The 121896-nt window shown below is 37.2% G+C and overlaps 3 protein-coding genes and 1 long non-coding RNA gene across 7 annotated transcripts; 2 read left to right on the forward strand and 2 right to left on the reverse strand.

Annotated features, from left to right (window-relative positions):
- Window positions 1-18098: 18098 nt before the first annotated feature.
- Window positions 18099-26004, reverse strand: LOC137030544 (uncharacterized). The gene is made up of 3 exons (XR_010896424.1): window positions 25570-26004; window positions 25040-25099; window positions 18099-18631 (listed from the first exon to the last, which is right to left on the reverse strand). It is a non-coding gene; the product is annotated as an uncharacterized lncRNA (long non-coding RNA).
- Window positions 26005-60114: 34110 nt separating this feature from the next.
- On the forward strand, window positions 60115-61677 carry si:dkeyp-74b6.2 (cerebellin-1). Its single transcript, XM_067400630.1, has 3 exons — window positions 60115-60737; window positions 60827-60946; window positions 61281-61677. Exons 1-3 carry the CDS (start codon window positions 60456-60458, stop codon window positions 61476-61478), a joined length of 600 nt encoding a protein of 199 aa, XP_067256731.1. The 5' UTR covers window positions 60115-60455; the 3' UTR covers window positions 61479-61677.
- A 5738-nt stretch (window positions 61678-67415) lies between these two features.
- Window positions 67416-80111, reverse strand: ripk3 (receptor-interacting serine-threonine kinase 3). Its single transcript, XM_067400368.1, has 12 exons — window positions 79755-80111; window positions 78364-78688; window positions 76033-76184; window positions 74929-74978; window positions 74698-74853; window positions 71109-71191; window positions 70940-70997; window positions 70667-70704; window positions 68923-68959; window positions 68804-68850; window positions 68701-68719; window positions 67416-67597 (listed from the first exon to the last, which is right to left on the reverse strand). Exons 1-12 carry the CDS (start codon window positions 79904-79906, stop codon window positions 67416-67418), a joined length of 1299 nt encoding a protein of 432 aa, XP_067256469.1. The 5' UTR covers window positions 79907-80111.
- Window positions 80112-83240: 3129 nt separating this feature from the next.
- Window positions 83241-115125, forward strand: khnyn (KH and NYN domain containing). Of its 4 annotated transcripts, none has more exons than XM_067400932.1 (9): window positions 83241-83463; window positions 85619-85866; window positions 87125-87259; window positions 89585-91023; window positions 108857-108987; window positions 109729-109825; window positions 112005-112112; window positions 112875-112976; window positions 113829-114084. In XM_067400932.1, exons 1-9 carry the CDS (start codon window positions 83439-83441, stop codon window positions 113950-113952), a joined length of 2409 nt encoding a protein of 802 aa, XP_067257033.1. In that variant the 5' UTR covers window positions 83241-83438; the 3' UTR covers window positions 113953-114084. The 4 variants fall into 4 exon arrangements, with proteins under 4 accessions (XP_067257033.1, XP_067257030.1, XP_067257029.1 ...); XM_067400929.1 differs by having other exon boundaries at window positions 83242-83463; window positions 113869-115125; XM_067400928.1 differs by having other exon boundaries at window positions 83242-83463; window positions 113866-115124.
- Window positions 115126-121896: the final 6771 nt, after the last annotated feature.

Raw genomic sequence — 121896 nt, forward strand, 5'->3', positions numbered from 1 at the left:
ATTACCACTGTCAGTTACTTCAGGCAAAAAAATACATTTCAGTCAGCTGTACTGAAATGAATGGCACTGCAATGCTATTTGTCTTTACATGTTTGACGGCTTTTACAGGATCAAAATAATACTTTACAAAGAGCTTATGAACTAGTTAGACGCAGACAAAGTGCACAAATGATGTATTTGAACTTAAGTACAGATCCTCTAATGAAATGTTACTCTAATAAAAATACAAATACTTTAAATACTTTAGTGAAATAAGTATTAATTTTTAAATGAATTTAAAAATCAAAAGTGAAAGTCACACCACACAGTTATTAAATCACTGGGTGACTCACCAAGAAGGAGAAATGTGTAATTTGACAACAGCTTAATTTATACCCTAACATACATGATTATGTAATAAAAAAATAAAAATAAAAAGAATTTAGGCAACTGATAAGACTATATAGATAAATTACATTTTAGAATTGGTAACCAGGCCCTGCTAACAAAAACATGTTCTAAGAACGTTTTGCTAACGTTCTCATTAAGTTATGGAAACGTTATCTCTGGATGTTCAACATTGATTTTTTCAATGTTTTTTGTGAATGTTAAAGTAAACATTCCATTCATCTTCAAACATTAGACAAACATTTCAGAAAGAAAAATGTTTGATGAACGATGTACAAATATACACCAATCAGGCATAACATTATGAGCACCTTCCTAATATTGTGTTGGTCCCCCTTTTGCTGCCAAACAGCCCTGACCCGTGGAGGCATGGACTCCTCTAGACCCCTGAAGGTGTGCTGTGGGATCTGCACCAAGATGTTAGCAGCAGATCCTTTTAGTCCTGTAAGTTGTGAGGTGGATCCTCCATGGATCGGACTAGTTTTGTTCAGCACATCCCACAGATGCTCGATTGGATTGTGATCTGGGGAATTTGGAGGCCAAGTCAACACCTCAAACTCATTGTTGTGCTCCTCAAACCATTCCTGAACCATTTTTGCATTCCTGAACACCCCACAAGAGCTGCAGTTCTGGAGATGCTCTGACCCAGTCGTCTAGCCATCACAATTTGGTCCTTGTCAAACTCGCTCAAATCCTTACGCTTCCCATTTTTCCTGCTTCAACTTTGAGGACAAAATGTTCACTTGCTGCCTAATGTATCCACCCACTAACAGGTGCCGTGATGAAGAGATGATCAGTGTTATTCACTTCTCCTGTCAGTGCTCATGATGTTATGCCTCATCAGTGTATCTTGAATTTGGTTTTATCACTTTTCATACAACAGAATTCTGGTTCAACAGAAGAGGGTGAGATTTCAGCAAAAACAGTCAGCGGTTGTCACTTTTTTCCTGCTAGTGGGGGATTTGTTTCTTCCCCACTGTATCCACAGGTTTTAACACTAGAGGTCGGGATTTTGAGGATACAAATAATTGTCTGGAGAAGATGCAGGAAGTAACATTCCATTAAAAGTAACAATGTCAACACCATGTGTTACTTTTTTTTGTTTTTTTTTTTAGAATGAGCAACACAATAATGTAACATTCAACTTTAAAAGTAACATTCTCTAACAGCGTTTCACCATCCTCCATCACTGCCGTCATAGAGTGGAAATGATTTGGTGTAGGACTTATCCTTTGAAACCACTTTTGCTAAGAAATTTCTAGTATATTTCATAACAATTACAAAGAAACAGCAAATAGCACATTAAAAAGTGGAATTTTGAAGTTGAAAAAATGAAAAAAAAATTCTTTTTTTTTTTTTAACACAGCATATCAGAATGAGTCGCCCGTGATTTTGCATAATGGCGAGAGGCAGGTGCCAACTTCTCATCATTATACAAATGTGTTCTGACAGATGAAAGTGAGGCTTTTTGTTTTACATGAAGGGCAGATGAGGCGAGCACAGCGCTCAAGGCATTGTTTTCATTCACTTTCAATTCCGACCTGCCAAAAACTCTTTAATTTCAGAAGACTGAAAATTATTTAGTTTAGCATTTTATTTATATTATTTACAGCCTTCTGATGTTTATGAAGAAATACAAATACAATTTTAAAAAATCTAGCGATTTATAAAAATAATCTTTTGTAGATTGTGTATGAGCTGTTTTCATAAAGTTTACATTTGTAGGAGACGAACATAAAAATGCCATAAAATAAAATAAAACGGAGTAACAGAAAAATGACACTTTCTGGAAAAAGCCATATGTACAGTATATGAACAACAGAATTGTGTTTCGAAATGGTCCAGTTAACTGGTTTAAATCATCACTGACAATAAAGGTGACATGAGGACAGCTGATGCTTTGCATGCAGTTAAAGAGAATATTAAAGCTTAGGAAGACTCATAAAACCATGAGAGAAGAAAAGAGGAGGAGAAGATCACACAGGTTTGTGTTTTTAAAAACATATTGGACAATAATCAGTAGGAGTTAATGCATTTTTTCTGAAAAATGTAATCTTGTCGTTTCAGATAATGGAGCACAAACTATTTACGCTCCTTGTTTTCATTGGTAGGTTCCCTTCAATGTGCATGTACAAAAATATCTTCTAAGAGCGTTTATTTCTGAAATATTCTCAGAACATTCAAAAGTTTTTAAATGTTTTAAGTTTTTTTCTTGGTTATGTGAACATTAAGGGAACGTTCCCTTTTCAAACATTCTGGGAACGTTACTTTTTAATGTTCTCTAACGTTCTGAAACATTCAAAAAAACTAATGTTTTTGTGCTAAAGTTGAAAACATTAAATAACATAACATTACTGGAAGAAAGTTTGTTCATAACTTTGAGAGAACCTTGCCAGAACGTTCCCTCAACATTCATTTTCTTTTTATCCTTTATTATTGGCCTTTTTTTTCTAGGTTTTTCCACCTTACCAGTCTATCAGTGGCCTATGAATGTCTACTACTTTGTGCCAGAATTAAAAACGTTCTTTGAGGCACAGCAGTACTGCAGAGCATCCTACACAGACCTGGCAACTATTGAAAGCATGGATGATCTGAGTTTACTTGAGACCGAACAGGTCCCTTACAGCGGTGCGTGGATCGGGCTGTCGGAAGGCAGCACTTTCCACTGGTACTGGGCTCTGGCAGACAAAAGCTTTTATAGAGAAGGAGAGAGAGAATACAGAAACTGGGCACCTTTCGAGCCCGACAAATTTCTCGATCAAGACTGTGTCATCATGACTTACAAAGGACAGTTTGAAAACACCAACTGCCTCGATACCTTCAACTTCATCTGTTATGATGGTGAGTAAAGGTGACCCTTATGGCAAAACAATTATATCAGGATTGTTTACACGCAGGATCATGACTGTGTTTTATGTTGGTCAAGACAATTTTGCTGAGCAGTATAGCCAAAATAATGCCCCTGATGAAAAATTACAGCCCTCCAAAACAAAAAGAACATTTGAGAAACAATCCCATTTCATATTTTGGAGTAGAGCATGACATTTTAAAAGTGTTTGTTCAATACACTTATTTTAAACTATAACTAAAGCCAAAACCATAAAATAAACATTACCTGAAATAGAAAAAAAACTGAAGTACTGAATTAAATAAAACTAAATACACAAACTGAAAACAAACTTAAGAGACAAATTTGGTATGATAAAAACTTAATTTAAACTTTAAAAATAAAATGAAAACAGAAAAACAAAGATTTTATTTTAGCTGTTTCCAAGGCAACACTTCTCATTTTCTAGTGTAGAAGTACTAAAGTAGTAGAAGTACTAAAATAATTACAACTAAATACTATCCAGACATGATAAAAATGACAAAAACATGACATAACTAAAATGAAAATGGAATATAAATATCCAATTCAAAATATTAACACTGATTGACACATTATAGATTTTATTAATATTCTGCATTAGTTTATTTTAATGTTCGTTAAAGTTTTACTAATTGTAATTTTTATTTAAACTGAAATATTTCAGCTAAATGCCAAGGCACCATTTCTCATTTTCATAAAAAATGATTTAACCCTCTGGAGTCTGAGGCTGATTTGGGGCCTGGAGAAGTTTTGACATGCCCTGACATTTGTGCTTTTTTCAGTTGTTCATAAACATATTAATGGAAAAAACGTAAGTTGCTGAAATAAAGCCAAAAAATAAAAAATAATAATAAATAAATCTGTGTTCACAAGACTTCTGGGTATTGGAGGTTGTAGAGTTTTTGCTTCAAAACTCGATGTAAAAATTATGCTGCCTACTCTTTCATGTAAAACAATATACAGATTTAAATTTTGTAAGACACTTTTTGTCAAGAAACACAGTATCCGGGACATGTGAATCATCATGAATAATGGGTGATTCTCACCTGAGAAGACAAAAGAATCACATAAAGAGCTCTAATGACCAGCATAAATAATGAGCTCTTTCAGTCAGGTAGGCTGTGAAAAAACCCTCTGTGATCATGTCTCAGATCTCATCATGGTGTAAATCAAACATACAGAAAAAAACAGCAATACTGTGAATTATTATTACAATTTAAAATAATGGTATTCTATTATATTCTTTAAAATATAATGTATTTCTGTGATGCAAAGTGTCTGAACAATTATGTTACCTCTATGGCATTTCATATAGGCTTTTAGCTTAAAAGCATGCACATTTGGAGAAATATTGATGGATTCTCATATGTTTATGTCAATTTTCTATAGAGAGGAATAATATTTATTCAACATTTATTGTCATCACTGTGAGCACTGGATACTGTGTTTTCAATTCATACTTGCAGCCGGAGGGCGCTCTGTGCACCTTTAGTCCCCAAATTAATCTAAAGAAGAACAGGTCATGTGACAATCCAGGAACTAACAGAGGCCAGATATCGCTATAACATCCAGATAAACACTTTTCAAGACAATAAATACACAATTAAGACGATGTATGTATGTATTGACTGAATTTGCATCTGAATGGCGCTGGCTCCGTGGGCGTGGCCGCATTAGCGGATAATGAACTGAATCACTGACTTCTGACATGTGTCTCTTTTCATAGAGATTACATAAACACAGAATATTTGTTTTCGATGTGACTTACACGATTTAAAACCTGACATTTCAACGTTTCTTTAGACATAAGTTTAAGTTTTTTGTGATTAGTATTCACTAAGTTACACTTCATTTTCTGAGAACGATCAGATTGGACTTAGTTCAGAGGGAGACGACAGATCACGCATCACGTTAGTTTTCTTTATTTTGCAAAAAGCACAACATTTTGTTTTTACTCTGAGTGTACACAAATAAAAAAAAGATAATACACCATTTTAATCTGTGGAAAACTCTTAATTGTATGTGCAACATTGACTGAGTATTTTGAGTCTCTTTCACACTGGTGAGAAAAAAAAATGCGGTGGTATCGCCGACATGACCACCAACCCGAGGGAGTTAAAGTAACAAATGTGTTTTTTTTATGTTTTTAGTTTTAGTTTAATTGGTATACGCTGCTAACCTGCATCTTCTGCTCCTATAGAGAGCAGTATTGAGCAGCAATACTTCTACATCAGCTTTCTGTACACATGGAAAGAAGCTCAGAGATACTGCAGACGGTATCACACAGATCTGGTCAGCGTAAGGAACCAGGAGGAGAACCAAGAGATCCAGCAGCTATTTCCCACACTAGGATTCGCATACATCGGCCTCTTCAAAGACCCTTACATCTGGTCTGACAAGAGCAGGTCTTCCTTCAGAAACTGGGATTTGTTTCAGCCAGATTTGCTCAGAGATTGTGTTGCAATACTGGAGGACAGATTTTGGATGACTGAGCTCTGTGGCAAACTGAAACCATTCTTCTGCTATCGCAGTGAGTGTTTCGGCATTTACAAATGGTTTGACACTTATAATTATTAATGTTATGCACCATGTCAAAACTTAGCTCAGGCAAAAATATTTTGCCATCATTTATATCAGAAAAATGAAAGTCATACAAATTTGAATGACATGAGAGCGAGTAAACGATGACAGAATGATCATTAACTACAGATATAATACATTTTTTTTAGAAAATACTGCTTTGTAATGTTTTGTTCAGGGTGGAAGCTGAGATTGTGTGCTTTTGTTTAGGCGAAGTTGTTATGAAGAGGCAAATACTGAGACTGGAGCTGAAATCTGGTCTGAATGTGAATGATCCTGATATAAAGACGGCCATCTTAACTGAGGTGAGTCGCTTTAGCACAGACAACAATCCCTCACAACACAAACTTCTTATAACTTCACCTAAAGGTAGCGTAAATGTGTGTAAAGTGTACTTGTGCACTACTAAATTTTTAACCACTGCAACATTAAACTAATTTGAAACAACCCAGGCCTAAATTAAGTATTTACAGAAGCCTCTGTCTGTCAGTATCGTGAACCTCATAAGATGCAATTCCATGTTTAAATACATAACTATAATGCACATTTCATAACTTCACATTACTTTACGAAGTGCTTAAAATATACAAGACTAGTATTTCCTTACAAACTAATGGAGCAACCAAATTAAGAACTAAGTTTAGTCATTTCTAAACCCCTACTGTAAACTTTACATCCCAATTGTAAATCAGACCTTAGACTAACCTGTTTTAATGCTGCTTGAAGCATACAAACAGCAATAAAACAAAATAAAATAAAAATGTTATTTAGTATTTGCGTAGTTTCTAACTAGCTATATTTCCAATACTTCTGTCACATATTTAAGGGTAATCAGGGTCATATGACCAAGATCAATTGATAAATATTTTCATTCTTTTTTTTTTTGTGAAAAAATATACATAAAACTGTTTAAGTATTTAAACATTAAAAATTGAAGATTTATATACTATATACAGTAATGTTCAAAAGTTTGTAATAATATTTCACTGTTTTTATGATGAAATTAATTCAGCCTTGGTGAGTAGAAGAGACTTCTTTAAAAAAACGTTTACAAATCTTGCCGATCCCAAATATCTGCCAGTGTATAAAGCTGTAACAGAGCGTGTCGTGACTTTCAGATCCAGCAGAGGCTGCAGAAACTGGGAGTGACGAACATCACCAGACTGGAATGGAGAGAAGCAGCAGACGGAACGGTCTTTCATAAGAACCAGAGCAAAATAAGTGCAGAGCAGATGAAAAAGAAGAGATGAACAATAAGGCCTCTTTTACCATACTTGTAAACAGTCTTAAAATATGGTATTGCTGCATTTATTTACTATCTGTGAAGATTTAGAATAATTTTGTTAGATTGTGAAATGACACATGCAGGCCTGTATGTATATATTTTAAACGAATGTAGTGCTGTACTATGATTTCTGGTTACGGTTGTTCTTTGTAATAAAGTATGGGAGTAATTGTCTCTAATGTTTTATGGTCTTGTGTCCAGATAAAAAAATGGGATGAAAAGTTGGAAAAAAAACAATGTTGAATGCAAATAATAAAATGTAACTAACCAGATAACAGGCATATACTACTATTCCAAACAGCATTTTGCTTCTAAATTCTTTAAGTATTTACATTTGTGCATTTAGCAGATGCTTTTATCCATAGCAACTTACAAAAGCAATTTGTCACAGAGCCCAAATAGCTCAATCACATACTTATAAAAAAAAAACAGTCACCTACTAATGTAAAGATGTAACATGCAGAAAGTGTTGCTGTAAATGTGTGTCTGGGCCACACCACCATCACAACACAACACCACAGTTATGACTAACATCATGATTCTTGTGTTCGGCAAGTGAGATGTCATAATTAAACATACTTCATATAAACAATAGTCAAACAAGAAGATATTCAGTGACAAAAACAAGATGTGACTTATCCATGAAGAAACAATGAAGAATAACATGAATGTTATAGTTTGTCTTCCCCAGTCCCCTGATTGAGTACTCTAGGGCGCTGTGCCTGATCTTTTGCTTCTTGAACTCAACTAGGGCTTCAAATAATTATTTTGATAATCGATTAATCTGTCTCATGTTTTGGACAACTTGGATCATGTCCATTAGATTCACTGGTTAAGGTAATTAGATGTTAACTGGTGTATTGCAATACAGATTATCAAGATAAGAATTTTATTATAATATCAATGCAGCAAAAATGGATTGGTCAGCACTTACAAAGGAGGACCTTTTAGTCTATTATGTAAATACAGATAGATGTCCGAGTAATATTTATATATATATACCTAGGTGTGTAGTGATGTTAAAATGTAACGATGCAAATCATCATAGGCATATCTGCCTAATGTATAATGATATAGTTAATGGCCTGTATGGTTGTAGTAAACCATTTTTTAAATCGATTTATGAATAAGACTAGGTCTGGATGTAGCTGAATATCAGACTGAAGCCTGGGAAGCTTTTAAATTATAGGTTATAGCAGGTTTACCCAGGCAAGGGCCTGAGCTTGAGCATAATAAGTCTACAAATGCAAGTATGCTATTCGTTTTATCTGTAAAAATGAGCAAACCCTAAGAACTGATTTGATGGCTATGAAGCTGCTAAATCACAGTATCACTGATTTTTGGAAAGAAGTCAGAACTCTTAAATCGATGCATCGATGCTCTTCCTTGTACCTTAAATGGAGTTTCTGGGGCAGAGAATATTGTGGAATTATGGAGACAGCATTATTGTAGTCTTTTTTATTGCATTCAAAATTAATTGTATAATGTGGATGATATTCAAGTTAATGATCCAATAGTGATTAGGTCATGTGAGGTGGATCATGCTTCAAGAAAATTGCCTCAAAATAAAGCTAGTGGCCTAGATAATATTTCTGCTGAACATCTTAAAAATGGAACTAAGAGGATAGCCCCTTTATTAGCTGTTTGTTTTACTGGCCTTTTGACTCATGGTGTGTTACCAGATTCAATGTTGTCTGTTTTGTTGGTGCCAGTTATTAAGAACAAAGCTGGAATGGTAACTTGGATAATTATAGACCTATAGCTTTAGCTAGTATCCTGCCTAAAGTATTGGAAAAAATCTTGTTGGATAGGTTAAATGTATTTATTAATTCTACAGACAAGCAGTTTGGTTTTAAGGCTAACCATGGTACTGATCTTTGCATCTATGCGTTAAAGTTAATAGTAAACAAGTATAGAGATAAAAACTCATCAGCCTTCATGTGCTTCATTGATGCATCTAAAGCCTTTGATCGGGTTAACCATGAAACATTTTTTTAAAATGAGACAACGAGGGGTGCCAGAATATATTGTGAGAATCCTGGTTTATTGGTATGCCCACCAGATGGTGCAAGTAAAATGGGGCAATAAAGTCTCTGCCCCTTTTGTGGTTAGAAATGGCGTGAGACAAGGAGGGATCTTGTCCCGATTCTGTTTAATCTCTACATGGATGATTTATCTAAATGTGTGAATGCCTGTAAAACTGGGTGTATGATTGGGGGATATTCTAGTGAATCATGCCTTTCCCACAATAGCTCACTCTGTCTTTCTTTAGGGGAATGTTAAATAATTTCTTATTTCTTTCTTTCTTTGACTTTCGTTGTGTCTTGGGATTTTTCCATTGTGCACATCATGTACCTACCTAGACCAAATAAGTAGTAGTAGTCTTTAGACACACTGAAACTCTCACACGCAACCAGAAGTTGAAAACACACACACACACACACACTTACACACATAAATTTCTTACGTATTATATTTCTTGAAACGCCATACATGGTAAGGTTTGATTCTTAAGTCATATGATTGGATGCTCAAGCCATCCTAGAGATTGTTGTTTGACCTTTGTCTATAAATATGACCCTCCTTCTGAGAATGCTTTGTACTACACTTGATCTGTGACTGTTTGGCCATTCTCCTGAGATCTCACGCTGCTGCTGCCACCCATCACAGGGGTTGAGGCGCCGGTTTCTAAACTGATGACAGACTACAAATATTCTACTTATGATAGAGATTTTAATCTAACAGGGAGTTTGTGTGTGCGTTTTTGTGACACAAATGTGTATAATGACATGGGTATGACATGGGTATTACAAGGAGAGGGTGTTTTTCACATTCCCCACATCAAAAAAGTAAGTGCTGTGCGCTGACAGGATCCTGATCCTGGTCGTCAGTGATTATGCTTTCTCTCGTCATACCATCACTCCACAAATTTGTGCCAGAAACTAGAAGGGACTGGGACAAGTGGCTACCATTCTTGCTGTTTGCCTACAGGTACCACAAGCGTCGACAGGCTTTTCTCCATTTGAGCTCCTGTATGGATAGCGGGTCCAAGGGCTGCAGCATCTCCTACGGAAAAGCTGGGAGACTGCTTCATCTGAAGAGACGACGAAGTCTGAGAAGGGCATAGCCCAGTATGTCCTTGAGATGAGAGACCGCCTAGAGAGCTACTCTGAGAAAGCCCAAGAGAACCTCTGACAGGCAAAAAAGACACAGAAGACATGATATAACCAGCACGACAGAACCGGAGAACTGCAACCTGGACAAAAAGTTTTGTTACTGCTCCCAACATCTATGAACAAACTGATGATGAAGCGGAAAGGACCCTACAGCGTCATTCACAAGATAGGACCAGTGACATATGAGATTCATCACCCTGACAAATCTACACAGACTTACCACATCAATCTGCTGAAGGAGTGGAATTAGCCACCCAACAAACCTGAATCCTTGCTGCTGATTCGTGAGGTGGAAGAGGATCAGGAGGATGAACATCCAGAGCTGAGGACAGCTGAGCCAGGACAGCTGAGCCAACACAGCCAGCAAAAGTCCAATCAAGCTGAGCTGCACCTCCTTCTGGATCAGTACCCTTCGTTGTTTCGTCAGAGGCCTGTGCGGACAAACCTGGTACAACATCAGATTCACCTTCTTGACCAGACACCTTCCCGACAGTGGCCATTTGGCCTGAGAGGCTGGTGGCACCCCTGAAGGCAGAGATTGAGACAGTGCTGTAGATGGGAGTTATTGAACCCTTTAAGTGTGAGTGGAGTAGCCCAATTGTTATAGTCCCAAAGAAAGATGACACCCTGCATTGACTTGAGGAAGCTGAATGCCCAGTCAAGATTTGATGCATACCCAATGCCACGTATTGATGATCTTCTGGAGAGGATCGGCCAAGCCAAGTATAACACAACCTTGGACTTATGTAAATGGTATTTGCAAGTTCCCCTAGAAGAGGCATCCAGAGGGTACACTGCGTTTCGGACGCCATTTCAATTCATGGTCCAACCTTTTGAGCTGCATGGGGCACCTCCGATGTTCCAACATCTGATAGACCTCAGTCCTGTGAGGGTGTGAAGTGGTCAGTGGTCAGCAGCTTACCTGGATGATGTTGTCATATACAGTACAACTTAAGACCATCTTCTGCACCTCAAAAAGACCCTAAGCAAGATCCAAAAGGCTGACCTGACCTTAAACGTGGCTAAATTTAAGTGGGCAAAGCCACGTCACCGAGCCCTGAGGTGGATCCACAAAATGAAGGATCACTACTCTCGTGTGACCAGATGTATCTCTCCCTGCAACCCTTCCAAGTTTGAAGTCAGGCATCGACCAGGACCCCAGAATATGATAGCCAACTACCGGTCTCAGTTCCCAATCAGTTTGCAGCCTGGAGAGGAGGGAGATGATGCAACAAAGGGACCTGTTCCTGTTAGTTAGCACAGCACTTACACACATACCCCATATTACCTTGTCCCTCTGTTCCCTGCAGAAGCGATGTGGGTGCACACGCACAACATTAGCATACTGGTTTTCACACTCAAACATACCCACTCCATTTCCATTCCTGACAGTAATCCATGCTACGCATAACATCACACACATATATCTGAAATGCCGTTTTGTTTCCTTACGTTAACACTTGCCTTTCTTTAATGATTGTCAGCATCTGTTGTTACGAATGGAGACTCAGGCAGGAGATCCAAGTGCAGCATTTATTTACAAGTGAGAGTGGTCGTACAGGCAGGGTCAATCAGGAGCGAACAGGAACAGCAAGGAACAGGCAGAATCGTGGTCAAGGAACAGGCAATGATCAGGACAGGCAGATATCACTCACAGGTCGGTATACAAGCAAGAGGTCGAGGCAGGCGGCAGACAGGGATAAACAGGGTAACAGTCCAAACGGTAACAGGCAGAACAGACAGGGAATAAACGCTCAGAAATGACACACAAGGAAATCAAGACTTCGCGGTGAGGTGGTGTGAGTGAAAGTCCTTTATAGTCCTGATAATGAGCTGCAGCTGGGTGTGGTGATTAGTGTGGAGTGATTGTGAAGTAAGTGCAGGTGATGAGCAATGGAGGATCATGGGAAATGTAGTCCGGGATGTGACAGGAACATGACAGGAACAGATGGTGATCGTGACATAACGCCCCCCTCCCGGAAGGCGCGTCCTCGCGACGTAAATGGAACAGCTAGGGAGGGGGGGGTGGGTGCATTGGGGACTGGTATGCGGACATGAACAGGGTCCCCAATGCAGGTTCCAGGAACTCGACCACCATGGCGGGTCAGGTGCTACGGGCAGCCACGCTAGGTCAGGTGGCTCAGGCGGCCACGGCAGGTCAGGTGGCTCAGGCGGCCACGGCAGGTCAGGTGGCTCAGGCGGCCACGGCAGGTCAGGTGGCAAGGGCGGCCACGGCAGGTCAGGTGGCTCGGGCGGCCACGGCAGGTCAGGTGGCTCGGGCGGCCACGGCAGTTCAGGTGGCTTGGGCAGCCATGGCAGGTCAAGAGTCTCTGGCGACCACGGCGGGTCAGGTGGTCTGGGCAGTTCAGGGACCGCTGATGACCGCGGCCGTGCAGGGTTCCCACCCACAAACTCCCCACCCCTAGGTATACTGCCCCCCCCCAAAAAGTTCTTGGGGATTTCAGCGGGGCCCGTCGCAGGTTCGTGGGCAAGGAGTTCGGGTGGCGGCGGCAGGGTCAGGCGTGTCGGTGAAGCCGTCAGGGCAAGACTCCTGAGTGGCGCCGGCAGGGCTGGAAGCGTGGCTGGCACCGGCAGGGCTAGAAGCGTGGATGGCGCCGGCAGGGCTAGAAGCGTGGATGGCGCCGGCAGGGCTAGAAGCACTGGTGGCGCCGGCAGGGCTAGAAGCACAGGTGGCGCCGGCAGGGCAAGAAGCACAGGTGGCGCCGGCAGGGCAAGAAGCACAGGTGGCGCCGGCAGGGCAAGAAGCACAGGTGGCGCCGGCAGGGCAAGAAGCACAGGTGGCGCCGGCAGGGCAAGAAGCACAGGTGGCGCCGGCAGGGCAAGAAGCACAGGTGGCGCCGGCAGGGCAAGAAGCACAGGTGGCGCCGGCAGGGCAAGAAGCACAGGTGGCGCCGGCAGGGCAAGAAGCACAGGTGGCGCCGGCAGGGCAAGAAGCACAGGTGGCGCCGGCAGAGCGAGGAGCACAGGTGGCGCCGGCAGAGCGAGGAGCACAGGTGGCGCCGGCAGAGCGAGGAGCACAGGTGGCGCCGGCAGAGCGAGAAGCACAGGTGGCGCCGGCAGGACAAGACGCTTGGACGTAAGAGGGGGAAGAACAGAAGGAGCCTTCTTCCTCCTCCTCCTCCTCCTCTTCCGAGGATGAGGCGATGGTTCACCGACTGGAGCGGTTTCTGGAGCAGACTCACTGGCTGAAGCGGGTTCTGGGGTGGACTCCATGGCTGGAACGCCCCCTACCTCCGTGAGCACCGAAGGGGCGGCCATCTTGCCCGTAGGCACTGGCAAAGCAGCCATCTTGTCCATCGCGTCCAGGGCGCTTGAGTCCATGGCAACCGGCGAACTTGAGAGCGTTGCAATAGGCGAACTTGAGAGCGTTGCAATAGACGAACTTGAGAGCGTTGCAATAGACGAACTTGAGAGCGTTGCAATAGACGAACTTGAGAGCGTTGCAATAGACGGACTTGAGAGCGTTGCAATAGACGGACTTGAGAGCGTTGCAATAGACGGACTTGAGAGCGTTGCAATAGACGAACTTGAGAGCGTTGCAATAGATGAACTTGAGAGCGAAGCGGCCACCGGGCTTGAGAGCGTAGCGGCCGGCGGGCCTGAGAGCGTAGCGGCCGGCGGGCCTGAGAGCGTAGCGACCGGCTGGCTTGGGTGCGAAGCGGCCGGCGGGCTTGAGAGCGAAGCGTCCGGCGGGCTTGAGAGCGAAGCGTCCGGCGGGCTTGAGAGCGAAGCGTCCGGCGGGCTTGAGAGCGAAGCGGCCAGCTGGCTTGAAAGCGAAGAGTCCGGCGGGCTGGAGTGTGAAGCGGCCGGCGTTGGTTTCGGAATGCCAGCTGCTCGTGCCGAAGTCAACGGTGGGTCAGTCACGCTGGAACGCAACCCTCTCAGCTTCCTGACTGATCTAAAGATGTGACGTGACTCTGAGCGATCAGCGGAGACGTGACGTTGCTCTGGGCGATCAGCGGAGACATGAATTGTTGCTGTTGTGATGGTAGCCACCATTTTGTGTGTGTTATCTGATGCGGCGTCCATTACGTGATCAAGCATGGTGTCGCGTTCTTCTGCGACACCCACAGTAAAGGGAGATCCGCTCAGTAGTAAAGCCTGTTCAATATACTGTTCCAACGTCCCGTTGGGATCGTGTATCGGCATGACAGCACTGAGCGGGTCAGATAGTCCACCGCGAAAAAATATCATAAGACACTCCTCGGTAAAGCAGGTCAAATGTGCCAGTTCAATAAAGTCTGTTACATAATCCTCAATGCATTTATCTCCCTGACGGAGACCGATCAACTGGGCGGATGGATTCATGGTGGTAATGACAGGAACACTCACGAAAGCTGCTGGATCTGTGTTGGCGAAGTCTTCTGTTACGAATGGAGACTCAGGCAGGAGATCCAAGTGCAGCATTTATTTACAAGTGAGAGTGGTCGTACAGGCAGGGTCAATCAGGAGCGAACAGGAACAGCAAGGAACAGGCAGAATCGTGGTCAAGGAACAGGCAATGATCAGGACAGGCAGATATCACTCACAGGTCGGTATACAAGCAAGAGGTCGAGGCAGGCGGCAGACAGGGATAAACAGGGTAACAGTCCAAACGGTAACAGGCAGAACAGACAGGGAATAAACGCTCAGAAATGACACACAAGGAAATCAAGACTTCGCGGTGAGGTGGTGTGAGTGAAAGTCCTTTATAGTCCTGATAATGAGCTGCAGCTGGGTGTGGTGATTAGTGTGGAGTGATTGTGAAGTAAGTGCAGGTGATGAGCAATGGAGGATCATGGGAAATGTAGTCCGGGATGTGACAGGAACATGACAGGAACAGATGGTGATCGTGACATCTGTGTTGCCGGTTTTTCGTATTGCTTTTCCTCCATCGGCTGGAAAAACCAGAGCGCCTCCCAGCGGTCTGAATAAATAGTGCCAGTGTCGCTGTGCATTGGCGCAAAGCAACCGGAAGTCAGCTTATCCATTGTCTGTGCCAGAATGGGGGATTTTGAAAATCTTTTGAAAAATTTGAAAAGCGTCATTGTTATGTTTATTATTTGTGTCTATATTTGTATTTATTTTGACTGAATTTTGTTTCTGTAAATATATCATCATATTATATATATATTATATATATATATATATATATATATATATATATAAAAATTGTAGTTATGTATATACTTACCTTTCAATGTTCACTATGGTTTTATCCAAAGGGGCGGGGCTTGGACTATAAAAAGGAGCCATAAACCAGTGTGTTTTTGTCAGTTAACCTGGCAAAAGAGCATGCAACTATGGTGCCATGAGCAATTATTGATCAAGTTTGTGCGTGTGTATATATTTACATCTTTTCTTTGCTCTTTTTACATTTTTTTAAATTTTTTTTGTATATAGCTTTGGACGTTTTTTTTTCTTTACTGGGACTGTTCAGCTCTTGAGCACTATAAATAAACATCACTGCAAGTATTGCAATCATTTTTTTTATGGGCATCTTTGGGTTTTTTGTTTGTTTGTTTGTTTTTGTGCGAACTGACAGGCCTGCGAAGACTCATTGTCTCACATCTGCTGATAGATGTCTGAACTATTATTTTGGTGGGTTGTGGTAAAGAGCTGTGAGTGTGTGCGTCTCTGTCAATAGTTTTCTGAACTTTTATTTTGGCAGGTTGCAGTGAAGAGCTGTGAGTTTGTGTGTATCTGCTGATAGTTTTCTGAACTTTTATTTTGGCAGGTTATGGTAAAAGGGATTTGAGAGAGAGTGTGTGTGTGTGTGTGTGTGTGTGTGTGTGTGTGTGTGTATATCTACCGGTAGTTTTCTAAAGTTTTATTTTGGCGGGTTGTGGTGAAGAGCTGTGACTATTGTGTGTGTATGAATAAGTGTACAGCCCTACTTTTGATGTATTCCATCCAAAATCTGCCAAATTCTGTAACATTCTGTGTTATGCAGTAAATTCCAAGTTAATGACTGGATTCCACTTTTTTCACATCATGGAAACCATAGATCCCTACTTTTTTCCAGTATAATTTTGTTCTCTTGAGCAAATAACCCACAATCTCATTGGCTGAGAATTCATACAGACAAAAAATTTCCATCTAGACCACATTGACTTGACCTTCACAAGGACACTCCTGGGGCGCTTTATTCAAAAGACAAGAAGCAAATAATCCCTAAATTGCACCAAGCCGGGTGAGTTAGGGAAATGAGTGTCACTTTGACAAAACATTTGTGCACAATGTAAAACAAGTTTGCAAGGAAAACTGATTTCATGAATAAAGCCATTTGTAAATGTTTCTACATGAAGTACTCTCTTTTTGAGGTGACAGTTTTTGCATTTCTCTTTGTCCATCATTTACATGCTCCACAAGGACATTTAAACTGAAACATAAAACTAAATATTTAAGGATTACATGCACCACAAAGCCACCCAAAACAATTAAAGTCTGTTTATCTATTTACATTATTTCTTTGTCAAAATTATAGGAAAGATTCTCAACTAGTATATCACCTGTTCAATGATCTGATGCAGATTTATGTCTGATCTGCACATCTTCACTCAAGCTCTGGGATCAATCTGAGATCATTATTTTGCAGGTACTAAATCAAGGAACATTTAACTAATAAACACACATATGATTGCATGATGTATATTAAACTAATAGACTAGTTTAAATGTGTGACATCTGTTTCTAAGTATAACCATGACACATGATAAGATGGTCTACAAAAAGACACCTGTAGGAGGAGCCTCAAAGAAATTATACAATATCCACTTTGCATACTTGACAGTGATATTCCCTTCTTAACGTAGATAACCCATTTAAAGAGGACAAGACTGAGAACATCCTGATAACTCGCTGTCACTACAGGTAGGCCAAAACCTCATCAGTCGATCACCTGAGACTCCAGTTTATCTGTTTAATGGTAATTCAGAAGAGAATTAGTAATTATGCTGTACTTTTGTGGATATTTTGTTATTAATCTAGTGTTATGATTTCTCTTTTCTGAGCATCACCTGTTCTTGTTGTAGATAGACATATTTTACTGCATTATTTTCTTATATTTTCATAATTTGGCTACATGTCCATAAAATGTGCACTTTTTCCTTATTCAAATACATTTAACCTAAAAATAAATAAATAAATAAAGTCAATTTGTCAACTATGCATATGTATAATATGTATACTAGTGAACTAATTTGGGGTTTTTCTATGTTTTATTTTGTTTTGTTTGTTTGGGGGTTTTTTCAGTGACAAAACTACTGGCAAAATGATGGACCAAACTTGGCTTCATCTTCTTTGTCTTTCAGGTAAAACATTATGCAAAACATTAAAATGGCATTAAAAAAAAATATATAAAAACAGAAATTACACCAAATTATTTGCATATTTTTGCTGTTTTACATAGTGATGTTACAAGAGACTGTACGAGGAAATGTCCAACAAATCTTTGTAGAGATTTTCAACTTGAGAAATCAACTTTTGATTTTAATAATGTGTTGTTAAATTTTGAAATTAACATTAACTAAGATTAATAAATGCTTTACAAGTATTTTTCATTGTCAGTTTATGTTAACTAATGAAGCCTTATTGTACAGTGTGAATGAACAGAATCAGAACATATGCAAACAAAACCCAGGGCATGTTGTAGTCCAGATTAAAATATAAAAATGTTTATAAAACGGTTAGTTCCTGTCCTTGATTCTGATATCCTTTATTCACGATAAAACACGGCTATGACCGCATCACCCAACAGTTCTGTGCATCACTACACAACACCCTTAGTGTGGCGGGGCGGTGTAATTTTGAGACACAAGCCCAAGGTTTTGTTCACTAATAATGAAGTCCGACTACGCCACCCTAAGGATTAACCCCAGGGAAAATACTCAAACCACCCAAATTGGGGAATATAGCACACAGGTTCGGTTCCCTCAAAATGAGGCCAGAGACATGAGTATAAAAAAATACAAAAATGTTTATTAATACAAAAGTTAATTAAAATACAAAACAATGAATCACAGAAAAATACACGAAACCCCACTTCAAACACAAGAACACAAATTAGAAAAAGATATCAAACAAAACCAACTTGAGGTAGTATGTATTTGTGTATGTATATGTAAAACAAAGACGGAGTAATACCAGCAGGGGCTGAGGTTCCCAACGGCTGGGATCAATGTAGAGTTTGGTTTCACAAGAGCACACTTCCACGCGCACACACACCCGTGCACTCTAATCACACTATCAAACACTCAAGGTGTACACCGCACACGATGAAGGAGAACCACCACCACAAGGAGGAAGATCAAACCACCCGTGGGACCCCAGCTCCTGCAATAAATCAGAAAGAAAATAAATAACTATAAAAACAAACTGGGCAGAAATGGCAATATAATCATCAATGCAGCAACTCCTCACATAAGTGGTATCAACAAACAGAAGTGAGGAGAAGCAACAATGTAACCAGAAAATCAGATAGTTAATCACCTGAAATTGTTACAAACACCAACTTCTATACAGTAGATCACCACACGATTTGAATTGCATTCATAGATTAAACATGCACATATCGACAGATTGTAGTTTCAAAAAAAAAAAAAAAAAAAAAATCAAAGCAATACCATCAAACAAATGTCCACAAACTTAAAGAAAAAGAAAAAGGTTAACTGATTTAACCATGATAACTAATAATAAAATAAACCAAAACGTGAAGCAGGGCACTAGAAAGGCACGTAACAGAATCAAACCAGCAGTCCCCTTTAATAAACTTTGATGACTTCGTCGGCGCGGCTGTATGGACCGCCGCTCTGTTAACAGCGCGAAGACAGCAGCAAGTGCTCACGGCAGCAAACAATCACGGCATAAACGATCACGGCAGCAAACAATCACAACATAGAACGAGAGGGAGAATCCTACATCGAACAAAAGGAGATGTTAAAAAGAGTAATATTATGCTCACCCAGATATAAATTGCCTTAAAAATACTTACCATCAGGATATCACGCCGAATAGAATGCTTCATAGGCATGGGCTTGTCACCGTCATACCCACCGCTAACACCATGGGGTACAGGAAGTCATGTATACTAAATTACACCAAAAAAAATGTTAAATATACTATACTCACTTTATACTAACCACGCAACGAGCTATTAACATTGCATACCTGAGAGGCAAACAGTCATCAAAACCCACTAAGCAGCACAAAAAGGGCAGCAGCACCAGAATATAGAAACTGCACTCTAATTAAATAAACAGTTTTCAGATTATGCACGCCAACAATGTCTAAGTCACCATATTAAAACACAGCACACTTACCCACAGCCACCGTCAACACAACCAAAACAAGAGAGGAAAACGGACGTGACGCATCCCAGGTAACAGCCAATCGGCCTTTAAATAGGAGGTACTATTCACTGATAGGCAAACACTGCTGTCAATCACCTAATCCTGTTACATTCCATCCCCAGTTTCTGCAACGTCGTCCCGACGGTGAATCAAACAAAATCCCACCTAGGAACTCAGTTCCAAGGCCGGAACAGGGTACCAGCTGTACTACTCACTATACTGGCCACTGAACCTGCCCCCACTGTTCGAGGGAGGTGGTGCAAATTAGAGTGCTGACCTGCCGTCCTCCTCCCAGTCCTTCTTACCGTAACCTCACCTACCTCTAATGAGTTGGAAGGCAATACAACTGGCTGTGAGCCCACCTCAACCTCTGTTACCCTAGGGGTTTCCACAGCTTGCCGGACACCAGAGGTCTGAGGAAGAGAAGGACCAATGTCCTGTAGCCTCGTCCTACCTCCAAGTTGTGGTGTCTCTGGCACTAAGACAAACAAATCCTCCTCATCATCATACCCCTCTTCCGGAGGCTGCAAAGACTCAGCCACCGGACTATCAGGCAACCCAGTAGGCAGATCCTGACAGATCTGGGCCTTCAGCAAGGACCGGTGCACATGCTTTACTTTTCCCAAATCCATGGTAGGAGCAATGGTATATACTGCCCCACCTTCCTTGGGTGCTCTCATGACCTGGTACACCACTGAACTCCACAGGTCTTGGATTTTACATCTACCCCTCACACTATGATCACGGAGGTATACCAATTGACCCTCCTTCAGTGGTGCTCCCCTTACCTGCTGGTCATGCCGAGCCTTTCGCCGATCGGCTGCAGCACCCAAACGTTCACGAGCACTCTCAAACGCAACTTGCAACCGATCCTGCTGCTCCAGAATCCACCTATTAACGCTGCCGGCCAACGGCTCTTGGACTCTGCCCAGCAAGAAGTCAACCGGAAGTCTGGGTTCCTGCCCGAACATTAAAAAATACGGGGATTCCCCCGTTGTCTGATGGGGAGTGGTGTTATATGCAAAGAGTACTTGTGGGAGGCAAAGTGGCCAATCACCCTTTTTGGAAAGCGGCAAAGTGCGCAACAGATCATGCAACGTTCTATTGAAACGTTCGCACTGACCGTTTCCGGCCGGGTGATATGGGGTCGTACGTGACTTCTCGACTCCATACAAACTGCAAAGCTGTTGAAGTAGGACGGATTCAAAATTCCGACCTTGGTCGGAGTGAATACGACCCGGCACACCGAATTTACAAAACCACTCTACCACAAGAACCTGAGCTACAGTCTCTGCCCGTTGGTCTCTAGTGGGTACTGCCAAGGTGTATTTTGTAAAAACATCGGTCATAACTAACACGTTTTCAAGGCCAGACCTTGAGGGCTCTAACACTGTGAAATCCAAGGCCAAAATTTCATTTGGCCGAGCAGCCAACAAATGTCCCATGAAACTACCAGGTGCAGAGGGGACGCCTTTGGCACACTGGCACCGCTCACACTCCTGGCACCAGCGGGTAATGTCTGCAGACATGCCAGGCCAATAGCACCGCTGCCGCACTAGCTGAAATGTGCGTTCTACCCCCTGATGCCCATGCTGTTGGTGAAGCTGGATCAAGACATCCTGTTTCATGGCTGCAGGCAATAATACCTGGAAGATTTCCTCTCCACCATCTGAGCGCAATACACGCCGATAGAGCACTCCATCAGTCTCCACTAGGCGGTCCCATTGACGGAGCAGAATAACTGCCAATCTGGAGAGTTTCTTACGCTCTTCAGGAGTTGGGGGCAACTTGCGCCTCCAAAAAACCAACAACTCACCTATGACTGAGTCTGCTACCTGCTGAGCACTCATGTCACTAATTGAAGTACAAGGAAATGAGGTAACCTGATTGACCGAGGTCACCAATCCACCTTGGGCAGCTTGCTGCAATGCCACTGGAACAGCCACAGCAGGACAAAACTCATGTACCACCCCTGTACCTGAAAAGTTTTGACGCGACAAGGCATCCGCATTGCGGTTGCTTCTCCCTGACCTATATTTGATCTCAAAATCAAATGATGCCAATTGGGAAGCCCAACGCTGCTCCATGGCACCCAACTTTGCAGAAGTCAGGTAGCTGAGGGGGTTGTTGTCAGTAAAAACCACACATTTATGGCCCAGCAAGTATTCCCTAAATTTTTCAGTCATGGCCCACTTGAGCGCCAAAAACTCCAGTTTCATTGAACTGTAATTGGATGTATTGCGCTCAGTGGGCCTAAGACTGCGGCTACCATAAGCTATAGGGCGTACTTTACCTTGTTGCTCCTGTGAGAGGACTGCCCCTAGTCCTCCATGACTGGCATCTACCTCTAAAATAAAAGGTAGCGAAAAGTCAGCATAAGCAAGCACTGGAGCTGTGGTTAACTTACCTTTCAACCCCTCAAAGCTACACTGACATTCCGCTGACCAGGCTTCAGCAAACTCCTGAACACCCTGCTTCGGCCGCTTGGGATTTGCTAGCTGAGCCACCAACCTATGAAGAGGGGCAGCCAACTTGGCAAACCCCTCCACAAACCGTCGGTAGTAGCTAGCAAATCCCAAAAATGAGCGCAACTCCGCAACACTGGTGGGACAACGCCATTGTGCAACCGCCTCCACCTTCCCTGGATCAGTGGAAACTCCATCTGAAGAGATGACATGCCCCAAATAATGCACTTCCCTTTTGAAAAAAGCACACTTCGATAATTTGGCCTTCAACCCTTCACTTTGCAAGCGGCTCAGGACTACCTCCATCCGGGCAAGATGTTGATCTACCGAGGAGGAAAAGACAACAATATCATCAAGATAAAGGAGGAGGGACTGGCACTGCTGATCCCCAAACAACCGTTCCATCAATCGTTGGAAGGTGCTTGGGGCATTGCACAGCCCAAAGGGCATCCTATTCCACTCAAAGAGGCCAAACGGGGTGCAAAAAGCAGTTTTAGATTTGTCCCCCTCAGCTACAGGTACCTGATTGTACCCGCTGGCCAGGTCCATGGTAGAAAACCAACGGGCCCCAGCCAGCGAGTCCAGAGTCTCCTCTATACGTGGTAGAGGGAACGCATCCTTCCTAGTCTTTGAATTTAAGCGACGGTAGTCCACGCACATGCGCAGACTACCGTCCTTCTTTTGACCAGAACAATGGGCGACGCATAGGGACTGCAGCTCTCTCTAATTACCTGAGTTTCCAACAATTGATTGATATGTGCCTTGACCACCTCATACTCGGATGGAGGAATACGCCTGAACCGCTGCCTAACAGGGATGTCATCCAACAAGGGGATCTCATGGGATATCAAATTTGTGCATCCCAAATCCCCATCGTTTGCAGAGAACACAGGCACATACTTCTCCAGTAGTGCCCTGACCTTACCCTGTTCTTCTTCTGACAACACAGATAAGTCTAACATGGCTATCTGTTCTTGCACAGTAGGGGAAACCTGCACAAACTGTGTACTCACCTTAGCTGTAACGGTCTTAACTTCTGCGACCTCCGGGGGCAAACTAATCACATCAACCTTATTCACAGTGCCAATAACAGTGCTAGCGTACAATACCACATCTACAGTACCCACATTAACTACTGGCACATAAACTGTACCACCGTCCACCCTTAAGAGAGCAGGAGAGGCTAGCAAACCTGCCGGTAGACCAGAAACTGGTGGCTCAAACAGTACTGTACCACTCGAATATTGCACTGAACAGGTTGCAGCAACCAATTTCATGGTGCCACCCAAGATGCGCCACGCCCGACGTCCCCGCACTCTAACTCGCCCTACGCCATCTGAAACTGGCTGAACGTCAACCTGGTGGCAATGCTGTAAGGCCTGAAAAACAAAATTAGGGGCCTGTGATACCACTGGTAAGTCAAAGAGAGCTGTGCCATGCTGGCCAAAGAGCTCCCGGTAGCAGCGGCTCAGGATGTTCATACCTAACACCCCAGGAACTTCTGCACACACACCACCGGGAGGATCTCTGACCACCAGTATGCCGCAGCCTGAAATTACTCGCCCACAGAGTTCCACATCTAATTCCAAATAACCAACATAAGGAATTGAAAGACCGTTTGCAGCTCGAAGTTGTAACCAATGACACGATCTAAGCTGTTCCTGACCCCACGACCCAAAATTTGTCACAAACCAACTCTCAGTAATGGTGGACACCATAGAACCAGTGTCCACCAGGCAAGGTATCTGAGCCCCACCCATAGATACAATAAGCTGTGGACAAGTAGACATAAGGCGTGACATAAAATCAAAATCAGTTACAGTTTTAGAGCCTATCCTTTTCCCAACCAAATTGTGGCCCTGCAACTCGGTGGGAACTAGTTTTCCGACGGCTGCGCGGATGACTGTCCACCCTTCATTACGGCAGAATTCACACGGGCTGATGGTGAAGCAGATCTCCGCTCCCCATCGCAATCTCTGGCAAAATGGCCAGGTTGCTGACACCTTCTGCAAATTAAGTTAGCCTTAAATGGTCGTGAACGTGACTGAGAATTTTGAAGCTGAGCCATACTTTGGGTTAACTGATTTAATTGTTGTTGCTGCTTTCTGAGCATGTCCCGTAGTTCACTCATTTCTGACGTTACTGAACCACTACTACTATTAACATGCTGATGTCCCTGTACCCCATATTGGATGCCATAAGCGGATGGAACAGACTGGCTCCGACCACGTACCCCCCAGGCATACCCTCTCTTTCCCAACGAAGAGCTTCGCTGCGAATGTCAAACAATGTAGCAGTAGGTTGACGACGCACAAATTGCTTAAGTTCACGCCGAAGAGCACAATCGTTAACATACTCAACAAACTGATCTCTTAATAACACTTCGGCGTTAGGCATGCCGTGAGGTGACTGACTTTTAACCTTTTCCAGGAGACTCATCAGGGCCAGGGAGAACTCCACCAGCGTCTCCCCATCCTGTTGTCTTCTGGAAAAGAACGACTCCTGAAGTGCTACATAAGACTTTGTACAACCGTACAATTCACGCAATACCTGAATAATTTGATCTGGATCCTCCCTCTCGTTCCTCGATCGATAACGAATTTCTTCCCTCGCCTCTCCTTCCAGATGATCAAACAAGAAAAATGCCTGATCAGCTGTAGACAGATGGCGAAGCCGCATACAGGCCTGAGCCTCCTCCACCCACTCATTGATGCCAATGCCCGACCGACCGCTAAACTTTGGGCACTTGCGATCCCGAGGAATGAAAACAAACCGCTCCGCTGTCGATGCACCAGCACCAATAAGTGGGGGATTTTCAGCCACAGGAATAGCAACATTAGATGGACCTGGCTGCGCAACAGACACTGGCTCTTGCCGCAGCCTTTCATTATCAGCTTTCAGTTGAGCTACCAAATCTCTTAACTCACGCAATTCGTCCTCCATATCTGCAACTGCACACGCAAAGAGGGACTGCTGTTGTCTGGTTCCTACCAGAAGAGAGAGAGAGAGAGAGAGAGAGAGAAAAAAAAAAAAGCAAATATACAAACAAAACCCACGTCTCTGGACTACACAAGAGGGGATCCTGCCGACTACGCCAGAATGTGGCGGGGCGGTGTAATTTTGAGACACAAGCCCAAGGTTTTGTTCACTAATAATGAAGTCCGACTACGCCACCCTAAGGATTAACCCCAGGGAAAATACTCAAACCACCCAAATTGGGGAATATAGCACACAGGTTCGGTTCCCTCAAAATGAGGCCAGAGACATGAGTATAAAAAAATACAAAAATGTTTATTAATACAAAAGTTAATTAAAATACAAAACAATGAATCACAGAAAAATACACGAAACCCCACTTCAAACACAAGAACACAAATTAGAAAAAGATATCAAACAAAACCAACTTGAGGTAGTATGTATTTGTGTATGTATATGTAAAACAAAGACGGAGTAATACCAGCAGGGGCTGAGGTTCCCAACGGCTGGGATCAATGTAGAGTTTGGTTTCACAAGAGCACACTTCCACGCGCACACACACCCGTGCACTCTAATCACACTATCAAACACTCAAGGTGTACACCGCACACGATGAAGGAGAACCACCACCACAAGGAGGAAGATCAAACCACCCGTGGGACCCCAGCTCCTGCAATAAATCAGAAAGAAAATAAATAACTATAAAAACAAACTGGGCAGAAATGGCAATATAATCATCAATGCAGCAACTCCTCACATAAGTGGTATCAACAAACAGAAGTGAGGAGAAGCAACAATGTAACCAGAAAATCAGATAGTTAATCACCTGAAATTGTTACAAACACCAACTTCTATACAGTAGATCACCACACGATTTGAATTGCATTCATAGATTAAACATGCACATATCGACAGATTGTAGTTTCACAAAAAAAAAAAAAAAAAAAAATCAAAGCAATACCATCAAACAAATGTCCACAAACTTAAAGAAAAAGAAAAAGGTTAACTGATTTAACCATGATAACTAATAATAAAATAAACCAAAACGTGAAGCAGGGCACTAGAAAGGCACGTAACAGAATCAAACCAGCAGTCCCCTTTAATAAACTTTGATGACTTCGTCGGCGCGGCTGTATGGACCGCCGCTCTGTTAACAGCGCGAAGACAGCAGCAAGTGCTCACGGCAGCAAACAATCACGGCATAAACGATCACGGCAGCAAACAATCACAACATAGAACGAGAGGGAGAATCCTACATCGAACAAAAGGAGATGTTAAAAAGAGTAATATTATGCTCACCCAGATATAAATTGCCTTAAAAATACTTACCATCAGGATATCACGCCGAATAGAATGCTTCATAGGCATGGGCTTGTCACCGTCATACCCACCGCTAACACCATGGGGTACAGGAAGTCATGTATACTAAATTACACCAAAAAAAATGTTAAATATACTATACTCACTTTATACTAACCACGCAACGAGCTATTAACATTGCATACCTGAGAGGCAAACAGTCATCAAAACCCACTAAGCAGCACAAAAAGGGCAGCAGCACCAGAATATAGAAACTGCACTCTAATTAAATAAACAGTTTTCAGATTATGCACGCCAACAATGTCTAAGTCACCATATTAAAACACAGCACACTTACCCACAGCCACCGTCAACACAACCAAAACAAGAGAGGAAAACGGACGTGACGCATCCCAGGTAACAGCCAATCGGCCTTTAAATAGGAGGTACTATTCACTGATAGGCAAACACTGCTGTCAATCACCTAATCCTGTTACATTCGCAACCACTCTTAGCAACGTAAACTGTATGTTCTCAGTTGATATTGTTCATTGAAGCTTACCTGTATAATGTAGAAGAGAGTTGTGAGAAAGAGAAAGAGTGAGCGAGTTCATTACCTGCATTCAGATTTAGCATTTTCCTTCAGGTCAGTCCTCATCCATATGTTCATAATAAAACATCTGTTTAAATATCCGATGTATTATCTTGTCCTTTTAACAGTTGAGGGTTTTCCCGTGACAGTACGAGAGGCTGTGCTGTATAGTGAATAAGTCACGGCTGTTCACGATACAGCACAGCCTCTCGTACCTTGTTGCTTACTTAAATTTGAAAATAAATAGCCTTAACCAAAATATTTGGTGCTGTGATGAGCACCATTGCGAATACAAAAAAAGAAATGGCTGTTTTTAACATTTAAATACTAAAAAGGTATTGTTTATGGGTGTTACCAGGGTAACCGCTGCGTTTCTGCTGTTCCATCAGCGCCATCTGGTGTCAGCGTATCTTCTTCGTTTTTTTCCACAATGCACTCATGCATCCTAAAAAAAAAAAAAAAAAAAAAAGAATACTTTGTGATAAATAATTATTGACGGTATTTTGAAGTGCATGTTCATTATCGTGATATATCGTTCAAGTTCAAATTCGAGTTTTATCTGTCAATACCACCATATGTACAAACATACAGAGAAATCGTAATAACGTTTCTCTTCTCTCTCATCAAGTGTTTAGCGTATACCGGCACATGTCTAATACTATAACAATTTGGCAACAATGACTGTATCCAAAAAAAGAACAGAACAATATTACTGAACAAAACTGTTAAAATACAATGTATAATGCAAGTTTCATAGTTTATGTTATTTTAAATCATTATTGTGATGAAGTTTATAATAATAATAATGGTGGATGAACTTTTTATCCAGAGAATGTTAACGCACTGCAATTGTTTTTTACACTTTAAAGAACAATCCTTATTTAATTTTAAATCGAACCATATTTTAAGTGCCCTATTATTAGGCTATTTTAAAGGTTCCTTGTTTTGTCTTGGTTTCTCCTACAACATGTTTACATCAAGGTCATAAAACACTTTAATTTTCTCATTAATTGCAGCATCAGCTCTTTTCTCAGTGTCTGAAACAGTTCGATCAAGGATTCGGTCTCTCTAAACCCCGCCTTTCTGAGAGCTGCTCTGATTGGTCAGATACCAAATGCTCATTATCATCTGAATCTCAGCTCTTGATTCACAGTCAAGTCAAGTCAAGTCAAATTTATTTATATAGCGCTTTTACAATTGGTAATTGTTTCAAAGCAGCTTTACATATTAGAAGCACAGAAAAAAAGGGAAGTGGTTAAAACTGTACAAACAAGCGTGGTAATATGTAACATATACAAGATGGTGCTACATTAAGCCAATGTCGGCTGACTTCCAGGGGTGGAAAAAACCCCCTAGGAGAAAAACCCTGCGTGCTAGCACTGGGAAAAAAGTCCTAGGAGGGAAAAAACCCCTTGGAAGATATATATATGTAAATGTATATGGAGATCAAAATCTGAATTGTACATTTTTATTATAGAGATTAAAAATCGATTATATATAAATATATATAAGCGGATACGGGGATCCTGGGCTACGTTGTAGTCAGGTCCAGACGCAGGTTCTCCATCTGACCTGGATACGGCCTGGATCCAGCACCTGGCAAACCTCAGGATAAGCAGAGAGACAGATATTAGCGTAGATGCCACACAGTGATACGAACAGTAACAATGGTGTCGGTTTTACCGTATCAATCTCATCAAAGTGGATTTGGACGGCGTCTTCAACATGAACAACACAAACCAAACTCTAAGCTGTGTCCCAATTCAGGGTCCGCGCACTTCGAAGTGCATGAAAGGGGTGAGGTTTTGGAGTGGAGGGTTGCCAGGTCTGACATGGCAACAATGAGCCGAGCGTACATGGCTAGCGGCTGTGTGACAGACAGCTGACAGTTGACGTTTGTGTGTGCATTTTAAAGTTTATGACTTTCTATTGGGTTTTGACATGCTCCACTGCCAGCGACGACGGGACACTGGACCAAAATATGTATGGTTAAACTATGTAATGTTAGTTTTATATCGTTAGCAACTAGTTAAATTTAACATAAAAAGCAAACAAGGTTATGTTAACTGTGAAAATATATACATTCATATTTATACATTTATTCTGTATTTAAGTCTGAATGTAAAGTACAGTACTTTAGGATTTTATTCAATTGCACTCCATCTCAGTCATTGTTTATGATGTTCAACCTAAGTTCTGTTGTAAACAGTTGTAAAGGTACTTTATGTAATGTATAGAACGATGTATTTTAATGTAAAAATATTTAATTTACATGAAAAAATTATTGTATATGTTGTATATGTAAAATGTTTCATGTAAAATTATAAGTTGCATAAAATAAATAAACAACGAACAGAACAATTATTTTATTTACAGACGTAAACATGCGTAAAAAAAAATAAATTATCGAACAGAAATTATAGTAATTAGAAATTACTCTGGCTCATTTACAAATAAATTACTTTACAAACATAATGTATAACTTATGCATTTCATTTTTAACTTGCATCACAAAAATAAGCTGTACAGAAATTAGACAAAGTGACAATTAAATAATATTGATAGACATTTTAATGTGCCCATTTTATGCACGATTCTGTTCTTGAGAAAAGTGGGGGGAAAGCGGCCTTTGAAGTGCGATTCACCGCGGCGCGAGAAGGGATGACGTAATTCAAGTGCACCCTCTCCGTTTCCCAGTGGAATGAAGCGCCGATTTCAAGACACTTTGCGGTCTACACTATCCCACAATTCATTGCGCGCCAGTGGCGATAGGAGTTCTGTGTGAATTCACCTATTTTTTTTACAGTCTATGGAATTCACATAAATGTAAGCAATGCCCCGTGTTCACCGATATCTAAATTCATAAATACAGTATTTGTCTCTGAGATGGAGTGCAGTTGAATACAATCCTAAAGTACTGTACTTTAAATTCAGACTTAAATACAGAATAAATGTAGAAATATGAATGCATATATTTTCAGTTAACATAAATGTAACAATTTAATATAAAAAAACAAAAAAACAAACAAGGTTAACTATTGCTAACGATATAAAACTAACATTACATAGTTTAACCATACATATTTTGGTCCAGTGTCCCGTCGTTGCCGGCAGTGAAGCATGTTAAAACCCAATAGAAAGTCATAAACTTTAAAATGCACACATAAACGTCAACTGTCTGCTGTCTGTCACACAGCCGCTAGCCATGTAAGGACGCTCGGCTCATTGTTGCCATGTCTGGGATTGGGATACTTATGCACTTGTGCTGTGATTACACTACTTTTGTGTAATAACAGGATTCATGTTGTGCTTTGTGACAATGGCAGAAACATTAGCAAAGCACTTGACGAAGGCAACCTGCCGAGTTTGCCCTGCATGGCACATACGTTACAGCTCGTTGTGACTGAGGCGCATCACTGATGTAGTGGCACAATAGTGCAGCACAATAAATAAACTGGAAGAACATAGCTATAGGTTAATAGTTATGCTTGATGTTTAACTAGCTATAATTGAAACAACCATTTGAATAACCCTTCTTGTCTTTGTTTATGCAAACGAGATGCCCAGCAGCAGAAGCGAAAACGCTTTGGCCTACTGGAGGATCAACAAAGATCGTTTCCCTGCACTTGCTCCACTTGCCCGAGCCTACCTCTCTGCTCCATGCACAAGCATTGAAAGTGAGCGCTTGTTTAGCTTGGCTGGAAATGTGATGGATGAAAGGAGAGATCGATTATCAGGTGACAAGGCAGAGATGCGTCTGTTTGTGAAGAAAAACTTGTCATTAAGGCTCAATTAGCATTTGCCTATACATATGCTGGCAACATTTATTACCCAATTACTGAACTATTATTATTTGGAGGAGTACTGTACACTTCAGGTTTGTTCATTCATAGGATCTTTTGACTTTTGTAAGACAAGTAAAAAAGAGAAAAAGGTCAATTTATAATGTTTCATAAATAAACTAATTTTCAGTTATTTGTTATTTCTATTTCTTTCCAGGCACAGAACACTTATTTTTTAAGAGTTGTTTAAGTGAGAGAAGATCCTATTGTAATGTTTAATAATTTATTTTATAATAAAAATAAAATTTTGCTTTGAAGAAAAAGTGGATTTTTGTTTGTATATGTTGTCAAATTATAGTTCATAGAAAGGAAATCGGAATCGGTAAAAATCGGTATTGGATTATCACACTAACAAAAAAAATCGGAATCGGCCAAGATAATTACAATCAGTGAATCTCTAGTTAATATACCTGGGCAGCCCGCCCAAGTAAAGTCTATGTGTGGGAAGCACTGCAATACCTGATGGCCACTAGATGGCACTCCCGTGTTGTTGGTTGTTGTTGTTGCAGTGTCCCGAGGAAACCAGTGCAAAACAGTGCAGTCATGTTCTTTCCGTTCATTCTCTGAAACAGAACAGAATATAACGTGTTGTTATAGCATATTGATGCAGGCATAACAATATAAAAAATATTTCAATGCTTCTGCATTCCCTTCAAAAACTTTGCGTTCACTCACAAAAGAGCTCGAAAGATAATTGCGAATTTCTCTTACAATTCAAAAAGCCTCAAATAACTTTTTTTTATACTTTTTATTCAGTGGCAGGGACAAGCTTCCATAGCTGTGAATTTAGTCAACATATATTAGTGCACTAGTATACAGTAGAAGTAAAATCTAACACACAAAGGCACTTCATACATGAGATCTGTGGTTTGGAAAGACATGAGGGTGAACTGATAACAGCATTTTCATTTTTTGCGCTGAATAGACTAGCAGCAAATGGCTGCCATGTTGGATTTACGATCAGCGAGCGTGGGGAAAGACTTCCAGTTTCACTTTCACCATCCACAAAGTGCAAAACCTGAAAAGCGTTACTACAAAAACAGTCAACTTCAATGTTACACACTGTAGTATCACCAAATTTATTTCACACACCAGTGTTGGCCTGCTAGTTATTATACTACAACACTTTTTTTTTTCATAATTTTTCATACATTTAATAACTTCAATACACTGTACAATCACCAAATTCAGTTCACACATCACTGCTGTCCTGATAGTTATACTACAACACTTATTTTGAGAAAATGTGTTTTTGAGTTGAAATACAAAGAGCTAAAAACTTAATGTTTTGTATATTTTTTATAAATTAATTATTTTTTATTATATTAATAATTAAAAATGATAGCACTTCAGGTGAAAACTTCTTTTAAACTGCTCCTCAACATGCAGTGTAAATAAAGAAGTTAAATCAGTGAGATGACGGTGTTGCAGTCGATTCTGTTCCCTTTGGAATGTGTGTTCCCCCTGCTGACTGCGCATGCGCCATGAAACACCGCTGGATGGACGGAAAGCGAAGGAGGACAAAAGTATTGGCGCTACGTTTAAATGTCTTGCACTGTAGCATAATAAAATGATTCAGTCCAGTTTTATTTCTGTGAATTAAATTAATCTTGGACTTGTTCATAGTTTATGTATTATGCCTGAATTTATAAAGTTGAATTGTGCCAACACAAATTAGCTTATGTCCAAACTTTATGCCTCATATTACCATTTAGCATTATTGCAAATTTGATTGTTCCCTTCAGAATCTGTGTTCCCCTTTTCACAAGCATGGGAACCCAAAAGGTTCAAAAACTATTTTTCCCCTCGAAGATGGTATATTTTTTATTCCTTTTCCAATTTAAAATGCACTACAGATTTTAATGCCATGTTTATTAAGGCTTTGTTAGTACAGAAGCCTCCATTGCAGGCCTATTTGAACCACAAGGAGTTCACAGGTGATTTTAAATGGCAAATTTTATAAAAGAAAATAGTTTACCCAAAGTGAAAATTGAGAAAAAAAAACCCTCCAAAAACAAAGGCTTCATAACTGAGTCATTTATTGCAAGAAACACATTTGTATTCTTTCTCTAGATGGATTGCCCACACATTTTAAGTGGAACCACCGCCCGCAGTAGTCACAAGCAATCTGTCAACATAAGAAACAAACAGTTTTAAAGCAATGGTCCATTCATATTACTTGACTTGCACTACAAACCAAAAATGCTCTTACCCAAAGAACTTCAGAGTCTTCAAATGTTTCAGTCTCTCCTCCAGTGTCTTTTAATGTTTCTGCCTCTCCACAAAAGTGGCACAGTTCACTTAGGTCATCTATGGAGGTACAACACTAGTGAAGGTGCACACAAAAAGCACATCAATGGTATTCATAAGTTTAAAGCCATACCAGATTGGTGTAGCAGTGTTAAAGCAATCTCCATTCTGAACCGTGTTATGTCTTGTGGCTCACTGGAGAAGTTTATTGTAGAATTTTGCAGAATGTGTTCTGCAAACTGAAGTAATAAGACAAATTAACTTTAAAGTATTGTACCATTTCAATGGACATTTAATATTTTTATACAATGCTATCACACCTTCAAAGCAAACACGCCACATGAAATAGTGTCCCTCTGAAGTGGGTGAGGCAGGCTTTCACAAACCCAGTGTGAAACACCTTTTGCCATCATCAGGGCTCTACAAACAAGAGTTTTCTTTCAAGCATACATGTTTCACAATAACACTATCTGATTGTGTTGCATGAAAAATACCTTGTTGCCTCCAAACACTTTTTCTTCTTGATGCGTGACTCTCCAAGTGAGTCAAGTAGAATGGTTTTTTGCTGGGATGGGTAAATGGCCTAGGTTGTGTGGAAAAATATCCAGACAACACGATTTTAGAGCAAATCAACATTAAGGCAATGTTAAATGTTCTATAGGCCTACCACAAATACTTACAACCAGGAACCAGTGGTTGCGCTCATTTACAACGCCCACTATTAGCTCATAGTTTGCTGGGTCCAACTGGGGAAGAAAAACAAATTTAAAAGTTATGATCTATACCTTGCTAATGAAAACCTTGAGTATGTACCAACAACACAAATTGACATACAGCCAGAACAAAATAGGCACAAGTAATAAAATACAAAATAACAGCATTAAAATTTGCAGGACACCTTGAGCTTCTCATATTTTCCCTTCCACATGTCTGTCATGGCAAATGTGTCCATGTGGTATGCTTTGCTCGGAGAGGTGATATTGTGCTGCCTCACCTTCAGTGACATTGTGCTGCCTCACCTTCAGTGACAGGTATGCATTTATAACCTTGACAAATATAACAGCATTATAAATACAGATTATTAATGAAGCTGTTGAAAGTCTTATTTTTCAAAAATCAATGAAATGAGTACCTCACTCTCCAACTCCTTCCCAGGGCCAATCTGCAGATCTTTGAAAAATAATTTGTAGGGTCCCACTCTGGACAGCAGTACATAACTGTCGTTTCCATCCCAGGCACTTTTGATATCTACAGAGGATGACCAAAAACAGCATTGCACTAATTGCCACACAGATATGGATTCAGACCAATATTAATCTGTTATAAGATCTGACTTTACATCAACACTTACAGCTATGCGCTGCATCTGTGGTATGAGTCGGTACTTCTGTCACCATTGTAGTGGTGTGGGACACAGGAGAGTAAGGAGGCATTTTCATTGAAGAGAGGGGAGAGGATCTGGTAGCTGGTGAATGCTTTGGTCCAATAGACAAGTCAATTGGTGAGGATGGAGGTGATGGTGGGGGCTTTTCATGTGACGTAGTGATGGTGAGAGCAACAGGTGTGACAGAAGGGCATGGTCCAGTTTCTTTATGTGGTCTTTTACATTGTGGTTCTTGAGTTATTCTATGGGGTATCCGGGGTGTGTCTTCTTTGAATTGTTTGAGGTGGTCAGTGTTGATTTTGGGAAAAAAATTCCCCATTTCATCCCTTAAATCTGCACTTTTCTCTTGTAAGTGGACAATTTCATAAGGTCCCAACCAGCTGCGTTCAAGCTTGCCCCCTTTCCTCTGCTGGGCCCTTATGTTTTTTCGCAGGACCTTCTGGCCTACAAAAAATGGAGCCTGATTTGCCACCCTCTGTGTCCTGTCCTGTTTCGTTTTTACATTTTTTTTTTACAATGCTGTCCATTTTCTCCTTCAGAGAAATGGCATTTGATATAGTGTCCTCTGCCAACACAGATTCCACAGTGCTGTTGACCTTTTCAGAAACATTGAAGATTAAAATTATTAACTTAAATGATACATGATATTTATATGAAACAATGTAAAGGATAGCATACCTCATACGTCTCTGGAACCTCACAAGGATATCGGGCCTCCATGCCAAACATTAAGAAAAATGGGGAGTACCTAGTAGTCAGTTTGCGTCTTGGTTCTAAGACCAAACATTACTGCATCTAGGTACTCATCCCATTTTTCAGGTCTCGTATCCACAAGCTTGCACAAGGCTCTAAAGTCATAATCAATGTTGAAAGTTATGAGTAACCCATTACAAACACCAATATTTCCTTGAAATATTGCACTCCCAAAAGCAACCTATAAATTTGGTGTAATAGTCAACGAGGACACAAATGTACTCATTTCCCTGGTTGGTCCTCGAGACTTTTCCCACTAAATCCATGCCCAGTAATTCCAGAGGCTTGTCCACCTTAATTAAAATAGCACAACAAATACATACAATTCTGTGAACTCATGAATTACCCATCTCAAAACTCATGCACATTTGTGGACAAGCATACATACACATATTGGGATGTACTTGGGCTCCTGCTTGATGGACAGTCTGCTATATTGACACTGGGCACACTGCAAAACCTGATGTTCAGAAATAATCACATGAGTAATACATTCAAAAACAATCCCTTTGAATGTTTCACAGCAATGTTCAAGAAGAATGATTTAATGTTTACCCATTTGTCAATGTCCACTCCCATTCCAGGCCAGTAGAACCTAGCTGAAATAGCAAGCTTTGTTTTTTCCGTTCCACAGTGGGCTCCGTAGGAGCTGGCATGAAACTCTAAGAATACTTGGTTGGCCTCCTTTTGTCCAACAACCACTTTTCTTCTCAAAACCATACCATTTCTTGTGGAGATGTGGTAAAGTTTGCCATCTATTGAAATAGCTTTATTAGTAGAATCTAAATAACCTGCAAGAATGTTCTGAAGGCCCAGTGAAATTTAAACTGAAATTGGACAACAGGTTATTTTTAATGTTGTAGTTGCTGGTAAGTCAATCATATAATTCACTGACTAGTTCATATAGTTCTTTTTCTTGGTGTATCACTATAACTCACTCCTGTCTGGAGTTATGTAAAGTTATCTCCACAGTCTAAATGATAATTTTGAATGAAATGTTTGTTTGAAAGTGTGTTAAATTTCTTACCATCAACTTGGAACTTGGAGCAACGTCTGCGAATTATATATTTAGCCTCTTTTTTATACCAATTGGGTATGAGCCCTGAGTTTTATAACTCATTATCTCTTCAAACATTTTCGGATCCATTGTTGAAAGGTGTCAGTAAGAATAGAAATTCTGGTGACAATGTGCCATTGTTATCTTCCCAATTTATAACACCCTTTATTAACCTAATTGACTGATTGATTGATTTATTTCATTAGTGCCCTTTGAAATTACACATTAATTTTGTTAAGAATGTTATATTGCACCCTTGCATCTTGCATGTGAAAAATATTAAAGAAGGCAATAATGACAACATATAATTGTATCCATATATATTTATTCATTTTTATTTTATATAAGGAACAAAATATAACATAGTATCTGTTTCCCTTGTGACAATAATTTGAGGAACTCAAATTTTATCATGTGTAGGCTACTTTGGAAATTAAAATAAAAATAAAAATGCAGTAATGTGAGGCATAAAGTTTGGACATAAGCTAATTTGTGTTGGCACAATTCAACTTTATATATTCAGGCATAATACATAAACTATGAACAAGTCCAATATTAATTTAATTCACAGAAATAAAACTGGACTGAATCATTTTATTATGCTACAGTGCAAGACATTTAAACGTAGCGCCAATATTTTTGTCCTCCTTCGCTTTCCGTCCATCCAGCGGTGTTTCATGGCGCATGCGCAGTCAGCAGGGGGAACACACATTCCAAAGGGAACAGAATCGACTGCAACAACGGCAGTCCGCGGCCACACACCCCCGTGCTAATGGTTCAGCCCACGGCACAAATTACAAGATAGAAAATGGAAAAATAGAAAATCGGTTAATTTCTTTTATTCAAATGATTGTTTCTTAAGTCATCATTTTGCAAAAGTGAAATTGAAAAAAAGGGACGAAAAATGGCAAATATCCATTTATGATGTACGTTAACCGAAAAAAAGGAAAAATGAACGTCTAGTTTAAATTTTTCATTTTTGCATTTGCATTGTATGGTCTGAAAATTGAATTGTGAAGCGTTACACGGACCGAGATCGATGTATTTTGTCCACTGCTGAGGAAAGCTGAGGGAAATTAGGTTTTAACTCCTCCTCTACATTACTACGATTGAAAAGAGATGTTATTTGTGTAGTATCTCGAGTTATTGATCCGGGAAATTTGAATCTGTGAATATGCGGCCAACTTTACTCAAGTCTAAAACTGAAGTAAATCAGAAATATTTTGAACAGAAAAGCACGAAAACTCACCAAGAATCCATAACTGATGTCGTTACCTCAACTCTCCATGTTCACAGACGATCGAGGTTTCATGGCGTGTGGTTCGATTATAGGCTCAAAGACGACATGTTCAGTCAGTTTCATCAGCTTATTTACCCTGTTAATTTCAAACGCTCGACGAGTCTTTCTCCCGCTCAACAGATCTTCAAATTCTGACTGAACTGGAAATTTCCGCTTCAGTTGGCGGAGCGATTTAATTACAGCGCGTAATCTGATTGGTGTATGAACATCCGTATTATCATATTTATCTGCCGATTGGTCTTTTTTTTTTTATTTATTTATTTTTTTTTTTTACTGCACTTATTTAATTTTTTTTTTTTTTTTTTTTTTTTTTCATTTTTCCTATTTTTTTTTTCTCTATTTATTGTCATTATTTATTTGGCCTTAAAAAAGACATATGTGACTCATTTGCATACACTTTTTAGGCTCTCACTGCACTGTAGATTTATCAAACATTGTTTGCAAAATGTTTTTATGAAGCAACACAAAATGTAATGAACTCATCTATTATTTGGGAAAAAAACAAGCTCAACACAAACAGGCCTTAAATTTGGGCTTTGCCAAGACAAAGTACGTTTGTATAATTTCATCTAGTTATTTTTTCCATGTTTATACATTCATGATTTCATATTTGAAACATGCATTTTTCAGCATTAATATCACACGTACTGATGCAATGTGTTCAACCAACACAGCGCTGGAGAAATAACTGAGCTTTCATTGAGAGTGGCAGAGAGCACCAACACATGGGAAGAACAGGATGGACAGAACGTGAGAGCATATGTGTACTAGTTATGATAACAGGACGAGAAAGAGTAAGAAACATTGCTGAATTTAATGTCTGCTTGAACGGTGGGGAACTTTGGCAGAACTCAGAAGGACAGGCTCTGTTCCAAAACCTAGTGCGCTTCCCTGTTGTGCTGTTTTGTACAAAATATACAATATTCAGACAACATGCAGATATTTGAGTGAGTGAGTGAGTTTATAATTGTATAAATCCCTACACTTGACCACGCTTTGATCATTAATGAAAGGGAAGTTGAACTAGTCGTTGCTTCCCTTTTTTGACGTATTTCTGAGTGAAACTGCTTCGCAAACAAGAACAAATGTAGGGCGGGCTTGATTTTGTCTGCAGGGAACTGATTGGATGGTTGAATGGTTGTGTTTTGCTATTGGTGACTTTAAAGGGTTAGTTCACTCAAAAATGAAATTTCTGTCATTAATTACAATACAATACAATTAATTACTCACCCTCATGTCACTCCAGTTGTTGACGGGGTGCATTTAAAAAAGAAATATCTTGATTTGCAGCTGTTTTATCTCACTTTAATGCTTTTAAGTAATTTTGAGGCCCCTGGATTTGTATGTCACACTGCTTGAGATGTCGTGTCAACTACCCATCATTACTTATCTTTCATTATATATGCATAAGCATTATCAAGCCTTCACCTCTTTCTGTATAGTTGTGCTGGAGTGTGGAGACACCTGATATGGGAATGGACAGTAAGACACTCACATTCACACTGACACACAGCAAGATGTTTTATTTTATATTAGCACGAATAGCACAACTTTGGTTTTGCAAAACCATAACAACACATGCATTTTCATTCTCAAAATTACACATGATTCACTAATAGACAGATTAAATGGAGCGTTCACAAAATAAATGACAATCTCAGACCTAAAAGGACTAAAGGCAGCTGTAGAAGTGATGTTAGAGGATAGAAGTGAAGCTTATGAACATATTTCCATTCGTCTTGGTTTGATAATGATGCTTATGCGAAATGTTCTATAGAGATTCTGTAGAAATTACTTGCTACTAACTTTCACTTTTCAACCCTACTTAGAGAGCAGCCACTTTTCAACCCTGTACCATGACCTATAGGTCGGTGGCTGGCAGATCTCCCAACCTTGGGGTGGTTCGTTAGTTTGTGTCTCATAGTGAACAGGCAAACACTGGTTACCATCGAGATCACAAGCTACAACCACATAGCGCTCTCTCTGTAGTAGAGACTGAACTACACACCAGTTATTTCTTTTAGTGCTTTGAACAATGTACACTGTGAACGTTTCTGTGCTGATGCACAAGTTGTCTCTGATGCCTCTGTATCTGATGCCTCGTCCATTGCAGATTCCTTTAATGCTATCCTCGTCATCTTTTTTGAGGAAGGACTGGAGTTTAGCTCTTTTACAAAGTCCACTGTATGTTAGGTAGACTTCCCAAGCCTTTGGATTGCTTCTGTCAAAATCTGATGAGAGAATATGTTTGCGTTCAAACTTATAATAACCGTTGTTATTCTGTTCATGACAGGGACTTGCATCAGTGAACATCAGAGTGAGGAGGAGTACGAGGAGAGCCGCCAATCTCATCCTGAGAACAAGAGAGCGATATTAATATTTATGTGGCAATATTTCACTAGCCTGATGATGATTTTGACAAACACAGTCTGAAGATGAGCTGATCTGTGCTGAATTTGTGGCAGGTCGGATTTTAAAAAGTTAAAAATCATTTGGTTCCAAACTTATTAATTAAAACAGCTATTAGTTTAATGGTTAATTGTGCTTATAGACATTGCCAGGGTTTGACTGCTGAACATAACATTTATGTGCAATAATTACAAAGAACAAACCTTATGCTGCACATTATTGTCTGAAACAACTTTCCACATGTTTACAACATTCATCAGAATACACATGTATCCTATTTGAAAACATCAACACAGTTTCTGAAATCAGTTTGAAAGATCTTCACATCAAGAATAATATTTTGATGTAAAGAGTCCTCAAGTTGGAACAGATTGAAATGAGATGATTAAAGACAGTAGATGCATTATAAATATGATCTTCAGCATCTGAGCTGTAGTTTTTATATTTGTACAATATATGGATTTACCTGCGTGTCGTTCTTGAGCTGGTGGAAATGAAAGTCTTGTTGAGTCTGAGCTGGAGTTCAGAAAGTGTCTGAGATGCTCATTTGACTGATTTTTATTGGGTGGATCAACGCATCTTTACAGAGAGTCACAAAGTTTATAATATTTTAATCTAATCTCTTTTGTCAGCCGAACCTCTTTGAGCTAAATATTTACTTGAAGTACCCCCTGAGATTTTTTTGTTAATATTTCAACAATTGAACAGCACGTGTACAGAGTTAAGCCAACTAGTTTCCCTCAGGTTGTGCGCTCAAATATTAATCCCCGAACGTGCATCTAAATGGAAGTCGAATATCAGAAAAAGGGAAGTGCAGAAGGTTTTTTCACTGAAGGGAAGTGTCCCAAAAGAGAAGAGAAAGTGATGATGATGGTGCCTTGAAGTTTCAAAATGATCAAATCTCATGTCAAATACATACTGACATTATTTACTGCTGTAGATTTTCTTCTTAAAGTAAAAGAGGGAAGCTACTAACAATGCTTCAAAAACATTTGAAAGACACCCATTTAACTCGTTTGAGCGCAGCTACACAGTGCATGATTGAGACTCATTAACAACTGACATTTGTATGTTTATTTCAGAAACTTTTTTTAAGGTGAACCAACTCCAAGGTGCACATATCAGCAGATGTGCTTCCCCTTTAACAACACATTTAAATAGATTTCCTTTTGAAGAGTTTCAAGTTACGTGTCACAGCAGAACATACACATCCCAGCATAAACGCTCCGGATAAACGACTTGTTATTGAAGCCTCTTAATTCGCAAAACACTGTTAAGTTTAACAAGCAATAGCAAGATTTGGCATGGCAGGAAATCTGGTTTCGCCAATATCCTATTAGAGAAAACGGACCAGCAGTTATGGGCAGCTTTTCTGAAGTGGTTTGAGTGAGAAAATCCCATGTCTCAAGTCCATAGACAGGGAGGGGAATAGTAAGCATTGCCCAGCCTTACACACACTCCATGCATTAGGCTATAATTATACTCACTAAATTATTATTATGAATGTCAGCTTTTGAATAAACCTGTAACATTACATTTCTTTGCAACACTGCTCAGTGTTTATAAAAGTCCAATTTGCAGAGTGATTAATCCAGTTATGACAATTAGTAAAATCAACAGCAAATACAAGAAGACATTAACGGCCCTAATTTAACGGTCTAAGCCCGTGATGTAAAGCACACAGTGCAGTTTTCCACTTTTGCTACTTTAACGACAGAAAAATGGTCCAAAAGGGTTGTACCAAGTCTAATGAGCCATGGGTGTGTTTTGGGCTCCCATTCCCTTTAAAAGCACTTGCACCATGGCATATTCACTGTTAACATGGATGAATTTGCAAGTGGAAAGACTGAACGCTTCTCCAGAGAGAAATCCTTTTATTTTTAATATTTGGCATGTTTGTGTGCTGCTGTGCGTCCCTGTGTGTGTAATAAGAGTGTACGAGTGTTGTGCATTTTACTAACCCTTTAAATACAAGCACGGTCATTTTAAGTTGCCTCAAAATAGCAACACGCCAACAATGCACCTGAACACACCCTGTTTTCAGACCAGCACGCCCATTGGCAAACAGATGACCGCGAGTGCATTTGCTATTTAAACAACGTGACGCTAGATGTGAAAACGATAACTGCGTCGAGCTGAAACTAGCAGAAAACACTTGACTTATGCCTGACGCCACATTGTGCCGGTGTATGATAGGGCCCAATATCTCTCAGTTTGACTTTATTTCTGTCTTTCGTCTTTACAGAGAAAGGGGAGAAAAAGGAGATGTATTGTGTAAAGTGTATGTTGTTTCGTAATAACGCTATAATCAACAGCTACTTTTATCAACAACACAGGTCTCAGTGCTATATTTATTTAAATATCTCCTTGAAACTCCTCTGTGAATATCTGTAAAACTGGTTTCATTGATTTATAAAAACTCAGTTGTGAAATAACTTTCATGTATAAGAACATTCAGAAAGAATATACTGGAAATACTCTTCTGTAGCTTATAAAACTGGATCGAATGCAAAAATAGAAAAGTGGGAAGGCCGTAAGTTGCAGGAAAACATTGTGATGTGATGCAAACATAAACAAATACAAGTTGAAGTTTTCCAATGAAATAACTGAGTAGGAGTAATCTGGCTAATCTTCAGTCACCTTTTTTATACAAAATCATATACAAATAATAACAATAGCATAATACTAATCAGTGCTGGCTAGTAACTGATTACAAGTAGTCTGAATTATGTAGTTAGATTACAAAAAAAGTTCTTAATTACATTATTAGATTGTAAAAGCCTTATATTAGTTCAGAAACTCTTCCAGGTTTGTAAAATTGCCACAGAGCATTTAATCACTGGATTTATAAAAACCATTTAATGTTTCAGAGGTGTCTTCTCAATATTGCAACATTGCATATCTAATCAACTCCTGGTGAACACATTAATTATAATTTTAATTCTCTCTCTGTGAGTCATTTAAAGGTGCAGTGTGCAAATGTTAGAGGCATCTAGCGGTGAGATTGTGAATGGCAATATAGAGAAGCTACGGTGGCCAACACAGGACAAAGATGTCGTCATCTGTGCCACGCGTGATGTAGGTGGAAGTACCGCAGTAGGGCGAAAAACTCCATCTAATTTTCTCCTCCAACTTCAAAATCCTCCAACATCATTGTTTTACCTTTTTTAGTAAAAGCCGTTTGACTTAGTCTTTGACGTTCACTTTGTAAACACTTGATTGGTACTTCCGCCTACGTCACACGTGACCTTTCCAACATGATTACGTAATGCGTGGAGCATCACAGAGCAGTGCAAGACGAGCATTTGTGGTTAGAAAATGGCCGATGGTTTCTCTAGATCAGTGTTTCCCAACCCTGTTCCTGGAGGCACACTAACAGTACACATTTTCCAAATCTTCTGAATCAAACACACCTGATTCAACTCATCAGTTGAAACTCCAAGACCAGAAATATACTGTTCAGATAAGGGACACATTCAAAATGTGTACTGTTGGTGTGCCTCCAGGAACAGGGTTGGGAAACACCGCTCTAGATAAGACTCTTATTCCTCGTCTGGGATCATGTAGAGCTCTTTGAAGCTGCACTAAACATTTGGACCTTCAACCCGTTGAACCCCAGTGAAGTCCACCATATGGAGAAAATTCTGGAATGTTTTCCTCAAAAAGAAAGAAAGACAAACATCTTAGATGACATGGGGGGTAAAAAAAAATATCAGAAAATTTTAATTCAGCAGTGAACTAATGCTTTAAGGTGTACCTCTCTCAAACTGTGTCTGTGTATTCATTTTGTCCCAAAAATCGACAAAACACTAAGAATCTGTGCCACAATTTAATGAAATGTTCTGAATACCACTGCTAACCAAATGTGCCAGTTATATATCACATTAAAGGTGCCATCGAACGTTTTTTTACAAGATGTAATATAAGTCTAAGGTGTCTCCTGAATGTGTCTGTGAAGTTTCAGCTCAAAATACCCCATAGAATTTTTTTTTAATTAATTTTTTAAACTGCCTATTTTGGGGCATAATTAGAAATGCGCCAATTCATGTTGCGGCCCCTTTAAATGCTCACGCTCCACGCCCCCCCAGCTCGCGCTTGCCTTAAACAGTGCATAAACAAAGTTCACACAGCTAATATAACCCTCAAAATGGATCTTTACAAAGTGTTCGTCATGCATGCTGCATGCATGCGTTGGATCATGTGAGTATAGTATTTATTTGGATGTTTACATTTGATTCTGAATGAGTTTGATAGCGCTCCGTGGCTAAAGCTAACATTACACACTGTTGGAGAGATTTATAAAGAATGAAGTTGTGTTTATGAATTATACAGACTGCAAGTGTTTAAAAATGAAAATAACAACGGCTCTTGTCTGTGTGAATACATTAAGAAACGATGGTAACTTTAACCACATTTAACAGTACATTAGCAACATGCTAACGAAACATTTAGAAAGACAATTTACAAATATCACTAAAAATATCATGATATCATGGATCATGTCAGTTATTATCGCTCCATCTGCCATTTTTTATTTATTTATTTTTTAATTCTGCCATTCAGCTGTGCACAGATCCAGACGTTAATACTGGCTGCCCTTGTGTAATGCCTTGAACATGAGCTGGCATATGCAAATATTGGGGTCATACATATTAATATATTTCTTCAGAATATCCATGTAATAAAACTTATTATATAGTGTAAACCCTCCTCTAACTACTCATTAAAGATCTGCAGGTATGTTGGGCAGAGATTTTACTTCTTGTCAGCAAAATCTTAAGCCAACTTAGGCAGCATGTGTAAAAAGTAGAAATTCTGCAAAGTTAATTCACGAGTTGCATGAGCACCATCTGCTGGTCAGACAATTCAAAAAGTTGAAATTATGACATATTAAGTGATATTGATGACAAATAGTCAATCATGCCATAAAATTTCAAAATTATTACATACTAAGTCATAATTATGAGATAAAAAGTTAAACAAAAATGACAAAAAGTTCAAATGATTTGACCATCTCAAGTTTAAAAAGTTGAAATGATGTCAAAAAAAGTTATTCTCAGAAGCTGGGAATAAAGGGAAGTATTATTTTAATAAAATCCACAGATTTGTATTATGTCTTTAAAGCATAACAAACAACATTGAACCCCATTGATTTTCATTGTATGGAAACATTTTTGAGACATCTGTCAAAACATAGTCTTAAAACTCTAGTAGCTTTTCTTGTTAAATATGGAAACCCTTGAAATTCAAAGTCAAAGTTCAAAGTCAAAAAATAAACACTCAAAAATCATGTTTTAGAATAATTATTTGATTAAAAGCATTTTTTTAAAGGTGTCTTTTCTTACCTCCCATGTTCTTGTCCCGTTTTCAATTAAGGTGCTTTAAATGTGTACAATTATATTGTAATAATGATGTTTTCATCTAAAATCTTATCCAGTCATGGTTCCTGGTGCTCTTTCTGATCAATGAACAAAAGCTACTATAAACAGAAATGCCATTTGATGCAGCAAAACACCTCAAAACACCCTTAAATGAGTCATTTGACACTACAGATGAGCTACAGGAATTACTAAAATGATAAGTTCTCCGTAGGTTTTCCCACACCTCCTACTGAACGTTGTTATAAGAAGTAAAAGAATACAAAATACTGAAGTATAAAAGACTCACATTACCTTAGCAGGATTCATATGGAAGATGGAATGATAGTTTCACAGACACAAACACTAAACGTGTGAATTCTCGATAACACAGAGGATGATAACTATAATGACGCATTTCTAAAATGTAGTATTAATATAAAATAGCAGCATCCACAGCACAACTATAATGATAACGGCACAGAGAAATGACATTCACTTTCAGAATGATTTTTTTTCCAGCTGATGAATGATAAAATAGAACCCATCCTGCGTCAAAGAGCTCAAGCATTTAAAGCGACAGATGACAAAACTTCAGCGCACACTTACATAATAAACAGAATGATGTCGTCCGCTGGTTTGGAAGTCCTTAAAGGATTAGTCCACTTTTAAATAAAATTTGATAACTTACTCACCCCATGTCATCAAGATGTTCATGTCTTTCTTCTGTCAATCAAAAAGAAATCAAGGTTTTTGATGAAAACATTCCAGGATTATTCTCCTTATAATGGACTTCACTGGCCTCCAGATGGTTGAAGGTCAAAATTACAGTTTCAGTGCAGCTTCAAAGAGCTTTAACAAGGAATAAGGGTCTAGCAAAACAATTGGTCATTTTCGAAAAAAAAAAAAAAAAAAATACAACTGTATATGCTTTATAAACACAAAATATCGCCTTGCATGTACTTCCGCTTTCCGCATTCTTCAAAACGCTTAAGCTGTTTGTCCTACGCCTTTCCTATTCTACTTACAGAACGAACGCGGCGCCAGTTCCCTTTCAGTCGGTAACTCTCGACATCATGTCTGAGATAAACCGACAAATTGGGATCTCGCTAGAGAGGCCAATCTACTAAAATGAGCCAATGCACACTGACATGCGATATTTGCATCAGCTGCGCCACCCCACAGTGTGGGTATTTAATGAGCAGCAGGTGCAAGTGGGTTGTTTGTTCTGCTCAGCAAATCTACAAACAAGGGCGTAGTTTTTCTTTCAAGTCAAGTTCTTTTGGGAAGAAGCCAGTGTTGGTGTTGGTGAGACAGCACTTCAGCGGTGGCCGAGCCACTCAATTGTTTTTTGCTTGATTTGTGCCCTTAGAGTGAACATAAGCATCAAAGGCTGTTCTCACAGCTGGTATCGGTACACTATTGATGAGTCATGATGACCAAGGCAGTGGAGCCCCCTTGCCTCTGCCTTAATCTAACCCTCCTAAATGGGGGATACTTTGGGCAGTAGCTTGGGTGACCTGAGGATTACGATGAGAGTTTCTCCTTTAGGGAACCAATACCCTATGTAGGGCATTGTTCAACAGAACTTGCCAAATGACTCTATCAACCAGGAACTGACCAAACAAAGCTTCATTTTAACCAACAGGTCCATTTCCTGACCCCCAGACCCCCAGCCTTAACAGGAATGATGACGTGATTTCTTTTAACAAAGAAGCCTGTGTTGAGCTCATTGTCTGATCATGTTAAATCTATTGATTCCCTCACAAAACCCTCTTGTATTATCGTATGGAACAGGAAACATTAATTAACGGACCTAAAAGCACAACGGACCCTCACAGACATACCCTGATTAGGAATCCCTTTTGACCCGGTCATTTGTCACTGTTTAAACTCTGCTTAAGGACTCAATCTTGAATCTCAAATGGACAATTGTCGATCATTTAAAATATTAAAGGGACAGTTCACCCAAAAATGAAAATTTGATGTTTATCTGCTTACCCCCAGTGCATCCAAGATGTAGAGGACTTTTTTTCTTCAGTCGAACGCAAATTATTAAAGTGATTGGGAACTTGAACAATAAGTGTCGAAAAAACTTCCATAGACAAATCCAAATTAAACCCTGCGGCTTGTGATGGCACATTGATGTCCTAAGACACGAAACGATCGGTTTGTGCGAGAAACCGAACATTATTTATATCATTTTTTACCTCTAATACACCACTATGTCCAACTTCGTTCAGCTTCCGGCTAGTGAGGTCTGATCGCGCTCTGACAACGGAAGTGATGTCTCGCGCTCATTGAAGTATATGGGCGAGACATCACTTCCGTCACCAGAACGCGTTTCTTGACCTCACTAATTTTCATTTTTGGGTGAACTATCCCTTTAACTATATAACACATGCTATGATGTGATTACTAACATGTTGGAGTCAATGCATTATATGTTTGTATTCCCGTATGCATTTTCTTTCTCTTGTAATCATTGTTTTAATTAGGTCAGTCTAGTATTATGTGTTTAAGAACTCATGTTTGAGTTCTAAATACATGATTTATAATTCTCTGTAATTCTGTGTGCATGAAACATTGACATTCTGTATCAAGAAGATATCAGGAAACGTTAAAAAAGTTGTTAATAAAACAGGAGAATGTTCCGCGGATATCACGCGATGTAATCAATAAGCAATAGACGGGGCGTGTCTAATCTCCGTAGCAACGTCTCATTGGAGGATCGCATCTGAGGACGGAGCGAACCCTGACAGCAACATAGTGTCATCCCAGATCCGGCCCACATCTGGTCTGTGTGTAATCCACATGTACCAGATGTGGGCCGGATTTGTCTTTCTCCTTTAAAACTATACCGTCCCAAACAAGCTAGTCGTTGAAGCACCGATACTTTGACCATGGCTGAAAAGTTGTTTGGGTTTTGCTGAAAAGAAGAAGTTGAAGAACCAATACTTTGACCATGGCTGAACTTTACATCTAAAGCTGATTTTCCATCCCAGTCCCTGACTACCTTCATCCACGAGCCGTGCAGCTGATACTTCTCACCCAACAGCCGTCACATCCAGAACCCCGAAACTCTCCGTGAATTATCTGACCAAAGTCTCCCAAAAAGAGAGCCACTCTGCTGCTTCGGAGGGTGAGCCAATTATCTGGGGATGATGATTCGGCTGTGTTGCATCCTTTGGGAAAGGTAGCGTTGTCCATTTTCGAATGCATCCGTCCCTGAGATTGGTTTGCAGCGATCAATCTGAAGGACGCATACTTTCATGTCTCAATTCTCCCTTGACACAGGCATACAGTAAATTCCATGTTAATGACTGGATTTTGCAGTATAATTTAGTTCTTTTGAACACGTGATGGAAACGGTGCTTTATTCACAAAGGTTTCAGATATTTCAGTTTTGCGCATAAATTAAATTTGCAACGATGGAAATGGAAAAAGCTAATGTTGCACTGTTAAAAACATTCCTGCACAGTGTGTTTCAGTACTGTACAGCATTCATTAGTCAGCAAACAACCTAGTTGGCTGTGCATTCGTACAGACAAAAAAAAAAAAAATCCATCTTGACCTTCACAAGGACATTCCTGGGGCACTTTATTCAAAGACAAGAAGCAAATAGTCACTAATCGCACCAAGCCGGGTGAGTTAGGGAAATGAGTTAACTAGCAGACTGAAGCAGTCATTCCAAAACAATCCATTATATGTAATGATGTCTGCCTGCTTTAATACAACACAGATTTTGCTTAATAGCTATATGCTATAGAGCTTAACATATTGATATCAGTTATGTGCAGTGATGTTCTGAAATTAGGAAAAAAAAAGTTTTTAAATAAAGAAACACTTAATGTTGTCACATTTTACTGATTAAATAAATATTACTTCACATTACATTAATGTAATTATACAAAATACAATTTTGTTTATGTAATTGATGTTCTATTTATTAAAGCCAAGTACGAATCTCATCAAATTAGTATTTTTACATTTATTCTAAAATAACGGCCATAGCAATTTAAACAATATATTTTGTGAACTGATGTTCAGCTATTCTTTTTAAAAGTTAACTTCTTTTCATCAGTCGTCAAGCTCGGTAAACACTGGTCACAGACATGGAGATGTATCTTTAATTTTGCCAAGCTGATTGCTCACTCACACGCAAAAAATGGTGTTTTCAGAGCATTTCAAATGTAATTGGCCGAGTGGTTTACTTACTTTTTTAATTTGTCTTCCCATTAATGCCATAATGTTGTTCCTTCAGACCGATTTGTGAATGCGCACAAAAACAAGAGGCAGGATTTATTGCACCAACCAATCATATCCAGTCATAGCATGATGGAGGCATTGCCCCCCATCACATGCTTTAGGACGTCTCTTAAAACTCAATGAGCTCAGGGGAGGCAAGAGAGACACAGATCCTGCTGTAAATGCATCTGCTGGTGTCGCTGTTGGACAAAACAAGCGATTCATACACTTTTTAAATATCATATTTTGTAATATTTGCATTTGCATTTTCTTTTGGAATATGGATTATTAACTTTTTTTGAAGAGGCACTGCTTTCTTGAAGATAATTGTGATTCGATAATTGCAAGATATAGTCAGAATTGCGAGATAGAACTCGTGACTTCTTTCTCTCAATTGCGAGTTTATATCTCAGAACTCTAAGAAAAGAATCGCAATTGCGAGAAAAAAAGTCAGAATTGCGAATAAAAAAAATCATAATAATATACTGTAAGTAGATTATATAGCAATAAAATATCTTTTTTTTTCTCTTATTTTGTGAAGTCTGTATTACAAATTAAGGAAAGGCATAGGTAAATAACTACAGAAGAGTCAAAGAAGATGTTAAATTTTGCATGATCTGAAAATTTACCCTGCTAATCACACACATAATGCATTTACACAAATACAGGTGATCTGAAAACTAACAAGGAGCAAATCGTTAATGCTTTGCATATCCAAACACATTTTCATATTAGTGCAAAAACAACATTGCTTTGATAAAAACATTTGAGCACAATATAAAATACAAGTTAATTTTAGAAGATGAATTTAAAAGGAGAATGGATTTCATGAACCAAAAATAAATAAATAAATAAATAAATGTTTCTACATGAAGTACTATCTTTCTGTGACACTGTATGTTTTGCATATCACTTTGTCCTTCATTTACATGCTCCACAAGGACATTTAAACTGAAAAATAAAGATTGTATATCAAGATTGCATGCACCATAAAGCCACCAAAAACAATTAAAGTTCATCTGTTTATCTATTTACATTATTTCTTGATGTCAAAATTATAGGAAAGATGTGCTCTGGTTGTTATACTGGTTGAGAATCGTGACTACTATCACCTGTTCACTCTGGGATCATTATTTTGCAGGTACTAAATCAAGGAATGTTTAAGTAATAATATATACGGATGACTGCATGATGACTGATACTCTTATATATTAAACTAATAGACTAGTTTAAATGTGTGACATCTGCTTCAAAGTATAACGATGGCTCATATGATAATTAGTCTTCCAAACATGGTCTACAAAAAGACACCTGTAGGAGGAGCCTCAAAGAAATGATTCAATACACACTTTGCATATCTTACAGTGATATTCCCTTCTTAACGTAGATAAACCATTTAAAGAGGACAAGACTGAGAACATCCTGATATCTCGCTATCACTACAGGTAGGCCAAAACCTCATCAGTCGATCACCTGAGACTCCAGTTTATCTGTTTAATGGTGATTAGTAATTATGCTGTACTTTTATGTATGTTTTGTCATTAATCTAATGTTATGATTTCTCTTTTATGATTGTAGATAGACATATCATTTTACTGCATTATTTTCTTATATTCTACACAGCAAAGAACACGTTGTCCATAAAACATGAAAATATGCAGTTTTTCCTTATACAAAAATATGTATAATATGGATATTTGTGGACTAATTTGGGATTTTTTTTTTTTTTTTTTGTATTTTTATGGGGGTTTTTTTTTCCAGTGATAAAACTACTGGCAAAATGATGGACCAAACTTGGCTTCATCTTCTTTCTCTTTCAGGTAAAACATTATGGTAAACATTAAAACAGCATAAAACAAACAAACAAACAAAAACAATGTATAAAAACAGAAAAAATGCATCAAATTAAGTAAAATAAGAACAAATAAACAAATTGCAAACACTACAGAAATTAAAGTAATCAAATGTAAAATAACACTGGATAGTCTTCATTGTAAAAATTAAATACAGTTTAATGCTTACAATTAAAATTATTAAATGTATTCAGTCAAATGCAAAAAGAAAAAGTGATTTTCTTTTTCTTTAACATTAACATGTCAGACAGCAGCAGGAGTCACTTTAAGAGTTTATGCACGGATCCAGTATACTGTTACACATCATGCTGACATAATTTTGTATGTATTTGACCATTTAAGCACAGTAAGCCACTCATTTTGGTACTTGTGACTTTTTTAAACTGAGAAACGACTTGTGCGCTCCACAAATATAGATCATTGGTGCGCGTGCTTTTGGTCTGAGGGTGAAACCTGCAGGAATAACTAAATTTATGCGCAATACAAGCACTATTTATCCAGAGACGAGTGTTTTAGACTTTAAAGCACAATATTACAATTAAATCCTTATTTAATCCTGGTCGAACCATATTTTAAAGGTGCCCTAGAACCCTTTTTCACAAGATGTAATATAAGTCTAAGGTGTCCCCTGAATGTGTCTGTGAAGTTTCAGCTCAAAATACCCCACAGATTTTTTATTAATTACATTTTTTAACTGCCTATTTTGGGGCATCATTATAAATGCGCAGATTCAGCGCGCTTCCCCTTTAAATGCACAAGCCCCCCCCCCCCCCCCAACTCGCAACTCTATAATACATTGCATAAACAAAGTTCACACAGCTAATATAACCCTCAAATGGATCTTTACAAAGTGTTCGTCATGCAGCATATCAGCATGTAAGTATTTATTTGGATGTTTACATTTGATTCTGAATGAGTTTGATAGTGCTCCGTGGCTAAAGCTAACATTACACACTGTTGGACAGATTTATAAAGAATGAAGTTGTGTTTATGAATTATACAGACTGCAAGTGTTTATTAATGAAAATAGCGACAGTCTTGTCTCCGTGAATACAGTAAGAAACGATGGTAACTTTAACCACATTTAACAGTACATTAGCAACATGCTAACGAAACATTTATAAAGACAATTTACAAATATCACTAAAAATATCATGATATCATGGATCATGCTCCATCTGCCATTTTTCGCTATTGTTCTTGCTTGCTTACCTAGTCTGATGATTCAGCTGTGCACAGATCCAGACGTTAATACTGGCTGCCCTTGTGTAATGCCTTAAACATGAGCTGGCATATGCAAATATTGGGGGGCGTACATATTAATGATCCCGACTGTTACGTCACAGTCGGTGTTATGTTCGCCTGTTCTTCGGAGGACTTTTGCACAAATCAAATTTATATAAGAAGGAGGAAACAATGGAGTTTGAGACTCACTGTATGTCATTTCCATGTACTGAACTCTTGTTATTCAACTATTCCGAGGTAAATTCAATTTTCAATTCTAGGGCACCTTTAAATGTCCTATTAGGCTATTTTAAAGGTTCCTTGTTTTGTCTTGGTTTCTCCTACAACATGTTTACATCAAGGTCATGAAACACTTTAATTTTCTCATAAATTGCAGCATCAGCTCTTTTCTCGATGTCTGAAACAGTTCGATCAAGGATTCGGTCTCTCTAAACCCCGCCTTTCTGAGAGCTGCTCTGCTCTGATTGGTCAGACGGCCCAGTCTGTTGTGACTGGTCAGATACCAAATGCTCATTATCATATCTGAATCTCAGCTCTTGTGATACAAACAGTAACGATGGCGTCGGTTTTACCGTATCAATCTCATCAAAGTGGATTTGCTTTGGCAGCAGAAAACAGCATCTTCTCGATATGAACCAAACTCTTCCAGCCTCAGATACAGCTACAGAGATTGAGGGCGGGGCAAAGAGACGCTGATCAGCCAATGAAGACCATTATGCAAATGAGTGACAAACCTACATAGGTTCAGCAGGAAGTGAGACTGAATTACTGACGACTCGTTTCAGTTAAGAATCACTTCTTTCTTTTAGGAGAAAAAAAAAACAAACAAACAAAAAACTTGATTTTGATCTTTGAAACTTTTACATTCACAAACACTACACACACTACATGAAATATAATATCTGAAAAAGCATAATAGGGGCACTTTAAAATCAAGATATCCTATTAATCAATCTACAGTATTTTACCACTGCTTTACAACAGAAATACTATAGTGACTCATTTCTTAAACATCGAACTTGTGAACATCAAAATTAAAGATGACGATCAGGTGTCAGAATAATAAATAAAATTCATCCAAATAGAATCAAATTCATTGAGTGGCACCTTTAAAGAGACTAGGAAAAAATAATAAATAAAAAGCTAAAAACACGGTATTCTCTCGACAGGACTCCTGTCACTAACTCTGTGTAAACCACATGAGTATGTTCTGATCCGAGAGTTAATGTCATGGGAAAACGCACAAGATTACTGCAGGAAAAACCATATCGACCTGGCCACGGTTCAAAGCGATGAAGACTGGACGAATCTGAAAGAAGTCGTAGTCGAAAAAGGATTTTATGGATTTGCCTGGATTGGGCTCTACGATGACATCAACAGCTGGCGATGGTCTCATCAGGATGAGATCCTGGAGTTTGAGTCCTGGTATCCTGACCAGCCGGATAACTTTGGTGCGGGACCGCAGTGTGCCGTGATATATTCTAGTGGATTATGGAGTGATTACAGCTGTGATCACACAAGATATTTCGTGTGTAGCGACGGTGAGAAACACTCTTTACTGATGCTCATTTCAGCATTTATTACATTTACATTGATTTATCCAAAGCGACTTTCAAACGAAGAATACATGATATGCATGAAGATATTAAGGGTTAGTTCAGCCAAAAATGAAAAACTGTGTAAGCTACTGATTAGTATATAAAGTTATAAATATGGATATTTTTTCTTACAAAAACACATCACTTCACTTTATATAATAATTTCATCACACAATGACTTTAACTCTTATGTAAAATCTACAATTTCCAATTTCCTACACTTTCTAGTCATGATTTTGATGTCTTGACTCTGTTTTCCACAGAAAGTGCCAATGCAACAGAGAAAATGGTTTTAATCAAAACGGAAAAGACGTGGCTTGATGCTCAGAAGTACTGCAGAGAGCATCACACAGACCTGGTTATCATTAGGAGTCAAGATGTCGACTACCAGATAGCCAACTTGCTTAACCTAAAAGCTGTGAGTGATACCTGGATCGGACTGTACCGGGACAGCTGGAAGTGGTCAGATCAGGCCAGCTTTACTTCCTCAACTGAACTCGCTGTTCAGAAACTTATCACGGCCAAAGAAGACTGTGCTGGTACAGATTATTATCGTGCTACTGACGATAAATACTGCACTGCCCTTCAGTACTTCTACTGTAGCACAGGTAGGTGTGAGCTGGACTGTTTGGTCACTAGTTGACAAACTGAACAGCACAATATGAATGGAATTAATAAGGGAATCATGAGGGAAATTCGGAAAGATTTCATAAAAATTACAAAATTAAAATACCAATTCATTTAATTTTAAAATAAAAGACTTACTAAAAAAGATGAAACATAACATGCACATGTTTTTATTATTATTATTATTATTATAAATGTACTATGAATATATATTTTTAATACAATGCAAATGTTTTTGGAAATAAATTTAATTTATAATAACAACAACAACACAAATGTGCTGTTTTATTATCATAAATACCAAAATAATTTGTTATTTCTTATAAATTAAAAAATATTACTGAAACTGAAAATAATAAATTCATTAATGAAATAATCAACACTCAAATAGCTAAAACTGAGTTGTACAAACATTTAAATTGCACATAAGCCATTTTTTATATGATTTTTTTTTTTTTTTGTAATAACAATTGTTTCTACTTCAGTTTGTTGGTGAAATATAAACATTTAAACTGTAACAACTCATTTTCATGGCAGATTTATTCAAACATAGCTACATTAAATGATGAAGACATCACTAACAGGTAAATGTGCACTGTAAAAAATTACCGTGATTTTAACAGTAAAAGACTGTAAAAATGCTGCGGTGAAAAACTCAATTGGTTTACAGAAAGTACGGTGAATAACTGTAATAGATCTAATGGTACATTTAATGTAATTTTACGGTAAAATACCGTTAAATTCACAGTTTTTGGAAGTGAAAAATAACAATTCATTGTAAAATTTACAGTGAAAAACCGTAAATTGACATTTCCACAATTCCATGCGTGACACTTCACATTTTATATATTTTCGCTGAAATAACTCTGTTTCTTCTTAGTTTTTCTCATTTTTTTCTAATCAGTTATGTACATTAGGGTTTATGTTACATCTAATGTTGTTAAATTAATGTTTATTGCATTTTTAAAATGTCATGCATGTTACCATGATGGTGTTTAGTGTGTGTGTGAATGACACTGTGTGCATCTTCTATATATTAGTATTGTCCTCCTCAGCTTGTGGAAAAGCTGCTTGTGATGAACTTTGATTCATCATGTGACTCTCATCACCACTGTGTTTGGTGACTGTCAGTGTATTATAAAGATACAAAACAAATATTAGTACTTCATTAAGTTGGTAAATTAACATTATATCAGTTAATGAAATATGTTATTTTACCGTAAATTTTACTGGGATTTTTTTTACAGTGTACTGAAATCCAATGTTAAATATACATATTTAAAATGTAAAATTCACATGTAACTCCGTAAGTATGTTTACGGTTTGATGTCATTTTTACAGTATTGTTCTGGTAACCACAGCTGCCGGTATTTGTCCGTAGAAACAACGGGATTTTTTTTTACAGTGTGTAATACAGTGCAAATATTTATCAAAATGCTCTTCTCTAGTTATTTTTATATTCTTTCTTTTTTTATATTCATTTATATTTTAAATAAATGTAAGGTTAAGTGAAACACTGATCAATTACATGATTCATTTCAGTCAGTGTACCTTCCGCATCCCTATTTAGAAATATTAAATCATTAATAATAATAAAACAATGCATTCCCAGTTCTCTGATGTTGGTTATAGAGCTAAAGTGTGTGAGCAGACTATCTACAGGAAAAGCCAGATTAACTTAAGATATAACGTGTGCTTGTCCTGCAGTCAAGAAGCAGCAGCAGGTGATCCGAGTGCAGGTGAAAGCCAGTGAGAACGCAGACGACGCTACACTGAGTGCACTCGTCTTACGCAAGGTGGATTTTATAACACTCATCTGACTAAAATTAATTGTGGAATGTGTTAAATTCAATACTGACCCAGCTCAAGATCAATCTGTGCTGGCTGGCTGATTTTCATGAATGTATTACAGTAGTGAGAGTCTCATGAGGATCATCACGCATGTGCAACAAGACTTTATTCAAACACTGGATTCCTTTTGCCACGTTTGTTTTTGGTGACGATTGTGTTCAGATTTAGAAACCGCTCTCATGAGAAATATAATCCATGGTGAAACATCCATCACTAAAGCATGATGAACCTACGGGAGTTTGCAATGAAAACCATTGTGGATGTGACTGCAGAAAACATCAGGTTTAACTTGCAGTTTGAATGAAATAGGATTTAACAAAATAATCATTTTTGAGCATTTGTTCAATGTGTTGGTCAGTCTTTCCTCACGAAATGACAAAATATGCTTTGTGTTCTGAGCTTCACCAGTTTCTGCACTTTTGGCAAGATTTATAAAGTATAACAGATCATTTTGAGGATGAACTTGTTTAATCAAAGCCTGTTTTTGTGGTGTAGTTACAGCAGACGCTGGGCGATCAGGACGTCACACTGACATGGAAGAAACAACCGAACGGAAAAGTCTTCCAGAAGAAAAAGACTGTGCGAAAAAGTACTAATGCCAATACTCCCACTTGCTAAGTCATGTTTCTCTCAGACGAATGCTTCATTTCATTCTTAGCTACAGATATCTGAATTAAACTAGATTAAATCACAACTTACAAGTAATTAGTCAAAAATAAATTTCCATATATTTATTTTGCAGATATGTACACCTGAATATGAGCGAACAAATGTAAACATGTTTTAGCACTGTAAAATCTTCACGAAGAATTATTAAAGACCTAAAAAACACTAGTGTACTTCACACAAAGGCTACTTCTTATCAGTATGCGCTAATAAACTGTTGTTTCTTTGCATTTGTACTCTGATTCAGATACACGTGTGAATGTGCATTTACAAAAACATTTGAGACTATTAAGTGATGTGATGGTTCTGACAGAGCTGACACAATGACTGTTACCACAATTACTCTATACTCATTCATTTACTGATCATCTAACATGAGAAAAGAATTAAATCACAGAATTTAAATGACACTTTGGTGCTAAATGGTAGAAATAGAAATAAAAGATGGAAAGCCACTGCATGTGTGAACAGTACTTTTACTGGAATAAGAAATCCAGCAATTTTGCTGCCATTTAATACAAGTCTTCAGAGACTCAACTGCTTTATATGATGAACAAATTTAATTACTTTTATTTTATATTTCTTTTTAAGCAATGTTTTTGTTTTGTATGTTTACTATAGAACCCCTAAAGGGGCATGGTGATGGAAAAAAAATTTATATATAAAATTATATATATATATATATATATATATATATATATATATATATATATATATATATATATATACAGCCCATGTGATATATCCTTTTTTAGGCTCTCACTGCACTGTAGATTTATCAAAAATTGTTTGCAAAATGTTTTTATGAAGCAACACAAAATGTAATGAACTCATCTGTTATTTAGGGGGAAAAAAACAAGTTCAACACAAACAGGCCTTAAATTTGGGCTTTGCCAAGACAAAGTATGTTTTATAATTTCATCTAGTTATTTTTTCCATGTTTATACATTCATGATTTCATATTTGAAACATGCATTTTTCAGCATTAATATCACACGTACTGATGCAATGTGTTCAACCAACACAGCGCTGGAGAAATAACTGAGCTTTCATTGAGAGTGGCAGAGAGCACCAACACATGGGAAGAACAGGATGGACAGAACGTGAGAGCATATGTGTACTAGTTATGATAACAGGACGAGAAAGAGTAAGAAACATTGCTGAATTTAATGTCTGCTTGAACGGTGGGGAACTTTGGCAGAACTCAGAAGGACAGGCTCTGTTCCAAAACCTAGTGCGCTTCCCTGTTGTGCTGTTTTGTACAAAATATACAATATTCAGACAACATGCAGATATTTGAGTGAGTGAGTTTATAATTGTATAAATCCCTACACTTGACCACGCTTTGATCATTAATGAAAGGGAAGATGCTCTAGTCTTTGCTTCTGTATTGTGACGTATTTCTGAGTGAAACTGCTTCGCAAACAAGAACAAATGTAGGGCGGGCTTGATTTTGTGTGTGTGATTAGATGGTTGTGGTTTGCTATTGCTGGATCTCATGCAAGTGAAAAATTACTTTATAGGGTTAGTTCACCCAAAAATAAAAATTCTGTCATTAATTACTCACCCTCATGTCGTTCCAAACCCGTAAGACCTTCAGAACACAAATTAAGATATATTTGATGAAATCCAAGAGCTTTTTGACCTCCCAAAGACAACAGCATTATTACCACTTTCAAGGTCCAGGAAAGTAGACATCTTTATAATAGTTCATGTGACTACTGTGGTTCAACCTTAATGTTATGAAGAGACGAGAATACTGCAAAAAACAAAACAAAAATAACGACTTTCACAAGGAGCTGCATGGTCTATTATCACTGCACACATGGTCACATGGACTATTTTAATGATGTCTTTACTACCTTTCTGGACCTAGAAATTGGTTGTGACTTTGTCCTCTGTTTTCTATGGAGGAGTCACATGCCTCTCGGATTTCATCAAAAATGTGAACCTGGACAACAAAACCAGTCATAAGGGTAATTTTTTAAAATTGAGATTGATACATAATCTGAAATCTGAATAAATAAGCTTTCCATTGATGTATGGTTTGTTAGAATAGGACAATATTTGGCCGTATTTAAAAATCTGGAATCTGAGGTAGCAAAAAAAATCTAAATATTGAGAAAATCGCCTTAAAGTTGTCCAAATGAAGTCCTTAGCAATGAATAAAATATATTTTTTTTGATATTCACGGTAGGAAATTTATAAAATATCTTCATGGAACATACTTAATATCCTAATGATTTTTGGCATAAAAGAAAAATCTATAATTTTGACCCATACAATGCATTGTTGGCTATTGCTACAAATATACCCGTGTGACTTATGACTGGTCCAGGGTCAGAAATATCTTCATTTGTGTTGTAAAGATGAACGAAAGTATGGAATAAATGACAGAAATTTCATTTTTGGGTGAACTAACCCTTTAACTGAAATAAATTATATATACATACAAAATAAACTTATTTTTTTACAGCTAGCTGCCAAGGCAACATATTTTTCATTTAGTTTAACTTGATATACTAAAATAATTAAAACTGAAAAATAATAAAAACTATATAGACACTTCAAGAAATGATGAAAAAACAAAACTTTAAAATGAAAAAGGAAAATCTAAAAAATAAACTAATTCAAAATATTAAAATAGTATCTCAATGATACTAAAATAACACTAGTGTATGTGTGTGTGTGGGAATGTTGGGAAGCATGATGGGAAGGCAGATGGTCTCCACATGAGGGACGTCTCGTCCAGATGGCATGTGTGTGTGTGTGTGTGTGTGTGTGTGTGTGTTGTGGTGATACAGTGACTTACGCAGTGATCTCACAACACACAGAAACACTGAAGAGCAAAGTAACCCAATGTCTCATGTAACCGCACACAATCAGACTCGCTCTGCGCTGAGATCTGGACTCTGGTTCATTAGTGGGTCACCGCTGGATATTTGGACCCGTCTGCATTTGTTTTTGACCTGCAGGTGAAACACACGGTGAGACGTCAACATATTCAAACACTCGAGTGGATCAGGATCGGTCAGGATGGGCGGCTCACGGTTTGCCCGCTGCACCTCGCTGCTCGCTGGGCTCCTCTGTCTGATCGGCCCCCTGCTGGTTTGGGGCCAAAATGACACGGAGCCCATTGTGCTGGAGGGAAAGTGTTTAGTCGTGTGCGACTCCACTCCAACCACAGAGCCGGCCGGGAACGCTTTGGGAATGTCGGTGCGCTCCGGAAGCGGCCGCATCGCCTTCTCGGCCGTCCGGAACAACAATCATGAACCGTCTGAGATGAGCAACCGCACCATGACCATATACTTTGACCAGGTAACGATGCGTGAAATACGCAATTGATGCTTTAGTCATTTTATCAGCAGTGCGTGAAGCAACCAGTGTCTTTTTGTGTTCTGTTGAAGGTTCTGGTGAACGTTGGCAGTCATTTCGATCCGGCGCGGAGTGTTTTCCTGGCTCCTAGAAAAGGAGTGTACAGCTTCAGTTTCAATGTGGTCAAAGTCTACAACAGGCAAACAATACAGGTGAGTCCAAAGATCCAGGTCTCTTATGAAGAATTTCATGAGAAACTTTGTTTTTATGTCCTTTTCTAGTCAAGCCAGCTTTATATAATACAGACTGTTTCAAAGCAGCTTCACAGAGATAAGCAGGAAAATAACAGTATAAAGTTCCAAAATGATAAACGATCCACAGTTTATTTCACATAGACTGATGTTGTGATGAAAAAATGACCTAAGTATTGAGAAATTTGCCCTAGCAAATATATATATATATATATATATATATATATATATATATATATATAAAAAGTTTAAAATGTAATATTGCAAAATCATTACTTTCTGACCCTCTGCCCAGGTGAGTCTCGTGATGAACGGTTGGCCGGTGATCTCCGCCTTCGCTGGCGATCAGGACGTGACACGTGAGGCGGCGACCAACGCCGGTCTGGTTACCATGGAGAGAGGAGATAAGGCCTACCTCAAACTGGAGAGAGGAAACCTGATGGGCGGCTGGAAATACTCCACCTTCTCTGGGTTCCTTGTTTTTCCTCTATAGAAATAGAAGTTTACGTGGAAAATAGAGACATTGATAGAAAGAGCAAATTCAGCAGAGAGACGTTTGTAGGAGAAAGAGTTCATGACGATGTTCTTTTCATGTAGGCCTACTTACCTTCGCTGATGGACTTCTTTCCTCTGCAACCTTTCTTTTTTGCATGAACCTGCTTGTTAATATGCGATTAAAGAGGCTATGTGTAGAATTCAGAAACCCTTGTTATTAGCGACACCGGTGGCCGTTCAATGAACTGCAGCAGCAACTTACTGCAAAAAAGCAATTAATGCTCAAAAATTCATACATATAGCCCCTTTAACGTTATATTGCGCTTTCAGGGTACAAAATGGGATATAAAATGCTTGATTTTCAACAAATAATCAGTGAAAAGTTCTGAATGTGCAGATCATAACCTCAGGATGTCAAAATAAATATAATTTGAGCTCTTCTGTTTTAATTTTGTTTGAGGTTTGTAACCTCGTAACCTGAATTTAGGATGAAGTTTAAAACCCATTTTCAAACAAACATGTATAACGAACAAATAAAATGTCAAGAAAAAAACACTTGGTTGGTTGGGGAAACAAGGACACAAAAAAAGTGTGTATGCGGACTGCAAACAAAATGTAGAACTCAGATACTATGTTTTTGGTAATTAAAATGAATAATTATGAAAATTTTCAAATACCAGTTCAACAGATTATGTCACAATGATTTTAATTGTTAGATGCATTTGAGTCGTCGGAGCTTGGACAGGCCAAAAATCACCAAATTTAAGGGAGGGATCCAGACATTTTATGTTTAAAACAAATCTTTCCAACTAAACAATAAAATTTTGATGTCTTGAAGCATGAAAGACTCTAGATTGGAACTTCCTTTGTTTTTGAAAGAATATAGGTTTATAATTTCGGCCATGGGCATTACACAAAAATAATTATAAATTTTCATGATATTCTGATAAATCCCTATAAAACATCTTAAGGCATGATGTAAGTGTTACTTAAGTGGAGAAAAAAAAAAAACTTTTCTGGACAGTTTTGAGATTTTGGTCTATTTTGTTTCCAAAGTGGAAAGAAAACATACAAAATACACATTTATGCATTTATTTTATCACACTTTATCTATTTGCTTCTGCTGATTACAATGCATATTTTAAAGGCCGTTTCCAGAAAAGTTTTTTTCTCCACTTCAGTAACACTTACATGCACCAAAACTTACAATTTTATTCATATCTATATTCTGAAGGTTTTTACTGTGGGGTTTGTTCATATATCATTCACCTGATTTTATACAACATTTTATTCTTTTTTCTGTCTGTTGACAGTATTTTCTGATTTATCTGATTTGATAAAAAAATAACTCCTCTGTAAAAAACCTTTTACTCTAATATGTAATGAAATCAAACAAGAATTTTGAACCTGTCTTCACCCAGTGTTCAGATTTCAGTTCCGTATGCAAATGTGTGCATATTTAATTAGATGTTTCATTTGCATGTAACATTTCAGAGAACCCGTAATACAAAACAGTTATCTTAATGTACAGTGATTAATCAATTGGTTTATATTTAGTAACATTTCTTACCCTATTCACCTGTAGTGTCTTGCCTTAAAATCGACTCATGATTCATCTTTTTTCATTCTGCCATGAAGGTCAGAGTGTAAACGGACACAAGTGGCTGCAGTGTCTATTTATCATCATTATCTGCCATCTGTTGTTCTGGCTACAGACGTCAGAGCCAAAGAAGCAACTTCCTCCAGACCGTCCGAGGACAGCAGGTCTGAGAGTCGATGCTCGCTGCACGATAAAACTCACACACACTCTTTTCTGGCATTGCATGATCTCTGTTTATGTTATGAGGCACCTAACAGAATTATTTTGCATATTAAAAGAGAATGTTAGAATTAAGGATATGCACGGAAAACGTAACTGTTTCACAAGGTGGCAATTTTGCATGAAATTGCATGATGTGAATCATACTTTTAGAGCGTTTGTGTGAGTAGGTAGGGATTCAAGGAAATGTCCTCAAATGGATTTCTACAAAAGTTTTATAGTAGGCTACTATTGGGGAAAAGAAATTGTCTGATTCTGCAGTCTGTGTTTGTGAGGTTCCTCAGGGGTCAATTATGGAACCCATACTGATTTCCTTGTACATGCTACCACTCGGCCGAACCACTTTTAACTTTTACAAAATGCAGCAACTAGGCTTTTGACTGGGACAGGAAGCAGGTCAGAGTTTCCCCAGTGCTAACCTCATTGCAATGGAGTTTTAATGTATTTTTGGTTTAGTGTTTTATGTTTTTGGTTCTTTGTTATTGATGCTGTTAAAAAGTAGTTTTAATGGAAAGCACTTTGGCCAAATTGAGTTGTTTTCAACCCGTTAACCGTCACCTCCCTTTTTGAGCATAGATGTGAAAATGCACTATCCAAACTTATGGTATTGCAAACATGGTTGTAATTCATGAATATGTTGGAAGTACATATAAAAGTTATAAAAGTTAACAAAATAAATCATTTTTATTTTAAACAAAATATATATTTTGCAAAAAAATTTTTACTCTAAAATTGCTATAAAATCAAGGCCATATGTCTAACCACGTTGTGTTCCAAATTTGAAGTTCCCATAAGATTTTGTTTAGGCGTAGAACCAAAAATATCCACTGATTGACACCCAAATTCCATTGAATTTTGTTTATATGTTCTCCTGTAACAAATTATTACATTTCTGTTACAATATCACTTCTATCACAAAACAGTTGCCAAATATGGAACCTTGAGTCTCAGACCTTTCCGATGATATGTGTTTTATCCAGATTAGAGAAATTTTTTATTATAAAATATTTAAAATAAATTTTGAAATTTGAAACATGACACCACCCACTAGGGGGAGGTGTTCGCTGAAAGGTTTTTAAGTACTGCTCGAATTAAGAAAAAAGTAAGCTTTCAAATGATACCTAATTTATGATGACTACTAAAACGTGAAATAGGGAAAAAATTTTGCTATGCAAATAAATAAATACGAAAATTGTAAGATTTTTAGGAAAAAGATTAGCATGATTTTTAGCATGATGTAAACAACCATCAGCTGGGGTGTAAGCAGATTGTACAAAACCTTGCATGCAAAATTACACTGAAATGCTAAGACTACAATAGCTTTAGCTACCAACTCGTAAAAAACGAAGTTACGAATTGCAACAACCACATTTTTGATTCGTTGGTTGGCTGTCTAGGTGATATATAAACGTGCAAACACAATTAGCGTTGCTCAGTGAAATCCAGTTTTTCCAGTAGGAATCAGCGCGATCGGGAGTATCGTAAGGGCGAGTTCTGCGCACAGATTTCGCTTGTATTCAAGTTCGTTGAGCTGACCTACAGAAATTAAGCTGCTTGGTTTGAAAGTGTGAGCTGTGCTTCATACATCACTATGATATTGACAATGAAAAAATGATGTTGATATACGATATTGACAATAGACCTGTTTTTGCACGCAGAATTTTACTGAAATTCCGTTAGCGTTACCGTAGCTTAAGTTGCCAATTTAAGTTACGAATTGCAACAATTACATTTTTGACTAGTCAGTTGGTTGTATAGTGGATCCACGAAAAAGTTCAGAGAAAATAACATTTAATATGAAAATGGATATAAACAATATAACCAAATCACTATAACAAAATAAATAGCATAAGTTACAGAATTTGTCATTGCGTTTTTATTCTGATTTCTAACGACAGGTCTTTAATGAGGAGATTATTGGCTCTTTAGTAAATTATATTTGGTTCCTCTTCAGGTTTAAACAACTATAGTGGCCAAAAAAAGGATAAACTGTCAAGTATTTTCCAGACAATTTTGTACATGTACCTGTATTTTTAGCATTTTTGCTGAAGAAATTTTTATACAGTTAAGAAAGGCATAAATGGCACCTCTGTGTCTAGCATTAAACAGGAATAAATATCCAAGCGTGTCTAACCGTACAGAATATGTCTTGTGTAAATGCGGTTGCCGACTTGATGGTTTTCAAGGGAACTACCGTCAGTTTCTATTATTACCGCAGCCACCCACCCGTTTCACAGCATTTTGTCCAGAGCACCAGGAGAGATGCGTCACGGTGCTGATGATACGGCTCAGATTCCGGTCAGACAGATGGGAAGATGGGATTGGGAAGGTCATGATGCCAGGAGCCTGCTGACTAAACCACACGCACTGTCACTCCTGATTAGAGCAATGGATCCTCCTCGTCGCGTGACAGTACGAGCTTCATCCGATAATAAAGCGCAGGGAATATCCCAATACATACTCTCAGACACATCTTGGAAAAAAAATATAAAAATTTAATCAAAGGTAGAAAAGTACTTTGATAGCCAGTTACAGTAGTTGATTGTTAACACCGTCACATGTCCAAAAGTCTTCAGTAAAAGATGGCGGTTTAATATGATTTGAATTCGAATCTCATTTATTCAGGATCATATTTCATGGGAAACCAATTTCTGCCATCTAAGAAATAAAAATCTAAATTATGACATAAAAAGTTGAAATTATGACACATTAAGTGATAATTATGACAAACTAAGTAATAATTATGAGATAAAAAAAAAAAAAATCTTGACACCAACATATGACTAATTATGAGATTAAAAAGTCACAATTATGAGTATTTGATGATACATTTTTTTTTTTATTATAATTAATGACTTTCAACTGTCAATTTTGATTTTTTTTGCCACAATATTGACTTAATATGCCATAATTTTAACTTTTTTTTTGTCACAATTATGGTTTACAAAAGCATGATTTACATTCTTATGTGGCGGAAATGGACTTGCATATATTTCACTTCAAAATCAAAAGAAAGATAAAAAAATATATATATTTTGAATAAAGAAAATTAAAACTTTTAGGAGCATCAGATTTTTTTTTGTTTGCATTGTGACATTTTCAGGACAGTTAAACACTTTCACAATTTACTCTCATTAATGTAACACAAAAAAATCTAATATTTTTCACTGTAATACACTCATGAAAATCAACATAAAATCTGGTACAATAAACATTAATATGTTGTGCTTTTACTATTGTACTTCAATATGGTATATGTGTATAATATATATATATATATATATATATATACACATAATTGGACGAGGGAGGTTATAAAATATATAAAATATAACGTCAATGCAAAAAAAAAAAAAAAAAAAAAAATTTTTTTAATTTTTTGCATGCAAAATATAATTTCTTTCTTTTGATTTTGAAGTGAAACCACTTCACTTCGCCTCACAGTTATAGTTTGGCCACATCTCAGACACTTCACAGCTGATGAAGAGAACTGACTGGAGCGGCACAATGTCTTTATGGCTTCTTCTGAGTGTTCTCGGATGTGTTGACACTAGATGGAGCCGTCCGGTGCCTCTGCCGGGTCTTCTGAACAATATTCATGTAGTTGTTGTTACCGAACTGAACTCCGACGACGTTGGACATGTTGATGTGGACGCCGCCTGAGAGAGAAGCACAAAACAGATGAGCGAGTCACGCTTCATTATAACTGTTTGTTCTGCAGGTGAACGATCATCAATGAAGAGCATCATTTATTGTGTTTACACACCTGATGTTTGCTAAAGGAGTTTTATTATCATCATTTATCCATTTTATTTGCTTAAAATTAGAGTTGGCAATCATTTAAAATTTGTAATTGAAGTAACGACATGACAAGCTGATTATTTACATGGGAAAGTTCCCAAATGAAGACTGACATGTCACTTCAGATGTTCCTCTGATGATGGAAATGAGAGACTGTACAGATTCAATATTCAGATTTTCAAGTTAAAAACTGTCCTCAGAAAAAAAAAAATATATATATATATAATAATAATAATAATAATAAATATATATATATATATATATATATATATATATATATATATATATATATATATATATATATATATATATTATTTATTTATTTATTTTTTTTTGTGTGTGTTTCAGCATATTTTTTATTAGTTTATTAGTTTTTATTAGTTCCACACTAGATGGAGCCGTCCGGTGCCTCTGCCGGGTCTTCTGAACAATATTCATGTAGTTGTTGTTACCGAACTGAACTCCGACGACGTTGGACATGTTGATGTGGACGCCGCCTGAGAAAAATATATATAATATCTACCATTTTGGTAGTTTTTTGGTATTCGTCTATTTCAAATTTATATTTTATAGGACATTTAATATGTAAAGCTATATAAACTTAATATATATTTTAAGTTTTATAGGACACAATGCTTTAATTTGAATTAGCTTTGACACAATATGCATTGTAAAAAGCGCTACATAAATAAATGTGACTTGACTTATAATAATATAATAATGGATTTTAATAACATCTTAACAGAAATTTAAAAATAAAATTTAATAAAAATAACAATAATAAATCAATTTGTAATAAAATATCAAATTAAATAAAAATGTAATAAAATGTTATTAAAATTAATCATTCTCTTTATTAGCTGAGTTCAATTAGTTAGAAATGAAATATATTAACAATTGATTTCAAAATAATAAATAATTTAATGTAATATTAGATCAAAAATATAATAAATATCAGTCAAATCATTTAAAATGATTAAAATGCTTTTGATTTGTTAAAATGGTTACAATCTAAATTTTGAATTCAATGATTTTAAATAATAATATAATATAATATAATACAATATAAGATATTTTAGTATTTGGTACTATATATATATTGTATATTTTACAGGACATTTAAGATGTGAAGCTATATATTTAATATACTGTATATTTTCTGTTTTATAGGACACTTGAAGTCAGCAAAACAACACTACTAGAACAGTGACCACATCATTTATTCAAGCTGCAATGCATGCTGGGAACTCACAAACCCTAAACATTTCAACAGAATTGTTCAATATGTGGTAGTTTGTTCCGACAGCAGTGTAGGGAGGACATTTAGAGGTTCTGTGGGTTAAAGTCACTCACACTTCTTAGTATTTCGTCACGTTATACAGAAAGCGCAGGACGTAGTCAAAATGAAACACGGGAGAATTAGCATAACAACCACACAGACGACACGGGACAAAGCAGACTGATCTGAGGGTTACACACACACACACAGAGAAACACCTGAATAACTTCATCACGACCACAGCAAACACAGGCGAACAGGAAGTGAACACAATGACGACTGTTTACAGAAACTGAGAACTGTAGCGTTCAGAACACTGACCTGGTGTGGACGTCTGACGCTGCAGGAACGACAAACACAAAACAGGTCAGACGGTCAGTCATGTGTTACATGCATATGTTTGTTTGTTTGTTTGTTTTCAGACCTGTGTTGTTCTGGGAGGAGTCATAGCAGCTCGACGAGGAGACGGTTCTACAGAAACAACACTGTGTTCAGCACCAAAACATCACAATCACCACAATACACTCGTGCTGCTCACGTTACCTTTCTTTACGGTGTTTGTGTAACCGGCTGCCGTCTCCTACAACACAGAGAACAAAGTGAAGATAATTTTACAAGAATAACACTGTGATGCTCTGATTTACTCAAGGTCTCTGTGTAAAGTATGAGCTTTCGTAAATGTTCACATGAGTTTATCATCAATATGCACAAAATATTCATACAATTTAACTTATGCATGCATGAAAACACTCGTGTACTCGTATCTTCACTTAGAAGAACAAGAATGGCAGCGTTGAAAGAGAATTTAATATTAAATTTAATAACATCCTAATAGCATTTTGATAATAAAATTTAATAAAAAATAATTATAACATTTAATAGAATTTAATAATAAATTGTAATAAAATATTAACATTTTGATAATAAAATGTAATAAAATTAATAATAAAATTAAATAAAATTTGAATCATACAATTTTATTAAAAACATTTCAATTATTGATCTTTATGAGCTGAGAACAATTATCTAGAAATAAGAAATACATTTTAACAAATGATTTAAAAATAATTTAATAAATAAATAATTACATATTTTAATATTAATTATTAGTAATATTAGATCAAAAAATATAATAAGTATAAAGTATAAATTTAAGATTACTATTAAAATGCATTTAATTTGTTTAAATGGTTAAAATTATTAATACTATAATATTATATTATAATATAATGTAATGTAATATACCTTATAATTAAAATGTAATAAAATAAATTATAACACTGAATAAAATGTAATAATGTATTGTAATAAAATATAAACATTTTGATAATAAAATTCAATAAAAGCTTAATAATAACTTTTTATAAATAAACAATTTTAATAAAGTACAAATAATTAGAAATAAGAAATAACATTTTAAACAAATGATTAAAAAATAATTTAATAAATAAATAATTACATATTTTAATATTAATTATTAGTAATATTAGATCAAAAAATATAATAAGTATAAAGTATAAATTTAAGATTACTATTAAAATGCATTTAATTTGTTTAAATGGTTAAAATTATTAATACTATAATATTATATTATAATATAATGTAATGTAATATACCTTATAATTAAAATGTAATAAAATAAATTATAACACTGAATAAAATGTAATAATGTATTGTAATAAAATATAAACATTTTGATAATAAAATTCAATAAAAGCTTAATAATAACTTTTTATAAATAAACAATTTTAATAAAGTACAAATAATTAGAAATAAGAAATAACATTTTAAACAAATGATTAAAAAATAATTCAAATAATAAATAAATAAATTAACATTAGCTCAGAAAGATAATACACATATTAGATCGGTCAAATGATTTAAAATTATTATAAAAATGATTTTAATGAGTTAAAATTTTAATAATATTATATAATAATATAATGTAATGTAATATGCCTTATAATTACAATTTAATAAAATAATTAACATTGAATAAAATTGAATAATGAATTATAATAAAATATTAACATTTTGATAGTAAAATGTAATAAAATTAATAATAAAATTTAATAACATTTTTAACAAATGATTAAAAATTAATTCAAGTAATAAATAAATAATTAAATATTAAATCTTAATTATTACTAATATTAGATCCAAAATATAATACACATATTAGATCAGTCAAATGATTTATAATATAATACAATACGGTATAATATAATATAATATAATATAATATAATATAATATAATATAATATAATATAATATAATATAATATACCTGTTTAGGAAGCGATGCAGTGTCCGGAGGACGTACTTCTAAAAGGCACAAAGATGAACATGAAGTCAAATACCATGACAACATTTTCTTCAAAACCCATTTTAATCCCATAATGTGACACTTCCACGGGAAAATCAATACTACAGTAGTACAGCAGTGCAGGACTGGATTGATTGTAAATATTGTCTCATTGATGAAACACTTTTGTTCCTCTTTTTTACATCACTTTGTATAAAAGCGTCTGCTGAACGCGTTAATGTGAACGTAACGAACCGCTCTGTGGTTTACGGGAGATCTGGAATGATCTCAGACTGGAGCAGATGTCACCTTCCTGATAAAGAGAACAACAGAGAAGCTCTGGTTAACTCGACCGGCTCCGAGGATGAAAACAAGACGCAAAAAAAGCATAAAAATAAACAGTGAAACACATTGAGCCGCGTACCAGCTGCTTGAGCACGTCCCGGACGGCGTCACTGAGTTCACGCTGGTGCAGCTCGAAGATCTTCTCCGTCACATTAACACAATCTGAAAACACAAAACAAGACCATGAGCCGAGAACATCCAGAGAGAAGACAAAAACGTTTAGAGAAAAGCAGTGTAAAAATAAATAAATAAAAATAAACTAAATAAACAAACTAAAATAGGTTTATTTAAATAAATAATTAACAATAATAAATATTAGATTAAATTATTATTACAAACAAAGTGTTTGATTTAAATAACTAACTAATGAATTAATACATTTGATTAAAATATATAAAAACGAATTAAATTACATTTATAAATAAATAAACTTGATACAACTAAATAAAATCAATAAAACTTGATTTAAAAATAATAAATAATAATAATAATAAATGGAGAATAATTAACTAAATAAATCAATTTGATTAAAATAAAAAATAATTTTCTTTAAATAAATATATAATATATTAGGATTTGATAAATAAAAATAAGAAAAGCAGTGAAAAATGTAACAAAAAAATGCTACTAATTTAAATAAAAAATTGATTAAAATAAATACATAAATTTAAATTAATTAATTAAATGTGATTTAAATAAATAATAAATGAATACAATAATTAGGGCTGCTCGATTATGGCAAAAATCATAATCATGATTATTGGTGGGTGATATGATCAAAGTATTATTTCATGATATGAGCAATTTTAAATGTCAGTGAAATTTCACGATTATCAATACTTCAGCAAAAACTAATACTAAGTTAATTAAAGGGGTGGTTGATTATGATTTCACTTTTTTAACTTTAATTAGTGTGTAATGTTGCTGCTTGAGCATAAACAACATCTGCAAAGTTACAGCGCTGAACGTTCAATGCAAACAGAGATATTGTCAACAAAATCGCCCAGTAGGTTGGTGACATCATAAACCCTGCAAAACACGCCCCTGGGAACACGCAACAAAGTGGGCGAGGCCATGTGGCGCGACGTGGAAGTGGAAGAGTTGTTTACACCGAACGTGAGCGGCGCGACGCAACCAATTTAATATATATCCCATTATAATCTGTGATATTTTCACACTGGATGCGGCGCTGAAGAAGTTCAATGCTGGATTTACACAAAGGCTTTTACTGAAAGATGAAGCAGTTCCCACTTTAAAAGCAGAAGCTGCTGTTTATTGCTCCCAAACTGTAAGTACGTTTTATTGTTTGTACATGTCTTTTAAACATTTAGTTCTGTAAAACTGTATATTGAAAGCTAACAAACAGCACTGACAGCATATCTAAACACTTTGACACAAATACTAAATGAAATACCATTCATAAACGTCCTTTAAAAGCCGTGATTGGAGAGGTTCTGCTTTTCCCTCTTCATCTGGGTCTGATTTGGGCTCAATTTGATACAGCATCATAGACGCTACTATTTACATTTCCACTGAAGCACTAGTAATAACGAATGGTAAGGGGCGTGGCGTTTCCGGACGCTTCAGCGAATCACGATGGCTCTGGATACACTGGGCCAGCTAACCAATCTGAGCACATTGCGTATTTCAGAGGGAGTGGCTTCATAGAAGCAGGAAGTCAAACGAGCCGTTCATATGACAGTGTAGAATAAAGGTAAAATATATGAATCTTGTTTTCATAATCATTGGAAGCCAAAAATATGATTAATTGCACAGCCCTAACAAGAATTATATTTGGCATCTATACTATTGAAAAATAAAAAAAATAACTAAAGTACAAACCTGATTCCAAAAAAGTAATAATAATAATAATAAAAATAATTTACAAATCTCATAAACTTATATTTTATTCACAATAGAATATAGATAACATATCAAATGTTGAAAGTGAGACATTTTGAAATGTCATGCCAAATATTGGCTCATTTTGGATTTCATGAGAGCTACACATTCCTAAAAAGTTGGGACAGGTGGCAATAAGAGGCCGGAAAATTTAAATGTACATATAAGGAACAGCTGGAGGACCAATTTGCAACTTATTAGGTCAATTGGCAACATGATTGGGTATAAAAAGAGCCTCTCAGAGTGGCAGTGTCTCTCAGAAGTCAAGATGGGCAGAGGATCACCAATTCCCCCAATGCTGCGGCCAAAAATAGTGGAGCAATATCAGAAAGGAGTTTCTCAGAGAAAAATTATTATCATCATCTACAGTGCATAATATCATCCAAAGATTCAGAGAATCTGGAACAATCTCTGTGCGTAAGGGTCAAGGCCGGAAAACCATACTGGATGCCCGTGATCTTCGGGCCCTTAGACGACACTGCATCACATACAGGAATGCTACTGTAATGGAAATCACAACATGGGCTCAGGAATACTTCCAGAAAACATTGTCGTGAACACAATCCACCGTGCCATTCACTGTTGCCGGCTAAATCTCTATAGGTCAAAAAAGAAGCCATATCTAAACATGATCCAGAAGCGCAGGCGTTTTCTCTGGGCCAAAGCTCATTTAAAATGGACTGTGGCAAAGTGGAAAACTGTTCTGTGGTCAGACGAATCAAAATATGAAGTTCTTTTTGGAAAACTGGGACGCCATGTCATCCGGACTAAAGAGGACAAGGACAACCCAAGTTGTTATCAGCGCTCAGTTCAGAAGCCTGCATCTCTGATGGTATGGGGTTGCATGAGTGCGTGTGGCATGGGCAGCTTACACATCTGGAAAGGCACCATCAATGCTGAAAGGTATATCCAAGTTCTAGAACCACATATGCTCCCATCCAGACGTCGTCTCTTTCAGGGAAGACCTTGCATTTTCCAACATGACAATGCCAGACCACATACTGCATCAATTACAACATCTTGGCTGCGTAGAAGAAGGATCCGGGTACTGAAATGGCCAGCCTGCAGTCCAGATCTTTCACCCACAGAAAACATTTAGCACATCATAAAGAGGAAGATGCGACAGAGAAGACCTAAGACAGTTGAGCAACTAGAAGCCTGTATTAGACAAGAATGGGACAACATTCCTATTCCTAAACTTGAGCAACTTGTCTCCTTATCTCCAGACGTTTGCAGACTGTTATAAAAAGAAGAAGGGATGCCACACAGTGGTAAACATGGCCTTGTCCCAACTTTTTTGAAATGTGTTGATGCCATGAAATTTAAAATCAACTTATTTTTCCATTAAAATGATACATTTTCTCAGTTTAAACATTTGATATGTCATCTATGTTGTATTCTGAATAAAATATTGAAATTTGAAACTTCCACATCATTGCATTCTGTTTTTATTCACAATTTGTACAGTGTCCAAACTTTTTTGGAATCTGGTTTGTACGTGATTTTTATTATTATTTACATAAATAATAAATTAATGCATTTGATTTAAATAAAAACTGATTAGATAAATGATATTTAATTTAAATAAATAAATCAATAATCTTGATTTAAATAAAATAGAAAAGCAGGTTAAAATGGAAAAGTAAAAAAAAAACTACTAAACTAATTAAGCAAATAAACTGATAAAAAATAAATAAATGAAATTTGATTTAAATAAACAATGAATGACTATAGGACGGATGATGATGTTTTTGAAAAGGCCTGACCGAGGAACGTTGGTCTTTTGTTGGCGTCCTGATCCCAGCAGCGCTTCATGAGCTTCAGCAGATCCTCCAGACCTTCAGTCTGACTGCAGTCGATCAGAGCCACATCAGGTCTGTCACCGAGAGGGATACGAAACCGCACCAGACTGGACGGCTTACCTGGAAGACACACGTGACTGAAAACACTGGGGCAGATGGGAATGAAAGAGGGTGCTTACCGTCATGGGTGCTTACCGTCGTATGGCTCCTTCGCAGTGATGATGGACCACAGCAGGACACCGTAGCTGCAGATCAAAACACTGATTATCACACTTACCTCACACTCTCATTGATTACAAACAAAAAACCGTCTGTTCAAGACATCGTTCTTTTTCTGCCAATCAGAAACACTCTCTCTGCCTGTCAATCACTTTATCTGACTTCTGAATGGCTGCAATGTCTTTGGTGGGCGGGGTTTCGAGGAGGCTGAATAAATTACACTTTACTATATATTCACATAGAAAAAAACTGATTTACATAATATTTTACTGTTTTTAGAAAAGCAGTGCAAAAATAAATAAATAAAAACAAGATTGAACTAAATAATTTTGTTAAAATTTAAATTCAAATAAGTTTATTTAAATTAATAAATAAAAATAAATATTAGATTAAAATAAATTGATTAAAATATAGGTATTTAAATGTAATTAAATAAAAATGTGTGATTAAAATAAGTAAATAAAAACTATATTTAAATAAATACATTTTAAATTAATACATTTGATTAAAATAAATAAAAAACTAATAAAATAAATGAAATTTGATTTAAATAAAATAAATACATTTAATGTAACTAAATAAATCGATAAAAATTGATTTAAATAAAAATAAGAAAACCACTGTAAAAATAAAAAAAACCTAAAAAATAAAATTAAATAAATAAAGTGTAAAAAAACATAAAAAATACTACTAATAAAAAACTAATAATTAAATAAAAATTATTATAACAAATAAATAAAATGTTTTTTAAATAAATAATAAATTATCGAATCTGATTAAAATAAATACAATTATTATAACAAATAACATATTTAAATAAAAATGCATTTGATTAAAATAAATAAAAACTGATTCGATAAATGAAGTTTAATTTAAATAAATCAATAAACTTGATGTAGATAAAAAAGATAAGCAGTTTAAAAATATAAAAAAAAAAAAGTTTAATAAAATATATAAATATATAAATAAATAAACAAAAATAAACTCAAAATAATATTTCACTGTTTTTACTGTATTTTTGATCGAATAAATGCAGCTCTGGAGCATTTTTAACACATGAAAACGTGTGTGTGGTTATACCTGTAAACATCGGAGGCTCTGCCGGCTTTGTAATTGACATCCTGCAGCGCTTCCGGCGGCATGTAGCTCAGCGTCCCTCCCTCGTCCTCGTCTTTCTCTCTCGCACCCTTAGAAACGCTTCGGGCCACTCGAGACAAGCCGAAATCTGTGATCTGCAGGACGAGACACAGAAAGACAGGCTTAAACAGAACCAGTGTCCTGAAACTAGTGACAGAAGTATTAATCCGAAACAAGATCGTCAGTTTCACACGTGAACTCGAGCACATGACACTTTTAACGCACATTAGACTTGTGGGTCTGAAAGAGATGCATTTAGCAATGTTAACAAATTAGATCTTACTGTAAAGTGTCACAAACTACGGTAAAACACAGAAACTAAACTAGATCAACACAGGACAGAAGTGCAGAGAAGGTCAAGAGGTCACATTTGAACTCTCAGCCTTGAGGAGGAACGCTTAGATTTCATTAGTGGTTTAACGTCCCGAGCTGCCGAGAGCGCTGAATTACAGTCGTTCTTTGTGTTTAAAGCGGTTTATAATCAGTAGATGTGGAGACGGATGGTTTGTGGGTCACATGAGGGGATTCCCCGAGCTCTTGTCTGCAGGGTTCAGTCACTCTCGTGTCCCTGAAGCAGCAGCAATCACAAAGAGCTGCCGTACAGCTCCAATAACTCATCTAGAGACATTTTAGTTGTGTAAATCTTCAAATCAGACTACTTTCTCATTCGCATTAAAGTCATGAAATCAAAATGACAATTATTGTTTTTATGCAAGATCGTTGCACAGCATTATTGATTTAAATTCATGTTAACTCGAATCAAAATAACGTCCTCTTTGCTTAGCGTGTCAATTTAATTTCAGTTTTTATCATCATTATAACTTGTGTGTCATAATTTTGTTTTTATTTCATAATTTCAACATTGTCAATTATTACATCAGTCAAATTTTCAAACTTTTATGTCATAATTTCGACTTAGTATATCACAATTACATGAAAGTCAAAATTATCACTTTGTAGATCTAATTTGGAGCCATAGATTTAATTTTGTGTCAATTTTGACTATTTCACAAATCATTACATAAGTCATAAGTATGACAATGTCATAATTACAAGCCTAAGTCAAATTACAAGTCTAATTACAAACTAAGTCAATATTATGTCATCATTTTAGCTCATAATATTGTCTTTATTATTTCATAACTTTTTTATGTAAATTACATCAAATTTTCAACATTTTATGCCATAATTTCGGTCATAATTGTCATAATTTTAGTTATAAAATTATAAAATAGTTTTTACCTCATAATTTGAGTTAAAACTCATAATTAACTCAACTTTTAAGTCATAATTATTGCATAAAAATGATCAGTTTTTTTCTTTGTGTCAATTTTGACCTTTTCATAGTTATTATATAGAATTTTCATTTCAACTTTTTGTCAATTTCAACTTTTTATGTCAATTACACAAGTCAAAATTATGACTTAGCATATCATTTAAAGTTTAATATTTCATAATTTTGTCTTATAATAACTTTTTGTGTCATAATTTTTACATAAAAGTAAAAATTATCACTTTGTCTTAATTATGATTTTTGTCATATTTTCTTTTATGTCAATTTTGACCTTTTCATAATTATTACACAAGTCAAAAGTATGATGTCATAATTTCAACTTATGCCATAATTATTACAAAAAAGTAAAAATTATAACTAACCATGTCATAATTTAAAATTTTAACTCATAATTTAGACTTTTTCGCTCATAATTATGACTTAATGTCAATTTTGTCTTTATTTCATGATTTTTAACATTGTCATAATTATTAAATAAAAGTAAAAATGATCAGTTTGTCATAATTATGATTTTTTGACATTACTTTGTCCTTTTCATAATTATTACACAAGTCAAAAATATTACTTAGTTTGTCATAATTTTGACTTTTTGTCATAATTGACTTTTTAAGCCAAAAAATGTGTTCAGCATCAACGCCGAAATATTATTATATATTTTTCAAAGATTGTGTGGCTAAATGAATTTAAAGTCCTTTTTTATAGAGCACTGAAATAAATGTGATAAAATGTGTTCAGTCATAAGCTCGACTTTTTATCTCATAATTCTGACTTTTTTCTCATACTCATAATATCGACTTATAATTTTAATGTTTATGTTATAATTGTCTTTTTAAGCTTTTTTAAAGACTTTCTAAGAGTTCTGCATCAATACAAATATATATTCTGTCAAAGCTTGTGTGGATAAACAGGTTCATGGCTCATTTTCACAGCGATTTCACTTTCATCATGTGCGTGCGGCTCAAGCGGGACGTGTGACTCGCCTTGGCATCGAGGCTGTCGTTCAGCAGCACGTTGCTGGGCTTCAGGTCCAGGTGCAGCAGCGGAGGAGTCAGGTGATGGAGGAAGTTCATTCCCAGGCCGATCTGATGAGCCATGCGGAAGGCGAGGGGCCACGGAGGAGGCGCGGCCAGCGTCTGCAGCAGTCCGGCCACCGAGCCCTTCGGCATGAGCTCCATCACCAGCCCGGACTGAAGCGGCAGCTGCGGCTCGCCCACACGGCCCTCGTACAGGCCAAAAATACGGATGACGTTGGGATTCCCACCCTGGAACATCAGATTTGCCTCTCTCTGAATGGAGGACGTAGACCTGCTCAATGGTAGAGAGATATACAGATGAGCTGATATTATAGAAGTATTTTAAGATACAATATACACAACTGATCTTTAAAATAATATCATCAGACTCTGTCTTTGTACGTGTAAATCTATAGTAAAGCATGGTAACCACAATAAAGTTTCTGCCAAAGCTGTTTTTGTCACTAAAACTGTGGTCATTTGACCAGTAGCGGATGCTGCACCTTACGGGGCAAGTTGTCACAATGGAAACCTGCTATAAAGATACAATTGATATAAATATACCTTATAAAGTTTGTTTGGAATATTGTTGCACATCATTATTGATTTTAAATTCATGTTTCTTGTTATCTTGAATCAAAATAACTTCCTCTTTGCTTAGTGTGTCAATTTAATTTCCGAATTTTACATTATTATAACTTGTGTCATAATTATTGCTTCATATGTATTAATTTCAACTTGTCGTAATTATTACACAAGTCAAAATTATGACTGTCATCATTTTGACATTTTAGCTCATAATTATGAATTAATGTCATCATTTTGTCTTTATTTTATAATTAATAAAATTAATGACTTTGTATGTCATAATTATTACATAAAAGTCAAAATTATGACTTAGCATGTCATAATTTCAAGTTTTTCAGACTTTTTCGCTCAATTATGACTTAATGTCATAGTTGTGTCTTTATTTCATAATTTCATTTTTATACAATTTCATAATTATAACATAAAAGCAAAAATTATCAGTGTCATAATTATGACTTTTTGTCATAATTTTATCTTTTTGTGTCAATTTTTACCTTTTCATAATTATTACATAAATATATAATAATAATAATAATAGTAATATAATAGAAAATACACAACTGATCTTTAAAATAATATCATCAGACTCTGTTCTTTGTACGTGTAAATCTATAGTAAAGCATGGTAACCACGATAAAGTTTCTGCCAAAGCTGTTTTTGTCACTAAAACTGTGGTCATTTGACCAGTAGCGGATGCTGCACCTTATGGGGCAAGTTGTCACAGTGGAAACCTGCTATAAAGATCTCGTGCACACTAGGATCTACTTTACCCGTCTTTATAAAGCAGCAGTTTTATGGCCACGTCCATGCCCCATTTCGTGTGCTTCGCCCGGTAGATCTGTCCGAAGCCGCCGGCTCCGATCTTCACAAAACACCTCAGACTGTCATCACGGATCACGAGCGGAGGAAAGCAGAAGGCCATCGCTACACCTGCTTTATCAGTACAGTCTCGAGTTTAAACATGTCATGATATGACTGACACCATCGCTGTTTTCTCCACGTTCCGTGTTAAATGGCGGCGCTTCCACATCGAGAAGTTCATTCGTTTCACTTCCCCATCAAAACAAACACACGCGCGCGCTGGAGACTGACGTCACCTCACCTGCTCGGACCTGCGGAAGCCATTTCTGCCAATCAAAATATTTGTGATTTTATAGCAAAAAATATTGATAACCAATCTGTGCTGTGATGGAAGGATGTAGTATTTGGTCATATGGAGGACTGTAGAAACAAGCGCAACCAGATTTATATATATATATATAAAAAAAAAAAAAAAAAATTAATGGTTCATATTCATAAATGCAAGTTTTCTTGGAAAAATATATTTTTTAAGAGAGAAGTTGAACATTATATTGACTCTATACGATATTCTTTGAAACAAAAAGCAGTTAAAACTTTAAAAATGTGTCAACTTTTCAATATATATAGGCTATATATTTTTTTTTGGTTTTACTTAAGCCCCTCTAGTGTGCCTTTATTTGTTACATATAATGTTATGTATTGTACTTTGATGTTTCTGTAACACATTTTCGAATAATAATAATAAAGCCATTTCTGCCAATAGAACTTTTAAAGCAAGTTGGATTAAAAAATGCTGGATTAATGGTAACTCCCTTGGGAACTTGAGACTTTAATATTTTTTAACTCCCTCTTAAATTGTCCAGATTATGTTTTTCTTTAAAGGATATTATTGTGTACTATGAAAACAAGGTCTTGAATACATTGTTAATTTACTCATATTGCTGGCAAAAAATTTATATACATAAACAAAAATGCTTAAATTCATCCCCAATATTCAAGGTAATAGAATTTGATTGTTTTATATCTTCTCTGACATTGTTAAAAAACAAAAAGTCATTAACATGCTTAAAATATTAGGATTTTATTTTCAGATCCCGTTACTAATTAATGTCACACTTTGTATTACTCTGTCTTATGCTATGCTCTGTTTGTAAATTGTTCTATTTTCATTAATAAAAATATATTTAAAAAAAATAAATAAATAAAAAATTTGGTCTAATTATTTGGTCTAATTATGACATAAAAGGTCACATTTAAGGTAAAAAATGATTGACCCTTTTCACAGACTGTGATGACGCGTTTTAACAGTCATCAATATCGTAAATCCTGCAGTTTTTTTATATTTTAATTTTTAAAAAAGTATGTACATTTATAACACTATACTTAGTATTATATTACCGTTGCATCAAATTACAAAAAACTAACGCTGCTGTGAGGATGTTTCTATGGGAGTGATGGTAAAAATGACATCTTTCTCTCTTCTGACTGCCGTTATCAATCGCTTTATATTTTTTCCCTCGTTTTGAAAGTTATGAAAAGTTTTGAGTTTTTCTTCTGCTATTTGTTCAAATGGAAACATAAAAAATACATATGTGTCGAAGTCTCTCATACACGCTAAACGTTTACCCAACTATGACGACTTCCGCTTCTGAGAAACCCGGAAATGTGAAAATATTATATTACTACAAATATTATGACAAAAAAGTCATAAGTGTAATATGAAAAGTATAAATTGTGACATAAAAAGTCCCATTTATGAGATAAAAGGTCAAAATGGGATATGGACGGAGCGTTCTTTAGAACTTCTGCAATAATATAAACCAGCTGGAAAACTTCCGGTGAGAGTCACTTGCTGGTGTGTTGAGCATCATTAGTGTAATACTTAGTTTATAATCAGAATATAGTCACTTAAATAGTCTGTCATAGCATTAATTTAGTTATTCAAACGTAAGAGAGCATAAAAAATAAATAAATAAAGACGTACCTCAGTGTTCCTCCTCGGCTAAATTCAATTTGACCGTTTTCACACTTTAATGTGAAAAAAAGCTTCAAAAATTAAATATTTACTTTGAAATTTAGTTAGATTAATTGAATAAAATGTGTTTTCACAAGTGTGCTGAAATCATTGATCTTGAGCTGCACTGACTGACAGCTTCAGTGATTATAAAGAGAGAGCGGCGCTCGCTTTCTGTGTCATTCATTCACAAGAAAAGTTGTTGTTTTTCATGAGATTTTTTGAGTAGGCCTACTTCATACTTCACATTGACAAAATGTATTTTTAAACCTAGTTATTTTATAATGTTTAATATTTAGTCAGAAAACTAAGTGAAAAACGATGAGAGGAAATGGCTGATATATGCGCGAATAAATGCTACTTTGCCGCCACCTGCTGGTTAAAGTGGTAATTATTGTCTTTTTTATTTGTAAATAAGTGTTTTCTATCAAATGTTGAATTTCCCACATTTCTAAACGTTCGTTTTACAATGGGGACAATCTCAGGAGGATGAACAGATAATGTTTGTGGTCATCACATACATTAAAAATAACATTTGAAGTGCTGGGGAAAAAAATGCGTGTCTAATTACAGATGCAGAGTTTTAAACGGTCCCAATAGCTTCGTCTTTATTGCAATCAATAAAACTGGTTTATTGACAAATTGTGATTACTGCGTTAAAATATGAATACAACATTAAAAAGTCAACCATTGATGCTTTTGTGTCGATGTACAGCGACAGAATGAACAGCTAACAGTTCACCGGAAATGCCCGAGCTGGCTTAACGTTGACCAGGAAGTAACCGTGCATATAGCCATAGACATCATGATGTAGCCTATAGCCTATTTATAGTTAAAAAGTCACAATTATGACATATTAAGTCATAAAAATAAATTCTGACATAAGTCCAAATCGTCTCGGGATAAAAAATAGCGTAATTTCGACTTTAATGTCTTAATTATACATTTTTTAAGTTATAATTTCGACTTTTCACTTTTGTCATATTTATGACATATTTGCGACATATTTATAACACTTATGTCATAATTGAGATTTTTTTTCACATATTTATAACACTTATGTCATAATTGAGATTTTTTTCAATGTCAGTTTATTAATTTTATAAAGGCTAGTACATTTTTATATATTTTATAGGCATACATATCGATTTCAAATCCCCAACATTGTCACATTCACTTCTGTCATAGGCAAAGAAAAAAAAAAACATGACTTTCCTTTTGAAAGAATGTGGGTATTTTTGCTTTGTGTTTTTAATATTGCGGTCGTCCTAAAATGTTGTGTATTTGTTCCTCATTATAATCGTTAATAATAATAATAATAATAAAACAAGTAAAAATAGTTTAAAAATGTAAACAATAGAAAAAACGATCTTATAATGGCAGCTGGTGAACTTTACTATACTGTTGCTGCTGTCGACTTAAAACGGATGTGGTTTTTACGTCAGTGGAAATTCCCGCAAGATGTGACTGAATCTGAGCAAATTCATAATAAAGTCTGCGAGGAGATACTTCATGTGTTTTTCACTCGTTTTCACAGATTGTGTCGTCTTAAGTGCTTCGAGGTCGTTTCAGCTCAGCAGTCGTGTGTTTGCTGTCATTAGAGGAACGCAAGCGAACATTAAAGCTCGTCTGGATTCAGATGCTCGTCCTTTACGTCAGTTACGGTAGAATCTCGTCAAAGTTTCCCTCAGTTTCATTTTAGCAACAAACATCATGACCAGTCCTGAATGTGGACAAACGAGTCTCCTCGAAGCTCGGGCTGATTTCTGAAAGAAAACGAGCCTTTTATAACCGAGAAGGACTAAATCTAGATTGTGCTCCGAATTGTTTATAATTCGGATCGCGAGCGCTTCATAAACAGACGACGAGCGCAGTTTAAAGTTAAGCGATTATGGTAAGAAGCGTGTTTACTGTCCTTCAGTCCTACATATTTGACATATTACTAGTTCATTCGTCTGTTTTTTAGTTTGTCAAGAATTCCCCGTGAATCTGTTTCTGTTTCTAGTCAAACGAATCTTGTTTTGAGTCTCTGAACATTATTATGCAACAGTTGATCTTTAATCTTTTGGCGAGGTTTAATTGCACATGACTATATGACCTACTTAATATCTGGTTGAATATGTTTATGGCTACGATATTTTTGAATATTGTCATTTATCTGAACATAGTCGAAACCGTTTCGAGGTTAATTGATCTAATTTTGTACCTCTGGAAATTAGTGATCCATGACGTTGTAGCTATTATGTTGAATGTCAAAGTTTTTGTGTGTGTCTTTATGTTAATAAGGGATTTGTGGAAATATTAATGTTTTTAGATCTGTGGGGTCAAAATTATTGTTTTATTTTGAGGTGAAATAAAATTAGAAATTTAGATGTTTTGACAGTTTAGTTGAATAATTGAATAACTGATGATCCAAGTAAAAAAAGATTAATCTGAAAGGTAAACTAATATTTACATATTAAATTGCCCATATTTTAATTAAAGCCCCAGAGTGCTTATTTTAATTTAATACTTATTGTGAATCATGGGGTTGTTGTTCAATAATTAGATGTACTTTTCAGAACCTATAGGTAAAATGAGTGATATCATTAAGTTTTGAATTCATAGTGTGGCTATTATGACATACCTTTAATTAAAATATGTGCAACTAAATGTGTAAATATTCATTTATAAAAGTCATAGAAAAAATTTACCTTTCAGATAAATTTCATTTTTTTCTACTTTCTTTGTCAGTCATCAGTTATTTAATTATTCTACTAGTATTTTACATTTTATATATATATATATATATATATATATATATATATATATATATATATATATATATATATATATATTAGGGCTGTTCAACGATAATCATGATTATCGTGTACAAAATAAGAGTCTTTGTTTACGTAATATATGTGTGTTTGTTTTGTGTATAATTATTATGTATATATAAATAAATAAACATACATTCATGTATATATTTAAGATAAATATCTTACATTTCTATATAAATATATATTTATACATGCATACATTTCTTAAATATATACATGTATGTGTCTGTATTTATATAAACATAATAATCATACACAAAACAAACACACATATATTATGTAAACACAGATTCTTATTTTGTACACAATATATATATATATATATATATTATAGGGTACATTCTATATTGGGTAAGTTGGCAAATTATGACATACTAAATCATATATGAGATTAAAAGTCAAAATTGTGACATTAAAAACTGGAAATTCTAAATTAAATAGTCATAAATATGACATAAGTTGAACATATTACATTTGAAATACGTTTTGAAAGCCTGATTCTGAAAACAAAAGTCTCAGCATTGAAAGCCATATCCCAAGCACACAATTATAATGTTCTCATTATAATAATATGTAGTTTATATGACACACTGTACGTTGCACCATATTTTCCTTTGTGAAGTGATTTTAAATCATATTTCAAGCAATTCAAAACCATCATGGTGAACAGTGTGCATCAGAAGTGTCTCAGCTGAAGGAAAAAATTATTTATCGTCTTTAATATATATTGGCCAAATTTTCTTATCGGGCCGATAACAATAACATTAAAACTGCACATGTTATATCGTGCTTCCCTATTCCATATTTAAAGGTGTAAAACCACTATCCAAATACAGTGCTTTTGTATTATTTGGACTTAAAGTACCAACATTAGCCAGTTTAGTGACTTTTGAAAGGCACTTTTGTTTTAAGCCTTTCATAACCATTGAACTTCATATTCCACGTTATAGTCCAGATCTGACTCATAATCACACTGGAGTGACTGTGTCTCTTTCAGTGAGTGTCATCATGGCTCTGTCAGGTCTCACACTGGACAGACGGGGATCCCAGCGGATGGAGCGGGAGGTGGAGGATGAGTTCACCTGTGCAGGTGTGCTGCGGGGGGCGCTGGTGGCGCTACAGCCCGCCGTGGAGCGAGTCTTCGGGGTGAAGCTGATGATCGGAGCTGAAGAAACGCTGTCGGCGCAGAACGGACTGATCTGGCTGCAGCTGCGCGGCTCTGAGAGAGATGTGTACGCAGCAAAGGTGTCTGAACACTTTCAGTTTCTCAACACCTAAACTGAAACAACATGATCGATTACAGCGCTTTAAAGGGGGGGGGGGATTTTTAACTTCAGTTAGTGTGTAATGTTGCTGTTTGATCATAAACAACATCTGCAAAGTTACGACACTCAAAGTTCAATGCAAAGAGATATTTCTTTTACAGAAATCACTTTTTAAGGACTGCAACTCGGGACTACAACAAGCTTCTTCCTGAGTTAGTGACATCACAAACCCTAAAATTTGCATTAACCCCGCCTCCAAGAACACGCAACAAAGGGGGCGGGGCCATGTTGGGCTGCTTTAGAGAAGAGGAAGAGTTGTTGTAGTCGAGTGTTGTTGTCATGCCGTCATTTTACGCCGGACTGCTTCACAAACGAGGGTCGATTCAACACAAAAGATGAACATGACGGCACATGCTAGTGGATGAGTTGAATCAACTCCACAGCAACTACATCAATTTATCCACTAACCATTCAGAAACGTCTAAAAGTTGTAACTTCTTCCTGAGTCTCTCCATCAGTGTCGACTCCGGTTTGAACAATGTAAGGCTGAACACTTTCCTCATTTTGGCTGCGTGAGATTCTCCAGCTTTGTTGTTGTTGAGCTGTTAAAGCTCCGCCCTCTTCTGGAAAGTGGAGCTCATTTGCATTTAAAGGGACACACACAAAAACAGCGTGTTTTTTGCTCACACCCAAAAAGAGGCAAATTTGACAAGCTATAATAATTGATCTGTGGGGGATTTTGAGCTGAAACTTCACAGGCACATTCTGAGGACACAAGAGACATATTACATCTTGTAAAAGGAGCATTATAGCATTATATTAACTGACATCAAGCTACAGTCAAAAAATATCTTACTAACTAGAATCGATCCGAGGCTTCCATGTAAGATCATTTCAGAGCCCATAATTACAATAATAATGCCTCTGGTACAACTTTACAATAAGGTTTCATTTGTTAACATGACAATAAAAATAGTTATAATGCATTTACTAATGGTAGTTTGTGTTAATTTCAGCATTTATTAATACAGTCAAAAGTATCTGTTAATATTATTTAATGGACCTGAACTGACCCTAACTAACTTAAACAAAGATTAATAAATATTGTAACATGTATTGCTCATAGTCAGGTAAATCTTTAACTAACAGAACACTGTAAAGTATGACCTTGTTTTCTATTATTGCTATTGTGAGAATTGTTGATGATTAACTCATCTTGTATATTATGCGACTCTTAGATGTTCGTGAAAGGTGTCGTCAATCAGGAAGCGCAAAAAGAAATCCAGTTTCCAGAAGTGCTTCACTGTGTGTTCTGTGGTGCAAAAGGGCTGTTCATGGACTGCCTGATTAAAAACACCTCTGCGCATATTGTGGTAAGTACAAAGTGTTTTCTGAAGATTATTTACTGATTTTATGGAATATACACAAAAGTCTTACTTGTATCTGATTTTGCAGATTGCTTGTTTCTAAATATAAAAATGTCGACACAATGTAAAGTACTTGCATCTGTTGTCATTGTAAAAGCAGGATGAGGCGGTTTCTCAACAAGAAAAAAAGTATTGCATGACTATGTATAAAAAATTTCCATTCTGTTCCAACCTGCGTGCATGAACGTGTGTTGTTCTCCACCCCGCCTCATTTCAGCAATGCCTTTTTACAATGCATGATATAATTTGAATATAGCATCATCCATACATGATACTAGCACCTTTGTTACTAGAAACTAGGAAAACAGGAAGTGAGTGTCCTCTGTGAACATAAAGATGGGTATTTCATCAGTAAAAATCATTTTAATTATCAGTATTTGCCTTACTGTCCTGAGAAATATCTAAACATCCTTAAACCAAGATAAAGTTTCTAGGAAATACAAAATAAAACTGCATAACTTGCAAGATGAAGGTTACCAGAGAAACAAAATAAAAGTAGCATAACCTTTTTTCAATTCATGAAACCATTTGAATGTACAGTGTCGTGGCATTTTCATTTTAATTGTGTTTTTTTTTTTCTATGCATGGGAAACATATGCACTTTTTGATGCCCTTTTGTGGTTATGCAACTTTAATACGTGAGGCCCCAAGAATTTGTATTATGCAAGATTTGATGCTATGTTGACTTTCGACATCTGTCACATTGCACATATTCATTCAGTATTCATTTCTTTAAAGGAGTAGTTCACTTTCAAATAAAATTTTCCTGATAATTGACTCACCCCCATGTCATCCAAGTGTTCATGTCTTTCTTTCTTCAGTCAAAAAGAAATGAAGGTTTTTGATGAAAACATTCCAGGATTATTCTCCTTATAGTGGACTTCACTGGAGCCCAAATGGTTGAAGGTCAAAATTACAGTTTCAGTGCAGCTTCAAAGAGCTTTAAACGATACCAGATGAGGAATAAGAGTCTTATCTAGAGAAACGATTGGTCATTTTCTAAAAAAAATGTAAATGTATATGCTTTATATAAACAAATGATCGCCTTTCAAGTGGTTTCGCCAAAACCGCACTTTCGCATTCTTCAAAAAGCTTACGTTGTATGTCCTACGCCTTTCCCTATTCTACTTATGGAATGAACACAGCGCCAGTTCCATTTTATATATATATAATATATTCATACAGCGTAAAGCTTTTTTTTTTTGGTATCGTTTAAAGCTCTTTGAAGCTGAAAAATCCTGGAATGTTTTCATCAAAAACCTTCATTTCTTTTCGACTGAAGAAAGAAAGACATGAACATCTTGGATGACATGGGGGTGAGTAAATTATCAGGAAAATTTTATTTGAAAGTGAACTAATCCTTTAAGTGCACTTTTGGAAAACTTAAAGTAAAAACTCTTCAGGTTTTAGTGTGCCCTAACAGATTGTTTTCATAATCAGTGGATTGTATTGCTATACCAAAAATATCTAAGCATCCTTAAAACAAGATAAAGGTTACTTAATTAAATTAAAATGTATACAAATGTAAAATATGCTTTTGAATTGTTTACTGTCCCATAGTAAATCTTGTTGTGTTCTTAGAGCATAATGATCCAGCTTCTGTAAATGAACACCTGGTTTCCACCTGGTATAAAGATGCATTTTGGTCGGATCACAAGTGGATGGTGCTAAATACAGGTGTAAAATGTCTTGACCACTTTAACAGGTATTTGAAATCGCATTTGACCGGATTGCTTTCATAGTGCAGATGCTCATGTGGTCAAATGTGTTCGAACAGCCACTAGACCGCACACTCTCCACCAACTGACCTAATGTGAAAACATTATGGGAAGCTCTCTAGCCAGACGGGATTTGAACTTTGCTGGCTGAAGATCCAAGTTTAGTTTGAAGATAAAAAATGTACCAAGCACAATGATCCCTCACCATTCCTGATTTCTAACACAAACTTTGTTAGAGGTGAAAGGAAAGCTGATGCTGTCCATATGTTTTTCCATCGTCTCCGGTCACATTCATAATGTAAATTGCGTGAGCTTATGTCGTCCACTGGATCGAAAGATCTGAAAAAAAAACATACATTTACCCGCCCATAGACCCTCTCCTCGAAGAAATCAGGACAGAATTGGTTAAAAGTGGACAAAGGAGTCGGATTAAAACACCAGGTGTAAATGGGAAAGCATCCTCCTTGTCTACTATGATCTGATCGACCAAAGCGCATCTTAATATTAGGTGTTAACAGGGCCTAAACCTTCAATCTCTAAATCTCTCCTGCAGGTGGGATCCCAAGGCTTTCTTCTCATAACCGGACTGGCAGAGCCTGTGGTGAAAGCCTACTCCTTTATTACAGACCTGGTGGAGAAATACAAGAGCAGCCAGGGACGGCGCATTGAGGCTGGGCTCGGGATAGCGGGAGAATCCCTGGAGTCACGTCGGGCCTTCAAGTGCCTGGTGGAGAATCTGGAGGACCGCCACACCCTTGATCTGCTGGTGTTACCGGTGATGGTGAAAGAGGCTCTGCTGGATTTGGTGAAGCAGTCTGGATTGGACTCATATGCAAAACAGTACCAGGAAGGTCTGATCCCATTGGAAGGCAATGGATCATCGGCGATGCAGAGAAGTGCTGATGAAATTGTGCACAGAGCATCAAATCATAATTCAGAGAACTCACATTCCCAGCAGCCACAATCTTCTTATGACGGAGTTAACGGCACAGATGATTTCAGCAATGAATCCCATAATCCGTTTTCCAGAGGTTTCACCCTCGACCCAACACACTTCGAAATCCCAGAGTCTCCAGAACGAGAATCTGAATCCGAGACGCCTGCCGCTCTATCGTCCGCGGGAAGCACAGAGGAATTCGAGCACCTCCTCAAGTTCTTCACCGCGATGGGTTTCACTGAGGACGTGGTGCGCAACGTTCTGACCCGAACCGGCCCCAAAGAAGCCTCGCAGATCCTGGATTTGATCCAGCAGGAGCATGAAAAAACTAACCAGCCAAACCCTCACACCAAGAATAAAGACAATGCGGTGGGAATCAGTGGTGAAACGCATGAGACTTTTCACATACTAGAGGCTAGTAATGGAGAAGAAGCGAACGCTCAAGAGGAAGACTTTGTCTTGGGGGTGTTGAAGAAGGCTGCGGCCACTTGTGGATACACTGAGGACAGAGTAATGGAAGTGTATGGCAATCTACCCGAGCTCAAGCCACACGAGCTGATCATGCAGCTGCAGAAACAAGACGCCAAAGAGGCGAACGGGATGAGAAATGGTAGCAAGCGAGCTGATTGGACCATTGAGCCAAATTCAGTGACAGATATTGAAAAACTCGACACTGGGAGCGGAAAGGGAGCGACAAACCTAGACGTGTCTAAACCGCTGAGCATTCACAGCAGCTCTTCATCGGTGAGAGGCCCGCCGCAGACTACGTACTCCTTTGACACCATTAACCCTGAACCACAACCAATGAATTTGCATGCCCAATCGCCTCCACGGAGTATCAAACCAAACATGGATCTCAGTTTCCCAAATTTCTCCAACCACCCCATCGCACCCAAACCAAGACCGGGCAGAGCAGGCACAGCGGGGTCTGTGGTCACGGGACCTCAGCGGTTCCTGGAGAGCCTCAAGACGCCCTTCAAACTGCAGCTGTCGGACGAGCCCGGTGACCCCATGCTGCGTCAAGTCATCATCGATGGGAGCAATGTTGCAATGAGGTAAAAACTGCAATATGATGTGTGCTATAGTGGTTAGAGTGAGGGTGTGTCTCGGCCGACTTCCTAATTCCCTTGCGATATTGACAAAAAATTATATATTTTCTGGGAATTTGTCTACATCGATAATTAGATGATATTTGGTGTGTTTTTGTGCTAGCTGACTCCAGAAGCTTTTCATATACTTCATATTCTGTGTGGTGGTTAGTTCACAGCAGTGACAAACTAAATTGAATTGTTTCTCAGGGGCATTTTACCATTATTTATGGAAGCTTCTTCCTGCCACTGAATAAAAAATAAAAAAGATAATTGCAAGTTTATATCTTGCAACTCTGACTTTATAACACACAGAAAAGAAGTCAGAATTGCTAGATATAAACTCACAATTGCAAGTAAAAGTTAGAATTGTGAGAGAAAAGTAAGAATTGCGAGAAAAAAAATCAGAATTGCGAGAAAAAAGTCAGAATTGCAAGAGAAAAGTCAGAATTGCGAGGAGAAAAGTCAGAATTGCGAGGAGAAAAGTCAGAAATGCGAGAGAAAAGTCAGAAATGCGAGAGAAAAGTCAGAATTGCGAGAGAAAAGTCAGAATTGCGAGAGGAAAGTCAGAATTGCGAGAGAAAGGTCAGAAATGCGAGAGAAAAGTCAGAATTGCGTTAGAAAAGTCAGAATTGCGAGAGAAAAGTCAGAATTGCGTTAGAAAAGTCAGAATTGCGTTAGAAAAGTCAGAATTGCGAGTTATAAAGTCAGAATTGCGAGAGAAAAGTCAGAATTGCGAGAGAAATGTCAGAAATGCGAGAGAAACGTCAGAAATGCGAGAGAAAAGTCAGAAATGCGAGAGAAAAGTCAGAATTGCGTTAGAAAAGTCAGAAATGCGAGAGAAAAGTCAGAATTGCGTTAGAAAAGTCATAATTGCGTTAGAAAAGTCAGAATTGCGAGAGAAAAGTCAGAATTGCAAGTTAAAAAGTCAGAATTGCGGGAGAATAGTCAGAATTGCGGGAGAATAGTCAGAATTGCGAGAGAAAAGTCAGAATTGCGTTAGAAAAGTCAGAATTGTGAGAGAAAAGTCAGAATTGCGTTAGAAAAGTCAGAATTGTGAGAGAAAAGTCAGAATTGCGTTAGAAAAGTCAGAATTGCGAGGAGAAAAGTCAGAAATGCGAGAGAAAATTCAGAATTGCGAGAGGAAAGTCAGAATTGCGAGAGAAAAGTCAGAATTGCGAGAGAAAGGTCTGAAATGCGAGAGAAAAGTCAGAATTGCGAGAGAAAAGTCAGAATTGCTTTAGAAAAGTCAGAATTGTGTTAGAAAAGTCAGAATTGCGAGAGAAAAGTCAGAATTGCGAGAGAAAAGTCAGAATTGCGTTAGAAAAGTCAGAATTGCGAGAGAAAAGTCAGAATTGCGAGAGAAAAGTCAGAATTGCGAGAGAAACGTCAGAAATGCGAGAGAAACGTCAGAAATGCGAGAGAAAAGTCAGAAATGCGAGTTAAAAAGTCAGAATTGCGTTAGAAAAGTCAGAATTGCGAGAGAAAAGTCAGAATTGCGTTAGAAAAGTCAGAATTGCGAGAGAAAAGTCAGAATTGCGAGAGAAAAGTCAGAATTGCGAGTTAAAAAGTCAGAATTGCGAGTTAAAAAGTCAGAATTGCGGGAGAAAAGTCAGAATTGCGAGAGAAAAGTCAGAAATGCGAGAGAAACGTCAGAATTGCGTTAGAAAAGTCAGAATTGCGTTAGAAAAGTCAGAATTGCGAGAGAAAAGTCAGAATTGCGAGAGAAAAGTCAGAATTGCGAGAGAAAAGTCAGAATTGCGAGTTAAAAAGTCAGAATTGCGAGTTAAAAAGTCAGAATTGCGGGAGAAAAGTCAGAATTGCGAGAGAAAAGTCAGAAATGCGAGAGAAACGTCAGAAATGCGAGAGAAAAGTCAGAATTGCGTTAGAAAAGTCAGAATTGCGTTAGAAAAGTCAGAATTGCGAGAGAAAAGTCAGAATTGCGAGAGAAAGGTCAGAATTGCGTTAGAAAAGTCAGAATTGCGAGAGAAAAGTCAGAATTGTGTTAGAAAAGTCAGAATTGCGAGAGAAAAGTCAGAATTGCGAGAGAAAAGTCAGAATTGCGAGAGAAAATTCAGAATTGCGAGAGAAAAGTCAGAATTGCGTTAGAAAAGTCATAATTGCGTTAGAAAAGTCAGAATTGCGAGAGAAAAGTCAGAATTGCAAGTTAAAAAGTCAGAATTGCTTTAGAAAAGTCAGAATTGTGTTAAAAAAGTCAGAATTGCGAAAGGTCAGAAATGCGAGAGAAAGGTCAGAATTGCGTTAGAAAAGTCAGAATTGCGAGAGAAAAGTCAGAATTGTGTTAGAAAAGTCAGAATTGCGAGAGAAAAGTCAGAATTGCGAGAGAAAAGTCAGAATTGCGAGAGAAAAGTCAGAATTGCGTTAGAAAAGTCAGAATTGTGAGAGAAAAGTCAGAATTGCGTTAGAAAAGTCAGAATTGCGAGGAGAAAAGTCAGAAATGCGAGAGAAAATTCAGAATTGCGAGAGGAAAGTCAGAATTGCGAGAGAAAAGTCAGAATTGCGAGAGAAAGGTCTGAAATGCGAGAGAAAAGTCAGAATTGCGAGAGAAAAGTCAGAATTGCTTTAGAAAAGTCAGAATTGTGTTAAAAAAGTCAGAATTGCGAGAGAAAGGTCAGAAATGCGAGAGAAAGGTCAGAATTGCGTTAGAAAAGTCAGAATTGCGAGAGAAAAGTCAGAATTGTGTTAGAAAAGTCAGAATTGCGAGAGAAAAGTCAGAATTGCGAGAGAAAAGTCAGAATTGCGAGAGAAAAGTCAGAATTGCGTTAGAAAAGTCAGAATTGCGAGAGAAAAGTCAGAATTGCGAGAGAAAAGTCAGAATTGCGAGAGAAATGTCAGAAATGCGAGAGAAACGTCAGAAATGCGAGAGAAAAGTCAGAAATGCGAGTTAAAAAGTCAGAATTGCGTTAGAAAAGTCAGAATTGCGAGAGAAAAGTCAGAATTGCGTTAGAAAAGTCAGAATTGCGAGAGAAAAGTCAGAATTGCGAGCGAAAAGTCAGAATTGCGAGTTAAAAAGTCAGAATTGCGAGTTAAAAAGTCAGAATTGCGGGAGAAAAGTCAGAATTGCGAGAGAAAAGTCAGAAATGCGAGAGAAACGTCAGAAATGCGAGAGAAAAGTCAGAATTGCGTTAGAAAAGTCAGAATTGCGTTAGAAAAGTCAGAATTGCGAGAGAAAAGTCAGAATTGCGAGAGAAAGGTCAGAATTGCGTTAGAAAAGTCAGAATTGCGAGAGAAAAGTCAGAATTGTGTTAGAAAAGTCAGAATTGCGAGAGAAAAGTCAGAATTGCGAGAGAAAAGTCAGAATTGCGAGAGAAAAGTCAGAATTGCGAGAGAAACGTCAGAAATGCGAGAGAAACGTCAGAAATGCGAGAGAAAAGTCAGAAATGCGAGTTAAAAAGTCAGAATTGCGTTAGAAAAGTCAGAATTGCGAGAGAAAAGTCAGAATTGCGTTAGAAAAGTCAGAATTGCGAGAGAAAAGTCAGAATTGCGAGAGAAAAGTCAGAATTGCGAGTTAAAAAGTCAGAATTGCGAGTTAAAAAGTCAGAATTGCGGGAGAAAAGTCAGAATTGCGAGAGAAAAGTCAGAAATGCGAGAGAAACGTCAGAAATGCGAGAGAAAAGTCAGAATTGCGTTAGAAAAGTCAGAATTGCGTTAGAAAAGTCAGAATTGCGAGAGAAAAGTCAGAATTGCGAGAGAAAGGTCAGAATTGCGTTAGAAAAGTCAGAATTGCGAGAGAAAAGTCAGAATTGTGTTAGAAAAGTCAGAATTGCGAGAGAAAAGTCAGAATTGCGAGAGAAAAGTCAGAATTGCGAGAGAAAATTCAGAATTGCGAGAGAAAAGTCAGAATTGCGTTAGAAAAGTCATAATTGCGTTAGAAAAGTCAGAATTGCGAGAGAAAAGTCAGAATTGCAAGTTAAAAAGTCAGAATTGCGGGAGAATAGTCAGAATTGCGGGAGAATAGTCAGAATTGCGAGAGAAAAGTCAGAATTGCGTTAGAAAAGTCAGAATTGTGAGAGAAAAGTCAGAATTGCGTTAGAAAAGTCAGAATTGCGAGGAGAAAAGTCAGAAATGCGAGAGAAAATTCAGAATTGCGAGAGGAAAGTCAGAATTGCGAGAGAAAAGTCAGAATTGCGAGAGAAAGGTCTGAAATGCGAGAGAAAAGTCAGAATTGCGAGAGAAAAGTCAGAATTGCTTTAGAAAAGTCAGAATTGTGTTAGAAAAGTCAGAATTGCGAGAGAAAGGTCAGAAATGCGAGAGAAAGGTCAGAATTGCGTTAGAAAAGTCAGAATTGCGAGAGAAAAGTCAGAATTGCGTTAGAAAAGTCAGAATTGCGAGAGAAAAGTCAGAATTGTGTTAGAAAAGTCAGAATTGCGAGAGAAAAGTCAGAATTGCGAGAGAAAAGTCAGAATTGCGAGAGAAAAGTCAGAATTGCGTTAGAAAAGTCAGAATTGCGAGAGAAAAGTCAGAATTGCGAGAGAAAAGTCAGAATTGCGAGAGAAATGTCAGAAATGCGAGAGAAACGTCAGAAATGCGAGAGAAAAGTCAGAAATGCGAGTTAAAAAGTCAGAATTGCGTTAGAAAAGTCAGAATTGCGAGAGAAAAGTCAGAATTGCGTTAGAAAAGTCAGAATTGCGAGAGAAAAGTCAGAATTGCGAGAGAAAAGTCAGAATTGCGAGTTAAAAAGTCAGAATTGCGAGTTAAAAAGTCAGAATTGCGGGAGAAAAGTCAGAATTGCGAGAGAAAAGTCAGAAATGCGAGAGAAACGTCAGAAATGCGAGAGAAAAGTCAGAATTGCGTTAGAAAAGTCAGAATTGCGTTAGAAAAGTCAGAATTGCGAGAGAAAAGTCAGAATTGCGAGAGAAAGGTCAGAATTGCGTTAGAAAAGTCAGAATTGCGAGAGAAAAGTCAGAATTGTGTTAGAAAAGTCAGAATTGCGAGAGAAAAGTCAGAATTGCGAGAGAAAAGTCAGAATTGCGAGAGAAAATTCAGAATTGCGAGAGAAAAGTCAGAATTGCGTTAGAAAAGTCATAATTGCGTTAGAAAAGTCAGAATTGCGAGAGAAAAGTCAGAATTGCAAGTTAAAAAGTCAGAATTGCGGGAGAATAGTCAGAATTGCGGGAGAATAGTCAGAATTGCGAGAGAAAAGTCAGAATTGCGTTAGAAAAGTCAGAATTGTGAGAGAAAAGTCAGAATTGCGTTAGAAAAGTCAGAATTGCGAGGAGAAAAGTCAGAAATGCGAGAGAAAATTCAGAATTGCGAGAGGAAAGTCAGAATTGCGAGAGAAAAGTCAGAATTGCGAGAGAAAGGTCTGAAATGCGAGAGAAAAGTCAGAATTGCGAGAGAAAAGTCAGAATTGCTTTAGAAAAGTCAGAATTGTGTTAGAAAAGTCAGAATTGCGAGAGAAAGGTCAGAAATGCGAGAGAAAGGTCAGAATTGCGTTAGAAAAGTCAGAATTGCGAGAGAAAAGTCAGAATTGTGTTAGAAAAGTCAGAATTGCGAGAGAAAAGTCAGAATTGCGAGAGAAAAGTCAGAATTGCGAGAGAAAAGTCAGAATTGCGTTAGAAAAGTCAGAATTGCGAGAGAAAAGTCAGAATTGCGAGATATAAAGTCAGAATTGCGAGATATAAAGTCAGAATTGCGAGATATAAAGTCAGAATTGCGAGATATAAAGTCAGAATTGCGAGATATAAAGTCAGAATTGTGTGATATAAAGTCAGAATTGTGTGATATAAAGTCAGAATTGTGCGATATAAAGTCAGAATTGTGCGATATAAAGTCAGAATTGCGAGATATAGTCAGAATTGTGCGTTATAAAGCCAGAATTGCGAGATATAGTCAGAATTGAGAGAGAGTCAGAATTGTGCATTATAAAGCCATAATTGCGAAATATAAAGTCAGAATTGAGAGATATAAAGTCAGAATTGCGAGATATAAAGTCAGAATTGAGAGATATAAAGTCAGAATTGTGCGTTATAAAGTCAGAATTGTGCGTTATAAAGTCAGAATTGTGCGTTATAAAGTCAGAATTGTGCGTTATAAAGTCAGAATTGTGCATTATAAAGTCAGAATTGTGCGTTATAAAGTCAGAATTGCGAGATATAGTCAGAATTGCGAGATATAAAGTCAGAATTGCGAGATTTAAAGTCAGAATTGCGAGATTTAAAGTCAGAATTGCGAGATATAAAGTCAGAATTGCGAGATATAAAGTCAGAATTGCGAGATATAAAGTCAGAATTGCGAGATTTAAAGTCAGAATTGCGAGATATAAAGTCAGAATTGCGAGATATAAAGTCAGAATTGTGTGATATAAAGTCAGAATTGTGCGATAAAGTCAGAATTGTGCGTTATAAAGTCAGAATTGTGCGTTATAAAGTCAGAATTGTGCGTTATAAAGTCAGAATTGTGCGTTATAAAGTCAGAATTGCGAGATATAAAGTCAGAATTGTGCATTATAAAGCCATAATTGCGAAATATAAAGTCAGAATTGAGAGATATAAAGTCAGAATTGTGCGTTATAAAGTCAGAATTGTGCGTTATAAAGTCAGAATTGCGAGATATAAAGTCAGAATTGCGAGATATAAAGTCAGAATTGTGCATTATAAAGCCATAATTGCGAAATATAAAGTCAGAATTGAGAGATATAAAGTCAGAATTGTGAGATATAAAGTCAGAATTGCGAGATATAAAGTCAGAATTGCGAGATATAAAGTCAGAATTGCGAGATATAAAGTCAGAATTGCGAGATATAAAGTCAGAATTGTGAGATATAAAGTCAGAATTGAGAGATATAAAGTCAGAATTGCGCGTTATAAAGTCAGAATTGCGCGTTATAAAGTCAGAATTGCGCGTTATAAAGTCAGAATTGAGAGATATAGTCAGAATTGCGAGATATAAAGTCAGAATTGCGAGAGAAAAGTCAGAATTGCGAGTTAAAAAGTCAGAAATGCGAGAGAAAAGTCAGAATTGCGTTAGAAAAGTCAGAATTGCGTTAGAAAAGTCAGAATTGCGAGAGAAAAGTCAGAATTGCGAGAGAAAGGTCAGAATTGCGTTAGAAAAGTCAGAATTGCGAGAGAAAAGTCAGAATTGTGTTAGAAAAGTCAGAATTGCGAGAGAAAAGTCAGAATTGCGAGAGAAAATTCAGAATTGCGAGAGAAAAGTCAGAATTGCGTTAGAAAAGTCATAATTGCGTTAGAAAAGTCAGAATTGCGAGAGAAAAGTCAGAATTGCAAGTTAAAAAGTCAGAATTGCGGGAGAATAGTCAGAATTGCGGGAGAATAGTCAGAATTGCGAGAGAAAAGTCAGAATTGCGTTAGAAAAGTCAGAATTGTGAGAGAAAAGTCAGAATTGCGTTAGAAAAGTCAGAATTGCGAGGAGAAAAGTCAGAAATGCGAGAGAAAATTCAGAATTGCGAGAGGAAAGTCAGAATTGCGAGAGAAAAGTCAGAATTGCGAGAGAAAGGTCTGAAATGCGAGAGAAAAGTCAGAATTGCGAGAGAAAAGTCAGAATTGCTTTAGAAAAGTCAGAATTGTGTTAGAAAAGTCAGAATTGCGAGAGAAAGGTCAGAAATGCGAGAGAAAGGTCAGAATTGCGTTAGAAAAGTCAGAATTGCGAGAGAAAAGTCAGAATTGCGAGAGAAAAGTCAGAATTGCGAGAGAAAAGTCAGAATTGCGAGAGAAAAGTCAGAATTGCGTTAGAAAAGTCAGAATTGCGAGAGAAAAGTCAGAATTGCGAGAGAAAAGTCAGAATTGCGAGAGAAATGTCAGAAATGCGAGAGAAACGTCAGAAATGCGAGAGAAAAGTCAGAAATGCGAGTTAAAAAGTCAGAATTGCGTTAGAAAAGTCAGAATTGCGAGAGAAAAGTCAGAATTGCGTTAGAAAAGTCAGAATTGCGAGAGAAAAGTCAGAATTGCGAGAGAAAAGTCAGAATTGCGAGTTAAAAAGTCAGAATTGCGAGTTAAAAAGTCAGAATTGCGGGAGAAAAGTCAGAATTGCGAGAGAAAAGTCAGAAATGCGAGAGAAACGTCAGAAATGCGAGAGAAAAGTCAGAATTGCGTTAGAAAAGTCAGAATTGCGAGAGAAAAGTCAGAATTGCGAGAGAAAGGTCAGAATTGCGTTAGAAAAGTCAGAATTGCGAGAGAAAAGTCAGAATTGTGTTAGAAAAGTCAGAATTGCGAGAGAAAAGTCAGAATTGCGAGAGAAAAGTCAGAATTGCGAGAGAAAAGTCAGAATTGCGAGAGAAAAGTCAGAATTGCGAGAGAAAAGTCAGAATTGCGAGAGAAAAGTCAGAATTGCGAGAGAAAAGTCAGAATTGCGAGTTATAAAGTCAGAATTGCGAGAGAAACGTCAGAATTGCGAGAGAAACGTCAGAAATGCGAGAGAAACGTCAGAAATGTGAGAGAAACGTCAGAAATGCAAGTTAAAAAGTCAGAATTGCGTTAGAAAAGTCAGAATTGCGAGAGAAAAGTCAGAATTGCGTTAGAAAAGTCAGAATTGCGAGAGAAAAGTCAGAATTGCGAGTTAAAAAGTCAGAATTGCGAGTTAAAAAGTCAGAATTGCGGGAGAATAGTCAGAATTGCGGGAGAATAGTCAGAATTGCGAGAGAAAAGTCAGAATTGCGAGAGGAAAGTCAGAATTGCGTTAGAAAAGTCAGAATTGCGAGAGAAAAGTCAGAATTGCGTTAGAAAAGTCAGAATTGCGAGGAGAAAAGTCAGAAATGCGAGAGAAAATTCAGAATTGCGAGAGGAAAGTCAGAATTGCGAGAGAAAAGTCAGAATTGCGAGAGAAAGGTCTGAAATGCGAGAGAAAAGTCAGAATTGCGAGAGAAAAGTCAGAATTGCGAGAGAAAAGTCAGAATTGTGTTAGAAAAGTCAGAATTGCGAGAGAAAGGTCAGAAATGCGAGAGAAAAGTCAGAATTGTGTTAGAAAAGTCAGAATTGCGAGAGAAAAGTCAGAATTGTGTTAGAAAAGTCAGAATTGCGAGAGAAAAGTCAGAATTGCGAGAGAAAAGTCAGAATTGCGAGTTAAAAAGTCAGAATTGCGTTAGAAAAGTCAGAATTGCGAGAGAAAAGTCAGAATTGCGTTAGAAAAGTCAGAATTGCGAGAGAAAAGTCAGAATTGCGTTAGAAAAGTCAGAATTGCGAGAGAAAAGTCAGAATTGTGTTAGAAAAGTCAGAATTGCGAGTTAAAAAGTCAGAATTGCATTAGAAAAGTCAGAATTGTGTTAGAAAAGTCAGAATTGCGAGAGAAAAGTCAGAATTGCGAGAGAAAAGTCAGAATTGCGTTAGAAAAGTCAGAATTGCGAGAGAAAAGTCAGAATTGCGAGAGAAAAGTCAGAATTGCGAGAGAAACGTCAGAAATGCGAGAGAAACGTCAGAAATGCGAGAGAAAAGTCAGAAATGCGAGTTAAAAAGTCAGAATTGCGTTAGAAAAGTCAGAATTGCGAGAGAAAAGTCAGAATTGCGTTAGAAAAGTCAGAATTGCGTTAGAAAAGTCAGAATTGCGAGAGAAAAGTCAGAATTGCGAGAGAAAAGTCAGAATTGCGAGTTAAAAAGTCAGAATTGCGAGTTAAAAAGTCAGAATTGCGGGAGAAAAGTCAGAATTGCGAGAGAAAAGTCAGAAATGCGAGAGAAACGTCAGAAATGCGAGAGAAAAGTCAGAATTGCGTTAGAAAAGTCAGAATTGCGAGAGAAAAGTCAGAATTGCGAGAGAAAGGTCAGAATTGCGTTAGAAAAGTCAGAATTGCGAGAGAAAAGTCAGAATTGTGTTAGAAAAGTCAGAATTGCGAGAGAAAAGTCAGAATTGCGAGAGAAAAGTCAGAATTGCGAGAGAAAAGTCAGAATTGCGAGAGAAAAGTCAGAATTGCGAGAGAAAAGTCAGAATTGCGAGAGAAAAGTCAGAATTGCGAGAGAAAAGTCAGAATTGCGAGTTATAAAGTCAGAATTGCGAGAGAAACGTCAGAATTGCGAGAGAAACGTCAGAAATGCGAGAGAAACGTCAGAAATGTGAGAGAAACGTCAGAAATGCAAGTTAAAAAGTCAGAATTGCGTTAGAAAAGTCAGAATTGCGAGAGAAAAGTCAGAATTGCGTTAGAAAAGTCAGAATTGCGAGAGAAAAGTCAGAATTGCGAGTTAAAAAGTCAGAATTGCGAGTTAAAAAGTCAGAATTGCGGGAGAATAGTCAGAATTGCGGGAGAATAGTCAGAATTGCGAGAGAAAAGTCAGAATTGCGAGAGGAAAGTCAGAATTGCGTTAGAAAAGTCAGAATTGCGAGAGAAAAGTCAGAATTGCGTTAGAAAAGTCAGAATTGCGAGGAGAAAAGTCAGAAATGCGAGAGAAAATTCAGAATTGCGAGAGGAAAGTCAGAATTGCGAGAGAAAAGTCAGAAATGCGAGAGAAAAGTCAGAATTGTGTTAGAAAAGTCAGAATTGCGAGAGAAAAGTCAGAATTGTGTTAGAAAAGTCAGAATTGCGAGAGAAAAGTCAGAATTGCGAGAGAAAAGTCAGAATTGCGAGTTAAAAAGTCAGAATTGCGTTAGAAAAGTCAGAATTGCGAGAGAAAAGTCAGAATTGCGTTAGAAAAGTCAGAATTGCGAGAGAAAAGTCAGAATTGCGTTAGAAAAGTCAGAATTGCGAGAGAAAAGTCAGAATTGTGTTAGAAAAGTCAGAATTGCGAGTTAAAAAGTCAGAATTGCATTAGAAAAGTCAGAATTGCGTTAGAAAAGTCAGAATTGCGAGAGAAAAGTCAGAATTGCGTTAGAAAAGTCAGAATTGCGAGAGAAAAGTCAGAATTGCGAGGAGAAAAGTCAGAAATGCGAGAGAAAATTCAGAATTGCGAGAGAAAAGTCAGAATTGCGAGAGAAAAGTCAGAATTGCGAGAGAAAAGTCAGAATTGCGAGTTATAAAGTCAGAATTGCGAGTTAAAAAGTCAGAATTGCGGGAGAAAAGTCAGAATTGCGGGAGAAAAGTCAGAAATGCGGGAGAAAATTCAGAATTGCGAGAGAAAAGTCAGAATTGCGAGAGAAAAGTCAGAATTGCGAGTTATAAAGTCAGAATTGCGAGAGAAAAGTCAGAATTGCGAGAGAAAAGTCAGAATTGCGTGAGATACGTCAGAATTGCGAGAGAAACGTCAGAAATGCGAGAGAAAAGTCAGAATTGCGTTAGAAAAGTCAGAATTGCGAGAGGAAAGTCAGAAATGCGAGAGAAAAGTCAGAAATGCGAGAGAAAAGTCAGAAATGCGAGAGAAAAGTCAGAATTGCGAGGAGAAAAGTCAGAATTGCGAGGAGAAAAGTCAGAATTGCGAGAGAAAAGTCAGAATTGCGAGAGAAAAGTCAGAATTGCGAGAGAAAAGTCAGAATTGCGAGAGAAACGTCAGAATTGTGTTAGAAAAGTCAGAATTGCGAGAGAAAAGTCAGAATTGCGAGAGAAAAGTCAGAATTGCGAGAGAAAAGTCAGAATTGCGAGTTAAAAAGTCAGAATTGCGTTAGAAAAGTCAGAATTGCGAGAGAAAAGTCAGAATTGCGTTAGAAAAGTCAGAATTGCGAGAGAAAAGTCAGAATTGCGTTAGAAAAGTCAGAATTGCGTTAGAAAAGTCAGAATTGCGAGAGAAAAGACAGAATTGCGAGAGAAAAGTCAGAAATGCGAGAGAAAAGTCAGAATTGCGTTAGAAAAGTCAGAATTGCGAGTTAAAAAGTCAGAATTGCATTAGAAAAGTCAGAATTGCGTTAGAAAAGTCAGAATTGCGAGAGAAAAGTCAGAATTGCGTTAGAAAAGTCAGAATTGCGAGAGAAAAGTCAGAATTGCGAGGAGAAACGTCAGAAATGCGAGAGAAACGTCAGAAATGCGAGAGAAAAGTCAGAAATGCGAGAGAAAAGTCAGAAATGCGAGAGAAAAGTCAGAAATGCGAGAGAAAAAGTCAGAATTGCGAGTTAAAAAGTCAGAATTGCGGGAGAAAAGTCAGAATTGCAAGAGAAAAGTCAGAAATGCGAGAGAAAAGTCAGAAATGCGAGAGAAAAGTCAGAAATGCGAGAGAAAAAGTCAGAATTGCGAGTTAAAAAGTCAGAATTGCGGGAGAAAAGTCAGAATTGCGAGAGAAACGTCAGAAATGCGAGAGAAACGTCAGAAATGCGAGAGAAAAGTCAGAAATGCGAGTTAAAAAGTCAGAATTGCGTTAGAAAAGTCAGAATTGCGAGAGAAAAGTCAGAATTGCGTTAGAAAAGTCAGAATTGCGAGAGAAAAGTCAGAATTGCGAGTTAAAAAGTCAGAATTGCGAGTTAAAAAGTCAGAATTGCGGGAGAAAAGTCAGAATTGCGAGAGAAAAGTCAGAAATGCGAGAGAAACGTCAGAAATGCGAGAGAAAAGTCAGAATTGCGTTAGAAAAGTCAGAATTGTGTTAGAAAAGTCAGAATTGCGAGAGAAAAGTCAGAATTGCGAGAGAAAGGTCAGAATTGCGTTAGAAAAGTCAGAATTGCGAGAGAAAAGTCAGAATTGTGTTAGAAAAGTCAGAATTGCGAGAGAAAAGTCAGAATTGCGAGAGAAAAGTCAGAATTGCGAGAGAAAATTCAGAATTGCGAGAGAAAAGTCAGAATTGCGAGAGAAAAGTCAGAATTGCGAGAGAAAAGTCAGAATTGCGTTAGAAAAGTCAGAATTGCGAGTTATAAAGTCAGAATTGCGAGAGAAACGTCAGAATTGCGAGAGAAACGTCAGAAATGCGAGAGAAACGTCAGAAATGTGAGAGAAAAGTCAGAAATGCAAGTTAAAAAGTCAGAATTGCGTTAGAAAAGTCAGAATTGCGAGAGAAAAGTCAGAATTGCGTTAGAAAAGTCAGAATTGCGAGAGAAAAGTCAGAATTGCGAGTTAAAAAGTCAGAATTGCGAGTTAAAAAGTCAGAATTGCGGGAGAATAGTCAGAATTGCGGGAGAATAGTCAGAATTGCGAGAGAAAAGTCAGAATTGCGAGAGGAAAGTCAGAATTGCGTTAGAAAAGTCAGAATTGCGAGAGAAAAGTCAGAATTGCGTTAGAAAAGTCAGAATTGCGAGGAGAAAAGTCAGAAATGCGAGAGAAAATTCAGAATTGCGAGAGGAAAGTCAGAATTGCGAGAGAAAAGTCAGAATTGCGAGAGAAAGGTCTGAAATGCGAGAGAAAAGTCAGAATTGCGAGAGAAAAGTCAGAATTGCGAGAGAAAAGTCAGAATTGTGTTAGAAAAGTCAGAATTGCGAGAGAAAGGTCAGAAATGCGAGAGAAAAGTCAGAATTGCGTTAGAAAAGTCAGAATTGCGAGAGAAAAGTCAGAATTGTGTTAGAAAAGTCAGAATTGCGAGAGAAAAGTCAGAATTGCGAGAGAAAAGTCAGAATTGCGAGTTAAAAAGTCAGAATTGCGTTAGAAAAGTCAGAATTGCGAGAGAAAAGTCAGAATTGCGTTAGAAAAGTCAGAATTGCGAGAGAAAAGTCAGAATTGCGTTAGAAAAGTCAGAATTGCGAGAGAAAAGTCAGAATTGTGTTAGAAAAGTCAGAATTGCGAGTTAAAAAGTCAGAATTGCATTAGAAAAGTCAGAATTGCGTTAGAAAAGTCAGAATTGCGAGAGAAAAGTCAGAATTGCGTTAGAAAAGTCAGAATTGCGAGAGAAAAGTCAGAATTGCGAGGAGAAAAGTCAGAAATGCGAGAGAAAATTCAGAATTGCGAGAGAAAAGTCAGAATTGCGAGAGAAAAGTCAGAATTGCGAGAGAAAAGTCAGAATTGCGAGTTATAAAGTCAGAATTGCGAGTTAAAAAGTCAGAATTGCGGGAGAAAAGTCAGAATTGCGGGAGAAAAGTCAGAAATGCGGGAGAAAATTCAGAATTGCGAGAGAAAAGTCAGAATTGCGAGAGAAAAGTCAGAATTGCGAGTTATAAAGTCAGAATTGCGAGAGAAAAGTCAGAATTGCGAGAGAAAAGTCAGAATTGCGTGAGATACGTCAGAATTGCGAGAGAAACGTCAGAAATGCGAAAGAAAAGTCAGAATTGCGTTAGAAAAGTCAGAATTGCGAGAGAAAAGTCAGAATTGCGAGAGAAAAGTCAGAATTGCGAGAGAAAAGTCAGAATTGCGAGAGAAAAGTCAGAATTGCGAGGAGAAAAGTCAGAATTGCGAGGAGAAAAGTCAGAATTGCGAGAGAAAAGTCAGAATTGCGAGAGAAAAGTCAGAATTGCGAGAGAAAAGTCAGAATTGCGAGAGAAAAGTCAGAATTGTGTTAGAAAAGTCAGAATTGCGAGAGAAAAGTCAGAATTGCGAGAGAAAAGTCAGAATTGCGAGAGAAAAGTCAGAATTGCGAGTTAAAAAGTCAGAATTGCGTTAGAAAAGTCAGAATTGCGAGAGAAAAGTCAGAATTGCGTTAGAAAAGTCAGAATTGCGAGAGAAAAGTCAGAATTGCGTTAGAAAAGTCAGAATTGCGAGAGAAAAGTCAGAATTGCGTTAGAAAAGTCAGAATTGCGTTAGAAAAGTCAGAATTGCGAGAGAAAAGACAGAATTGCGAGAGAAAAGTCAGAAATGCGAGAGAAAAGTCAGAATTGCGTTAGAAAAGTCAGAATTGCGAGTTAAAAAGTCAGAATTGCATTAGAAAAGTCAGAATTGCGAGTTAAAAAGTCAGAATTGCATTAGAAAAGTCAGAATTGCGTTAGAAAAGTCAGAATTGCGAGAGAAAAGTCAGAATTGCGTTAGAAAAGTCAGAATTGCGAGAGAAAAGTCAGAATTGCGAGGAGAAACGTCAGAAATGCGAGAGAAACGTCAGAAATGCGAGAGAAAAGTCAGAAATGCGAGAGAAAAGTCAGAAATGCGAGAGAAAAGTCAGAAATGCGAGAGAAAAAGTCAGAATTGCGAGTTAAAAAGTCAGAATTGCGGGAGAAAAGTCAGAATTGCAAGAGAAAAGTCAGAAATGCGAGAGAAAAGTCAGAAATGCGAGAGAAAAGTCAGAAATGCGAGAGAAAAAGTCAGAATTGCGAGTTAAAAAGTCAGAATTGCGGGAGAAAAGTCAGAATTGCGAGAGAAAAGTCAGAATTGCGAGAGAAAAGTCAGAATTGCGTTAGAAAAGTCAGAATTGCGAGAGAAAAGTCAGAATTGCGTGAGAAAAGTCAGAATTGCGAGTTAAAAAGTCAGAATTGCGAGTTAAAAAGTCAGAATTGCGTTAGAAAAGTCAGAATTGCGTTAGAAAAGTCAGAATTGCGAGAGAAAAGTCAGAATTGCGTTAGAAAAGTCAGAATTGCGTTAGAAAAGTCAGAATTGCGTTAGAAAAGTCAGAATTGCGAGGAGAAAAGTCAGAATTGCGAGAGAAAAGTCAGAATTGCATTAGAAAAGTCAGAATTGCGAGAGAAAAGTCAGAATTGCGAGAGAAAAGTCAGAAATGCATTAGAAAAGTGAGAATTGCGAGAGAAAAGTCAGAATTGCGAGAGAAAAGTCAGAAATGCGAGAGAAAAGTCAGAAATGCGATAGAAAAGTCAGAATTGCGAGTTAAAAAGTCAGAATTGCGGGAGAAAAGTCAGAATTGCGTTAGAAAAGTCAGAATTGCGAGAGAAAAGTCAGAATTGCGAGAGAAAAGTCAGAATTGCGTTAGAAAAGTCAGAATTGCGAGAGAAAAGTCAGAATTGTGTTAGAAAAGTCAGAATTGCGAGAGAAAAGTCAGAATTGCGAGAGAAACGTCAGAAATGCGAGAGAAAAGTCAGAATTGCGAGTTAAAAAGTCAGAATTGCGAGTTAAAAAGTCAGAATTGCGGGAGAAAAGTCAGAATTGCGAGAGAAAAGACAGAATTGCGAGAGAAAAGTCAGAATTGCGGGAGAAAAGTCAGAATTGCGAGTTAAAAAGTCAGAATTGCGAGAGAAACGTCAGAAATGCGAGAGAAACGTCAGAAATGCGAGAGAAAAGTCAGAATTGCGTTAGAAAAGTCAGAATTGCGAGAGAAAAGTCAGAATTGCGAGAGAAAAGTCAGAATTGCGAGAGAAAAGTCAGAATTGCGAGAGAAACGTCAGAAATACGAGAGAAACGTCAGAATTGCGTTAGAAAAGTCAGAATTGCGAGTTAAAAAGTCAGAATTGCGAGTTAAAAAGTCAGAATTGCGAGAGAAAAGTCAGAATTGCGAGAGAAAAGTCAGAATTGCGAGGAGAAAAGTCAGAATTGCGAGGAGAAAAGTCAGAATTGCGAGAGGAAAGTCAGAATTGCGAGAGGAAATTCAGAAATGCGAGAGAAAAGTCAGAATTGCGTTAGAAAAGTCAGAATTGCGTTGGAAAAGTCAGAATTGCGAGAGAAAAGTCAGAATTGCGTTAGAAAAGTCAGAATTGCGAGAGAAAAGTCAGAATTGCGAGTTAAAAAGTCAGAATTGCGAGTTAAAAAGTCAGAATTGCGAGTTAAAAAGAGAATTGCGGGAGAAAAGTCAGAATTGCGGGAGAAAAGTCAGAATTGCGAGAGAAAAGTCAGAATTGCGTTAGAAAAGTCAGAATTGCGAGAGAAAAGTCAGAATTGCGAGTTAAAAAGTCAGAATTGCGAGTTAAAAAGTCAGAATTGCGGGAGAAAAGTCAGAATTGCGAGAGAAAAGTCAGAATTGCGAGTTAAAAAGTCAGAATTGCGGGAGAAAAGTAAGAATTGCGAGAGAAAAGTCAGAATTGCGAGTTAAAAAGTCAGAATTGCGAGAGAAAAGTCAGAAATGCGAGAGAAAAGTCAGAAATGCGAGAGAAAAGTCAGAAATGCGAGAGAAACGTCAGAAATGCGAGAGAAAAGTCAGAATTGCGAGAGAAAAGTCAGAATTGCGAGAGAAAAGTCAGAATTGCGAGTTATAAAGTCAGAATTGCGAGAGAAAAGTCAGAATTGCGAGAGAAAAGTCAGAATTGCGAGAGAAAAGTCAGAATTGTGAGAGAAAAGTCAGAATTGCGAGAATTGTGAGATAAAAAGTATTTTCAATTATCAATTGAAATGATCAATTGTTAATTTTCAAATATCTTTTCAATTGTTTTATTCCATAAACAAGCTTCCATAGTTATTACCTTATTTTACCTTAAAACATTAATAATGCCATTATTATTCAAATCTAATAAGATTTGGTTAAATTCTTACATTTAATAATAATAAAAAAAATATTAATAATAAAATATTAACAAATATGTTTTGCCTGTAGTGTTAAGTGTGTTTTATGCTTAAAATATGTCATTGGGCCATGAAAATACTTTTATTTTCTCTTTGAGTCAAGTTAGTTTTTTATGACTCCATTGGCAGATATTTGTTCTTGCTTTAAGCAAAAAAAAAAAAAAAAATTATAAACTTTTCTTAGAAAACAAGACATCTTATGTCATTATGAGTCTCCAGTAAATGTACTTTGATTTAAGAATCTTTAGATATTTTTTACTGGAAAACAAGACGAGGAAGAACGTACAGTGTAAATGAACACACAAAAAAGTCCAAATGAGTATTTTTGTCTGTTTGCTAATAATATTAATAATAAAAAAGTGCAATGTTACAAGACAAAATACACTTTTATTTCCTTCCCTGGAAATATATTTCTTCTTCTCAAGTAAATGTGTCCTGTTTTAAGCATATTTATGTGATTTATATTGACAAACAAGATTAAAATACTGAGGATGAGCAGCACTTTTACTCTGGATACTGACTCAAGAAGACATGACGTTATTGATAATATAACAGTGAGCAGCTGATGATGATTAGTACAGTGTGTTCAGGTAGTTTGTAGGGAGTGAATGTTTCAGTGCACTGACTCACATCAACTGTACGTGCACTTGTGAATGTGATCTGATGAAATCGCTGGATCTTCCGCAGTCACGGTCTGGGAGTGTTCTTCTCCTGTCGAGGCATCGCTCTGGCCGTTCAGCACTTCTGGGGAAGAGGACATCGCGAAATCACAGTGTTCATCCCTCAGTGGAGGCAGAAGAATAACTCGAGGAATAAAGGTGATGCTCACTTTATGCCTATATGAACCATAACTATGAAGATTAAAGGGCTGTTTTCCATTCTTTTTCCACTGTAAACACACTAGATGGACGTCTTTGGGGTCTTTTTATTGTCCATCGTCAGCTGGAATCACTCTGAATGTGATTCTAACAATATCATGCCTCAATGTCAGTATCATAACAGTTGGTTGTTACCGTTAGTGATGGGAGAAACAAAGCTTTTCAAAGCTCTGAATCAGTTGAACCAATTGATTCGCAAAACGATTCGCTGTTTCGAAGCGCTCAAAACACCACAGGTTGGCGACCTGCTGGTCACAACTCACAAACTCAGTCCAGACATGTATAATGACACATTTTACAAGCCAATTGCAAACTTTTTAATGAAAGTGTATGCGATCTACATAATTAAATGCTATTAAATATGCAGGTTCTTTGAAGTGCTTGGCAAACTAGGTTAATTAAAGCATCATTTATCATTATTAAGTATTAATTAGATAATTTAAAAATGAGCCTACATTATAAAACTGATCCGAGATCAGTTAAGAACTATTAGACACTCTCTGTCTAGCGATGATCAGGGTTTTGAAATCAAACAGTATGACGTAACGAAGCCTTGTTTATGATATGATGAGCTCCGAACAACTGATTGAAAGCAAATGCTTCATAAAGCGGTGATTCAAAATCGTCCAACGGCGCTTTATTCTCGTGTGAAAGCATCATGTGGTTCTGTGTCTTCTGCAGAAAAGCACTACCTGACTGAACTCCATGATCTGGGCTTCATCTCGTACACTCCCTCCAGAGAGGTCGAGGGGAAGAGAATCAACTCATATGATGACCGGTAATTCATGATTCCTTCTCAGATCAACACAGCCATGTTCAGCAAGGATTATTTCACCATTCTGTCATCATTTACTCATGCCTTTCAAAATCTGCATGACTAAAAGAATTTTTTTTTATGAAATGAAAGTTCAGTGGAAAGTTCAATGTTGTTTTGTTTCCATTTTTCTTCAAAATATTCAGGGCCGAGCACCGATGGTGTGAGATCCCTATTGTAATTGCTCGGCCAATTCTTCTTCTTCTTCTCCAAATTGAATCACATTTTTAAGGGCCTAAACATGCTTGAAAACTCATGAAACTTGGCAAATGCGTCAGAAGTGGTGAAAATTTATGTCTGATATGGGTTTTAGAATTAGATGTGGCAAAATGGCTCAATAGCGCCACCTACAAAATTTCACTTAAAGGGTTAGTTCACCCAAAAATGAAAATAATGTCATTAGTTACTCTCCCTCATGTCGTTCCACACCCGTAAGACCTTCATTAATCTTCAGAACACAAATTAAGATATTTTTGATGAAATCCGATGGCTCAGTGAGGCCTGAACAATGACATTTCCTCTCTCAAGATCCATTAATGTACTAAAAACATATTTAAATCATTACATGTGAGTACAGTGGTTCAATATTAATATTATAAAGCGACGAGAATATTTTTTGTGCGCCAAAAAAACAAAATAATGACTTATTTAGTGATGGCCGATTTCAAAACACTGCTTCAGGAAGATTCGGAGAGTTATGAATCTTTTGTGGCGAATCATGATTCGGATCGTGTGTCAAACTGCTGAAATCACGTGACTTTGGTGTTTGATTTGATTTGATTGCCATGAAGTGCCAAACATGTTAGAAACATGTTAAATCATGAAACACTTGGCTAAGTGTTAATGTATGCGATTAACGCCATGAAACAGGAAGTTGTTGTAACTCAGGCATACAATGTTCAATCTGCTCCAAACTTGACATGTTTGATAATAGTCCTGACCTGAAGACATTTACATGGCAATATTCAGTTATGGTCAAAGTGCCACCTTTTGGCAGCAGGAAGTGTGGCACTTTGAAATGACTTTGACATATTTCCCTTGTATTCACTGAGGCCAACGGGTGGCGGTGAGCGCGGGTGTGAAGGCCCTTTCATCGCTGCTTGCAGCTTTAATTTCTTTCGTGTTCTGCAGAAGTTAGTTATACAGGTTTGAAAGATAAGAGTAAATGATGACAGAAAGAAATTAAACTATTTGTTCAAAGATCATCTGTGATATCTGACAGTCGAGTTGAAAGCTTCAAACAACAATCAGTTTTATCATCAGAATTTAAGTTTTTGTGTTTTTAAATCATCATTTGTGTGAAGACTTGAAAGCGAGTATGTAAATATATTTATACCTAAATTTAAAATGTATGCAAATTTCATATAAAATATCCATTCATTTGGATTTCACAGTTTTAACTAATAAAGTAATGCATATTTGTCAGTCAAAAATCATGGCATAGTTTTTTTATTAATTATCTGCATTTATTTGATTTTATTTCAATAATCGAAATGCATTTATTCAAATTGCTGAGAATCAGCATAAATATGTTCATTGTGATAATTAGATTTTTATGATCATGGTTAAATATGGCTAGCTGTGGAACAAGCAATATTCAGTTAAAATGTATGAGATTGAAACAAATTGTATTTATTGATGATAAATGTATAAACCTGCTTATTGTATATTTAAAATGTTCAGTTTATACGGAAATCTGACCTGTGCATTCATGTAAATAAATGTTACCTTGTTCTTACCAGTGTCATTTATGTATGACTGACTATATTATATTATATTATATTAATTTGTTATACCATGTTCATACTTTTCAACTGATTTTAATTGTTTTCGCAATAATTTATACTGATTCTAAGCCATTTGAATAAATGCATTTTGAAAATTATTTAAATAAAATCAAAGCAAAAACTATGCCATGAAACCAGTTTCATTAGTTTCACTGACGAATATGCATCACATTTAGTTTATGTTAAAACGGTTGTAATCCAAACAGATGGAAGTTTATATGCAACTTAAAAACTTTAGGCCTGAATATTTATAGCGAGTAGCAGATCATCAACAGCCGTGATAAAAACTAAAACAGGAAACATGTGGGAAAGAAACCTGCGCTTGTTTCTTTAGATAATGAGCGATTGTTCTTCAGGTTCATGCTGGCGCTGGCGCAGAAAACGAATGGAGTGATTGTGACAAACGACAACCTGAGAGATCTGGTGGACGAATCGCCCGCGTGGAGAGACATCATTAAGAAAAGGTGGGCGTCTGTGTAATATCAGATCAGTATATTTACAGTCATTCACATCTTTAGTTTTTCCTGGCATAATATATGATTTGATTGTTTTATGTGTAAAGCGATATTTCTGCTGCTCTTCACATTTAAAGAATTATACTGAATTATCAAGTCCCCCTATTAGGCTATTTTAAATGTTCCTAGTTTGGTTTCAGAGTCTCCTACAACAGATTCACATGCATTCAAAGTCAAACAACACTTTACCAGTCTGTTGTGATTGGTCAGAAACCAAACGCTCATTATCATATCTGAATCTCAGCTCTTGTGATTCAAACAGTAACGATGGCGTCGGTTTTACCGTATCAATCTCATCAAAGTGGATTTGCTTTGGCAGCAGAAAACAGCATCTTCTCGATATGAACCAAACTCTTCCAGCCTCAGATACAACTACAGTGATTGAGGGCGGGGCAAAGAGACGCTGATCAGCCAATGAAGACCATTATGCAAATGAGTGACAAACCTACATAGGTTCAGCAGGAAGTGAGACTGAATTACTGACGACTCGTTTCAGTTCAGAATCACTTCTTTCTTTTAGAAGACAAAAATTCCATTTATCTTTGAAACTTTGATCTTTTACATTCACAAACAGGTTTATTACACACTACAGAAAAGGGAATATCCAGAAAAGCACAATTGGGGCACTTTAAGATAATCCCTATGAAGGTTTCGTATGCGTGAAAGGCCTTTATATGTGTCATTTAGTGATGATGAACATGCTTGTTTCAGTTTGCTGCAGTACGTGTTTGCTGGAGATCTCTTCATGTTACCGGACGATCCTTTGGGCCGCGGCGGGCCGCATCTCAGAGACTTCCTACATAAACACAACCGGTAATGCATCACTCGCACCACATCATCACTTCTGCTGATAAATCATTTTGTTGTTTTGTTCTTTCACGACGACAGTTATTTTTTGCTCAAGTGGATCTGAGAGAGTATTAAACGCTTTTATAAAGAGTCTCTTCTGCTCATCAAGGATGCGTTTATTAGATCAAAATACAGTAAAAATAGTGAAATATTATTAAAATGTGATTCAGCTGTTTTCTATGTGAATAAATAGTAAAGTGTAATTTATTCCTGTGATCAAAGCTCATCATTACTCCAGTAATATGATGATTAAGAAACATTTATGATTATTATCAATGTTGAAAACAGTTTCATATTTCTGTGGAAATCGTCATACATTTCATTTTTCAGGATTCTTTGATGAATAGAAAGTTCAAAAGAACAGAATCTTTCATAACATTATACATATTTTTACTGTCACTTTTAGTGTGTCTTTGCTGAATAAAAGTATTAATTTCTTTTAAAAATCTAACTGAACGCAAACCCTCGAATGGTAGTGTACATAATTCGTTTTTGAAACTAGCTAAATATTCATAGTGCATTGTTGTTATACACATACTCAAATGATTATAATTTAATAATAATATATTTATGCCATTATATTTAGGAAAAGTTTGCATTTAGTGATCAGCACTGTAAGGCGATTATCTGGGTTTGTTTATTTGGAGATCCACCAAATGAGGCCATTTATCTGTAAACCACATTTGTAAATATTAAATCAATGATTAATTTTCATGTCTGTGGTTTAGAGCCAATGCTATTGTTCTCTAAAATGTGACCAAAATAATCACTTTTAGCACATATTCATATTTAAACATCGCAGTGTTTCTCTTCTAGGAAAACAAACCAAAGACTCTTGTTAATATTTTCCCAGCAGCTCACCTGTTCCAGGAAGTCACACATTTGCAGGAGCGTCCGCGTCCTTTTCCTCGCCATCTCCCGTGCCGCGCGCTCACACTGAAGTGCTGCAGTACCGAGACTGGACACCGGGGGGCAGAGGTCAGGGGTCGGGCAGCGGTCAGGAGGTCAGGGAGAGGACGGCGGAGGAGACGCTGAAGCTGCAGCAGAGTTTAGCGCCCATCTTCCCAGACCAGGAAAGCGTCATTATCATGATCCTTCAGTGTCACCCGGCGATCAGAGACATCGACCGACTCACAGAACTCATACTGGAACAGCAGGAATGAACACGCAACTGATTTTGACATCAGACGTATTGAAAAACTAGTTTTTTCTCCCTTTCTAAAACTGTTTGACTCCCATCTATCTTATAATGCATTTTAAATTTTGAACTTAATTTATATATTCATTAAGTGTTTCTAATGTGTTTGTACTGGGGATACATTTTTAAAAATGTTTTCAAACTACACTTGTGCTTTGAATGTATTTTTAGGAGAATAAAATTATAATTTATAATTTGGGTAACACTTTACAATAATGATCCATTAGTTAAGATTTGTTAACTACATTAGTTGACATGAACTAACAATGGGAAATATTTATTTAAAGCATTTATTTCATTTTAATTTCAACATTATTAAAATTAAAATTTGAATTTGTTAACATTAGTTGATGCACTGAACAAACAATTATATTTTTACTAACGTTAATTAACGTTAACAAATAAGACCTTATTATAAAGTGTTGCCAGTATTTGAAATGTTGTTGATGATTATTTATTTCCACACGCTATTTTCTTAAAGGACCAAAATAATTTTTTTTTTTTTTTCAGTTTCTTTCAGGGACTACAGATGTAAATGAGCAATGTTGCTGTAATTTGGCATGTTTACATTTTGTATTTTTATACTGATGTTCATTAACATGCAATGTCCCTATTAAATTCAATTAAAATAAATGAATAAATAAATAGAACAGGTTGCATTGAAATACATAAGTAAAATTTACAGTTGCATTGACAAGAACCTGTCTTGAGATATTTTTTATTTATTGAAATAGTTAATTAAATTTGAGCAAGTAAAGTAATATTTTCTGAGAACAATTATTAACTACACTTGCATTCAATGTCTCTCTTTTCTTTCTTTTTTTTACGGTTTACAAGAATGTCATTAGAAGTTTTTTTTAAAATTTATTCAGACATTACAATAAAACAATACAAACAAACACAACAAATTATAATAAATGTAATTTAAAAACAGTAAATATATTCATGGACATGCCATATACACTAGGTAGAGGGCACTATCAGTCATTTGAAAACAATCTGAGAAAATCAACATTGTTCTATATATATATATATATATATATATATATGAATGTGAATGTCTGTGATTGCTGATGTTTTATTATCCTGACGCTTCTTGTGTGTTTTTGGAACTATATATGAGCTACCGTTTGCATACCAATCTTCAGCTTGCTTTCATTTCATTTCAAGATGGACGGTAGGGATTTCAACATGGGTCTTAGTGTGTAATGTTGCTGTTTGATCATAAACAACATCTGCAAAGTTACGACGCTCAAAGTTCAATGCAAAGAGATATTTTCTTTTACAGAAATCACTGTTTAAGGACTACAACAAACAGCTGGTAGGGACTACAACAAGCTTTTTCCTGGGATGGTGACATCACTAACCCCAAAAATGTACATAAACCCCGCCCCCGAGAACACACAACAAAGGGGGCGGGGCCATGTTGGGCTGCTTTAGAGAAGAGGAAGAGTTGTTTTTGTAAATGCCGTCATTTTACGCTGGACTGCTTCACAAACGAGGGTCAATTCAACACAAAAGATGAACATGACGGCACATGCTAGTGGATGAGTTGAATCAACTCCACAGCAACTACATCAATTTATCCACTAACCATTCAGAAACGTCTAAAAGTTGTAACTTCTTCCTGAGTCTCTCCATCAGTGTCGACTCCGGCTTGAACAATGTAAGGCTGAAGACTTTCCTCATTTTGTCTGCGTGAGATTCTCCAGCTTTGTTGTTGTTGAGCTGTTAAAGCTCCGCCCTCTTCTGGAAAGGGGGCGGGAGCAGCAGCTCATTTGCATTTAAAGGGACACACACAAAAATGGCGTGTTTTTGCTCACACCCAAATAGGGCAGATTTGACAAGCTATGATAAATGATCTGTCGGGTATTTTGAGCTGAAACTTCAAAGTTTCAGAAAGGGACATAATAGGTCCCCTTTAAGTAGGGTTTTTATAATAAACTAAAATTATATTAAAAAAGAACACATTAAAAGACTTACATGATGCATGCAAGCATAGCACATGACCCTCTTTAACATCCTGGCTAGAAAATACAAATTTTAGACACCGTCTGTCCCTGGACACAAAAACAAACCAGTCCGGCACAACAGTGTCAGTCTCGGCTGGCTGAGGAGGGTCAGGCATTGCTGCAGAGGCAACAACAGGAGCAGTATAGGACCAGGTAACTCACCTGAAACCTGCTCATGACGCAACCGGTCATTATGCCACTAATTCTCGCAACTCCTGCATCTCTTCCTCCATACTTGTCATAACTACACTCACCCCAGAAATAGAAACAGGCCACTGATGAAGGAATACAACTTGTCCAAGAGGTCCAAACGCATGCTGCTGTTTTGTTCCGAGAAGAAAGAAAAACAAAATCACAACCAATATCAAAACACAGAATTTCACCCACGTCTCACTTAGGTAAACCCTGCCGACTACGCCAAGGTGTGGTATTACCAAATGAAGGAAAATATGAATCACAATTTAAATTTGTCCTACTACTCCACCCTGATGGGATGCAAGGGTAATAACTCCCAATAAAGACACACAGGTAAGTTTTACCAATTGAAGTCAAAGAAAAAATGGAGACGTATCAAAACCAAAATATACTTTATTATACAATCACCATCATCAATAAAATTCTTTCTCTCACAAAACACACCGAAAATGATTAATGAAATGAAATAATTCTCTAGGGCCAGGATTAGTGGGAACAAGGCAGGCCAGCTGCAACTCAGAAGGTCATCCAAACCCACCTCAATTCACACCAAATCAAACACCACGCACACACCCAGGGAAGTTGTATCAGCACACCGTGAAACACACCACCGAATGAAAGTAGCTAGCCTCCCCTGTTCCACATGAGTCCTCACTGGCTCCTGGAGAGAGAGAAAGAGAAAAGAAACACTTATAAAGGAATTCAAAAGGAGATTACACTGATTATTAATGAAGCAAGCCACCAAAATAAAGAATATACAGACAACTGTGTTGTGTCAGCTTTGGCACTCAGGCCTCCAGATGACACCACAACAAAACAGACAGATAACCAGAGCCTGAGTGGCACTAGAACAACACGTCAATAAATAACAAAAAGGACACACTTTTACAATAAACATACCTGTAAGCAAACTCCACCACGACTTGCCACAACGCCACCAGCCCCACTCTAATTTAAACTGTAAATAGCGCATATTAGCCTCAGACGCCATCAGACGAAACTTAACATACCTGTTACCGGGTGTCTTCACGAAAGTCACAGAGGCTCCCATGAGAGAAAGATCTATGCAAATTGGAATCATTTTGATAATGTTTTATCTATAAATAGGGAAAGGAAAGAGAAGGAGGCCTTCGCAGGGGATAGTTTAGTTGACACTTCAGGGCTGCGTTGTCGTCGTGTCTAGGCGCAGGTCCTTCATCTCATCTGGATATGGCCTGGATCTGGCAGACTACGGCAAACCTCTGGATAAACAGAGAGATACTATTATTAGCGTAGACGCCATTCTTCTTATGATGTAGTGAGTACATCAGGTGTTACGGGAAGTGTTCCCGGTTTCTGCTGACCTAATTTCACATCATTATGATAATCACTTTAAACAAGTTTTAAACATGTTGTAGATGGAATTAAGAACCTAGCCAGTGTACTCTCTTAAAGATGAATATATATTTAATCCTATATTCTATATATTTCATTTTCATCCATCATTAAGTATATTTATTTTTCACTAGAGCTGAATCATGTTGTTTACTGTTTCTTTGTTTATGTAATATGAACATTTCCATGTAAACACATCCTCATCACTCATTTGCTTATGTCCACATTCAGACATTCAGTCTGGAGGATATTTACAACTCTGACATGAAACAGAAGAATAAACAGTGAGTGTTATTGTTCTAGTTATATTTCCTATTTCATCCAGTTTTATTCATCTATTAGTTTTATTTCAACAATAGGAAAGTTACATTATAACTGTGTCTCAATTCAGAGGCTGCGTCCTGAAAGTCCATGAAGGTCGAAACGAGCGTTGTTAAATTAAATGTTATAGCCTATGGATGATTTCCTGTTTGCATCACCAGCTGTTCACGCCCACTGCTGCTGTCGCCTAGCAACTGTGAAAGCTGCCATCAGGAAATAACAGAGATATTTCTGACAGACTTGATACAAAGGTGGTGCCAGAAATTTATTAATTTAATAATTTGTTTGTTTGTTTGTTTGTTTGTTTGAAAAGGGCAGGTGATGTATCTCAAGCTGAGACAAGACCATAACCAAGTAAAAATATGTCTGGTTAAACTGTGCAATGTTTATTTTATCTAGTTAGCTACAATTAGTTAACCTAGTTTATTTCTCACGTTATTTAACCGTGACAATATCATAATATTTATAATAAGCAGTGGTGGATTGTCTCTCTTCCAACATCTCATCCATGAAGACAAACCACAGTTGCAGCAGTGTGTTCCTATTAATATTCATCACTTGTATTTATTTGTTTTTGGCCTGCAATGGAGTGTCCACACCCAGAAGGTACTTGTTTACAGAATCATCCTAAAACAAGTCACAACAACAACAAAATCTGTTGTAAACAAATCAGACTTCATTACATCTATTGCTGCTCATTCAGATCTCCATCTCATGGCTCTGACTGAGACATGGATCAAACCAGAGTGAGACATGGATCAAACCACACTGCCACACCAGCAGCCCTCTCCTCTAATTTCACTTTCTCTCATGCCAGATTGGGAGGGGTGGTGGTACTGGTCTGCTTATGTCCAGTGAATGGAAGTTAAATCCTTTACCATTTCTCTGTGACAATAGCTAATTTGAATGCAATTACCATCACCTACCCTGCTAAAATCCATGTTGTAGTTGTTTATCGTCCCTCAGGTCAGCTAGGTAACTTCTTAGAAGAGTTAGATGTGTTCCTCTCATCCTTCCCTGAGGATGGTACTCCTCTGCTAGTACTTGGAGATTTCAACATCCATCTAGACAAACCTCAGGCTGCTGAGTTCCAAACTCTGCTTGCCTCATTTGATCTCAAGCGAGTGTCTACTTCAGCTACCCACAAAACAAGTAACTAACTGGACCTCATCTACACACGCTGTGGCTCCACCGACAATACACTGGTTACTCCACTACACACCTCAGACCACTTTCTCATTACTTTTAATCTCAACCTGACCCCTAACTCAACACACACTCCACCTCATGTTACTTTTCGGCGAAACCTACGCTCCCTCTCACCATCTCATCTATCCTCTTCGGTCTCATCCACACTTCCTCCCGCTAACCAGTTCTCATCAATGGACACTAACAATGCTACTGACACTCTTTGCCCCATTCTAACTTCTTGCTTAGATGACTTCTGCCCCCTTTCATCCAGACCAGCCCGCGCCACCCCCTCTGCCCCCTGGCTCTCTGATGTTCTCCGTGAGCATCGGTCTGGACTCAGGGATGCAGAGAGGAAGTGGCGCAAATCTAAAGATCCTACTGACCTTAGCTTATATCAGTCACTCCTTCCTTCTCTCTCTACAATGCTAAAACCACATACTATTAAAATAAAATTAACAATTCGACTGATTCCCGCACACTTTTCGAAACCTTCTCTTCTCTTCTTTGCCCTCCTCCCCTCCCTCCCACATCAGTTCTTACAGCTGATGACTTTGCCACATTCTTCACACATAAAATAACAACCATCAGCGGCCAATTCTCCACACCACACACTGACAATAACATCTTAACAGAAAACACACAAATTCTCTCCTCCTTCTTCATGCTCTCTGAGGCAGATGTTTCAAAACTCATTCTCTCCAATCACCCTACTACCTGTCCGCTAGACCCTATCCCCACTCATCTTCTTCAGGCCATCTCCTCCTCAATTCTACCTGCAATCACTCACATGATCAATTCTTCCCTTCACACTGGAACATTTCCCACAGCTTTTAAGCAGGCTAGGATTACCCCACTGCTTAAGAAACCCACTCTGAATCCAGCACTTTTGGAAAACTACAGACCAGTATCCCTTCTCCCTTTCATTGCTAAGACACTGGAGAGAGTTGTATTCAATCAACTGTCTACTTATCTCACACAGAACAACCTTCTTGACAACCACCAGTCTGGTTTCAAGAGTGGCCACTCAACTGAGACTGCCCTGCTCTCAGTCACTGAAGCCCTGAGACTGGCACGAGTTAACCACGTGATCCTCCTGTTAACACTCATGTCGAAGGGCATCTCAGGAACCGCACTCCAGTGGTTCAATTCTTACCTCTCAGGTAGGTCCTTCAGGATATCTTGGAGAGAAGTCACATCATCTTGCTACTGGGGTACCTCAGGGCTCTGTGCTTGGACCACTTCTCTTCTCCATCTACATGTCATCACTAGGATCTGTCATTCAGGAACATGGTGTCTCCTATCACTGTTACGCTGATGATACACAACTCTACCTCTCATTCCAACCAGATGATCCGACGGTTGTTGCTCATATCACAGCCTGCCTGACAGCCATTTCTGCCTGGATGAAGGACCTTCAACTCAACCTTACAAAAATGGAACTGCTGGTGGTCGGTGCCAACCCAACACTTCATCATAACCTTTCAATTCAACTTGGTTCGTCAATCATAATTCCTTCCAGGACAGCCAGGAACCTTGGAGTGGTGATGGATGATTGTTTAAGCTTCACAGATCATGTTGTGACAACAGCCCGGTCCTGCAGATTTGCCTTGTACAACATCAGGAAGATTAGACCCTTCTTATCGGAGCATTCCACACAAATTCTTGTCCAAGCTCTTGTTCTATCCAGACTGGACTACTGTAATGCTCTCTTTTGGAAGGCCTTCCAGCACGCACTGTCAAGCACTGTCTACAACTGATCCAGAATGCTGCAGCATGACTGGTCTTCAACGAATCGAAGAGAGCGCATGTTACACCTCTCTTCATCAGTTTGCATTGGCTGCCAGTAGCTGCTCGCATCCAATTAAAGGCTCTGATGTTTGCCTACAGAACGACCTCTGTACGTCTGCTATACCTTAACTCACTACTTCAGACTTATGCGCCCTCCAGAAGCTTGAATTCTGCAAGTGAACAGCGCCTTGTGGTACCATCCCAAAGGGGCACAAAATCACTCTCACGAACCTTCTCCGGGTCTGTTCCTGGCTGGTGGAATGAACTGCCACGCTCTATCCGAGCAGCTGAATCTTTAGCCATTTTCAAAAAACTGCTACATACATGTCTTTTTAGTCAACACTTATCTTACTTTTTTGATTTCTATTCTTTTTCCATCTATTTGTATATTTGTATACTGTTGTACGCATGTTGCTTCTACTATTCTCATTTGTAAGTCACTTTGGAAAAAAGCGTCTGCTAATTGACTAAATGTAAATGTAAATGCATCTGCTGTTATAAGGGAAAAAACTCCCTAATACACAAATTAATACAAGTTATGCAAATTAATGGGAACTCACTGCTGCAATTGTGGTTTGTCTTCATGGATGAGACATTTTTTTTGTTTGTTTTTTTCAGGCACCATCTTTGCATTTCAAAGTCTGTCAGAAATGTCTGTGCTGTTTCCTGATGGCAGCTGTCACAGTTGCTAGGTGACAACACTGGTGGGCGTGAACAGCTGATGACACAAACAGGAAATCCTCTGTAATCTATAGCGTGTAACAACGCTCACTTTGACCTTTGTGGACATTGAGGATGCAACTTC

Source organism: Chanodichthys erythropterus, chromosome 11 (genome assembly GCF_024489055.1).
Source record: "Chanodichthys erythropterus isolate Z2021 chromosome 11, ASM2448905v1, whole genome shotgun sequence".
NCBI classification, from domain to species: Eukaryota; Metazoa; Chordata; class Actinopteri; order Cypriniformes; family Xenocyprididae; genus Chanodichthys; species Chanodichthys erythropterus.

Coding starts and splice junctions, on each gene's coding strand:
- ripk3 (XM_067400368.1), bottom strand. CDS start 79,906: ATGGCCTTCTGCTTTCCTCCGCTCGTGATCCGTGATGACAGTCTGAGG. Junction 71,192..74,697: donor CAAAAGACCAACGTTCCTCG/GTCAGGCCTTTT, acceptor TTGTGTTTTCAG/ATTGTGTTAATGTGACGGAG. Junction 68,960..70,666: donor CTGCATCGCTTCCTAAACAG/GTATATTATATT, acceptor TCTGTGTTGTAG/GAGACGGCAGCCGGTTACAC.
- si:dkeyp-74b6.2 (XM_067400630.1), top strand. CDS start 60,456: ATGGGCGGCTCACGGTTTGCCCGCTGCACCTCGCTGCTCGCTGGGCTC. Junction 60,738..60,826: donor TGACCATATACTTTGACCAG/GTAACGATGCGT, acceptor GTTCTGTTGAAG/GTTCTGGTGAACGTTGGCAG. Junction 60,947..61,280: donor ACAACAGGCAAACAATACAG/GTGAGTCCAAAG, acceptor CCCTCTGCCCAG/GTGAGTCTCGTGATGAACGG.
- khnyn (XM_067400928.1), top strand. CDS start 83,439: ATGCTCGTCCTTTACGTCAGTTACG. Junction 87,260..89,584: donor ACACCTCTGCGCATATTGTG/GTAAGTACAAAG, acceptor TCTCTCCTGCAG/GTGGGATCCCAAGGCTTTCT. Junction 91,024..108,856: donor GGGAGCAATGTTGCAATGAG/GTAAAAACTGCA, acceptor GATCTTCCGCAG/TCACGGTCTGGGAGTGTTCT.